We start from the raw sequence: 129,287 nt of genomic DNA, 5'->3' as shown, positions 1-129,287 counted from the left end.
CTCCGTCCTCTCCATCCACCCTCCTTCCTCCTTCTTCACCAACCCTCCATCCACCCTTCTTCCCCTCCACCATCCATCTTTCCCTCCACCAAACCCTCCGTCCTCTCCATCCACCCTCCTTCCCCCTTCACCAACCCTCCATCCACCCTTCTTCCCCTCCACCAACCATCCTTCCCCTCCACCAACCCTCCGTCCTCTCCATCCACCCTCCTTCCCCTTCACCAACCCTACTTTCCCTTCATTAACCTTCTTCCCCTTCACTCACCCTACTTTCCCTTCACCAACCATCCGTCCTCTCCATCCATCCTCTTTCCCCTCCATCCACCCTACTCCCCGAACACCAACCTTTCTTCCCGTCCATCCACCCTACTTCCCCTACAGAACCCTCCTTCCCCTCGAACCATCCTACTCCCCGTGATCCAGTGTGCGAAATAGCCACTTGCCCGCTAGCCCGTGACTAGTAAAAATCCAGTCGGTCCTGTAAATCTGCACTGGTTATTGAATTTTCATGGTGACATTTTAAAAACATATCACTCTCCAAATAGTTAAGTTATAATACACGTTTAAATCATACAGGATTATGGCCTGATATATGATGCTATTTTACCTTTTTGTAATCTTTTGCTTAGTTTCTTCATTCAGATGTCGGGCTTGTGAATTATTTTGTGGGCTAGTAACTTTCAGGCATAGCAAGCCGGACTGGCTAGCAAAACTTGGAAACTATTTCACACACTGACTGTCGGACGTATTTGCACACACATCGTGGGTTAAGAACAACAGTTACATGTACTAAGAAATATACCAGTGCACGATGGCGTCCACACCACATAGTTCCAACATGCAGAGCTGTCTGTCCTTGAAGCGTCCATAATATATCCTGATATAGCTTGAAATGTGTATTCTTTCTATCACAGAAGTGCTCAATTTGTTAGTTTAATATAATCATCACATTGTTTTCGCAACATGTCACATTTGGATTTATGCAGCATTGAGTGTGACTTTGTAGAAAGTCATTTAAATTACAGGTGTCAAGTAACTGAATTGTTTCAGCTGTAAAGTATTTGTAATTGGCCACAGCATCTCCACTTGACTAACGCTTAGTCTCTGAATATATATCATTTTTATTGTAACAAATAATCCCATTTAAACTGAAAAGGAGCCACAGGGAGACCAGACCATGGGGAAATTTAGACTTGCTTCACTTAGAAATTTGGCATTTGCAGGGAGGGCATGGCTGTAGTGAAAATGATATGGTTCAGGGACAGTAAGACAGACTACATCTCATTATGCGTGCTATCCTTGCGCTAGACAAGGAAGACAATCTATTATCAGTCTTTATGGACACATCGTATCTGTATCAACTGGTTCTCTTACAGACACAAGAGTATATATATCTACTCAAACATTCATGCGTTCTCCATGTTCCGCTCAAGCTGCCTGGACCACAGGCCCTCGTGTCTTTGCGAGGATTAAAGATGAAAAATTATTGTTTTTGAGATGACCCCCTACTCAAAACGCTCAAAACGAAACATTTCGAGTCGGGGGTCATCACAAATGTTTAAATATCTTTTTATCATCTTTCATCCTTGCAAAGACACAACGGCCTGTGGCCTGGACAGGAGAACTGCGTGAGAAACGCAGCAAAGAAAACAGTGGGCCAAAACGCACCCGAAGACATTCGCTATGGACATGATACCTTATTGCATTTCACGTGGACAATGGACAGAAACGTGATTTCGACAATGGTTTAGAGTTATTTGTGTGTTCATCAAGGTAACAACATATGTTAATGTTTCATCCTAATTCGGGAATGAAGAATTGAAACGTTGTGTAAAAGCCACTTAGATGATACTTTACTAAGAAAGTGTAATAGTCCAGGAGGAGACTCTCAAAAGAGGCCTAGAAATAGGATTTCGTAGCCTCCCCAGTACTGATTTTGTTTGACACTATTTTCAGTTAGCATGATGTCTTGGGCTCATGAAAAGGCCTGTAATACTCTCAGATTGTGGTATCAGTTTTTTTTTATAGGCCTTTATATGTGGTGGGGGTCTGCGAGCATTTTCGCCACATTTGGTTTTCTGCCCGACAACACCTTAAAGTTAATCATACATATTTTTACTACTATCAATCTGATCACATTTATTTTTACTTCTGAGTGTTGCTAAAGGATGTAAAAATTATTTGACATATTTTGTTTTTTAAAAAAAAATCAAAATGGCCGCCATTTGGGCGGCCATTTTGTTTTGGCGTGTTTTGCCTTCTCAGATCTTAGATTTACATAGAAATGAACACCGAATGTTTCCATTTATAACCGAAGTTGATACTTTTGATGTCTTTTTACACTTTTCTCTCCTAGAGTGATGTCTTGGGCACAAAACAAGTCATTTTGTATGGTCATATCGTTGTAATAGTATGATTTACAGCTTATTCTTTGAGACAGGGGCATTTTAGCGTTTTTCCAACTTTTCACGGAAACGAGTGGTGGTGATGTATTTATTGAAAATTAACATTATTTTTATATTAAAACAAGTTGTTTTTGTTTCCCTTTTTCTTCTAGAGTGATGGCATGCTAATAGAAATTTTAATATATTACCCAAAATTCAAAATGGCCGCCAAAATAACCGCCCTTGTAGTTTTACTACATATACACAGTGGATGACTAAATTTGTACTGATATAAGAAACAAACAATTTATTTGGTGTTTAATACAGTATTGAACTAGAACTTAGTTTCCATGGTAAGGTAAATAAAAGCTTCACACTCCTAAAATATTTGATGAAATAACATTATCTAAGAGTGTTTGAAAACTATGCTTCATGGCCGATAGCTGCGTCTAAGCACTGGTTGTAGCTATTCATATTGTTCTAGCAGACAACTCTTACTCACTTTTGATACATACAGAAGCTTATAATCAACGCTCCTTTTCACTTTCTTTCATATCATAAGTTACTCCATGTCAGAATCGGAGTCATCTCCTGGCAGCAAGTCAAAGGTGTTCTGACAACAATCACCTGCCATGCAAATACATGCCTCTGTGCACACTAGATCATTCTGTTTGCACTGACATAGATCTCTTCGCTGGCATGCTGACTTTTTGCATTTACACGATGTCAGCTCAACCAATCCACTGGGAGCAGGATCTCTCGACATCAGAATAGGGATAAGCTGAGCATCACAAATGCTCCAACCATGGTCAACTGGTGAAGGAATGTTCATGATTGGTTTCAGAGACTGTTTCCAAACATGGACTTGGTAGTTTACTCTCTCAATGTGATGTTTTAGACTGTTGGATGTAGGTGGGAGGTTTTCATTTCTCTGTTGCTTCTGACAAAACAACCAATATCTTGTCTCATCTACAGACATCACTGGATTATTTGGTACATACATAGCACTCACAAACTGGCCACAAGATGTAATGAGAGATTCTTCAACATCCAGATTGTCACCCAATTTAGTCAGTGTTTGTTGGTGACTTTCAGAGGACTTCAGTAAGTCAAATGCCCTTTTCTTACCGATGCCACAAAAGGCGCTAGTTGAGTCACAACCAGTAAAGGCATGAAGTCCCAAAAGAGCAGAGCTAACACTTTGTCCAAGTTTTTCTGCAATGGTATGAAGTGGTACGTGCCGGTAGCGGTCTTTTGTTCCAGTGCGAAACCATAGTTCTGTACACTTTAAGGATTGAAAAAAGGAAATCCCAAGAACTGCAACATCTGTGTCAGGTGATTGGATGACTACTCTAGTATGATCATTGGAAGCGTGAGAAGCATGCAGCAGAATGCGAGTGTCTGCCTCTTCGTGGTCTGAATGTAGAACTTCAAGAGGTTGGCATTTTTCTGATGTTATTGTTACAACACTTAAAGCATCAGTGAACCCACCAGCAAGAACAACAGATTTACCAACAGGTAGCCTGGCTGGACCAACAGAACACCATCGTTCGTTCATAAATGCTACAAGATTAGACTTGTTGACAGGATTGCTAATGTATTTGTCCCATTGTCTTGGTAGTGGTGTGTTTTCGCCAACAATCTTGACTTCTAGCGCAGTTGATGATCCTCTTTTGATTCGCTCCCCAGCTTTGATTGACTCTTGTCTGTCATACCTATCCCAAACAACATCAACTCTATTGCAGTCTGTTCGATTCAGGATTGCAGTTAAGTTATCCCAATGCACGTCAGCCAATTCTCCAAATGTGGAAGCAGCTCCCTTTCTGCACATCTGTAATTTTGCCATTCCATCAACTATATGAACTGTCGACATTCTCTGTTGTGCTAATGGAAGCATTGAAGGACCAAAAACTCCCTTTTCAAGCTCACTTAACAAACTGCTTTTGATGTTTTTTCTTAATGTTCCATCTGAATGAGCCATTGCAAAAGGAACACTAGAAAGTTCATATGTCAAGACGTCTTTCAGATCCACTTCTCGTGATTTTGATGCAATGATGAGTCTTCCAAACAGCTCTCTGTCTGCATTTGTTGTGTGAAGTTTCTCATCCTTGGGCTTTACAGCCTGTTTGGGAATCAATGTAGAAAATGTTTTCAGGTTCAGTCGATGCAAGGGTGACCAAAAGTTTGTTCTGGAAGAGTTCAGCCGACTACTTATGAAGTTATCCATTTGCTCTGCCCCAATCTGTTCAACATGCAAGAGGCTGTGAATCATATCCTTTGGGACAACAACTCCACTTGCAATGTTCACAAGCGGTAGACATGACTCGTCATCTTCATTTGGAAGATTGAATGGATTTGCCATCAACCCTGATGTGAACATGGACATTAGCTGCTGCACATCTGTTTCATCTCTTTTCAATCTGTTAACACCAGTCTCTTTGTGAGTCCCAACTCGCTCACCATCTACTATTCCACACATTTCTTTGGTTGCTGTGGTAATAGCTGCTCTTTCATGGCAAGTGAGAAACCACCTGTCCATCGCTCCAGCTTGCTTTGTGATGCCAATAATGCCTCCACATTTCTTTGAGTCAAGGTTAACAGACTGCTCAAGGGCCATATCAGTCCAGACTTGACTAAAAGGTTTACCTGAACGACTCACAGCATGATTACCTTTCATGAATTCTTCATACACTCTTGGATGAGTCGTTTTAAGTCGATCCATGTCAGATAGGTATATTGGCAGCCACCTTGAGTAGTTGGTTCTGTCCAAGGCAAAGAAGTATGGCATCATCCCAGCAGTAGCAGATAGGTGCATGGACCAGTTCCCTTCCCTTTCAGCACGAATGAACTGGAGCAGCAATTCCACCATCTCGATGTATGAATCCCAGAAAGCAAACATATCTGACTTCTTACCTACTTCCTGCTTGTATCTTGCAAACAGCCTCCGTAGTTTTGTCAGGTCTGAGCATAAGCCCTTGACGTTTTCAATAAGGTTATCATTTCCTTGAAAACCTTCTCGGCAAAGAGTGATTTTGTCATCAATGATTTTAACTTCTGTTGAATCAAGCATTTCACCTTGGTTTTGCGCCCACTTTGTGAAAGAATGCCACTGAAGACGCAGAAGGGCCTCCAGTACTAGCTTGTGCGCCCTGACTCCCCTGTTGTAAGATGTTCCTCGGAGCAAAGCCAAAGCTGTGCTGCTTCCATAGGTGTCCGACTCTATTAGGAGGTCCTGTAAACCAGAATCCATGAAACGTTTTCCAATTACGGCCAGATAGTTCAAGACAATGTGAAATCCTCCCAAACGTATCACAGTGTCTTCAAAATCATCTTTGAAGCGCCATTGTAACTCTTTTGCCTTAACGTAGATTGCCAAATCAAATGTTATGACTGATTCCTTCTGGCCCAGTGTTCTCATCATAGTCTGAACTTGCTTCAAGACAGTGTAGACAGTGTTGAACTCAGTTGGAGATGCTGGAAGCATTGGACAATATCCAATCTTTGTGATGGGAGCATTTGCTTCTGATACCATTGCAGAGAAAGCACTCCACCCAGGAACACGCTGGTCTTGTGGGTTTTGCATGCGGTTAAGATCTACCTTGAACAGCTTTGTAGGGCACATCCGAGTGATGACCCAGGCAAGATCCAGTGTAAAAGATTCATTCCGATGAATATTGTTACACCTGTAGATGTCCTTCTTCACATTATTTCTCAAGTATGTAACTTCTGGTTTTTTTCCAGATATGCCAAAGTTAATGATTTGCTGAGAAACAGACATCTTCAGGGCTCTTTTCTTGACTGAGTGATCTGCATGTACTGTTTTCCTTAGATTGGAGCCAAACTGACCATTCTGGTACATAACTAAAGTTGTTGAATGAGTAGTGTTCTTACCGTCCAAAGTTTCTTCAATAATGTCATTATTATCTGCGGCCATTTGTACAAAGACATTTGGAACAATGTTTGTTGGTATTACAATACCATTGCTTGCCTGTTCAGCTAACAGTTCACATGCAAGTGCAGTATCAATGATTTCAATGTCATCATAAGATGTACAATGCCCCATGCGATTGAGTAAAGTAACGATTTGCTTTGAACCCGTAAGATGTCGTACTGTCATTGCCAAACCAACATGTTTGGGCATTTTCTTTTTAGCCTTTGAAGCACAGTGAACAACGTCCTGACTAAGCACGAGTACATGGCGTTCGTCAGACTCATTCTTGCAGGCTGACTTTGTATTACCAAAACTTTCCACATCACATTCGTTGCTCAGGATCCATCTCAACAGCCAGTAAAGACTCTGAGGAACTAACTCCTTGGCCTTTTTCATGGTAACGTCTTCAACATCTAAAGGCCTTATATTAATTCCCTCACTCTCTTGTAAGTCTTTTTTCAGGATTTGTGCTGCATGAAAAAGTACACTTTGCAGGCTGTCTTTGACATCTTTACTTGATGGGTTAAAAGTCTTGCTCTTTGCATCAGAATCACTTGAGGATGAGATTGCTGCTGCGTTGATGACATCTTCAAGAGATATTGCACTAGAGTACACAAGATCTGGTTTGGAAGGATTTGCTTGCTGATGAAAGACCAATTCATCTTCATAATGCTTCTGCAATCTCATTTTCAGCCTTTGAGAGCGACAATTTTCAGCTCTGATCTTGATGTTGTTTTCTTTAAGTAATGATGTGTAGCGATTCATGAGGTATGTCATTGTATATGCCTGCCCTGCGCTTATACCTGGATGTATTTCTGTTACTAGTTCACTAAATGCTTTGTTGTACATGTCTTCATCAACAGAATCTCTGTAGGATTCGCAGGTAACATTTCGCTTTCCAACATAAGTGCTCATGCACACTTTGTGATATTTGGCTTCCATGGCGATGAGGTCAACTTCTTCGATGTGGAGTAAAAGGGTTTTGTCACACTTTTCTTTGGCAGCATCTTTTATTTTGTCACATGCCTGAAATGTTGACAGTGAAAACAATTGTTTTATTTTTTTGTGAGTTTTCTTTTTACAGAACATACACTTTGACCAATCCATTTCGTTAGATTGAGACCTTGACATTCTGGAGGATGAAAGCTGATCTGAAGAGGTAGCTTGTGATGATGGGATAGAAACATCACTAGATCTTCTTTTGGCATATTCCACATTCCTTGCAGCTGTGTATGCTGCATAACAGTTCCTATGCCAAATAATGGAAAGAGACTCAAGGTGTTCAAAGTCTGGTTTAAGTCTCTCATATATATCATCTTTTCTCTGTTCTAGTATTTCTTTAAATCTTTGTAATCCTGAAGGGGTAGAAGTCCTATAGTCTTTGTTGGCTATTTGACATATTACACATTTGTTGAAATCAGTTTTCTTTGTACGTTTTGCTGGTATGATGCTAAATGAGTCTTCATTTGTGTTATCAATGTCATCCATATTTCACATCAACTGAAATAAAAATTCATGCATGAGCTGAAATCAGGATTCAAATAAGAACAATTACTTCTCCCTGAAAGGCTGTGCAGTTAAGAGTGATCTCCCTTGAAAACAAACAACCTTCCACTTTATCAAGTAAACTAGTATTAAAGTATGTGGCAATATAAGCTTCAATGCTCATAAGATGTTGACACCATTACCAGGCATAAAGTTTAGCATGATTTTTGTTCAACAACACAATGTAGAAACAAAGGAATACTTACAAAAGTGTCCATGGTTTCTGTGGCAACCTTGTGAGGTGAAGCAGCCATTTTGAAGGGACCAGTCATTCAATCGATTTTGCCCATTTTAATTATTTTTATTTTCTTTACTTTTTTCAAAATTTGGAAAGGTATAGTAAATATTTTATTCCTTTAGAACCATTATAGTCCATTTAAGGAACATAATGTACAAAAAAGGAGCCTGGCGGCCATTTTGAATTTTGGGTAATATATTAAAATTTCTATTAGCATGCCATCACTCTAGAAGAAAAAGGGAAACAAAAACAACTTGTTTTAACATAAAAATAATGTTAATTTTCAATAAATACATCACCACCACTCGTTTCCATGAAAAGTTGGAAAAACGCTAAAATACCCCTGTCTCAAAGAATAAGCTGTAAATCATACTATTACCACGATATGACCATACAAAATGACTTGTTTTGTGCCCAAGACATCACTCTGGGAGAGAAAAGTGTAAAAAGACATCAAAAGTATCAACTTCGGTTATAAATGGAAACATTCGGTGTTCATTTCTATGTAAATCTAAGATCTGAGAAGGCAAAACACGCCAAAACAAAATGGCCGCCCAAATGGCGGCCATTTTGATTTTTTTTTTAAAAACAAAATATGTCAAATAATTTTTACATCCTTTAGCAACACTCAGAAGTAAAAATAAATGTGATCAGATTGATAGTAGTAAAAATATGTATGATTAACTTTAAGGTGTTGTCGGGCAGAAAACCAAATGTGGCGAAAATGCTCGCAGACCCCCACCACATGTAAAGGCCTGTAAAAAAAACCTGATACCACAATCTGAGAGTATTACAGGCCTTTTCATGAGCCCAAGACATCATGCTAACTGAAAATAGTGTCAAACAAAATCAGTACTGGGAGGCTACGATTTCAAATTTTTCAGCTGCCTCCTCCTGGACTATAATCCCAAATATAACATATGTTACATTTGATCACTTTCTAAATGGCATTGTGTAATCATAGCTTTCTGCCGTGGGAGCCATACCAATTTACACTTATCAGAGGGGTACACGAAGTCCGCAGTCTAGACTACCAGTTGTCCGACTTGTGGAAACCGCGGTGCCTGACTCTGAGGGTGTGGGCTCGAATCCCTGATGGGACTCAGCCCAACAAAAGTACTAGAATCTGTACTTTACTAAGAAAGTGTAATCCCAAATATTACATATGTTAAACTTAGCTGATAGATGTTCGCATATAAAAGTGGACTTAAACACAAAGGTGTATAAAAGCATTAAGAGAGCAAATTGTGTAGTTTAGGAGCTACAATAAAAGATAAATGTATTTCAGTAGATTTGTGTTTTGATATTTGGAGTTATCTTCACTCCATAACCTATTCTGGGGGGCGGTGGGGTAGCCTAAGGGTTAAAGCGTTGGTTCGTCACGCCGAAGACCCGGGTTCGAATCCCCACATGGGTACAATGTGTGAGCCCCTTTTCTGGTGTCCCCCGATGTGATGTTGCTGGAATATTGCTAAAAGCGGCGTAAAACAAAACTCAGTCAGTCATAACCTATTCTCATCCCTTCATTGAAACGGGGCTGTGGGGTAGCCTAGAAGTTAAAGCCTTGACTCGTCACGCCGAAGACCCGGAGGATATATGACATGGATGTCTGACATTCTGACCACCTAATTCTCATTTTTGGGCTTTAACGTCAACATTCCGGCGACCTATATCCTACATAAGAATCCCCACTTCACTAAATGTAAAGGGTGTCAGTGTTATAATCAAAGAAAAAAACAATATCTCTGACGGTGATTCCCACTGGATTATCCTAAACATGACTAGCCCTGTAATTATAACTAACTATCCATGGGGGAAAATGACTCGAATGTCTTACATTGTGACCAACCGATCCTCGTTTTCCGGCTTTAATGCCAACATCGGACACTAGGGAGCTGCATCCTACATCAGGATCCCCACTGGATGAAAAGTGAGTGAGTTTAATTTTAATATTCCAGCAATATAACTGTGGGGGGCACCAGAAATGGGCTCCACACATTGTACTCATGTGGGGAATAGAACCCGGGCCTTCAGCGTGACGAGACTACCCTACCGCCCCTGGATGAAAAGGGTGCAAGTGTTACACTAAAGATAAAATATCCCTTCCCGTGATTATCTCTCCTGAACAATACCGGCCCTACAGCCATAATTATAATTGGATTAAATGCGTCCCTTGTTATCTTTAACCAACAGCCGGCAGTCACACTTCCTACGTAATGTTGTTTATATAATAAATTGTATTGATTCTTGCTGATTGGGTGTTAATGAGTTTCAAATAGCCATAAATAGGCAACTCCATGTCCAAGCATTGTGGTAATTGTAAAGAAAACCTCCAGCTTTGTTTTCAATACATCACCAGTCACCCCGCCATCGTACGCGGGATTACGTCATGTTGGGAACACTACAGACCATCACCGATACTTGCTGTGTTTGAACGCTTTGAAAAGGTTTAAATATAGCATATGTTATATTTGGGATTACACTTTCTTAGTAAAGTACAAATTCTTGTACCTTTTTGAGTTGAGCCCCACCCGGGATTCGAAGTCAGCCGCCTAACCCGCTCAGCTACGTACCGCGACTTCCACAGAGGAGCGGGTTAGGCGGCTGACTTCGAATCCCGGGTAAAGTACTAGAATTTGTACTTTACTAAAAAAAGTGTAATCCCAAATAGAACATATGTTACATTTGACCACTTTCTAAATGGCATTGTGTAATCAAGGTTTAAATAGTGCTATCTGATTCGTTCTTGTTTAAATGATGGCGCTGTTTGAATAAGAAAGACGATTGTTTGAATAGGAAATACCATAGAACTATACGTGTTTGTTATCTCCTGTGTGTGATGAAGATTTTATTGCGCAGGGTCCATTATATTTGCGCCACCGACCTTTAGAAATATATTATCCCCTGTTAATTGTGTTATTGAATGATCAATGATAATTTTCAAATAATTTAGGATTTTGTTATTTATTTTTTATTCCGCGTCGTGGACATATTCCATATAATTACAAATGTATAGTATTCTCTTATGCTGTGCCTAAAATCTCCTAAATACGCTACACATGACATGTTTTATCTCTCGTGTGTGTATCTCAAATAAGTCACTAATACATACATCTTTGACATAAATAACACTGCTTTCGAAATTATTTAGGTTTTGCCTCTTTGTGTCCGCTTGTCTCAGGGGAAAAGTCTACTGATTAGGTAATGCACGTGTTCCAATTTAGTGAAAACAATGAGAATAGGTTGGGTGCTGACAGACTATGGATCACAGTCAGCTAGGTTGATTCTGGGATTCAAACCTGTAAGCTACACTTGAAACTTTACAACATTGATGGTATGGCACGACTATGGTGCCTTCTCGTAACATATTCAAGGGTTTACAAGCCTGTTATATTTGAGATTTCAATGTCAGATTGAGGAAAGTCAAACATTTACACTCCAGTGTAATTCACAGAGAATGTAAATGTGAATTCCATGTGACTCTATTCAATTTATAAGTATTTGTTGTTTTTAAATTGCTTGGTTTGGTTATTCAGTTGTGTACAATTTCCTTTCTTTCGTTTACGGCTCTTTTGTTTTGGTGTTTTTTGTTTTTATTTCTGTTTACTTGGCTTGGTTGTTTTCCTCTATGTGTTTAGTGTAGTTGGTTGGTTACATTTTCTGTTTGAATATTTAGTTTGCTGATTGATTGGTTACTGGTTGTTTGTTGTTTGGTTTCTTATTGATTTCATGGTTGTGTTCTTGTTTTGTTTTGGTGGGGGATTGCTGTAGAGTTGGTTGTTTGTGTGGCTGGTATTAATGTGCATTTTATGTGATAGTACTAGTATCAGTACGCCTCTTTCTATCGTTTTCTGATTGTTTAATTGTTTGGTTGGTTAATTAATTGTTGGGTTGTGTGTTAATCACTGGTTTGTTTTTGTTTGTTTTGTGAGATGCGTATTTATTTATTTTTATTTGCGTATGGTGTCTTTTGGCTACATGTTTGATTGTTTCTAGATATGTTTTGTTGTTTGTCTAACTGGTTGTTCTTTTGTTTGTTTTGTTGGTTGTGTGCTTAGTTGTTGTTTGATTGGTTATGTATCATTTGGCTTTGTATCATGCTTCTGGTTGTTGTTTTGTCATGTTGACATCGTTACTATTTTGATTGGTTGTTGTTTGTTTGTTTTGTAACTTGTTTGATTAGTTTTGGTGTTTTTTTCTGTTCATTTCTTTGTTACTGTTATTTGTATTGTGCGGGTTTGTTTTGTCATCCGATTTTGTTCCTTCGTTTCGTGTTTGTTTGTGGATTTATTTGTTTCTAGGTTCGTTAAATTCTTCGTTTGTTTGGTTGGCTATATTGCAGGTTGGTTCGTTGATGTGTTTAGTTGTTTGGTTGGCGTGTGTTCCTTGTTTGCTTGGTTGGTCGGTAGATTTATTGTTAACTTCTGTTTGTTTGTTTGGCAGGTTGGTTCGTTGATGTGTTTAGTTGTTTGGTTGGCTTGTGTTCCTTGTTTGCTTGGTTGGTCGGTGAATTTATTGTTAACTTCTGTTTGTTTGTTTGGCTATATTGCAGGTTGGTTCGTTGATGTGTTTAGTTGTTTGGTTGGCTTGTGTTCCTTGTTTGCTTGGTTGGTCGGTGTATTTATTGTTAACTTCTGTTTGTTTGGTTGACTATATTGCAGGTTGGTTCGTTGATGTGTTTAGTTGTTTGGTTGGCTTGTGTTCCTTGTTTGCTTGGTTGGTCGGTGAATTAATTGTTAACTTCTGTTTGTTTTTTTGGCTATATTGCAGGTTGGTTCGTTGATGTGTTTAGTTGTTTGGTTGGCTTGTGTTCCTTGTTTGCTTGGTTGGTCGGTGATTTATTGTTAACTTCTGTTTGTTTGGTTGGCTATATTGCAGGTTGGTTCGTTGATGTGTTTAGTTGTTTGGTTGGCGTGTGTTCCTTGTTTGCTTGGTTGGTCGGTGAATTTATTGTTAACTTCTGTTTGTTTGTTTGGCAGGTTGGTTCGTTGATGTGTTTAGTTGTTTGGTTGGCTTGTGTTCCTTGTTTGCTTGGTTGGTCGGTGAATTTATTGTTAACTTCTGTTTGTTTTTTTGGCTATATTGCAGGTTGGTTCGTTGATGTGTTTAGTTGTTTGGTTGGCTTGTGTTCCTTGTTTGCTTGGCTGGTCGGTGGATTTATTGTTAACTTCTGTTTGTTTGGTTGACTATATTGCAGGTTGGTTCGTTGATGTGTTTAGTTGTTTGGTTGGCTTGTGTTCCTTGTTTGCTTGGTTGGTCGGTGAATTTATTGTTAACTTCTGTTTGTTTGTTTGGCAGGTTGGTTCTTTGATGTGTTTAGTTGTTTGGTTGGCTTGTGTTCCTTGTTTGCTTGGTTGGTCGGTGAGTTTATTGTTAACTTCTGTTTGTTTGGTTGGCTATATTGCAGGTTGGTTCGTTGATGTGTTTAGTTGGCTTGTGTTCCTTGTTTGCTTGGTTGGTCGGTGAATTTATTGTTAACTTCTGTTTGTTTGTTTGTTTGGCTATATTGCAGGTTGGTTCGTTGATGTGTTTAGTTGTTTGGTTGGCTTGTGTTCCTTGTTTGCTTGGTTGGTCGGTGAATTTATTGCTGACTTCTGTTTGTTTGTTGCTTTAAGTATTTGTTCGGTTTGCTAGTTTCATCTTGTTTCTTGGTTGGTGTTTGTTTGTATTTGATTGGTTTGTCGGGGTTTTCTTGTTGAAACCTTGGTTGTTGTTGTTGTATATTTGTTTGTTCGGTTGTTGTGTTCGTTTGGGTGTTGCATGGCTGGTTGTTTTGTTGGTATGGTAGGATGGTCTTTGAGGACGTCAGTCTTGTTGTTGTTGTTTTTAATGTATTTTATTAATTTTTTGGTTGTTTCGTTGGTTTATTGATTGTTAATTTCTCGGGGTATTTTTGTCTGTTTCGTTGCTTGTTTGTGGGTTCTCTATTTTATTGATTGGTTGGCTGTTCAGTTTGTCTGTTTCTACAGTTGGAGCATCATTTCATCTTCGTGTTGTGATATATAATACTTTCATTTGTTGTTTCGTTGGTTATTCTTTCATTTATTTTGGTGTATGTTTGATGTTCTGTTATTTGAATACGCGATGCCAAATACATTTTGTCAGTAACGTTTCTAGCACTGTTGATGGGTTGAGTCTCCGAGTCAGGCACCTAATCGCCAGCACACAAAGTCAGCCATCTAACCAACTCAGCCAGCGCGGCTTCCGCTAATATGGACGTCAGACAACTGGTAGTTCTTTACCTGCTTACTTGGCTAATTGGATGGCTGTTTGGTAAATTATTTGGTTGGTTGGTTGGTTGGTTGATTGACTGTTTGTGATTGTGCATGTTTGTTTATTTGATTTTTGTTAGTTTGTATATTGTTTGGCTGGTATATTTTCTATTTTGTTTGTGTTTCAGTTATTTATTTGGTTGCTTTCTTTCGGTGCTTGTTTGTTCCTTTGGTTTATGGTTGTTCTGCTGGGTACTTCTTTGCATTGGTTAGGGTTTCTTAGGACTTGTTTGTCATATTGTTTGGTTGGTTGGTTGTTTACGATGTGATGTTTGGTATTATTGTCGGCTTGTTTGTTTTGGTTCGATGTTTAGCTACATGTAAGTATGTCGTTTGGTAGGTTGGTTTTAATTTCTGGTTCGTTGTTTGGTTAGTTTATAGGTCAGGTGTTTCCTATATTTACATTTCCTTGGCTAGTTGCATTTGTTTGGTTGGTTCCTTGTTTGTGAGGTTTGTATACGTTGTATGGTGCTTATTTCTTCTTTTTTTTGGTTTGTGTGTATGCATTTGATTATTTATGTGTATGTGCTGTTGCATAATTGGTTGTTAATTGTTACTTTGCTTGGTAGTTTCGGTTTAATGCTTGCTCGCATGCTTGTTTGTTTATTCATTGTCTGAAGGTTGGTTGTTCCTGTGGACCATTTCTATTTGTTTGGTTGATTAGTTTAGTGTTGTGATTACACAATGCCATTAGAAAGTGGTCAAATGTAACATGTTATATTTGGGATTACACTTTCTTATCAACACCATCTGACCCTCTGACTTTGTGTGCTGGCGATTAGGTCCCTGACTCTGAGGGTGTGGGTTCGAATCCCGGATGGGACTCAACCCTACAAAAGTACTAGAATTTGTACTTTACTAAGAAAGTGTAATCCCAAATATGACATATGTTATAGTTTACTGCTCTTTGGTTGGTTGATTCTGTAATTGGTTAACTATTTGGTGATCGTTTTGGTTGGGTTTTCATGAGTGTTGTTGTTTTCTTTGTTTAGTTTCTAAGTTGTTGTTTTTGTTTCTTTTGGTATTTATTTGATGGTTTGTTGTGGACTAATTTAATTCTGGGTTTTGTTTGTCCTTTATGTTTGCTGTCGTATTCGTTATTGTGGAGTAAATTTTACAAAACTAAATTTAAAAGTTAAAATATCGACAAATAGCAGTGTTTTGTTCACATGGCGGCGTTTTGATACGGTAAAGCCTTGGCCAAACACATCACTGCGTCGTGTGTTCGAACAACCAGCCCTGGTCAGCGCACACTCATTCAACAAGGCCATTCTTTCAAATGAGAGTGGATGTTCTCCTGTCACCTATCCATCAATACACGTCTCACTCCGACACTGCTGTAACCACCCGAATCCCCTTCTTACATGTCAGACATGGACACCGGCACAAGGGTTTGTTGTTTAATCACGCAGTTGGTGCTGTGATCGAAATTAACCCATTGTGTCGGGGTACGGTGGCAGTCTGGTGAGTAACAGTATCTAATTCAAATAATATATGTGAGAATGAATCGCATCCATTACACGTTAGTTCATAGTGATCATATTAAAATAAGTACAGATACATAATTTCATATATAGTGTGCACACCATAAAAATAATAATGTTGGGGTTCACAAATAGTTTGGTGATATTATTTATGTTGAAGAGCGGTGGTGGTAGCCTGGAATCCCCCGCTCGTCCTACCGTACGGTTCGATTCCCAACATTGGTACAATGTGTGAAGCCCATTTCTGCTGTCCCCCGCCGTGATATTGCTGGAATATTTCTAAAAGCGGCGTAAAACTATACTCATTCACTCACTTATGGTGAAGATTATAAAAATATCTATTCATAGTTATGATTCCTAATTTGATTTTTTACTACTAAAAGTTCTTTCCGGTGGGCAGACAATATCGGCCTTGTCAGATGATCCCAATACTAAGAAAAGATCCGTTTAGTTTTTGTGCTTTTTGTTTGGCTTCTGTTTTATTTCCGTCGAGAGGTCTAGACGTTGTAATTAGCTCCTGCGATATTGTCTCTGGGTATAATTAGGACAATTGCCAGCTGGTGTTTAGATCATTATGTTCGTCAGACTCTGTGCTGTGTCAGACAAACAAATTAGTGTTTGTACAACTTGATTTCAATTTGCATGATTTCATGATTGACCAATTAGACCGGGAGGAATTTCCTAGCAACGTCTCAGAATCCTAGGACTGCGTGGACACGACTTGCCTATATGGTTAGATGAATACTACTACCATAAAATTTACTGTCAGCACGTGTTTTAAGCACACATCCGTGACTAGAAATCAACGAAAGAAGAGATAATGTAAAATATATCCATCCGCAGGAACTACATTTATTGAGTTTGATTAAAACCTATTTCGTTAAATGAATTTGGGACATACTCGTGTCAAATGCTACGTGTATGTGACACCTGCTGAATATTACACTGATTTACATGGGTTTTTTCTCTGTGCTGAGTGGAACATCTGTCAAATAAAGTTTAAGTGGCAGCCATTTTTGAAATGTCCTTTTTATATCTTACTTCAGAGAGAAAACTGTTCAGCTGTCTCGTCATAAACATGAATTTGTTGCCAAAAGAGTACTAATTTTACCAAGCGTGCAGTTGCCTCACTACTGTAGATGTACATTTTTTATTTCAGCGCAATAAACAAAACAGAGATATTTTATTAGCGCTTCATAATATTTCCACTGATTGCACAAATTGCCTCCCTTTAAAATACGAAAGTGCGGTAGGAGGTAACTCTGCACGAAGGTAGCGGTATCAACAAAAGGCTTTGATCACTGTACGCGAGGGATGGGATTTGATTACTAGCAATATGACGTGAATTTTGTGACAGTTTCTAACTTGGAATATGCATAATTCCATCGGATTACTAATTTTGGTGCTATGTGTGTGCTGCATGCACCAAGGATACGCCGCTACATATGGTAAGTCGAGAAAAACATCGGTACAATGCTTGTCTGTTTTGAAACCCATTCATAAGCAAGTGTAGGGAACTATAGAATGACTCACGCTAGTGGATTATAGTAGCGTCGGGGTTTACAATAAGGATTTAAACTTGTCGTCTATGTTTTTCCATTTTGTTTTTTGGTTTAAAATTTTGTATGTAGGGCTTATTCTGTGGACAGTGATGTCGTCTGCGGGGAAATTGCAATAAATAATGTGTAATCAACATGAGTTCGTCAACGGCAAGTGTTGCTGGACTGTCACGCTTTCAACACGCGCAGTGCCTGAGCCAGTTGACTGACAAGTCGAGGATACGTCGTCAAATTAGCTTCTGTGCGCTACAGGCGACTGTTTTTGTGTATTCTATTGTTTATTGCACGCCACTTCACACTTTGATTGTTCATTGCGACTGGAAAAGTAATAATTCCAATTAACAACCTAAAGGCGTGATAAAAAAACACCAACAAAAACGGTACGATTTTACTATAGTATATGTACGTCACCTATATTTTGTAACTAGTTTCCCACCATGTTTTCGAATCATCCTTTCCTCTAATACTCAAACACATGTATTCTAGGGATAGGATGCTACAGATATCATATAGCGGCTCCAAAAAAACATAGTAGGAACGTATACCATGGGTTCGTGGATATATTGTTGTTACACTTATTCATCTATTCTTGTTGACTGTTAAAGGTAGGCATGTGATAAGCATATTATTGTTGCATATCTTTTCATTTCTCAACGTTATTCCTGTTTTTCTGATATTTTATCCTCTAATTAAAAGTCTAATTTTAGAGATATAATTTCATGGATCACCACTGTGGTATTATGAGTTGTCGTAACGTACTCAGTATTCTAAGCCCAAAACATGTTATATCGCTCCCACTCTCGGCACAGCTGTTAGTAATTTTCCCGGGTTGATAATGTTAATATGTGAAACAGATCAAAGGCGTTGGGACTCCACAAAATCCTTTGGATCATCCCTGACGTGATATAAAGAGGCACTTACTCGGTCAATTAATGTTTGCAATGTTTCCAGGATATAGGGGTATGTGTTAATTGGTTAAAAAAACTGCCTAGTTTCTTGTTGGTTTGCCAAATAGAATCCTAACCATGAAGTGCTAATACAGTTTCTTGTTGTTTGAATACAAAGTTATTTGTATTCAGTGTTGGCAAGTAAAAGCGATCCTGTTGTTCTCATGTTTCCACATGTAATATTTGGTCAAGACACACCCAAAAGTTTATATTTTCACATGAAAGTCAAAACCCATTGATTTTGAAGCTTAATTTCATACCCTTCTATTGGCATACATGTTGCATTTTTGCATCACATATTCTAATAATATACATGATATGCTATTAATATGACAAAGGGAATGGTCTTCATTCTTCATTTTTTTCATCAGAAGAAGTTGTGATAAATAATGTATGTGAGTGATGTTACATTGCTAATGCATAGACAGTTGCCATACATTTTGCCAACTATCACGCAAATGAAATTGCCTTGCTGAAACTGTTTTTATGTTTCTTTTCTTAAATGTCTCTCTTGCTTATGATTACAGTGCTAATGTGTTAAATACAAAGTGAACAAAATGCACTCACAATATGATTATAGATACATAAAAGAATGATGCCATGAATATGTATCCTAGTAAAATCAGTAGGAATCGTAGACTGTTATCAAATGTGGTGAATTCTAGGATTTAGTGAATTATTCTCCACTGGTTCATGTTACAATAGATATTGATACGTATCTTAGAACTGTACTTGTGTATTGCAGTCACCAAACAAGCTGGCAATACTGATCCTAAATATATAAAATTCTTTCTTGATGCTACCACAAAATATGTCAACTTGCATCTGAGTTTCCCCCATTGGTGTCATAACACATTTTACCTTATTTTGATAAAAGTAATCAGGTAAGATGAAATACCTGATAATCCACTTGGCACGAAACTTTTATATTCCATAGTGTTTATAAATGCAATTGTTCAGATTTGTATCGTATGTTCAAATGTTTCTTCTGGTTTGTGTACATGCTTTTGAAAAGGCCCCTGACCAGTTGAAATGAACAACTTGTCTGTGTCAACAGGAATGTTGAGGTGTCATGACTTGTGTTTGCCATGGACTTAGTAGCGGGTGAATGATGCAACACAAGCTACTGGCGCAAGATGCAAGCACGACTCCCCATACATGCAAATATGTGGTCCATTCCTCCCATTGTATAGCATTTAACTCGTCAACAACTTCTTGACCATTTGTTGGTCAGCTTAATTGAGGGTCTTTCCCTTTTAAATTAAATTGTGTTTTTCAAATGAAAATTTGGACAAAGATCCAATTTTCTTTTTTCAATTTGCGAATATATTTACAATCAGTTGATGTAACACGTTATGATCATACATACTCTATAATGTATGTACTATATTGTCAAAGTAATAGTGTAACTGTAAGGGATCTGTATATTGTGGATGTTTTGTTCAGCAGACAAGAGCATGCTGGCTTCACCACAAGTAGGATGAGGGGAGGGTCAGATACTTCAGGAATGAAAGATCATATAGTTGCTTATTTTTTCAAAAACATTGTATTGGTCATTGAAGGAGTTGTCCCAGCTTCTACATAACTAGAATTTAACTGAAACAAAGCATACTAAAACTAGTTCACTCTCGCTCGGTGGAGGTTGTTCCTTGTTAATACTGATATATAGTGGGGATACAACTATAAAACCATGGATCCCTGGAGTTATGTTGAACCAATCCCCGTGAATCCATCTGTCACATAAACTGCATCCCTATTGTATAGTTTAGTATCCACCAGCAGGGTTTCTGATACGATGGAGCACTAGGTGGATCCTGAACATACCGATTCTCGGTAACACCATGTATACCTGCAGGGTTCAAACAGTTCTGGTCAATCATTGTGAAAATGAATTTTTTGAAAGATTACCATACAACGATTTTCCATAATTTCTCACAGTTACATATCACTGAAATTTTCTATCCATATAATATGGGCGTAACCAAAATAGTTTTTTGATGCCTCCCTTCCCAATTAAATGGCTCTGTCTCCAGTACAATGATAGAGATCAATTCTCATGAACAATTTGCATGGATAAGATGTCGAAAACGAATCTTCTTTTTTCCATGTTGCATCAAAAGTTAATTTGTGCATATTTTTACAAATTCATGTACCCTGCACGGAGTAGTTTGATGTGATATGACCGAAATGTATTGTATCATGTGTGAGTATGGTTTGTTGCTTTTAGCAATATTCCAGCAATATCATGGCAGGGGACACCAGAAATGGGCTTCACACATTGTACCCATGTGGGGAATCGAACCCAGGTATTCGGCGTGATGAGCAAATGTTTTAGCCATTGGGCCACCCCACCGTCTCTGTATCATGTGTATTGTTGATGGTCAAGATAGTATTAAAGCCGGGGTTAGTGACACTACAGTATCATGTGAATTCAAAACCACGTGACTCCATGTGCAATCTTTGTCAGGATAGAACCTTTAAAATAGGTGCATCACGACGACACATATGTCTTCGCTTTTGATAATGTAAGGCTATTTTGGTTTGAAATCAGAGACCATATAAAAAAATCTATTATATGGTCTCTGTTGAAATGTATGATTTAAGATATTTCTTTTTGCAAAATCTAACCCTGATGGAATGTGTGAATGGTTGAAGCAAATATATATAATATACTTTCCTGCTAAATTGCATTGTAAGAATTTGTTAATATTACAAACTGAAATATATATGTTGAGTTTCTGGTCTGGATCTTAAACCAAATATGTTTTCAGTAATGATCCAATGTTATTATGAAAGGAAGATACAGGTCTGTTCATGTGTCATATTGAATTATTTTCAACCACCAGCATTAATTTGAGATGATAAGATCAGTCTACACATTTTAAATAGCTTTTATCAGGTGATGGTGTATTGATTTTGTAATGAAGCAGTCACTGGGAGTTGAAACATGATGCCATGTTCAGTAACCTACAGTTCCAGGAATGCGTAAGAGGATTATCTCATAAATCAAGCAAACAGTGGGCCAGGGTAGTTTCAAGATGGAGATGATGGGCTGATTATTATTCATAAAATGAACAGCACTGATCAGATTCCTGATCATTTTAACATGGTTTAATGGAAGCTGTATTATGTATTTTATTCAAATTAGAACAGAAAATGGATGTTTGCATGAAATACTTTCATATATTGGACACTGTGAGCTTGTTGCTTTGAGTTGATTAATATTTGATGTTTTCATGTTCACTTCTTAATAATGTTACTTTGTGTGTATGAGGGAAACGTGATTCTAAACATATTGGCTCTCGAGAACAAAATATCGATCTGTGAGGCGTGGTTGACATTTCCAGTGTGTTCTGTACATGTATTCTGTTGGTAATATCTACATTATGTGGAAACAGAATATCACCTTATATGGTGTCTCTTTGATCATTATGGTCATGAAGTTCTTAATGCTGAAAGTTAAAAAAATCAGGTCATTTATAGTATTCAGAAAACTATTTCATCTTGCTCGTAAAGAAAAGAAAGAAACGCGTCATACATTGTTAAAGTTTTTTTGAGTTTTTGAACGTAATGAAAAACTGTTGATTGAAACTTAACAACTGCAGTGTGACATAATTATTGTTGAATCAGTCTCCATACATCTCGTCCAGCTCATCCAGACAAAGACTCAGGATGGAAGAATCGTACAATTGTCTACAAGTTTGATTTTATCGGCAAAACGTTGTCAATAACTGTGTCCTTTCCATTACGATGTCAGGGGAGAGAGGCTATTTGCTGATAAATTGTCCGACAGTGCAGGAATCCATTATGGAAACACAATTATGGGGATTAGACAAGGACCTGATCCCAGAGGGTTCTCATTTGTTGCAGTGGATGCTGCACTGAAGCTGGTCTGTCCTTCTGATCAACGGACAGGCGAGATAATCTTCTCAGCTTTGCACGCCACTCTCGTGTTTTGGGCTGTGCAAATTTTGTAAATTGCCATATATTAGTATTTCGGCTTTGTGTCGTTGGGAATTGATGAGATTGGTTTAGAGGATGTTCAAGAGTATATCTCATCATGCTGAGTTCGACCTTGTCAGCATGTACATGTTGGTTTGTTTTGCGTATGTGTAATGGTTTCTGAAACACAGTTTTTAGAGCATCTGCTAGTTACCTACTTAGGTGCTTCGGGGAATAATTCTGATTCCATAGTCCAGTTTGCAACTTATTGAAGGTAAAATTGTGTTTAGTGTGTAAGTCTACTTTCAGGATACTACCATTATGTACAGAAAAAGTCAGAATAATAAAAAAAAATTTTAAATGTTAATTTATGTATGCTAATGGATAAACCACTGGAACAGTCAAATATGGTGAAGCTAAACAAACCCTTGTCAACGTACTTGATTATCGAGGGTATTACATCTCTGTTCTATTATGTTAAAAGCCCTTGACCCCCTCGTCATCCAAGCTTCATTTCTGAAGTGATGTCACATATTCATCTCTGATCTCTTGCTTAGCACATGCTTTCTCTCACTCATGAGAAACAGAGGAACTCATTCAATGACATTTCAAAACAAGGCCATGGTAGTGAATGGGTCCAGGTATTTTGTCATGATAACATGGAGATGTGATACCCTTCGTAATCAAGGGGAGCAACATCAGGAGGACACCTTCACAAAGTTCTGAAAGTCCTGCGTCTGGCTAGCGATGTTGGTTTTCTCTGAAACAAATACAGTTTGTATAGACAACCTTTGTACACCACCTGGGCCTTAAATAGACAAACACTTAGTTTCTGAATATTGATGATTTTGATTGAAACATACAACTATTTAAATTGAAAAGAAGCCCCAGTGAGGGAGAAGATTCTGAACCCTGGTGAAATCTAGGCTTGCTCTATTTAGAACTGTAGTACAGAAAATGCTGAGCACGAGGAAAAATAATATGGTTCTGAGACAGTGAGACAGACTAGATCGTAAACATTACTAATGTTTTTTTAAGCCCATATGTTCTGAAAGCATTACTTTTTGGTAGAGCATGTTAAAAATGACATTTGTGTTTTAATGTTGGTCTTTGATGTACATGTTTTGTGAAAGGTATATTTTGTATTTTCTTATTTCATTTCACATTTCTGTCTATAAATCAGTTAAAATGACATAAAAGTTACATCAAAGGAACACTATTTGGCTGTGAGCAGGTCTCTTGATTACACACTTAACATGATCGCACGACTTTCTCCAGTGGATCAGTTCACTGACAAGTCTTTACACTGTGCATGTACCACATATACGCACAAGTCTCTGTAATATAACATTTGACATTTGAGGTTTGAAGATACTCACTACAAGTAGGGATGATCACGAGTGTGAAGTAATTAAGTTTTCATGTATTTTGTTGAGTCAGCGTAAACCATGTTGGTAACATGCAAGTTTTAACTATCAAATACTGTCTGACATTTCTTCTTACTGTGCCACCTTATGAGTCCAGGAATAGCGATGTTTGCTACAGATTGTTTTTGCTCCATAGTTTCTATCAGATAAAAAATATAACTTTAGACAAGAAGGAGACAGTTTCTGCTCATTTCACAAGTTGTTAAAGGAAAAACATGTTACCTGCGCAGTTTCAAATGTATTAAAACTTCTGCATTTGACGCTCTGACACAATTATACATTTGAACATGTTGACTACGATGTTCATTGTGTTATTGTTTCCTGCAAGGCCGAGTCTCAGTTGACTGTTCGCACTTCAGTCTGTGTATTGATACAAGAATAGATCACTTTCTGTCACTCGACTGGTCACACAACAGCAATATGGACCCTTGGGTGTTACTACTGTTACTGGATATTCATATCAGTTCAATCTCAGATGTTTTAAAAGGTTCAAGGAAATATTAGGTAGAAAGTGACAAGGCCATTATGATGGTAGAGTGAGAGCTGTAATTGTATTTTTAGGTTGGAACAGGGTGACATTCCTGAAGTCATGATGACATTTTAAAGTTTCAAATTATTCAAAATCAGTGAACAGTTGGAGTGAGCCTGTGATAATCAAAATAAAGCTTATATTTTGCAAGTGGTTGTTTCAAAATTTAACATTTTTATGTAAAGGCAACATTAATTTAATGGCAGCAGAGTAATGCTTTTATTTCAGAGTGATTTGTTGTTGAATTGACATTGTTGATTCAGCCTAGCCATGAATGATTGATTTACCATTTATGACAGAAACTAATATGCATCCAACTTAATGAAATGGGATAAAATGTTGAAGCATTTTGAAAACATTTAACTCAGTGTCATAATGTTTAGCAATGATTCAGACCAAGTAGCTGGAAGCTGAGATTGATATCTAAATGATCTTCCTTCTTGAAGACCCACTGACCTGTCCAGAAGCAATTACACCCATGTTCCAGCCAATTAGTTTCCCAGTGGCCATGCCAGTGTTACAACAGCCTTTGTTGGACTCTGTAAGACCTTGTGAGGAGCTGTGTGAATCTCCACCTTGTGACCTAATGGCTGTCCGTAATGGATCAGTGATTACAATCTGTCAGGCTTGTTGTCCACACTTTGAATTGATTTATCTGACAAGTCAGATGGAAGGATGACATCTATTATTTGGTTGGTTTTCTGAGGTAATAGGATTAGAAGGGTTATATTATGTGAATATTTCTTTTTTAATTTGTATGTATATTGAAGTGTAAATTGTATCTTTGCGGCCCTGGTATAGTCATTATGCTTTTGTGCTTAAGCCAGAGATCATATATCGATATTTTGCCTCTGGCTAAAGTTTTTGGAGTCAAGTAGCCCAAAGTACCACCTAAAAGAAATAATACCAAATACTACTTGGCCTTGAGGATACCTTTTACCTTGGGTTATCTTAATGATAAATTATGCAAGATTGGTTTAGGCGGTTGTCTTGTCTCTTCATCAACCCATTGCAGAGTCCTTCTTTTTCTTTTATTTCCATTTTTCCTCTCAAGTCCAGTTACAATGAAAATAGACATGCTTTCTTCACATATGTATGCCTGTATTTCACAGATGTGCTGAAAAGAAGAATATTAAGCGTAATATGTAACATGTCTTTGTTGATTTCCTGTGATGTAAATCTCTGCAATATCAGGTTATTGTTGTTCTAAACAGTCAAGTGTATGGTGGACTTTGACGGGGGGAAGCAATTAAATTATCAATAATGTACATGTTGTTGTGAATTGGTCTTTTATGTATTTTAATTATATATAAAGTGGCTTTATTCAATAAGCTGCATGCACACCACAGTTTGTCATGTTTCTGTCGGCTTAACCATGTTGATGGGCGGTGGGGTAGCCTAGTGGTTAAAGTGTTTGCTCATCACGCTGAAGACCCACGTTCGATTCCCTACATGGGAACAATGTGTGAAGCCCATTTCTGGTGTCCCTTGCCGTGATACTGCTTGAATATTGCTAAAGCGGTGCAAAACTAACCTCATTCACTCACTTAACTATGGTCTTCATACTGACCAGGAAACAAAGATTTTCACGATATCCTGCAGAGCTCTACATCAATATTGCCAGGCTACATTTCTTCACTTTCAAGAAAGAAAAAAATCATTGTGTTGAAAGTGTGTTAAACTATTTTAGTTTCAGAGACCAGTGTTAGTCGAGAGAGAAATGTTAACTTGATGGAAAGTGGAAGCTTGTCTGCTTACAGCATGTGTTTCTTTACTGAATTTCCAACATGGCTCAGGCAGTTTTGACAGAATTTATTATCTCTACCCTGGGGTATCTTTAATTGTAGGTAAAGCTGAGTAACTCATAAATAGTCCAAATGCATTGTGATGAGACAGACATGTGGCATTTACGACTTCAGTGATGAGATTGAAGGATTATTCATATTTACGGACATGACAAGCAATAAACATGGCCACACACACCACAGTTGTCAAGTCTGTATTTCACCTAGATAGATCCCTTTTGCTAATGCATCATCCACATTCAGGACACCAACTTGCCAGTGTACAGATATAGACCCGCTAATCTGGGCCTATTATGTTTTTTTGACATCCTGTGTGTTAGTTGTCGATTTTGTTTGGTTGGTGTTTGTAACAGCAACATAAGCTATTGTGCGAAAACTGGTGTGTACTTTTCATGTAGAGGTGTAACAGTCAAGCAGGGGTGTGATGTAGTTATTACACACAGGAGTTATAGGAGGTGTGTGGTGTTCCCGGTGTACTATGTCCACAGTATGTGCTTTAGTTGCACAGCATCTGGACAGGGAGGAGTTAATTGCGCATGCATGTGCATACAGAGGCTCTGTATTAGGGGATTTATTAGGTTGGTTTGTTGTTATACGCCACACTTGGCAATATTTCAGCTATATGGCGGCGGTCTGTATATAACCGACTCTGGACCAGACAATCCAGTGATCAATAGCATGAGCATCGATCAACTTAATTGGGATACGATGACATGTGTCGACCAAGTCCGCGAGTCTGACCACCGGATCAGTCCCCGTTAGTTGCCTTTACTTTAAGCATGGGTTGCTGAAGACCAATTCTAACCCAGATCTTCAGGAGTGATTTATTAGAAGGTGACAGGTAGATGTACTCAAAGAAACATGTTGGGTCAAAGTAGGTGGAGGGTGAGAAATTGAGACTTGTGGCGTAGATGGAAATTGCTATGTAGGTGACTTACTAACATGTCATGTAAATCTATATACTTGAACAGTCAGTCCAAAGTGTGAAGCAGAGCGGTGATAGAGTAAGGTGTCAGCAATGGTCAGTAGACAGGCAACTGTCATATTCTAGGTAATGAGTTCAGGGTGTTTTAGGAAGGGTGTTTGATTAATGTTACAAATTGTTGGTTAAAGTCATGTGTTAGCATGTTGACAGTTGGGTTTAAACTGAGGTCCAAATTTGCTGAATTGATTTGCCTGTGTAGAGCTGCATGCTTAGGTGTGCCAGAATATAATGATTTGAATCTCAGATGTTCCCTGGTTGTGACACTTCTCGCACCATACATTGTCAGGGGTCACAACAAACTGGTAATGGTCTATATCAGCATCACCCAGGGTGTCAGGCTTTCCTCATGTATTACACACCATCATGTTACTGAAACACTGTGCAAACATCCTTTAGACACCTCAACATGCACTCCTATGCCACTAGTCTAAGCTATAAAAGAGGCAGTAATCTTTGTGGCTGTTTCATTTCAAACACTCCACACAATACTTTATGAGTACAAGTCACCCACAAGTAAACACAGACAATGGGAGCCCCAGTGTGGGATTAGACATAACACTGCTAGATTGCATGTAAATATACAGTCACGATCATGAACATCGAAAATCTACAGATCAAATGGCTAAAGTCAGGACCATAAAGAATTTAGAAGACGGCCATTACAAGTTAAACCAGAGCATGACTACTGCAGACCCCAGCCAGGGATTAAAGCCATTTTAATCAAACTTTCAGTCACAATGCGACCGTGTATTTTCTTCTTACATGGAAAAGGAGTGATTGTTTATAATAGAAATTATTTTCTCTTGTTTTCTGGTGAGACAGTTTAGCTCTTTCTGTCATCTAAATAAAATGTCCTCAAAATTTAGTAGATATTGCTGTTTTATCTGTTGTAAGTCTGTTTTAATATTTGTGTTAGGAACATGTTAGTGCCAATATCATAGTGCTCAGCATATTTATTGTACAAACTGCACTGATGTTTAACATCATGTAAGAAGTGTATCTGATGCTGTGTTCAGAACTGTCGAAGCTGAATCGTTACTCAGTTGTGTGTGTAATGCCCCTGGCTAGTAATCCCCTCCAACCAGGAACACACTAATCTCAATTTAATTGTCTATACTTGATTTGTGTCCATTCAGTGTCACACATCTTCACTGAATGTTTGTTATGTAAATGTAGCTATTTTCTTTGAATTATTACCTACTTCAACCCATGACATGTGAGAGATTATTTATATATTTGGTTGCCATTAAACACATAGTAACAATGGTCAAGTGTGTCAGAGGCGTCAATATATACACTGTATCTGTATTCAGACTCAGGTTCAATTCCTGTGAGTAGCCCATTTCTTATGTCCCTCGCCAAGATATTGCTGCAGTATTGCTAAAAGCAGCATAAAGCTAAACACACTCACTCACTCATCTTAAAGACCTATTTTGTTGGCCACAGCCATCAATATTTACGTTGTATCCTTATTTTGGAAATAAGTACCTAAAATATATGTGAACTGTAAGAGAAGGGCTTGAGAAAGAGAAGAGAGCAGCATATATCCACGATTCCATGGAGCCTATGATCAATGCATTACAAGCTAGATATATCTGCTAGACATATGATAAAACTAATAAGGACCTTCGTAACTGTCAGTGTCATCTCATCTTCCTCAGTGTCCAGTTCTACCAAAGTTATCACTAATTTCAGGTGGAACAGTGATTTGATCAGGATTATCATGATGAAGTTTTGTTGTGAAACACTTGTGTTGGGTCTGGTGAAACTTTATTGTGAGACACTTGTGTAAGATGTGATGAGACCCTTGTGTAAGATGTGATGGCTTACTTTTATTGTGAGACATCTTAACAACAGTAGAAAATGATAGTTTTAGTCAATTAGTGCTAATAACATAACCTTTGAAACAGCATATTTCTCCTACTATTAGCCCTTATGATCCATTAACTATGGATCTGTTGGCAAAGACGGTAGTGCTGGTGCCATCTTCTATCACCATTGTGTAAGTGTGTTGTTGGTTGTTTGAGGTGTGTTGAAATGAAGTCACGTCTGCTCCTCTCAGCAAGCACACAGTCAGACACATTTGTAGGTTCAGGTGATGTCATGTGCTTGCCACATGGCCCAGCCTTACAGTCTGTCCTCTATAATGTTTGAAAAATGACATAACTGACTTCTTTGTAGCTGAAACTGTAGAATTCACACCCAGGAAAGACCCACATTGTACATGTTTTAGAGAGGAACATGCAGCTGTTTTATATCAAGATGGTTTGAGATATAGCCAGTGAGTTGTGGCTAATTATTTCTGGTTCAAAATAGCTTCAAGCTGTAAGAAAAATATGTTGTTGTGCATTAGGGAGAACAATCTCTAGTCAGAATGAACACATGAGTCAACACCAGTGGATATCTTAATATATATAACATAAACATGACTAGGGTTATGCTTGGTATTTTTAAACCTGGGGAAAGTAAGACTGATGATGAAGCTCAAGGTCTAACTTCTGGTAGATGGTTTTCCTGAGGGTTTACAATCCAAGGCATAAGTAAATAGGAGTGTTTTTCTAATCTTAGATTAGATACCAACAGATAACGGACAGATGTGTAAAAAAAATGGACAAAATATGTCAGAAATCAAGCCAAAACAAATAATGGCTGTTTTTTTCCCAATGCTGAAGTGGACTTCAGGTGGTCAGTTTTGCTTGTGCTAATAATTTCTTCTGACAAGCTCACAACTGTTTCTTTCATGAACAAATGTTTTTTATCAAGTCAGTCAGATGCGATTTGTGTACTCAGTATTTTAAGATATTTTATTACATACCCAGTATTCCATGCAATAACTTCTAATATTTTTAATCAGAACTTCAAAACTTAGGTTAAAGACCTCAGTGGCCACACTGGTATTGAACTTGGAATCAATATAAAAATAGTCTTCTGTATTTGACTTTGAATCCCAGCGTGGATAACAATTTTATGAAATCTTCATTCAGGCAGGACAGGTTATTGTATTTGTCAAAAGCATTAAGAGAAAGCACTGCATGCAAATTGGTAAAACCTACTTTATATGATGATAAGCAGATAAGATTATAGAAAAAATATCTCTGTCATAAGTTGTTAGAACTTAACATTCAAACAAATATATGCACACAGAACACTTTCAGTGGTCTACCAGGGCAGCTGCAACAGGTATTTGTTCAACTCACAACATTGTAAGCCCATACTGAAGGGAAAGTCTACATGACTGTGTCTTGTAAGGATGCCAGTGTTCAATTGCAGTCCAAAACACCCAGAAATGCTTCTTTCATCTAAGCCTGCTAAATAATGTATTTGTGACATGCCAGTGTGTGTGTGCCATGTGTGAACCCTGATAGACCTGCAGCATCAAATACAGACATCAAACAATGTTCACAGCGATGTGTTCTATTATTCTACTCACTCATGTGTAAGCTTGTACTGAGATGTCGGTTTTTGCACCAGATACCAGTTGTTCCTTCTGGTATCCCAGGCTCAGTTTATTAGGGTAATTCATGCATGATTGTGTTTGTAATACCTGCATTGTCAGGTCTTCCCCAGTTAAGATTTATGGGACGAACTGGATGTGTGTTTAGAGTGTTTTTAGGACTGTTATTATTAGGTCTGTTTAGGTTAAATTAGGTCAGAGGTTTGATGTTGGATCATGGTTGTCAGGACTTTGTTATGAATGAATTATTGGTTTATTACCCTTTGTAGAGCCAGACCATAGTGCTTGGTTACTATGGAAACCATTTCCCATGTATGTATTTTTTCCCTGTTCTTATTTGAATCATGTTATTGACCAGCTGTATATTTAAGAAAAGGTGAAACTCAAGATGTGATCAACCAACTACCATGAGTATGATTGCTAGTCTAAATATGAATAGTCACTTGTCCCTTGTTTTAGTTTTTTATTTGATGTTGTATGGGTCACTACTAGTTTTGGGAATTGGTTGATATCTCACAATTGATGATTGGTTCATTACCAATGAGCCATCATTGAAAACAATTGGTTGGCATCACTTTGAATATTTTCCTGTTCAGGTTGTTATTGCAGATAAGTATAACGTGGTTCTCTGTTGTTTTCTAATTATGAGAAAATGTGATCAATTGCTTGGTCGTTTGGTCACTGGGACCAATCTTCAATTCCTACTAAGGTGGTATACTATCACACTAGATTCACAGAGGTCACCCCACCTCAGGTACTGGTATGTACCTTACAAACAAAAGAGCACAAATGTATCAAGGCAGTGTACAGAGGTTTAGGATAAGTCTTCTACAATTTATGGCCAAAGACTTTAAAACACAGTACTTGTTTTTACGCTGCCTGTCATTCACATTAAGAATGAGTATATTTTTATGCCGCTTTATGACAGCTTTTTCCCAGCAATATGACAGCATCACTATCAAGAGACATCTTGGAGTAATACCATGTCTGAGTATGACATGCAAGCACTCACACAACCATGCATGCAAGCCTGCATGTGTGTAATAATGTTGAACTTGTGTTTTAACCACAGTTGACCTCAGCTACAATGTGTGAAAGTTGTTCCTGTTAGGACTCCTGCATTGTGCCAGTCCAATGGTGCTTTTGCCACTTGTGTATTCAGATGTTGGTTGGGGTATGTCACTTTCACCAAGAACTTGGATGAGGAAGGAAGTTAACTATACTATCATCAATAACTTGTTTGACTGCTACAGACCTGTTTTATCACATACCACAGTGAAGCAGTGGTAATATTACTGAATGGTTGAATAAACATTAAACACATCATGTCTGGAAATCTGACTGAAATTGTGGTCAAGCAACCAGTAAAAACTCTCATGTTTCTAAAGTCATTCTAACTATAACTCTCTTTCTATCTGATCTCTTTTATTCTTCTGAAGGTTAATATTAATAATATTATTTATGCCTTATTATTAAGTGAAGTACCTGAGCCATATTACCTGAAGGTCAATGTTGAAAGCACCTGACAGGTAAATCCCTTTGATGTTTTATCTGTGGCTATTTGATAATGATTGCTTGCTCACTTGTAAAATTTGGATCATTTGACATGAATGGTGGTATAGAATAGTCAAGTGTCTTGGGGGATAGGACTAAATGGCTCAACAAGCCCATTGGCTTACTGCTGTAACTTGTTGGTTGTATGGTGACAACATGCTGTAGGTGGTTATATGATTAGCCCTTTGATCCCAGTAATAGGACTTACAATCAGTGTTCTGTTCTGCTACTTACAGGCTTAGTATGTGACAAAATTATGATAGGTGTGAATGGGATTTATTTGGTGGTTGAGGCTTGCAACAGTGTTCATTTGATGTATTTGCCATGTTGAGTCCTGTGGTTTGATTTTACCACCAGCTGATCTTGCTTCCACACTTTAAGCAATGGTATGGTGGTTGTGCCATGATAGCAATATAAAGATTGATACCTCAAATTATGTTTTGGCAGCTTGTCAAGATTGTCTGAAAAATGTTTCAAACATTTTCAAATCTTTCTAAGAAGAAGGATGTTGGAATGTTTGAAATATTTCTCAGTCAGTGCATATCTTGTTTATGAGGCTCAGCTTTGTCAAAAATGGAGTGAATGATTGGCTTTTTAAATTTACTGCAGCTCGGTTAAAGGGATAACTGAAACTGAAAAATAGAACTGAATTCTTTCAGCATCCATGATGTACTGTTTACTTTGAGTTTTTGTTCACTTGGACTGAGCTTGCTCCTTTGCAAACAAAAGATTTTGTCAATAAATCGTTTGCCATCTGCAGATCAGTAATTTATGTTTGACACATTCTCAAATAAACATGCAAAGTCAAACACTGTCAAACATTTGCCTGCCTCTCTTCTTTTGACAGTTTCATGATAAATTTTACCATGAACCCTTTGTCAAACAAAAATTTGGCCATTTGTCATGGCTGAAAATTGAGGCTGTGAACAGGGCATCCAATATTCAAGGTCATCATGCTACCAAGGTCATGATAAACATGCACTTCACGATTCACAATCTCCAATAAAGATGGCAACTGAAATCTCTATGCCGTGATGATTAAACTTCTGTGCAGTCAATAGTGTTCATGCATAGCAACAGATGCAGCTCATCAAAGTATTGATGTCCGATCACTTTGTATCCCTATTTCTGAAAGTGAATTAACTGGTGTTGTAAGGAGGTAATATTCAGTATATGCTACAGGAGTCTGCATAATCAGGATAATTCCACAGATAGCTATGAGATAACCAGTGATAATTGTCCACAGATGAGCAGGTGTTGGGGTCATTTTGATAGGGCTTCTTCTACTTGGCACGTTCATGAAGGTTGTGAATCAAAATCCACAGCCAAGACTTATGTAAGGAGATAAGCTCTGATTGGGCTGGATGTGGAAGACAGTCATCCCCTAGGACACTGTTCATTTTAATCTTGATTCATGAATAACATTACTGACAGGTATCAGTTATTGGTTTCTCTTAAAACCTGATCTACTTTGTCCTTTGTGGAAGTCTTGCCATCGTTTCCAGTTTCTGTAACCAATTTCCTGAAGGCAGAATTGTTAAGCTTTACTATGATTTCTTTGGCTCACTGTAGGTATTCATAACATTACACAAAAACTCTCCTATTGTCATTTTTTAGACTTCTTCAAATTATGTTTGTGTTATTTTTTTTAATGATTTTCACAAACGTTTGAGATAAGTATCACAGAAAGTTAATCATAAATTTGATTCAGGAATCTGACCATGCTGATCACAGTAACCATGGTAACTGTCTGGAACTGAAGGAGTTAGGTTAACAATTACAAGGCTCTGTTGTAATTGAAGGAAATATAAATAGCAACAGATTGAGGTTTGCTTAGAAACGTAACAGGAGTGAGAAATAAGCTTTATAATCATTTTATTTTAACTAAATTATCTACCATATGCATTGTGCAAGGTCATTTCTGTTAATACAGCTCCTGAATGCCTCCTCCCATCGGTAATTAGTGAACACATGGTATTGAACAATCAGTTATCTTCAGTTGTTTCACAGCATCATGGGAAACCATGGCCACAATCAGTATGAGCGCACCCCCTGTGGCTGCAAGACTGATGGCTTGTAGCTGATGTATGGTTGCTGCTGCTGCAGCAGTGTTGTCAATCACGTCTGTCTATTGCTTGTCACTCTCCTGGGAGGAATTGATCCCTACAATTAGCGATCTGTGTCTTCACAGCCTTATCTTGTTGATAGAAGAGGGCTAAACCTAGTGCCAGGGCTGGAGAACAACACAGAGTTACAAGTGGCACCGAGTGCCAGCATGTTGTACATCAGCTTGGCCAGGAACTGTTGTTGTAGTTGTCTTCTTGAGGAGAACATGCTCCAGAGCTGTTAAACTGCTGTTCCTGTGACCATCATCATCCTCTATTGATTAAGAGGTGGCGGTCAATTTTAGTCGGGGAGGTGTGGAAGCCTAGTGGTTAAAGTGTTTGCTCATCACGCTGTAGATCCGGGTTCAAATCCCCACATGGGTACAATGTGTGAAGCCCATTCCTGCTGTCCCCGTGCCATGATATTGGTGGAATATTGCTAAAAGCGGCGTAAAAGAAACTCAATCAATCAATCATGTACAGTCAAGATGCAGATAAGGGGAGCAATAGTAGCTGTCCAGTCAGTGACTTTAGCCACTGTCTTATCCAGGGCCCACAAAGCCTTCTAAGTGTTACTCTTGTAAATCACTACATCTTTCATAGCAATATGATTTTGTATGGGACCTAGTGCCTGAGAGGCTTTTCCTTAACTAGCATCAGATCTTCATTAGAAATGAAATATTTAAAGATGTAAAGAATACAAGATCCTTCAGAACTACTTATTGCCTAATATTTTGGAGGTTAAGACTGTCTGTACTGAATAGAACAGGTATGAATCATGAATATTGTGATGACTGAACACATACTTTCATAAAACTATGCCCACTAATAGTCATGGTCCCTACCTTTCCTTCTTCAGTTTATTAGAGGCATTATGTGTTTTCAATATTTCTTTTATCTTCTATATAATATAATTTGTGACAAGGGCATATCTTGCTCATGAAGCTATGATACGACTGAAATAATGTTCACAGTAACGTTAAACCCAACTCACTCAAAAGCAAACAGAGCCTTAAACATGAAAATAGTTGTTCATTATCTGATGAGTAAAACATTTTTTGAAAGTGACTAGGTACCATAGTTTTTTCTTTATAAACAGAAACACATTTTAAGCCATTATTTATCTCATCAAAACCAATGACTGTCAGAATGCCATCTTACCCCAGCAGGTACATGAGATCATGTAACATAATTATCATTACGTTGGGGCTGTTGCTTCTATATTATGATGCAACTGTGTCGTCAATGATCAAACTGTTACATGTTTCCATTTAACATTATAGTGATTTGTCTCCACAACGCTGTATTAGATGTGGAAAGTGCAACCCAGAAAGCGTTAATAGACATGGGTATATGACCCAACAGTTAATCTGGTACATGTTGTATGGTAATAAAGATAAGGTATTATCATGAAATGTGGATATGCTTGGTTAAAGTACCTTTCAAGAAGAGATCCAGGTGAAAATGATGAACAAAATTTTTATCCAAGAACTCACTGACCCAAGGTTAAACTGATCTACACCACTGACACATTACTGTCAACAACAGTACATTGTATGACCTTGGCATTGGTGATATTCCCCCCCTGGTTACACCATGCCTGATTTTGTTATCAGCACCCTTTGTTGGTTCCAAAGCCAGACTGGAACGAGTATTCGGTGGTCACAATGTCTGAACGATTGTGGGTCAGCTTACCAGTAGCGTGGGTTGTTGCTTGCACCATGCACCATTGTTTTCCCTGACCCAGTGTGGATAAGCTTGTTTGGCTGTGTAGTCCTACTTATTGAGTGTTGTTTGTTGTTTTCAGTGCGGGATATCCCGGGGCTACTCAACGAGTATGAATTTAATCGCATCATGGTGAACAGTGTCCCCAAGCCGTACTTGTACGTCTACCCGAAACAGTTACGAGACAAGCGAGTGGTGGGAATATCAACCAAGGAGCACAAAGTGAGGCACCATGTAAGTCGTTTTCACAATCCTTCAGATACATGGGCAGGAGTAGGTCTTTATCAGGTCAATAAACCTTCCCCAATGTATTGATGCATCACACTCTTGCAGTTAGGTGGAGATTGTAAGATGTGGTTATGTATCACCACAATACAGTACAAGAATCTAGACGATATTTCTACAAATAACACATGTAGGGCACAGTTCAGTGTCACCATAGACACCAGCATTCATGCAGATTTACATATGTACACCTGTTATGTACATGTCACGTGTCATACACACACAAACACGCCACGCCACGCCATGCCACGCCACGCCACGCCAAGCCAAACCACATTGGGGATTGGAGGATGGTCTCTGGCAGACTTAGTAGACATCTATTTCAGCTCAACACACTGCATGATCTGGCTGTGATGCAGCTCTAAAAAGCAATGATATTTCAACAAAAGAGCCACAAGATAGTTGTTTTCATGTTTTATGCTAGAGACTTTTTTTCTGTTTCAGGGAATTCATGAGCACTTCAAACATGTCACACTTTTACTTACACTGGATAATAAAAGATACAAGATCAAGTTGGAGAGAAATGAGTAAGTATGGCATGTAGCACCGTGCAGCAGCAGTATACTCAACACCAAAAGTAACTCAGCATCTTCAAAATATGAGTGTGTTTATTATGCTGAAGGTGTCCTCCATTTCGTCTAGTGAACTTGCAAAAGATCATTTAGTTAGCATTTGCATTTCTCTTTTATTAATACTGATTCAAGTTCACATCAGGCCTAGCAATTTATGGTAAAATGGTTGAAATTATGGTAAAATGTCTGGTAAAACTTCTCATAAGACATATACTCAAATTAATGGTGACAATTTAAGGTGTCTTTTTACTCCAATGCCAAAATAATTGGAAAACACTACAGAGGTCTTTATTTTGGTGTGTTCAGTTTATTAAGCACCATACTGGCTGTATTTCATGATTGTTTTCTACTGTCAGTCATCAATAGTTACGTTTGCCTGTGAGCATCCTAGTTTTATCTAGAAGAAAGTGCATTCATGTATATCAATTCTGTTTTACTACTTCATGATTATTTGTCAAAGCTTATCACTGTCAGATCAAACATCCAATTCCATTTGCCTCGGCTGATCTCTGATATCGGGATCTTATCAAGCCTTGTGATGGACGCCTAACGGGTGAAACCAACACGAGTCTATTGCAACATGATGTCACATATTGCAACAGTGTGTTGTTGTTCATTGATGAATCAGACCAATCAATATCTGTGCCCTGGATCAACCGTGTCCGTCAGCCAGGAACACAAGGCGGGATAGGATCAGCACACATCACACAGGCACTTTGTTTACAGCAATCGACACTAATTTATTTTGTACACAATGTCAGTCACCATGTAAAGAAAACATGGATTGAAGAATCTTTAGACATGTACAGTATGCTTATAGCTGGTGTACTTAGAACCAACTACTGAAATTTGAACAGAACAATAGATTGTTAATATTTCATTCCTTCTGTCCCTGGGGCGGTGGGGTAGCCTAGTGGTTAAAGCGTTGGCTCGTCACGCCGAAGACCCGGGTTCGAATCCCCACATGGGTACAATGTGTGAAGCCCATTTCTGGTGTTCCCCGCCGTGATGTTGCTGGAATATTGCTAAAAGCGGCGTAAAACCAAACTCAGTCAGTCAGTCAGTCCTTCTGTCCCCCAAATTGAAAGTATACTTTTAAGCTTTTTCAGCTTTATCAGAGATATTTTTTGTTAACACCAGTGACAATAAACTGGTTTCAGTGAGAAGGGAATATGAATTGAATAAGCGGTGTTAATAATGACTTGTGACTCCAAAGAAAATTAGGCCACAAAAATACATTATATTTTCCAAAAATTATGTATAACAGTCAATCTAATTAGTTTGGTGTGTGTGTGTGTGTGTGTGCATGCGTGCATGTGTCTGTCTCTCTGTCTGTCTGTCCCCCTGTCTCTCTGTCTGTCTGTCTGTCTGTCTCTGCATGTGTTTATTCTTTCTTCAGGTAATGTAGTAAGGGAACACACATTATGTATATTGAATTTGTCCACTCTGTATGTTCCCTTTTCAACAGTTCCCAGTTGCACAGATCGATGCTATTGCTGTTGATCACTGGATTGTCTGGTCCAGACTCGATTATTTACAGACCACCACATAGCTGGAATATTGCTGGGTGAGGCGTAAAACTAAACTCACTCACTCACTCACCCTTTTCAACAGAAGTATATGAGGCAGTGGTTGGGTAGAAAGGAAGGTCATATGATAAGCTAATGGCCCTGATGAAAGTAAAACCTTTGGTAAAATCTTTGTCTTTTGTTCTGTGTAGTGATGCCCTAATATCCCTGAAATTATGTTTTAAGATGAGTAACTAGTTACCCATGCTTGAATCTAACGTAAGTCATTCTAAGTATTAATGGCCATTATGTCATCTGATTAGGGATCGATACAGCGACCAGTTTTCTAGAAAAGTTAAATGTATTTTTGTGACATGCTTTAGCAAAAGATAAATGGTTGACTAGTAATGGAAGTAGTGCAATGGTTGACTGGTAATGGAAGTAGAGCTACTGGGGCGGTGGGGTAGCCTAGTGGTTAAAGCGTTGGCTTCGCCACGCCGAGGATCCGGTTCGTAATGGTTAAGCCCATTTCTGGTGTCCCCCCCGTGATATTGCTGGAATGTTGCTAAAAGCGGCGTAAAACTAAACTCAGTCAGTCAGTCAGTAGAGCTACTACAAGTAATGGAAACATGTTGGCATCTATCCAAGCCACTGTTTAGTGTGGTGATAGCAGTAAAAAACACCAGTAGGCTCATATAATGTCAAAAAATGGACCCCAGATAACCCAGCTGCCCAAGGCACCTGAATTCACTGCACAATGCAGTGTCCCACTGTCCAGGAACTTGTGATCTTGGGTTAGAAACAGTTCCATCCTGATTTTTTCATTTTTTTTTGACTCAACACCCATGCTTGTGGGTGAGTGAGTTTAGCTTATGCCACACCCAGCAATATTGAAGCTATATGGCGTCAGTCTGTAAATAATCAAGTGGTCCAGACAATTCAGTGATCAACGGCATGAGCATCAATCTACGCAATTGGGATACAATGACATGTGTCAACCAAGTCAGTGAGCCTGACCACCCGATCCCATCAGTCGCCATTACGACAAGCATGGGTCGATCCCATCAGTCGCCATTACGACAAGCATGGGTCGATCCCGTCAGTCGCCTCTTACGACAAGCATGGGTTCCTGAAGATCAACCCTGATCTTCGTTTTGGGTTCACCGAAGAAGTAAATGTCTAAGACAATTGGGTAGACCCATCTCATGCACTCACTGTATCTGAAGAACATGTCATTCAAAGGCCCAGTCCACAAGGCATTTAAGATGATAGTAACTGTCATGCTTTAACAAAGACTTACCATTGTCCTAGAGCTGTGAACGCTTTCTGGATCGGGCCACTTGTAGATCATTAAGAACATAGGAAATAGCATCTTCTAAACCCAGACCATGTTGTTTTATGTGGTGTATGTATCTGTTTTCAGTGCACTATTTTCATCGGGGATTATGGTGAAACACTATGCAGAAACTAACCAGCAGGTCATCACACAGGTAGGCACAGCTTCTGTTTACTGTCTCTTGTAAGGAGTGGTTACCTAGCACACTGGGTCAAGTGTTCACTCATTAGGGCAAGGATCCAAGTTGGTTCATACAGAGAGGATTCTTGCTGTCACTTCCCACTGTTTCTATGTTTGAGTGTTTGGTACTACATTGAAATGTTTGATCTTTTCTTACCTTGTCCTCTCTGATAATGTGAAACAAGAAGTGAGGAAGTATTGTTCCAGTAAATCACTGAAGAGAAACGCCAACAATGGACTTGACACCTTTACAGGTACTAATGTGGAGAATCCAGAACAGGTCTTTGTCATGATCAACAAACACTTTAACCACTGTCCTATCCCACTAACCTTGAAATGGAAAGATGTGAAGGAAATATAGTAACAAGGGTGCTTACTGAAAAAGAAACAGATTTGGTAGTTTGTTGTAAGTTGGACAATGCAGAATTTAACATCTAGCAATGCAGCGTTTCTGTTCAAAACTCCAAACTAACTGGATATCTCGCTTGGAGAAAGAATCAATGGATTGTCTGCTACAAGGACTATTCAAAGAAACGCTGACATCAGGGCCTAGAAATAACTTCATTACTGCCTCTTACTGCCCTTGTATATTTGATATTGTTGGACCTCCATTTAGATGGGCCATTGAAGAGAAAATACAAAGATTTCAATTTGAAATGTCTGTCTCATCTTTTGCTGGTTTGGAACTAAACCTCTGGTAAGGGCTGGTTACGGGGAAAAAGCTTGGAAATACAAGCTTTGCCTCTGTAAGGGCCGGATATAGAGCTTAGGTTTTGAAAAGAGATCTTCACCTCTTATAAACGCCAAGCTTCTTATAAAATCCAGTCTTAAAATGAACTTAAAACAGTGGTGACAAAATGCTCAGACTGTTAGTTGTGGACTTTTGTGTGGTTTTCAATGATCAGTTCCCTGTTTCCGTTTAATGATACTTGATGATCCAACTGGCTCTGTTGGAAAAGTCACGAGATATTTCCGCTTTTTGTTTTGTTACAGATGATATGTTTTTACACATTTCTTGATGTGCAAAACTCTACTAAGATGAAATATCAAGACATTATATTGTCATAGGATCCAGCGCTTGTTGCTTGCTGATTCTAACAAAATGCAGTGAATTATTCAAGGATCTTGGCTCAGATAATATAATGTAGCATTGTGGTGGCATGAGAATATTCACAGATTATTCTGACTTTAATGATATGACTCATCATGAGAACTGTAATTGATTAAGATCTGTCATATGAGGAATTTGTTCCATTATTTGCTTAGACTTTGCATGTTTCATATGGAACCATTTGGACTCTAATGCCTGGAGGAAAATGACTTTGGGCACATGTGAATCATGCTTATACTTGATTTTCTGTACAAGGAAGAACCCTACACATATTTGAATATTGTAGAATACGACTGGTTTAATGTTCAGGGCTATATGATTCATGTAGTACGTATTAGCTTAATGCGTCACAGTAGATTTAGGAGCAACTACATTTGTGAGTTCCTTGATTGAGGCTAAAACATGCATTTCATTTGAAAAATGTTTAAAAAAGAAATCATTATGTTTGTCATATTGATATTATTTAAGAATTTATCTTCCAAATCGCATATCATTAAATAATTGATTTGTAAAATATAATTTTTTCCATATGACTCATATACTCTTGGTCTTTTTATCTAAAAGTCTCTGTCCTCGCCAATCTGCGTTTTGATATTCAAATCTTTTGAACACCAAGTCTCATCGTTAACCCTGGATCCTTCACAGGGTTTTGTGGTGTTTCTTGGCATTATTAATGACTCCTAATCGAATGAATTTGTCAGAAAAGCTTGGAGCGTTTCCTTGGTCAAAATGCTGCCCGCCCAACTGGAATTCTTCGCTGGATGGGAAGTGTGATCGAACAAATGAAGCAAAAATATAAGGGCAGTGAATGATGATTCCTGATCTCTCCGGAGACCTGAGGCCTTAAATAAGTTGGACTCCTTCCAAGACTGCTATTCTATAAAGTGAATGAGTATTTTAACGATGAAGACAGACTGCCATCTTCTTAAGTAGCAGTGTCTATTCTGCTGGCAGTGGTAGGGATGTTTATCATTAAAAAGCTAAGTTGGGAGATTCATACATGTCTTGCAAAGAGCTTATAAGAAATGCATGCTTATGGACAAAATAATTCTCTCAAAGACTGACAGTTCTACAGCGAAATTTCAGATTTTTATGATTTTCTAAGATAATTTTGTTCCACCTCTCCTTCCCTTCCTCGCTTCTTAAAATGAAAACCCATTTGAATTACTAGTTGACATGTTGATTTTTTGTATTTTGGTCGTCAAAAAGTATTTGACATTTCTAAATCAATATTTCAGATGTTTATACAGTAGTTAAAATAAATTTGTTCCTTGTCCCTCCCCTCCCCTTTCCCCAAATAAAAATAAATAAAAAGGATTTGAATTCCCAGTTGACATTTTGACATTTTGTATTTTGGTTGTCAAAAATTATTGCTTAAATGGCTGGCTTCAACAAAGATATGTTTTAAGGGTATGACTGTCTTGTTCAACTTGTATGTTTCAAGTAGGGGATGCCTCTGGCAGTCGTAACACTCTGATGATTTAAATAAAACCGTTGTAGATAAAAATAATGTTTCTGGATAAATGACCCATAACATGATTTGTCTCCCACCCTCATTGCAGATCCCTGAGATTAAGGGGTGGTGTTTCTTACGTGTGCCAGTGTCATTGACATCAGGATGAGGAACAGACCTGTCCAGATTAGATCATATATTACCTCCCTTTATAAGTTACATGTACTCATTTCTAAGGCAGGCTGATCCAAATGAACCACACAGGTTGTTACACTAATTACAGATGTCATTGGAATCATTGAAAAAGTCACAGTTGGGTGGTAATCCAGTGCTTGTATATTCAGGTAGTGTTGCAGTGTAGGGAAGGTCTCCTGGAGTGGTCTTAGTCAATAATGTAGGCCTTAGCTCCTCCAGACAGGCAACACTGAGTACAGACTGTAAGTAATGACAGCTTAAGAATGTTGTGTGACTTGACTAGTACATTCTGACTTCTTACAAATGGTCATGTCACACCTTTGTGTGAGGGGTCTTTCATCCAGCTGACCTTTCAGCACCACGAGTGAAACCACTGTATACAAGCTGTACCATGTCTCTTGTCTCTCTGACCATGCCCTCCCAAGTGTACATATCTTCTAGATAGGCTGTCTACCTACTATACACATTGTCCACCTTATATGACCCCACACATTCAACTCCCTGACACCGCTGACAGCTTCAAGATCCCTCCAACATTTTACTTTCATTCAGCACCCACACACACACACACACATTCAACTCCCTGACCTAACACATTCAACTCCTTGAGATTCAACTCCCTGACCCCATACATTCAAGTCCCTGATTCCACACTTCAACTTCTGACCCCTTTCATTCCCTGGCCCCAACTCTGTTAACTCCCCTGACTCCTAACCAGTCCTCCATATTCTCTCCTAAATATTACTCTTTCTCAAACATACTTCTTAACCCATTCTTCCTCACCTGAGCAAACATCCCTTGATAGCCCAAGTTAATCCCACAAAACAACCCTCTACTACATCACTGCCCAGGGTCTCCAGCCTCAGTCTCCAGTCAGTAGGTTTACTCAGTACCCACACCAGCTGCCTGCCAAGAGCCATCTCACCTGGTCATTTACAGCAGCCCCTTCAAGAGAGTAGGTGCAGCATCATGTCATGTTCCTTGTTTGTTCTCGGATTGACATGTTGATGTACATGTACCTACAGATAGAGATCACTTCCAACTGCATTAGAACTTGGCTTTGTGCAAGTTGGATGTTGATCGTATCATGATCATACAGATTACATGAACAGAACCTGCCCGGCCTGTAACCATCATGAAAAATGTTCAGAGCATTTGACAGAGCATCAGATTTAATTTCTATCTTATACCTTCATCTTAAAAGTTCCTTTGATCCTATATGTTATGGAAATGAGTTAATTTCTTGTTTATGAATAAATTGTACAGCTTTAAGTTACAACAAAGGTATAATTATTCATATGTGATGTGTATTGAAATCCAAGTTAAACGACTAAAAGTAGGTTGCACATCATGTACATGCAAGTCACAGAAGCTTGACAAGCAAAATGGACTGATGACAGCATATATTCAACATCAAAGCTCCATGCTTTTAGTTCTCCCTGATGTTTGACAGCAACGAGTTCGCTGTACAGGATGTTTACAAAAACATTCAGTTTATGGTACATCAGTTTCTGCCTGGACTGTACTTTCATGATTTATTCTCAGCTAGATCTAATCTTGATATATGCAACATAGTGCAAGGCAAGCTGTTGATTCACCAGGGGAAAGTGTGAGGTGTTGTGCCGTGAGGGACAACGATTGGCTGCACCCATTGTTCCCAGGTGGGGCACCTGACCCATGTCTGATCCATGTCTTTGTTGGGGATGAGTCAACCATAAGCTTACCCAACTGCATTCAAGAAAGTATCAGCATGATGCTAAACCTTGAATCAAACAGTGAGTCAACACTATTTCAGCTGTACAATTGCCACCAGAATCCTTTCTATCCCCATGGATCCTTGTACAGCAAACCAGTGGAGGAAAAAGATGAGCATCTATTCACCTCTATTGCCTATGTTGATGTAACAAGGTCACAGATGAATGTCTGTATGCCTTGGTGGCTAGATGGTGCCTCAGTCGGCAGTTGTCTCCCTTTGCTAGGACAAGTGTCGTCATCACAGGTTCAAATCCCTGATTGTGTTTCTAGGTTTGTCAGCACCATTCCGGTGCTAGTGCGGTTTCACAGAAGCTGTAAACAGCTGAGGTGTAAAAGATTTGGGGATTTAGTCCCAAAACAAGCTGACATTCTGTGATGTAACTATAATGTTCTTCAAAGCAGTATTACCCTAAAGTAACTGTTCATGCTTATACCAAGGGCTGGGCACAATGTGTGAAGCCCATTTCTGGTGTCCCAAGCTGTGATGTTGCTGGAATATTGCTAAAAGCTGCATAAAACCAAACTCAGTCAGTCAGAGTACCAAGGGCACAGAGCTCCTGGTTTTTCATTGTCTAGGTTAAGACTTCCGGATATTCATTATGTCCAGACCATCATCATCCTCTATTGATTAGGAGGTGGAGGTCATATACCGTTGGGGCAGTGTGGTAGCCTAGTGGTTAAAGCATTCGCTCATCATGCCGAAGACCTGGGTTTGATTCCCCACATGGGCACAATGTGTGAAGCCCATTTCTGGTGTCCCCCGCCATCATATTGCTGCAATATTGCTAACAGCGGCATAAAACTAAACTAACTCACTGTAGCTCGCTTGCTGTCTTATGTGTGGGAACATGTTTAATCTAACTGAACATGTAAATGTTATCAATGCTCAGACTTCCATCCTGCCACTATGCAATGTTTTTCTTTAGTTACTCTGACTTGCTAACAGAAAGTCCTGTAGTAATTAAATCTTTGAATCCTGTGCATACCCACTGCACTCTAAGTTGGTTTTCCTGCTCTTCCCTGGTTGAGGGTCCTGATGGGGAATGTTCTGTAAGCAGTATGATGTAGTTTGCGTACGTTTGATACTTTTCTTAGTAAAATCAATGCAGTTTGGGGCTAGGTGGGGGATCTGTCTAAGGTGCCACGCTAGCAAGCAAAAGGTGCCTAGTTGTGGGTACAGTAACGTACAGTGGACAAAATACTGTGACTATGTGTCCCAGTTCACCCAGCTGTAAAAGGGTACCTTGTGAGGATGAGGCTGTGTGACAACAGGCTACATTAGTTGAATACTCCCCTGGGAGATGAGTTGGTTAAAAGAATGCCAGAAAAAAAGACCGTTGTTTAATGGAACACTCCAGCGCCTTGAGCATGTACTAGTTGTGTGGATATGACTGCTATGTAAATATGCTATAATAATAATAATTGTGACAGCAATTTTTATGCTGTATTCTTGGCTGCACTATCCCCTCTGATTAAAGTAAAATTTCTTGTCTGAACAAGGTCATATCTAGTGTAAGCCACCTGGCTTTGTTAAGCCATTTTTAACCGGATTTTTGTTTTGCAACATTTCATAGTTGTTTCATATCAAACTTTATGCTGATTTTGAACAGAATAGAGAGTTTTGATTCATTTTTCTCTATTCACTAACCACCTCAGGACCTTGTTAGTTGTAGTAGTTGTGCAGCTCTTTGTGTGTCTGAGGGTTAGCTTGCTAGAAGCACATGGCATACAGTTTCACCCTAATTGTGATGTACAGGAAGTGCTTCATGATCACATTTTGTACATCATGGTCAAGTAGTTAACCCAGTTCTGGTAAGATATAAATAAATCTTAAACTACAGGATACTAGAGGTGAGGTGAGGTGAAATTGGGTTTAACGTCTTGCTGGAGAAAGATTCGCTCATATGACGATGTGCATGCGTGTGTATGTGTCCGGTGGCTGCTTGTACTAGCCCGGACTTAAGCTGGTTTTATAGTGCTAGCCCACTGAGATACCATGCCCCAGTTAAGCATGAATACCCCACTCAGACAGATTATACTGACTCTGAGCCGACCAGTCCTTGTTGTACCCATTAATTCTGAGCGCCAGGCAGGGATCAACAAGTACCATATTTTAACGTCTTTTTGGTATGACGCGGTTGGGGATTGAACCCGCGACCTTCCGCTCTCTGGGCAGACGCTCTAACCACTACACCATGAGGCGGTCTCAGGATACTAGAACAGGAGAAACATGATCATTAACTTCTGCAGCCATTTTGTTGTATCATGTTACCATGACGATTCAAATTAACGAAGGTGATTCCTGTACACATAATGCAAGGAGTGTATTCTTGAAAGAACTGGTGGTGCAAGGGATGATTGGTGTGCATTTGGTTTTGTGTTGTAATCGAGATGGCTATAGTTGTTAGTGGAACGGTTATTGATTTGGGTGGTAGGGATGCTACTTCTTTGGGTAGTTGAAGCGGAATGACATCCACAAAGAAAACTTTACCATTAAAGCAGTTGTAGTCTTGAACACAAATTACGTGATCCATAATTGAAAGCCACTGTGATTTTAGTCTGGAATGGTTTTAGGGCCTGGTTGTACTACAGTTGATGTGAGCCAGAGACAATGGCTTAATAGCAGGAATCCATTTTTGTATGTGTTGTAAGCAATAAGACTTTAGGGGCAGACATTAAGTATTGACAGGCTCTTGATGTTAAAATAGATGTTCATTGGATATTTATTCTAATGGTGTAATGTTCAGCCTGTTATGAAGGAAGAAAGTAATTTGGAATTTCATCTCAAAAGAAATACTTCTGTTGCATAGTCTTGATTAAATTATCTCCAGATGACCAGTCCGTGCCAACTCCGAAAATGGACATATGTCTGATGTAACACATTAACATGGTGAATAAATGCATACTATAACTGGCTAACATTCCAGACATCTGTGTGGATCATGATGGTAAAATCATAATCTATTCTGAAAGGAAGGGTATGGATGTGGCAAAGATGAATTCATGCCTTCTTGTCAAGTACATGTTAATTTATGTTCATCCCAATCCCTTGAAGAAACCTCTTTGCAGTAACAGACGGCATCTCAAATGCATGTAACAAAACAGCAGTTATTTCTGTAAGAAAAGACATGTTCAGCAGGAAATGATGGTGTTGTATCTATAGGTTTCTTATTGATTTGTTATGGAGAGGGGCCTCCCTACTCCATGACTGCCAGACAGTCAGTTGTGGGAAGGTGTCCATTTGTTCCTGGCAGCTACAACAGGGACGGCAGCCATACATCAACTTCAGGCAGACAGCAGCAGTCAGCAGAAAGGGAGAAGTTATTCTGTTCAATCCAAGCATGATGCTTGGAAACATCACATGTTCTACATCAAAGATCCTTTGAGTAGACTTCACATTAGAGAATTGTATTTGTCACTGTACCTGACCTATGCCCTTCATTTGTCTCTATGCTTCACATAGATCCTGTATTAGTCCTTATACTTTATAATGGTCCTTTCTATGTCCCTGTAATTCACATAGGCGCTGCTTTTGTCCCGCACTTCACAATGGTCCTTCACTTTACATACAGATATCATATATATGACTTCACAGATATTCTATAATGTCCTTGTTCTTCATCAAGGTCCTGCTCTATTCCTTATGCTTTACAAAGGTCCTGTATTTGTCCTTATACTTCATATTAGTTCTTCCTTTGTCCCTGTACTTCATATAGGTGCTGCATTCTTCCCTTGCTTCACAATGATCAGGCAAGTTCCATAGATGTATAAATATAAAAGAGATCCTATATATGTCCATGAAATTCACCGAGGTTCTGCACCATTCCCTAATACTTTCTGTTATCCTTCATTTGTCATTGTGTCTGACAGAGACCTTACATTTGTGACTATACTTGAGAGGTCCTGCATGTCTCCTATGTTGTGCACTGGTAGTTAGACTTGGTTTAGTCAATTTTTAGACATCACAACAGAAAGGGAGGAGGAGATAAGTCCACTTGTGTTCAGCATTAGGGGAGAAGTTCAGCTTGTTGATCCAGTTTGGCAGCTGTTGTGAAATCATTACCAATAGGAAACAGGTGCCTCTTACTCACAAAAAAACCACATTAATTTACATGGATGGGAGGAGGCCTGATTTATTGGTCAGTTACTTGTTGTGGAGATAGGATATTCTTGTCTTTTACAGGGCTGACTTGATGACAGCAGTGTTTATATCTCCTGCCTTGCCTACATTGTCCGTAATGTTTGGATTCCTAAATCTACTCTTATTCTGATTCAAATAGATTCTTGAGATCCAACATTTAGATCATTATCCTACTTTCTGGCCACCTCTCATGCATGGTCCCACGGCAGACTAATATCTAGACTAGATTTTGATGAAAACAAACAACTCCTTAAAATTTGAAAGGAGTCACAGTCAGATGGGAGATTCTGAACCTAAACCTGAGGAAAATCTAGACTTGTTTCATTTAGGATTAAATCATTACAGTATGGGCTGGGTGGAATGGAAACTCACATGGTTCAGACACTGTGAGAGAGACTGGGTCCCAAGTGTACAGATCAGGGTTCCATTCCATAAAGTGATCTTTGTGTAAAGTTGATCTGACCTTCATACTTTAACATAGACTTTTGACAGTCATGGTGCCAAGATTGTCTTGTGGAACAGATGCTGGTCTGAGATCTCCCAGAACTGTTTTACATACTTGTAGCAGTGCACTTACTGGAGGGTCATGCTGAGATAGTATATGTGGATCACTGGTATGTTATCTTACACTTATTTATGGCCATTCCTTTCCTTGGTTTGTGGGGGTTCTTTGCTGGAAGAAACAATCAATTTCGTAATGAGTGTCTTTATTGGAAGCAACCAGCAAATGATGTAGTACGATGATGTTTTGCCCAAGCCAGTTTGACATTACCCTGGAAACATGTCTTTTCTCAAATTTGTAATTATTGAGAAAATGTTTTTACACTCAGATGTTTTGGTTTTGATCTTATCAAATGAAAAATAAAGGGAGCAGACGATCACTGTAATTGCTGTTAGTTCACAAACTGTTTAGCCAATTTGTTTTCTTACAAGTGTGGGGGCGGTTGGGTAGCCTAATGGTTAAAAGCGTTCGCACATCATGCTAAAGACCCAGGTTCAATTCCCACATGAGTACTATGTGTGAAGCCCATATCTGGTGTCCCCCGCCGTGATATTGCTGGAATATTGCTGAAAGTGGTGTAAAACTAAACTCACTCACTTACTACAACAGCTGTGGCCTCTGCAATTAATAATGTTGAAAGTGAGATACATCACATGTACTACTTTTATCATAATGAAGTAGATTCTCTGAAAGATTTGTGTTGGAAACTGTACAAATGCTGAATCCACTGCACCATCCTTTTGTCTTTCCAAGGCAGAATAGGTGACTAGCACATCATGATTGTTGTAAGAGCTGACTACGGAGCACTGAGTGATTACATTATCTGAAACGATTTCTGGAGCCACCCACTGTTTTTCTGGCTTAAGTTTGATTATTTACATTCATTCAGACAGCTGGCATACTGTTGAGTGTTTGATAACATTCACTCTCATATGATTTACCTTGCAGCTATCTTTGTCATATACAGTCATCCCTCACAATAACTCCCTTTGAGATACGAGTTCTCAGTTTATTCTGTCGGTTATTCAGTGGCCTCCATAAAAAAAATTCTCTAGCAGTCACGCATCTGAATGTCATCGAAAAAAGCATATCAGCAAATCCACTGTTGTGTTCAGGTTAATCATGCTGGAAGGATTAAGTAGTGAATTACAGTGTGGATGGTGATATGAAGTGTCCTTTGTGTATTTTCGTATTATGTACATTGTTTACAATGTAACTAGGACGGATCTTTCATGATTTCTTTATCAGCTATTTATCAGTGATAATTCTTATGCTGACATTGTATTGATGTAATAATGATGTGCCTTAGGCGTGTTTAGTGTTCTGCCTACGCCAGCTCAGATCATGTTACGTTATACCTGTAGTGTCAACGGGAATACATATCTAAACTGGATGTCCCAGGCAACATATATTTTCTGTTCAATGCTATTGCGTGCTCAGGGGCGGTGAGGTAGCCTTGTGGTCTAAGTATTCGCTTGTTACTCCGAAGATCAGGGTTCAATTCCTGACATGGGTACAGTGTGTGAAGTCCATTTCTGGTGTCCCCTGCCGTGATCTTCCTGGAATATTGCTAAAAGCAGTCTAAAACCATACTCGCTCACTCACTTACTCGTGCCCAGTGTTGGCTTTGCTTTTGCTATTTTTGCAAATAATCTTTATAGATCTTATAGACATAGTTTGAAAATAGCTTGTTCCTTTCTTGGATGTCCCTGCGTGAATGTGGACATGTATAGGTATAAAGATTACGTTGATATCAAGTTACATGTATGTGTACTCCCAACAGACTATGTTACAAACAAGCTGTTTATTAAGGATTAATCTGTCGTGTTGATTCATACATTATTTATTATTCATGCAGTAACAAGAGATGTGTGTCTCGGTGCTGCCAGACAAGCAGTGTGCAGAATTAACTGCATTCATTTGTCATTGCCTGCTGTCTTCTTGGATCTGAATCATAAGTGTGTTACTACATGTAGTAATTTCTAGATCTCACAGTAAGATACTACAATGGAGATTGGTTGATCATAGTGGTGACTGAGGATGGCTTGAGGATGATGGCAGCAGCAGCATAAACCTAGTTTGAACTGTGGATTGGGCATTACTTAAATGTACTATCTTTTCATTACATTAATTGAGGGAGGTTGGGTAGCCTAGTGGTTAAAGCTTTCGCTCGTCACACGAAGACCTGGGTTCAATTCCCTACATGGGTACAACGTGTGAAGCCCATTTCTGGTGTCCCCCTGCCTTGATATTGCTGGAACATTGCTAAAAGTGGCGTAAAACTAAACTCACTCACTAAATGAAGCATGTCTTGAGTTTTTACTCTTCTAACCTAACTGGAACACCTTTATATTTTAAAGGTGGTTGCATGTTTCTATAAATATTATGAATTTTTAGAGGCAAAGCAATAATCTACACCTGTGTTGACCTAAGTGGTTTGTCGTGTTTGAAGTTTACAAAGTTCACTTCCATCTTTTCTTCTTATCATGTCACTTCAAGATATACTAATGGGTATGTTTATTGAGTGAGTATGTACACATGACATTCATGTAGATCAGCTGGCCGCTTTACCTGGTGACAGTCAGGAGTTTACAGAGGTCTATTGTAAGTCCCCATTGTGTTGACAACAACAGGTATATCACTCGACATTCATAGTGAATGCACACACTTTAAGTGTTCAATACAGTGACATTATTAAAGTGTGATGACGTATTGACACACAAGCTACTTTATCTCTGACAACTCAGTGTTGTGAGTTTGACATTGTTTATTTATGGAGAAGGCAACCAAGTGATTATTACAGACCTCTTGAATGAAATTTGACCTGCTTTGCATGTTGACTATCAGATCACATAGCATTGTTAAAGTTTATCTGGATGACTTTTGTTTCTGTGTCAAGTGGGAATATGTGCTTGTTGCTCTGTATTAAAGATTTATGTAAGAAGTTGGCTGTGGTATGAATATGAATGAGTTCTGAAATTACTACATATTAAATAGTTTGGTTTCTGAAGCATGAAATGCTATTTTCTGGATTTTATCTTACTTTTGGTTGTCATGAAATATGTGTTCAATTATATTTTGTATATTTTTGTAGTGTCTAGTCACACTGGAATGAATTGAGGCAGTTTTGCAATGAAATGGTTTGTTTTGTAATAAGTTGATAAGTTGGTGGTCAGGCTCTTTGACGTTCACTGACAGCATGTTAACATGTCCCGATAACATTGATCATTGCTTATGAATCACTGGTTAGTCTGGTCCAAACTGAATTATATACAAGTGCCTGTCATACAGCTGGAATGTTGCTGAGTGTGTCCTAAACAGTGAACAAACACCATTCCTTCAGTTGTATTATTCTCACTTCTGTTTGACATTCATCACTGACAGACAATTTGCTAAAACAGGTCCTAGATTAGATGATATCTTTTACATACTTGTCAGATGGTATTTTAATGTCACCTTCATCAGTATTCATTCCAAGATTTACCACCCATGTATGTATTTTCATCCCAAACACAACTCCATCACAGATACTTGCTTTTCAAGCAGAAATAGAACATGTACAATGCTGAACACAAAGTTCATGTTTACTCAATGGGTAAACTATTGGTAAAGTACACGAGTTGAATAAACAAGAGTATTTATATCATTTCCAACAAGGTTTGGTATTGGTTTGTAGCCAGTAAGACAAGAGGGTTTTTTAAAGTATTATTTTCAGATGTATAGTCATCTTTGTGGTTCTGGCTTTGATCTCAGGAACAATAAAGATGGGGGAGATTGATAGATGTTGCTGAGAGCATTCCTTGTTTCCTTGTTGTTATTACACGCTTAGCTGTCTGTCTCCCAGGTCAGTGTTGGTGCTGCTGTGTCCCTGATGCCTACTTGTGATAAATGGTGCCAGTTGCATCTGTAGGAGGGTCATGGTATTAATAGTACTGATGGTCTTCTTACAGACCGATATATATTAGGTTAAAAATGCTGGAATGGTTGGCCCTGTGGTCTAAGACATATTTGTGTACCTTACTATGTCAGAATTGGCCGATCATTACTTTGTTCAAATACTGCTTTGAACCCAATTTATTATCTTGGACCAGTTTTCAGTATTTAAAAACACATGATCATTCAGTCACACTTTACACAGTAAATAAAGGTCACTGCAGAGTAGAGGCGGTGGGGTAGCCTAGCGGTTAAAGCAGCATTTATTTGTCACGCTGAAGACCCATGTTCGATTCCCACATGGCTGTAATGTGTGAAGTCCATTTCTGGTGTCAATCTGTGATATATTGTTGAAATATTGCTAAAAATGGTGATATCAGCGTAAAACTGGACTCACTCACAGCAGAGTATGTGTTGGATAAATGGTCTGGGGCACCATGTGTGGCTGTGTTGTGACATCCATCATCATGCCAGGAGCTGCAGTCCACAGGTTTGAATCTCACGTCATGGTCATTGATGGTCAGCTCTGTACCTGTGTAATTGGGTTTCACTAAAGTGGTACAAGGCACACTGCAAAAGTTCAGGCTTATCTACCACATAAAGCTGGTATCTTACATAACTGAAATACTGGTGGCAGATAAGTCACTAGATCTTATGTCGCTTTGTGTAACTTCATGTTGAAATCAATACAGGTATGTTTATATTTGACTAGGTACAGCAAACGAAGAACTGTACAGGATTCTGTGCTGGAATTGCTATTATTTTCTATTGCTGCGTGTGCCAGTTTTGTACAATAATTGGCAGAACCATGATTATATTTTTAACCAATTATTTGACATATAAATAAATGGTATTTACAAAAATATTTAACAAAAATCAGAATCACGATACTGTGATGACCAGTTCAACTAACCAAGCAAAGCTACAGATTCCTAATTCCAGTATTTTCACACAAAGCTGTTATCATGATATCCTAGTCCTATTATTCTTCCTGTGATGTGATTTCTGTAATCTGTGCTAGATGGTTTTGTGAAGAGCATAAGGACAGAAGTAAGTATTGCCTCCTTCCAGCCCAGACTGTGAGCAAGCCATGTATCTCATCCTTCACCAGCATCCATAAACAGCACTGGAGTCTGGGGCTCCAGACACTTCATTTCCTTCAGTACTAAGCTGCTCAGACATTTTGCCATGTGTGTGTCCAATTGTTTTGTAAAGCCTGTTTCCCTTTACTGTACCTGGAGGTGTGTTGATTCCTACTCCCCTCATACTAGGTTGCATTGAATGTAAGGAAAAGTGACATTTCCAGAATTCAAGATCAATTTCTATGTGAAGCTAAAGGACAGAATCAATGAACTCAGATTTATTCTTTGAAAATTTGTATGCTGATTCAGGGCTGGTATACAAAACAGTTGGGCCCTTTTCATTAGACCCACTGCTGATTCTGCATTAAGCTCTCTCTCCCATTCTCTGTTTCTATTATGCCTTTCATCTGTCATCTATAGTTTGCATATTATGCACATTAAAAACCTGAGTTTTGTATGGCAGGAGTTTTTTTTGACCACACTCAGTCCTACTTTCCAAATGTTTTGAGCAGCAGCTGCTCCATCAGTGTTCAAACATGTTTTGTTCAAGACAGCCCTGTAGCTTACTGTTCATCCCAACCCATGTCGTGCCACCAAGACGTATGAGGGAATAACTCTTTGCTGGTGTTTGAAACTATAACAGCAAAATAACCATTCTTCTGTTGCTCCGAGGCCATATGACATCTTCAAGAGTGAGTGAGTGAGTGAGTTTAGTTAAACATCACACTCAGCAATATTCCAGCTATGTGGTGGTGGTCTGTAAATAATCATCTCAACCTTCTTGGTAGTTTTGTTTCAAGGTCTGTATGATTGTCTACCACACTCTTGTGTGAAACATTAACATAATGCTGTACAACATATCATCATAGCCAACCCAATTTGGCATTTGAAACACTGAGGGAGAAATCCATAGCTGTTGCCTCGTATACTGCTTGACTAATTCTTCTGCCAAGGTTTATGTAATGTTCTGATGCTGGGCAAGATTAATGTAGCTTTACCAGCAATGTACTTCAAATTGAGCAGAAAAACAGATTTACAGAGGTGTTACATGGAAAAGAGTGAAATTGTGTTACAATTAAGTAGGTGTATGGGTTGAGCTTTGCTGTGAACTATCTGGATGATGTCTGCGGTGTTGATGTTGGCGCTGGCTTTGTTGTTACGGTCATGGTCTTGTCATTAATGGGTGGTTTTGTAGCTTTGTTTTTGCGTTCATCAGCTTGTGCATAGAATCATGGAGGCAGTCTGGTTGGATGTTTGTAGATTAGAAATCTTGCTTAGTACAATATGCTAGGATTCTCAAAATATTTGCTACATAAGGATGTTTTATCTTCTTGGTGTGTGTTCAGAGTAATCCTCGTTCATGATATGGAGGACGAGCTGACTTATGATTTTCATTTATCTAGCCACCTTTGTGTTACACATGCTATGGCATATTATATTGTTGGATCTAATTGTATCTGGGGCAGTGGGGTCACGTCGTCACGCAGAAGACCCGGGTTCAATTTCCCTCGTGGTGGTGCGTGGTCCTGTGCATAGAGCTCAGGCCACAAATCAGTTGAAGTTAAGCAACGTTTGGCATGCAGAGTCCTTAGATGGGTGACCATTTTGTCAGCTTGACTCCTGAGAGTTTCTAGGACTTCAGTTCTGCCCCACAACGAAGCACATGTGATAAATTTGGTCTCACCTTAGGCAAGTGAGTTTGTTAAAAATTGCCTCTGTTTACCCAGCAGAAAATGGGTACCCAGTTAGATAAGTCATGTGACTATTAACCTTCAAGCGCCGAACAGGCAGCTTGGGTTATCCAGGGTAAAAATAAAATAAAATCCTGATTACGGTGTCCAGTGAGCAACTAGTCAGATGGATACTAGGCGCTATATAAATGAGTTATTATTATTATTACATGGGCACAATGTGTGAAGCCCTTCTCTGGTGTCCTTCTCCGTGATGTTGCAGGAATATTGCTCAAAGCGGCGTAAAACCATACTCACTCACTCTAATTGTATATTGTGACATTGTTCATTTTGATCCTGCTAATTTATACTGAAGTAATAATTCATTTCTAAAGAAATGTTAGCATTTGTTAAGATTAGTTGATTGAGTGCAGGTACAGAAACCTTTTACCTATACACATACAGAATATTGACAAATAGATATGAAATAATACTTTGGAGTTTACATATTGATACTAAAATGAACGCTTGTTAACATCCTCATCATACTTAACTTTCCAATCAATTACTATAAGATAAAATATTCTGCTAATGTTAAATACTGACTCACTCAACACTTACATATGTGTATCAGTACAGTAACCCACGGCAAGTGTTTGTTTTTTATTGTGGAGCCACACTGTACAACGAGTTCACCTTAACTAAGCTGATTACCAAATTGATCCCCGTTTCTCCTCCATGTGCCAGTAAAGCAGTATCACCGTGTTTATCTCCTATGGGGTATCTCCTGCTGCTGGGGTGTGAGTGTTATCTGCAGCCCGGAGTGAGAACATCCACGGGGTGATGTAACTGTAGTTATGGCTGTACATATCAGTGAAGGAATGTCTCAGTCAGGATCCAGTTTGTTGAAACTAGATAAGCTGCTCGATCAAGGAGTTCTCCCATAATATGCTCACATAGCAGGTTTTTTCTGTCACTTCCAACTGGTAACTTATCTGAAGAGTTTCAAGGTTAATTTTGGAAAATTAGTGAAGGAGATGTTTGAAGTAGTTTCAAAGTGGAAACATGCTGGTATTTGTATTTCCATGTATTAAGAGGAACTGGTAGTAGAGGAAGGATGATTGCTGGAATGGAATTTGTGTCTGTCATGGGAGAGTTTGGTGGGTTTGAGAAATTGTTTAAAAAATTTACTTTTAAAATCTATCATTTTGTTATGGTTTTAAGGGTAGTATGCATAAAAAATGTTCGTACTAATTTGAGATTGCAGGCTAATTGTACTTTGAGTGGTTTGTTCTTGAAAGCACTTGATGTTCTATTGTTACTTCTGGGGAATGGAAGTGTATTGGGTTGACAGGTAAGAATGGGCTGAGGATGCTTGTTGAGCAGGTCTTTGTATGTGTTTGACAGTTTGATCAGTGAGACTTTCATATGCTATGATGATAGTAGAGTACACACTTTACATGTTGAAGATGGGACATGGTTCTATGTGTTGTCTGCCTTGAGTGTGGAAGGTTGATGGTTTGATAACTAGCTGCTACATACCAACAGCTGTTGGAAGGTAGTGCTTGTTCTTACCTTGCCTGGTGCTCAGCATTAAGTGGATCAAACAACGACTTGCTGGTTTGGAGTAAACTGTATCATAGTTGGTTATCCATGTTAAACTGAGGGATGTATCTCTGTAGGCTAGCACAATGGAACCAGTGCAAGTCCGGACAAGTACAAGGAGCCATTCACACACACATGCATGCACATCACTAACACAAGTTCGGTAATCTTGAATGCCATATTGATCTGATTTCTCCTCACTTCACATCTCTACGATCAGTCATTGAGGAAGTTGATACAAAAAGTGTTACATCATTCACAGAATCCTTACATATTCTTGTTCAACCTGTCATAAAATTGAGTTTTAAATGAATCTAACTGGTATGTTGAAATGAAATATTTGTTATGCTTGCTGTAATCGCTTTTAGATGCATGGAACATATTGATCCAGGACACAAGTGAAAAACTTAGATTTCCTATGGTTACCACTGAGTGGTCCTTTCACACAATTTCTACTTTCCATAGCCCTAGGTACCAAATGTAATCTGTTTCTGAGGACAGTTGACACTTGGTATTCTGTTGCACTGCCATTTAGACATGGAAATGAATAAGGGAACACATGAAATTACAAGTGTTCCTTTATTTTTTACCTGGTTTCTCCACAAGGTATGTATTGCATTGTGAGTGAAATTCTGGAAATAAATAAAGGAACACTTGTACTTTCATGTGTTCCATTATTTGTTTCCATGAGTATATCGTCATAATGGAAAAAGTGTCTTCGCCTGTCTGAAATTGAGAGCCATGAAGGACTGATGCCTACTGATGCAGTCAGTGATAATGGTACCTTGAACTCAGGAAACAGTGTGGTGAATGTTCCTGTGTTTACATGACACCACCAGTCATACATGATTAGATATGTACAGATTCATAAGCTGTTGTAGTCCGTCATTTGACATTGTCTTCTACCTCCCAGATATATCTGGTAATGAATGCAGTGGCTTGACGGCCAAGTAAGCTGATAGCCTGCATGTGGAAGTTTTGTATACAACAGCTCAAATGATGAAGACGTTCCTATTGGTGTAGAAGTACATGGGCTTTTATCATTTCACTAATCGGGCAGATGCCTTGACCACACATGCTGGAAGTGGACAGGACCTCTTTCCACAAAGTGATGTTAGTGCTACAGTGATTGTAACTCCCACACTGTAGCGTAGACTTAAGGTAGTCAAAGTGTTTGTATTGCTGTGGAACTAGGACCTTGTGTCAGATATCTGATCGGGATGAGTTTGGACACTTATGGTGCCTTTCTGTTCTTCAGGCAGATGCATGGATAGGCTGGAACTACTTCAAGCTACTTTGTGTCAAGATGGAGAATTAAGTTTGTGAAGATGGCTGTGAAAATGTTGGTGTAGCGTAAAGCAGTGCAGTCCTTAATTGGTTATTAGCTAAAAAAGTTAAGCAGGGAGACATGACAGAAACCTACTTTACTGACACACCAGTACTGTACTAGACCTGAATACTGGATTCTGGTAGTTGTAGAGTCACGTTTGACTCTTTAGCTTTTGTCAGCTAAAGTTCACAGATTTGTTCCAGAGTAAAGCTGTTGTTATGTAGGAAATAATTCCACACAAACAACAATACCCTGCTTTAAAACTTCAAGGTGTCACAAGATTCTACTTTATAATATATGCAATTATATGCTATGAATCATATATCACCATTCCACTCCACTCACATCCCCTTTTTTACTCTAGCATCCTACCTTATCCCTTTCTATAATCTGTAGCAGGGTAATACCCATCCCCTTCTTGCCCTTTTGTAGCCTATTCTCTTATGTTTCACCTTTATCAGCCAATACTCATCCCCTTCTTGCCCTTTTGTAGCCTATTCTCTTATGTTTCACCTTTATCAGCCAATACCCATCCCTTTCTTGCCCTTTTGTAGCCTATTCTCTTATGTTTCACCTCTATCAGCCAATACCCATCCCCTTCTTGCCCTTTTGTAGCCTATTCTCTTATGTTTCACCTTTATCAGCCAATACCCATCCCCTTCTTGCCCTTTTGTAGCCTATTCTCTTATGTTTCACCTTTATCAGCCAATACTCATCCCCTTCTTGCCCTTTTGTAGCCTATTCTCTTATGTTTCACCTCTATCAGCCAATACTCATCCCCTTCTTGCCCTTTTGTAGCCTATTCTCTTATGTTTCACCTCTATCAGCCAATACCCATCCCTTCTTGCCCTTTTGTAGCCTATTCTCTTATGTTTCACCTCTATCAGCCAATACTCATCCCCTTCTTGCCCTTTTGTAGCCTATTCTCTTATGTTTCACCTCTATCAGCCAATACTCATCCCCTTCTTGCCCTTTTGTAGCCTATTCTCTTATGTTTCACCTCTATCAGCCAATACTCATCCCCTTCTTGCCCTTTTGTAGCCTATTCTCTTATGTTTCACCTCTATCAGCCAATACTCATCCCCTTCTTGCCCTTTTGTAGCCTATTCTCTTATGTTTCACCTCTATCGCCCAATACTCATCCCCTTCTTGCCCTTTTGTAGCCTATTCTCTTATGTTTCACCTTTATCAGCCAATACCCATCCCCTTCTTGCCCTTTTGTAGCCTATTCTCTTATGTTTCACCTCTATCAGCCAATACTCATCCCCTTCTTGCCCTTTTGTAGCCTATTCTCTTATGTTTCACCTCTATCAGCCAATACTCATCCCCTTCTTGCCCTTTTGTAGCCTATTCTCTTATGTTTCACCTTTATCAGCCAATACTCATCCCCTTCTTGCCCTTTTGTAGCCTATTCCCTTATGTTTCACCTCTATCAGCCAATACTCATCCCCTTCTCAACTCAAGCAGCCTGTACTCAATTTTCAGCTTTATACTCATGTTTCCCATATGTGAAATCATATCGTATATTCAACATGAATGCAGTGGGTAGGATTGTTGATTTTATTAGCAAGTGCATCAATCCTACTTTATTAGATGATGATTTGATGTACCTAATGGGTATCAAATGTAGACAAATTGATTGGAAAATAATTACAAATTTTCCAGATTTGGTAGTTTCCCTTGTCCAAGACAATTGACCTGTGTGCTATCTCTTTCTGGAAATCTCATTGAGGACCTACAGATACCCACACTATCAAATCTGGTACAAACAACCCATGACTGATAGTGTGATATTGGTAGCAGTGCCGTCCATATGGGTGCAGATTCCTTCCAGTAAATGAGTCTCATACTCAGACTTGTTGGCCCAAGAATTTCAGATTTAAGCTTCTCTTGAACTGTATCAGAAAATGAATTAACTTTCCACAGCCGTGTTCCATTATACAATTTTCTAGCTTGATTATCGTAAGTCTGCAAGTCTACGATAGTCCTAACATTAAGATTACATTTTGGAAAGGGACCTTGACATTGAGATTTTTTACCCTCAAACAGACATTTGATGATTTCATTTCATCTTCTGGAAGCTGTCTACAAACAAAATCATGCAATCATGCAGTATATTTATTTATACATCTGCTCTATAACTAAACATGTGATACATGTTTGTATCTTCCACAGTTTGTGTCCGTTTTGTTACTAAACCTTCTAATAGAGTGTAACGAACATAGGGGATTAAATGGAAGCTGACTGGCTAATATGTTTATCCCACATGTACTGGTACATTACACAGTCCATTTCATTCCTACTCTTTAATCATCAGGCAGTTATCGTAGCAATGAGAGATTCTGTAGGCAGGCAGTCATTAAGGTGAAAGAACTGTGTGCAACTTTGTTTACTATAGATAATTTGAGAGCGATGTGCAAATGTTAAGATCTGCAAGAAACATTAGTGTGTGTTTATTTAAGAAAGGAGATTAACTGGTGCGACTGTCAGTCTGTGCTGAGTTTCCTGAATGTTTAGATGAGAATATGCTGGAAAGAGGTGATTTGGAATATTTGCAGTTCACAAACACGCAGAATTTACGATAAGTGGTTTGTGAATGTTGAGAAATATGGGTTTGTGTCTTGAAGAATGATTGAATCATGAGGTGTTTATAAGCTTGGAAGTGTCAGTTTGTTATTGACAAACATAAAAGAAGGAGCCGTGTGTTGCGTGATAGCAAATCTCACCCTCATATGGTTTATACCACTCAGTTGTGTACAGGATTGAAGAACATGGAAAATAGGTTTTACACTTCTTCCTTCTGAAATTTGAGAATGTTAAGTGTATATCCCCAATATGTACAAATTGCATTAAACTTGTCGCACCAGAACAAATCTAGTGTTACTTTATGTTGAATATTATTTTTTTTCAATCCTCCAAAACCATAAAATTTCTGTCTGAACACAAGAAAACAGTTCTGACCCATGTTCACAGTTTTAATGCCAAATTTGGGGCGTTGGGGCAGCCTAGTGGTTAAAGCATTTGATTCAGGATTCAAATCCATGTGTACAATGTGTGAAATCCATTTCTGGTATCCCCTGCTGTGATATTGCTGGAACATTGCTAAAAGCAGCATAAAACACAACTCACTCACTTAATGCAAAAATCAGGAAGGTTGCAATGGTAAGAGAAATTCCCAATTATTCAAAATATCTTGTCCTGTCATTCAAATAATATGATTTCATATCTTGTGAATACATTCACTTGCAAACTGCCTGCAGTAATAATACTGAAGACCTTGTCCAGCAACATGAGTGTGGAACATCTGCATTTCATCCAAGCCAATATAGATCATAAAAATAGGCTAACTGGATGTATTCCACACAACATGCAAAACATGTATTTTTAAGGAGAAATGTTTTTGGTAATAGAAGATTTCTCAAATCGTATATTAGTCTTCTGGGCGATGTGATCTGTTGAATGTGTACATCAAAGTAGGGGAACTACATATCTATCTGTCTGCCTCTGTTTCCCTCCTTGCTTTGATGACACAAGAAATAATGTGTTTTGCCTTGACATTTGTATCAACAGAAACAGTAATGTTAATGGTGTGGCAAATGGATGCCATTACCTGAGGAAGTGAAGTAAGTGTGCACACCTCTGTTGTAGCTACACCACCGGAAGGCTCACCTCAGTCTTCCTTACACGTTTGTTTGTTTAGATGCAGGGCATATTATAGCCCTTCCCTGGCATGTACAGGACATGTGTTCTCCATGAACACAAGGGCTTCACGGTTTCTGTAACCAGGTTTGCACTGGTGTGTAGTGGGTCAGGGCCTGTATTGTTTGTTATCCTTGAGCATGGCGTACTCAGTGGTTTAAAGTGTCCCAGTTTGAATCCTCTATGCAGGATCTGTGGTTCAGGTCTCAGATTGGCCGTGTGATGAGCCTTGGTATGTCAGCATCATATCAAGCATGGTGGTTTGTACTAAGTGGTAAACATCAAAGACTTACACCACTTAAGGCTTTCCTTGCTCATTAGGCTGACATACCATGATATATCTCAAGTACCTTGTAGCAGTGTTAAAACAACTCTCTCACACATATTGTTCTTGTATTTAAAAATACATGCACAGAATATATTTATCCATAGATTTAGTTTTCCAAACATTTAAACCACAAGCCTGAAGAAATTTAGTTACAGTATTTTCTCAGCTGTGTGTCATTGTGTCAAGGGTTTTATGCTTATATATTATGAAATTCAGTAAAGGAACAAGGCTATGTTCCTAAAAGTAATTGTTGCGCTCTGACTAAACTTGCACAAGTCTCTAAGTTCAAAGTTAATAGTTTAAATGGTAATTTCTAAAATATAATAATAAATAACAGACTGTACTGTTGACTTATCTAGACTTGCCTCTTCAAAGGGTAGAATTACTACTATACGTCCATGGGCACCTGAACATTTAGTACAGCCTTGGAGCAAGGCTATGCTGTGACCATCATCGGCCAATGTTAAAGTATAGGAGTTATCATCCTGTTACAACTTCAGTTACAATCTCTTCACTTTATCTCATTATCCCCCACAACGCGTTTTGCGGGGGGTATTAAAATGGACTCCGTCCGTGCGTGCGGCGTCCGTCCGTCCGTCCGTCCGTGCACATTTGTCTTTTCCGGAGCAGAACTCTAAAACTGTTCAATATTTCTTCACCAAACTTGGCACATAGATAGATCTGGTGGTGTACTGGTGCCTTTTGGTAGTTTTGGGATTCTGAATAAAACATTTTTGGCGTTTCCATGGCAAAAAGTTCGACTTAGCCTGAAATTGGTGGTAGTGCACTTTTCCGGAGCAGAACTCTAAAACCGTTAACTATTTCTTCACCAAACTTGGCACATAGATAGATCTGGTGGTGTACTGGTGCCTTTTGGTAGTTTTGGATTTCTGAATAAAATAATTTTGGCATTTCTGTGGCAACAAGTTTGACTTAGCCTGAAATTGGTGGTAGTGCACTTTTCCGGAGCAGAACTCTAAAACCGTTCACTATTTCTTTACCAAACTTGGCACATACATAGATCTGGTGGTGTACTGGTGCCTTTTGGTAGTTTTGGAATTCTGAATAAAACATTTTTGGCGTTTCCATAGCAACAAGTTCGACTTAGCCTGAAATTGGTGGTTGTGCTCCTTTCCGGAGCAGAACTCTAAAACCGTTCACTAGTTCTTCACCAAACTTGGCACATAGATAGATCAGGTGGTGTACTGGTGCCTTTTGGTAGTTTTGGATTTCTGAATAAAATATTTTTGGCATTTCCATGGCACCATGGCAACAAATTTGACTTAGCCTGAAATTGGTGGTTGTGCTCTTTTCCGGAGGTGAACTCTAAAACCGTTCACTTTTTCTTCACTAAACTTGGCACATAGATTGGTCTGGTGGTGTACTGGTGCCTTTTGGTAGTTTTGGAATTGTGAATAAAATATTTTTGGCGTTTCCATGGCAACAAGTTGACTTAGCCTGAAATTGGTGGTAGTGCTCTTTTCCGGAGCAGAACTCTAAAACCGTTCACTATTTCTTCACCAAACTTGACACATAGATAGATCTGGTGGTGTACTGGTGCCTTTTGGTAGTTTTGAAATTTTGAATAAAATATTTTTGGCTTTTCCATGGCAACAAGTTGACTTAGCCTGAAATTGGTGGTAGTGCACTTTTCCGGAGCTAAATTCTAAAACCGTTCACTATTTCTTCACCAAACTTGACACATAGATTAGTCTAGTGGTGTACTGGTTCCTTTTTGGTAGTTTTGGAATTGGTGATAGTGCTCCTTTCTGGAGCAGAACTTTAAAAACCTTTCAATACTCTCCTTCACACCTAAATATTTGACATAATCATACCTCGTAGACATAATCATGAAGAGTATTTTGCCATTGCGGGGGATATTGATGACTTTGTCTTCTTGTTGTAATTAGTCATAAATGGCTTTTACACTTAGTGCTGCCAGTATTAGTATGTAAGACTAGTCATTTATATGAAGTTTCAAACGAAAAGAATTTCTCTCAAAAGGACATCTTTTGTTGTTTAATGCTGCACTCAGCAATATTCCAGCTATATGGTGGTGGTCTGTAAATAATTGTGTCTGGTCTAGACAATCCAGTGATCAGCATCATGAGAATCGATCTACGCAACTGGGATACAATGTCACATGTGAACCAAATCAAAGAGCCTGACCACCCGATCCTGTTAGTTGCCTCTAGCGACAAGCATGGGTTGCTGAAGACCAATTCTAACCTGGATCTTCAGGGGTGTCTAATGGACAAGGAGAATTTCTATCAAAAAGAAATGGCACAAACAGTGTTCATCTCTCTGATCATGTTGCCAGCACAGATAACTCTGCATTCTCTGAGGATGGAAGGGAACATGTAAGAGGTTCTGCTGTTGGCAGGAATGGTAGCCATGTGGTTCTGTGTGGATCACATGCATCTGACCAGAGGACTACATGGCATCAGTGGGGGGAATCTGTAAGGCATGACCTTTGTCTGACCTCCATCAGCTGGTGTGAGCATGAATGATGTTATCAACATTTTACTATGGAATGTGTAACTTCAGATTGTGTTACTACAGAATGGTTGGGATTACAGCAATTCACTGACTTACCCTCTGATATTTTTATGCTTTTTGTAATGCCTACAACATTCATGGTGAATGTCTGTTGTTCCAAGAGTTCTATAACTTTTAAGAGAAATGAAAAAGAGATCTTTTAATATTATATGTATATTTGTGGGTATGAAAAAAGAAAGAAAGTCTCAACCTTGCTTTTGGTTAAAAGTATCTGAATATCAACACAAGCATTACAAATACAATGTACAAAAAGCCAATGGCAAATTCATTACCCTTTCTGTGGAGAATGAGATGTTTCTGTCTGAAGCTTGTGTCCTCTATGTTAGAAGGACATTGTTTTTTGTGTGGAGTTTTCACTAAAACATGAGGCACAGTAATGGTGACTAACCCTGATTGTTATCAGGAACAAATTAAGTAAGTAAAAGTAAGTACAGGTAATCTTCCTAATCAGGACAATTTAACCCATTCTATTTTTAAATTCCAACTGTGTTTATGATGATAAAAGTAAGTTTATGTTCTGTTATGATTTGGCTTGTCGGTCTTTTTTTCACCTTTGACCTTACTCATTTCAAAACATAAAGCATGAAGCATGTTAGAATTTCCCTAAGCCCTGCACAGTTTTGCATATTCTTCACAAGAAGCTCTTGCGTGGCACAGATGCTGGATGGGAAGCCCAGTGCCATAATTTACCATTAGTCTGACTGTGGTAATTATAATGTTGATAGAACAGGCACAAGCCCATTTCATCCCCAGCAGAGAGGGAGGGAGGGAGGAAGGAGGGAGAAGCATCATTACACTGTGATGGGGGAAGAAAACTTGCAGCCATTTGCAAGGAGAATTATGTTTCTCTTTTGCCATAGGGCAAGAACCTAAACTTGAAAAAAAAAAAAATGTTGGCACTTCGAAACATGACGTGCTCTGGCTCAGACAAAGGAGTTACATCACCAGTTCAACAAAGTTGTAAATTTGAAATTTTCTGTAGTTGAAATCAATTTTCGAGAAAATTATGTATGTGCATTGCTATTTTTTATCTAATGAATTTTTCCTGTTTCATTCTTGTCAAATGTAGTATAAACATGTTTTACATTTATTAAAGTTATGTCTGTTAGTAATATTATGTACCAGGTATATATCAATTTTAGAAATTTTTCGTATGAAGTATGAAATTAATATTTAGATGTAATGAGTAATGCCTGAATGTTATCAGAATTATGTGTGATCTATCATGCACAGCACAATTGTCAGTATCTGATTTGTTATTAAGATTGATCAATATTTTTCCTGATTACGAAATTTGAACAATTCCAGCAAAATACCAGTTCGTTTGCACTACAGAATATTGCATGACGATTGAAGGATATTTGGAGATTGTCAAGACACTTGGCATAACAGGAAACACCTCTGTTAGAACTACCTGATTGCTGCAGTAGTGGTACTACCTTTGATGTCTGTTTTACTTACTCTTGGGACTTCCTGGCATGCCTGGAGCTGGGAGTGGGATGGACTTCAAGGAAACTAACTGATGGGGAGGGGGTGGAGGCAAGAACACTGGCCTTGCTTCTGGGGCACCAGCAGGGTTGGAGGGATGGTTGATAGCATCATTCAGTCAGTGTTGACCATCATCACAAACAAGACTGGTTTCATTCACAACTCTTGTTGTGCATCTGATCATACACCCACATTCTGGGAGGTCTTTATCATGTACTGTTGCTTTGTGTTGGGAACATTCAGTTTTGTGGATAGATTTGTGAAAAATAGACATGTGAATATTGAATTTACTATCAAAGTATTCTTAAGATGAATCATACACAGTGTGTATTGAACAAAACTAAAAAAATATTTTGAAATTTGTCCACATCTGTTCAATTAATCTTATAAGAAAATTGCTGGTTATTCAAAAGACAACATTGGCATATTTATTGTGTAATTTGGTGAAAATAATGGTTGTTTTGCTAATCCTAGCAACCCCATCTGATCGTCTCAGTCTGACATTACTCAGACATTACACAAAGATTGTCTGGGAGACATTATCATAAAGTTGTAGGTCAAGGTCATTGCTAGCCATTTTATGACCGGCTCATTTTAGAAAAGCTATAAAATTAATTCAACCGGTATTGAAGAAAAAGTCTGAAGCCAGCCAGCCAGCCAGGTAAACTTGAGAAGAACTGATATAGCTTGGCTGCATGAATGAACTGACATTAACTGAGAGACAATCTTCAAATATGGCCACAGTAGGGAGTTTGTTACAGATGTCTGGAACTAATGTCTTCAGCTTTGATCTACGGAGAAAAATGTTGAAAAAACAGCGAAGATGGGGTTGGCAGGACTTAGATGACCTTCCTATGTTTGATTGTCCCAGTGGGAATTTTGTCATGGAGATACTGACCCCAGAAGACATTGCTTGAAGTGCTTCTATAAGTTGGACTTGATGGTAGAGCCATGCCAGATATGGGCATAGTCCATTCCATGAAGTAATCTTAGTGCTACAACTGTTGTAACCTCCACAGCAGGAGGTTGTTGTTATGACTAGGTTTGAGCTGGTACTGTGAAGAAATTGTGGTGGAACTATGGCATTTTGTACTACATGAAATGTCACCTAAATGTTGAAATATTCTGAGGTATTTAATCCTTTCTCAGTACCTTTATTGTGACTCAAACAAGAAATGTATTGTTTCAGAGTTTGTCTTTATTCCATGGCAGAAACAGTGTGTATGAGTGAGTGAATGAGTGTGATTTATCTCCACCTTGAGTTCAGTGATGTCAGTCTGATCAGGAAAGAAGCCAAGTGATCATGGTAATGATCTTAGATTTGATTTGTATGGTAAAATGTCTCTCTTCTGCAGACTGCTTAAAAAAATGTGTGATCCAGGAATCTACAGATAGTTTGAAAAGTCTGGAAACTGCATTTTGGTAAATTGTTTCCGATCAAGCTCAGTCACTCAAGATAGTATTGAATTCCGAGATGAGTAAACAGCAGCACAATCTTTCATTTCTGACAGAACACCTCCCTTGAAATTATGGAATTTGTACATTTCAGAAGATATTATGTCTCAATCTCAACTGACATTCATGCATGAACAATAAATGATATTTTGTCATGATACAGTTTCTGACCTTAAGACACACTTTGCATTTTGCATTCTTTTAGCAAATGGGGGTTTTAGTCAAGAGATCTGACACAAGCTGGCCACAGGGTATTTCAAACAGGATCAGTTTGACACATAAAACATTTCCATACACGTTTGCCGTCAAATTTGAAACAAGGAGCTTTTCCTCCAAGTCAAGGGATTTAGATAATCAGCAATTCAGAAGCATCACTCCTTATTGAATAGCCATATCACGAACATGCATTTAACGATGACCTTGTATGTCAACGAACATTTATGAGATGCATGTTCAGAAGCAGACACTGCAGATGTTGAGCTAAACAAACTGCATATTGACAGGACTTCAGTGATGTAAAGCATTTTGCCACATAAACTATACTTTCAAGATAGAAAACAAATTACCTTGTAGCACTAAGGAAGAAAGTCTATACTTGTGTCATTCCTTTAACAATTGTTATTGATGTATGTTTGTTTCCCCAGCAAAATGTGTCTTATTCTACTGTTGCAAGAAACTTTGTTCTTCAGAACCATTTGAACTCGTTTCATGAAAGTAGCAAGGGCCATTGATCTGATGGTGTTCTTGTCTGCATGCAATGGTAACTCACGTACCTCAAGGGCCCTTGTTTGCCACTCTGCAATAGACAGAGTTTCAAAACGCTTAAATCATTGATTTTTACAAGAACATGAAAACTTTTATTTCTATGTTTTATTTGTGTCTTGAGTCTGGTGGTCTGAACTTTGAGATGAAATGTTCAGCAACTGTTTCTGTTTTTTTAGAAGCATTTTGGGAATTCTATTTATCTTCAGTGAAGTAAACACATGATGGTTTCAGCACAGCTTTATATAGTCATCTTGAACAGAGCACTGATAAAGGAGCTTTTATATACCAGTAAATACACTTTGCTGATTCCTCTGTTGGGATTTCAGGGCAGAATAACTCACTTATCACCAAACACACGGTACAGGTCAAATTAAATGGGGATTAGATGGATATCATGGCTGTTGGGTATTAAAAGTACATTGTTGAGTAGTAACGAACTTGTCTGCAGGCGCTTGGGTGCTAAACATTTAAGGCAGGGTGTATGACAGTGAGGTTGAACAGAATAAAAATAAAATATGTTTTATGTGTCATGTTGTGTATCAGACCCTTGAAGATCTGGGTTAGAATTGGTAACCCATGCTTGTTGTAAGAGGCGACTAATGGGGTGAGACTTGCTGACTTGGTTGACACATGTCATTGTATCCCATTTGTTTAGATTGATGCTCATGATGTTGATCACTGGATTGGTCCAGAATTGATTATTTACAGACTGCCTCCATATAGCTGGAATATTGCTGACCGTTGCTCAAGCTGTCTGCTTCTGGTTTTGTATTTTGGTTTGATTGCTTACCATGCCATTCCCATTTAGATGGATTATCCGCTGCGAATGGGTTTCAACCTGGTGGGATTCAAGGTAGGGAGTTATAGCTCCCAAGCAACCTGTGCTTGCCACAGGAGGCATTTCAATAGAGTGGATGGACAAACTTGGTGACTTGATTGCTTGCATGTCATCATAGCCCAATTGCAAATAAACAAACAGAAGACAACAGTGTCATACCCTGTCATCCATTTTGGATGTTTTTGACTCAAAGTTGGTTGTATTAATTATAATTTGGTGAGTATTGTATTGTTGAATTATCAAGTTCTTCTTGGCAACCATACAATTCCCTGGAGTCTTCCAATGAAAGAATCAAGTGTACATTTCATGGGTACAGGTGTCAAAATGAGTATACATCAATTTGTCTGGTCTGGTCATAACTTCAACCAACACATCAAAAGGATGTAAACCCTTGGACTAATGATTAATTGCTGCCCGTTTTCATCCGAGATTCAATTATGTAGTTTATAAAACCTCTCCCCAACATTTGTGGGTCCCTGTGGAAGAGGAAATACTGGGCAGGGCTCCAACTCTGCCAGCTTCATCTGTAAACATCCGGGAAGATGGGAAGATGCTGCTGAGTGGGTGGAGAGGGCACATGGCCAGAAAAAACTGTGGTAACATGGCCATAGATGGGCCATTAACATGTGGGTGCTCCTGAAGTGAGGTTGAAATGTATCCACAATGTTTTAACTAAGGGGTCTGTGTCCTTTACGATTTCAACCATATTACTGTTATTTAGGGCTCAGTTAAATCATAACTCTTTAAGAATTGATAATGGTAAGACTAGTATTCTTAATTTACTAGTTTGATAGGATTTGTTTTTAACTCAGCTGTGGATGGTCAATTATATCTGTCTGCACCTGTGTGTTACTGCAGGAATCATCTGGAATATTCTGTTCACATATATTTATCTTTGTTATATTAACCAAAGTCTAAATATTGATGTATGGATCTTATTTCATATGTTAATCAGTAGGTACACTTGTTAGCCTTATAACCGCCGTGATATTGCTGGAATATTGCTAAAAGCGGCGTAAAACTCAACTCAGTCAGTCAGTTAGCCTTATCACACAAGAGTTGGATAAACAGCTTTAGCTCCATAACAGGAATGGGGAAACATGAGCGCCAGTGGTGCCTGCTCCCTTGAGACCAGTCTTGTCTCGGCTGACAATATCTGGTCTACTCTGACTACTTCATAGATGTCTACATCAGTCCAAGACTTGGTCTCAGGGGACATTTTCTCCCTCGTCCCCAACAACATCAACATTGACTCTGACAGCAGCCATGTTGCCCAGTCATCACTGGTCACATAAGAAACATTGCTACCAGGTCTTGTAGTGCTGAATACATGGATTTGATAGCAAGGTCTACTTCAGGTGTCAGCTCCATCATATTACTGCAGTGATACAAGAAGGACATCAAACTTAAGTGTTTTCCGGCTGTGTTTTATAATGGAATCTGGATATATACACTGCACACATTTCAACTCATTGCTTTGGCAATATAGAGTTAAGATGATAATGATGATTACAATAAATGCAGGGTGATAGTTCTGTTGATGATGATGATGATGATGGTGGTGATGGTGGTGATTATGCTGATGGTGGTGGTGATGATGATGATGGTGATGATGATGATGATGATTACAATAAATGCAGGGTGATAGTTCTGTTGATGATGATGGTGATGATGATGGTGGTGATGATGATGATGATGGTGATGATGATGATGGTGATGATGATGGTCGTGATGATGATGATGATGATTACAATAAATGCAGGGTGATAGTTCTGTTGATGATGATGATGGTGGTGATGATGATGATGATGCTGATGATGATGATGGTGGTGATGATGATGCTGCTGCTGATGGTGGTGATGATGATGATGATGATGATGATGATGATGATGGCGAATACCATAATCAGCCCCATTAGAAGTGCACATTGACAATCTACAACATTTTTGCACTGTAGTTGAAATTCATGGGATTTAGATAACACTTCATATTAATGTTACACAAACAGAACTAAAATGTTGTTCAGTACACAATATGATGAGTTCAAGAACTCTGAATACATGTTTTTGTTGATGAGCAACAGACATGCAGGCCCTGAAAAATGGATTCACCTCAACAGAATTCTATTAAGTCTGCATTACTTCTTCAAAACCTGTCCCTTTGGAACTGAATTCTCAGGTTTTCTATAAAAGAATAGCAATGTAATGGAAATGCTGTTAAACTTCTCGACCAGAACAATGAAACGTTTCATGTGCAAAACACTGTAATGATGGTCTTTTTATCAGCATATTCCCAAGAGGTACCATAAAACATGCTAGCACAAATGCTAGTGATAGCCAGTGATGAATATTCAGTCTCTTTGTTATTAGTTCCACACCAGTCACTTAATCGATTTCAAAATGCATGCATGCATTTACACAACATGCAATCAATGATGCAAGTACCACACTGAACAGCGATCAGCATGTGTATGTGCATGTTGCCTCTGCTCATGGCTGCTGTCTCCCAAGGGCACACACTCACCTGTTTATAGTGTGTGCTATTAAAGACAGGGCTTCTGCCATTAGCATGGAAAATTCTGCTCCTGGAACATGTTATCTTCCGAAGACAGACTGGGACAGCCTAAGTGCTACACTTTAAATGAATCAGGTTATAAAGTTTGTTGGAGACTTCTAGTGGGGCAGACTGTTTAATGCTTTCTTGGGGATGAGGCAAGGAGAATGCATCCTTTAACCCATGGTGTTAGTGAGTGAGTGAGTTTAGTTTTACGCCACTTTTAGCAATATTCCAACATCACAGCGGGGGACACCAGAAATGGGCTTCACACATTGTACCCATGTGGGGAATCGAACCCGGACCTTCGGCATGACAACAAGGCTATCGTGACGTGATCTATCTTGTCAACTTACTCTGGACTGTCAGAGGGTCAGTATCAGTTGATATCCATACTCCTCTGTGGGGATTCTTAGGTACAACAGTTTGCCAGTAGACCATGCTTGTAGTAGGCATTGAATAATGAGGATTGGGTGGTTGGAATGTGAGTCATCATACCAGAACATCTTTATAATTGCCGATGCTATCAACCACAGGTTTGCCTGCCACAGACTTGAATGCTTAGGCTGCCGTGATGAAGCAAGAATATTGCTGACTCTGCAACATTCACTAACTGATATTGTTACTGAACCAACAAATAGCTATTTGTTTGGACAACATTCATGCTGCGTTGAAATATTTTTACGTTTTTCTGAGATGAGGCTTCCTTTTGGTGAACTGACAGAGATCAGTTCCAATGATGAAGATACAAAAGCTAGACCGATGGACTTTGGCTCAGCAAATAACAGCTTCCTTGTAAGTTGCAGGAATCCCCAGAACATACTCATGGGAATGGCTGAATGACATGTGATGCAAATTTGAACCTATTGGAAGCATCATGTGCAGGAGAGTTTAGACAAATTTGAAATGCAGATGAGTGCCAGAAAGGTCCATACTTCTCCATATTCTGGATAGTCTTTGATCAGAACCAGTTAATGGAATCAGTGATTGGATAGGTAAATCTACACCATTTATTGAATATGCTATAAACCACGTCCTAGGATATCACATTAATCATTTAGTCGGATATGGAATAGTTGTAGGTGATGAGATTTCAGCATTTGCAAATTACTTTAATTGAAAATCATTATCCATGTCAGTGGATATGAGCTGGTTTCCGTCAATATAGCTTGAAGCACATTTGAATTCTGAACATAGACATATTCAGTACTGCATTGGCAGGAGCTCCGGTTTTACTTTGAGGCATGGATAGCCCAGTAATTCATGTGTCAGTCGACAATGACATTCAAACATTACATGACTCTCATCTCCAGCAGTTAACATATTCACTGGTTAAATGTGGGCATCCTTTTGAAGTTTCTACTCCTTCAGATCTCCTGTTGGCTTTGGCTCTATGTCTGTAGATGAACTGAACCAGCAGAGTTCTGGTTTTGTCTGTGTTTTCAGTACGTTTTGTTTAGGCAACCTGTTCAAGCCACAAAGAAATGAAGCATGAATGTTTGGAGGAATTTATATGTTTATCGGCCTTCACACAGTAAATTTTGGTTTAACAACACATATTGTTGTCAAATTCGCATTTTCACACATCAAACACATGTTTCCAACCTTCGTGTCATTTGAGCGCCATGTCTCTATTGGTGCGGTCTATGACCAGGCGACCAAAACATCATGTTACAATTTCGTTGACTGTGATTGGTTGTTTCTGACAGCACTTCACACGTCAAACTCGAGTTTGACAACATTGAAAGTTTGATGGAAAAGTTGGTGAAAATAGAGACCGATCCTATTTCTCGACAACAGTTCGACAACTCTGAAATTGGTGTTGGTGGCGAGTTGTTTGAGTGTTCACACTCTCGAGTTTGACAACATGTGTTGTCAAAAGCTTAAATTTGCCATGTGAAGGCCGCTTTAAAATAGGGGAACACTAATTATTACACCTAGAGATTGTCCTTGTCTGCTGGCACTAAGTTGTACTTACAATGATTTGTGGCAAGGTGTATGACAGTGAGGAGGAACAGGATAAAAATCAAATACCTGTTATGGCCTACAGACTATTATGTTCAGAACAAGCTGCTGGAATTTGGTTGATATGTTTTGGATTACAGAAAAATCAATAAAAGAAAGATGAAACTCTTTATTTGTGGTTTCAATCTGCAGAAAATAATCACTTCTCTTAGAAAGGGTAATTTAGCCTCTGTGGTACAATGTCCATTTTGATCTTCAGGAATGTGGATGTAGCACAGCTTGAGTGTAGTGTTTCAGTGTGCGCCACAGGACGCATGGCATGCACACATTCATATACATGTAACGCGGCTGTGCGCGTATCCCGGACAAGGAAGAACATGTGCTCACTCTCATTTCTAGTTTAATCCTGAATTATTGATTATGTGACACAAAAGCTGTAACAGTTGAATATTGATTACTGAAGGAGTAGAAAGTCCCTCTCGTGTTTTTTGTCGTAATATGTGGGAAAATCTACATGTGACCGTGAGAGCAACACAGATGTGGATCAAACACATGTGGCTCTCACGGTGCCAGGTTAGAGCTTGGTGCATCAGTTTCTGTATCTGGTTCTTGTCAAACAATACTGAAAGTAACCATGATTTTGATTTTAGTGATTTTTATGGAAACACGTCATTGAAATATGGCATGTGTTTTGTAATGATTTATAATGGAAAAAGGTGTCATTGTTTGATTTACGTGGCATGCATGACATTTATTGTGGTTCTGCTCTTAGGTCACACATCTCTGACACTTTTTAGAACAAGTCTTTTGTCATTAAAATCCCTGCAAGATTGTGGTTGAGCCATAAAATAATACTCCTTCTATCTCTCACCAGTTGGGGGCGGTGGGTTAGCCTAGTGGTTAAAATGTTCGCTCATCATGCTGAAAACCCAGGTTCAATTCCCCACATGGTTACACTGTGTGAAGCCCATTTCTGGTGTCCCCAGTGTGATATTGCTGAATTGATAAAGCAGCGTAAAGCCAAACTCACTCACTCACTCACCAGTTGATCCACCAACACCTCATTTCAGAGGTATTGATCAACTGCATGATTTTCTCTATATAACTTTTCCCATGTGAATACAAATATATATGTGTTCATTTTCCAAGGCAGCAAATGGACCCACCATTGCTTCATCTGTTTATGTACAGAAAGATGTAGTATTTTGAGCCACCAGACAGAAATCATCTTCAGCATCCTCCTCCTGTATGTGTAATGGTGTATTGATTCTGTTTACAACTGTTACATGCACCACATTCACTATTGTCTGAGATGGTGATATTTGCACAGGAATATCTATCTCACAATTAAGTCATGTTGCAAGTTTGTCAGCCATCAGCTTGACTGTAACGTCTAATCAAGAAATACCAAACTGGGAATCAGATCTTGAGAAACAGTCCATGATGGCGCCGTCTCCCAGCAGGTAGAGGTAACGGATCTCAGCACTCACCAGTGTAATCAGTTGTTCAGTACTGAGGATTCCTTAGATATGTCTGGGAAGATGTATTGTCTGAATTGTTTCGAAAGGTTTCTGAAAAAGTCCACATTTCACAGAATGGTGATGTTGAGATACAATCCTGTGTGTGCTGTGGGTTACGATGATTTCACTGAGCTGTGTTACGAAATAACACCCAAAATGCTTTCAAATAATTAAAAAAATATTACACTATGCTATCTCATTCTGAAGAATCAAAAGATTATGAATTTGTCCTAATAGAATTAGGGTAATCAAACTTTTGTGCTATGCTAATCAAACGAAAACTATATATATAATGAGACAGATGGAGGAAAAAAAGCAACATTTTAAAATTCCGTATATTTAGGTATGCATTTTTGTGAAATGTTAAATTTTTATTAGATTTTAAGTAGGAACATGCACACACTGCCTGGAGTGCTGAAATGTAAATAGTATTTGGTTAGCACAACATCTATCACTTTGACTGACACATTTACGGGTCTTTGAACATTTATCACTTGTCAAGATCATGTCGGTAAACAATTTATCATTTATTCCTTTCATGAGCGTGAATATCAGGCTTAGCAGTAAAATACTTTCAACTGGAATTTTTCATTTTTTCCACACTCAGTATTTTTAGAATCTGATAATCAGTAAACCACGTAATAAAACTCAGGTGCCTCAATTTGACGTGTTTGCGAGCCTAGAGAAGGTGAAAGTAGACAACAGGAAGCTCCCTTGTGTTTCGTTAAGTGTTGGCTGGTATAGTGGTGATGGGATATACCAGAGGTGTTTATCTACCATGACGGCAAATAGGAAACCCACACACCCACAAACATTCATCTTCTCAATGATTACTGTACCCATAATGGACGTTGTAGATAGTCAGCTGTTATAGGCTGCTGTAAACGTTGTTCATCTGAAGCTTATACAGAGTGACTTAGTAAGTTTCCTGAAAGCAAACCGTGTAGAACTAAATGTTTTCAGAATGAAAGTCTTATGAGGATTATTTAAGGTTTGAAGTTCAAAAGAATGGCTACATATTGGAAGCTGGTGATGCAATTTTCATGTGTTTAGGTTAAACACTTAAGGTTCATATACTCCTGAAGGCAAGGTGGTACGTGTTGTACATTGACAGATTATTCGGTCAAGACTGCTGTCTGTGTTTGGACAGACAAGTAATTTAACTTCTGGGGTTCATAAACTGAAATTGTATCATGACACTTAGTGATGATGTCACAGAGCAAGTCTGTTACAGCAATAGTTGAAAAACCATCTTGACTAATAGAGCTTGACATGAACAGACTGTGTCTGATGAAGCCTTAGAGGCGAAAGCGTACTTTGTATAGTTTTGTATTTTCTATAAATTCCCCAAGGAAATGGACAATCATGAAACAATAACATTTGGGTAACCAGATCACCTAAAAATATAAGTCATTTTGCATAAGAGTCAGTTTGTTCCTTACAATGAGAAATTGATATTTCATGGTCAGGTGGGTTCCCTTGTTGACCATCATTAATTAAAATTGACAATAATTCTGTCTCAGTTCTCATTCATGATTATGTATTCATGTCCAAGATTAAAAAGAGAATCCTTTTATCACCTCACAAATATTCCTTCAGTCCTTTATCTGTAATTGACATTCCATGAAATTGGCCATGCATATTTGCCTCATTTCTGCCATTGTGATTCTCAGTCCAGTAATCTGCCAAGTTCATCCTTCATGAACGTCTTGACAGAAACTGATTTATTCTCCATAACCTGATCAGGCTGTATTGTCTGCTTCCGCTCTTGTGCTACAACTTGATCAATACTTTTCTACAATAACTGTTTCTAAGATGGGATAATTCAAATTCTTGAAAGTTTTTTCAAGTTGGATTAGGAAGATATCGAGTGCCATGTGATATTTTTGTTTTATGAGTAATCTCACGTTGACAAATGTGATAAATAGACGTGACAAATCCCTTTCCACATTCTTAGAAATCTGTACTGAAACCAAAGTCTGTTTTACAATTCTGACTATATCATGTGTTTATGAATGTTATGTTTACAAAAATGCAAGCATATCCTGCCACAGGGCACCTGTCATAAACATATGCAAGGGCTAGTCAGTTGTTCGCCTTAAATAAATCAAAGTAGGGAATTGTATCAGATATCATTTTTGTCACTGATGCATTCAGTTTTGAAATTTCCACCACATGTCTATCATGAAACTTTTTTAAAGCAACACTGAGGTCTTGAATGTTGTAACCTTGATCAAATATATATGGCTTATCATGGGTAGTGGCATTGTGCCTCATGCATCCATACTGGATTTTCCATCAGTTCTGTGACCGTGTGACACAGAAGGACAAAGTGGCTACTGTAAAATTCATCATGGATTATATCATGGTAAAAAGTATATGAAATCTACATCCCCTGAGTACCAGCTGGTCACTTGTATGTCAAGCTGAACGCTAGTTAGTTTTGTCTTTTGATGTCTCCATAGGCCATTTTATAAGGATGGTGTGTTGTGTGTCACATGGTTTGCAAAAGTCAGAATAATTCGAGATCTTGAAGACCACAGTATGGGCTATTGTGTAACACCATGGTGAAGAAGTGAGGGAGTGAGTGAAGCTTGTTTGATAGAAGTCAACAATGGCCTGGCTAGATAATGACAGCAATAGATGTTCTTGTCGGAGTCAGACATTTGTAGTTCCATTGTCATTGGAATCAGAAGGAAAGTTGAACATATGACCTACAATACAGTAGTTTATAACAAGGTACAGTTCAAGAAAGAAAATTTACGACAGAGAACAGAACCCGGAACCAAATCTCGCCCACAAAAATGTAAGAAAAATGTTACATGCCATGCATATTGATATGGCTGGTCAGCTGTGAGAAAAAGCATTTTGAAAAAAAAATGTCTCATCTTTGTTTCTCATTTTCTAAAGGATTAATTCAAAGTTTTGATGTGACCTGTTGTCAACTCCTTGTTACAATGTTCGTACATGATAATCAGTAGCAGTTTGAATCCACACAATCTGATTCATCTTCTATCAAGATTTCCATCTTGTGATGATCTAATTACTGAAGACCCTAATTTATTCTGACATTTCTACTGCTTCATATGCTGTATTAATCACTTCCAGATGAACACATTTTGTTACTTTTGATCTTGTATCCTTTCATCCTCCCTGTCTGTCAGCTTCAATACCAACCAAAGGTATTGGTGAAAAAGGTTCTATTTATATTCATTAAACTGACAAGGAGCTTGTTGATGTTTTTTCTTTTTAAAAAGCCTTGAAAAATATCAAAGGTTTGAAGACTTTAATGACACAATGAAGTTGATGCCAGGCTACGGATGATGCTGTGCCAAAACATGGCGAACTAATGTTGTGTAGCTTCAGACAAGAAATGTGGTGTTAAAGAGCAATTTTCTGCAGGTGCTGGTAATTGATTTGGATGATGGACCGGTAATTTATCATTGGAGACATGGAGTACCTGTGTAAATCAATAGGTAGGGGAGGGTCACAAGTACTAACACAAGCCTTGGTAGGCTTGAGAAGAATATTTTGAAGTTTTAAAAACCTAGTCAATTTTAACTGAAGGAAATTTGAAGGTTTGTTTTATATGAAAGATGTAAAAGATTTTAGGATATTATCATATTATTCATTTGCATTTTAGGAGCACTGTGGTACTCATTTAAAAATATCTTTTTTTTGTTATTAAAATGCAATAATTCAAAATTTCACAACCTAGTTTAATCTGATGATGGGTATAGTTTATGTAGGGAAAGGTAACTCCACCAGTCAGGTACAGACAGCCTTGATATTTGCAAAGAACTATAATATCTGATGTATAACAGACAAAAAATATTTTAATCACCATGAATTTCTTTTTTCACACTGTAGAATTTAGAAAAACTGTATAATGATGAGAAACGTGTTATCCTTCAGTGGCCTGAAGATAATTATCTATACTTTTTAATCATTATGTGTGTGAAAAATACAGGGTTATAAATAACTAGCTGCAATTAGTGAATACATTTTTGTGGACTTGTCAAGTAATAAAAGCACTCTTTAGAATTTACAAAGAAAGTTAAGCTCTAAGTCACTTGTTGGTGATGCGTGTGATGATTAATGATATGTCATTATATCCTTTTATATCATTACAAGGATGCCAATAGGTGGATAATAAACTGTCACTGTTTATCATTTATAAGTACCTAAGCAGAATTGGATCGGAGGAAAATAATGAACAAAATGGTTCAATGAACAATAATGAAATATCAGAATTTTATTAAATTCCATATTTTTGAGTTGCAAATAGATGTCAACATGATTTTTTTATAATATAGAAAAGTGAAATGGTGAATGGTATGGAGATGATGGTAAGATGAAGAATATGTACATCTTACAAAAAGAACAACAATGCAGATGTAGAAGATTCTGGAGTGGATGATATGTCAATGGCATCAAGTCAGTAGAATGTGGGTGTCACTGTACATGACCTCTTTGCTGACATTGCACAGTCTGACATTCCCAAATATTAGTTGTATCATGGTGGAGAACAAAATTCCCACCCAGACTTGTTAACTTTAAGTAAGAAGCTTATTGGCTTATTTGTCTCGCATCTCTCAGAATCCACCTACCTGTCATGCGAACAAATATATACTTCATTGTTTGACATGAACAAGTCTCTAATTGGCTGCCAGAAATAGACAGGTGTTGACGGCTGTGCAACATCAGCCTGACCATCCTTCCCCTGGGCCTCTAAGTGTGCCGTCTCCATCTAGCCAAGATGGGACCAGCAGATGTTCCGTCATCTTATATAGCCACATAGCTTCATGGATGGAATCTGCCCTCACACCTTTACATTAAATGGTTGCCATGCTTTGGGTGCTTGATAATCTGTTGATTAAAGGTCCTCCATTGGTCTGTTTTCACAAACAGGGTGCCGTTGTACAAAGCAACCTTAGCGCTATGCCAGTCGTAAGTCTATGTTAAGGTGTGGGAGTTGCGATCACCTTAGCGCTAAGATTGCTTTGTACAATGGCATCCTGATCTTTGTTCAAACCATAGCTGGTATATTCTCCTTTTGAATACAACTGAATAGAATACGATACAATAGAAAATGTCTTCTGAAGATATCTTAGTACATCCATGTGCTATTGTTGGTCAGGTGGAATAGTCTGGTCTTTACACTGGCCTAATTGTTAGTTTGTTTTCTGTATTTCATTCTTTTGGAGCATGGTTTGTTCCTTGATGCCAACAATGGACCAGATTCCACTGAAGGGAACATGCTATGGCAACCGCCTGCCTTATTTCAATATTCAGTTGGTCATTATTTGTTTACCACTGTAAGTTTATGGTAGTATTTTCATGGTAAATGAATCCCTACTATTGTAGTCAGTTTCCATTTGAACAAATAAAGGTTTCTTCCCATGTACACTTCAGGGATTACTTCGTGAGCTGTGTTACCTTTTTACTGTGGCAGTTGGCTTGTCATGAAAATCTAATACATTATTTGACATTGGAAACCTTTGCTTGGTTACCTTAGTTACAAGCAGGATGTTGGCAGTCTACTCCCATCGACGTGAGTCTACATGACATGGTGACACTGTTCCTGGTTATATAACAACCAATGGACAAGACCTCTGTGACAGAATCAAGCACAGCAGAGCCATGAAATGTAACAGCTGATGCTTCTATTGTTTATGGCCAAATAGCAGACTGGAATATATTTATGTTGTGTCCAGCTCATGGTTGCCTGGTTGGAGAATCTGTTTATTGTATTTTACATCTAGTCTGGCTGTCTGAACTGTCTGAAATATCAACTGTGGCATTTTGCATCTAGGGATTACGGGCCATGAAAAGATATTGTATCTCATAAGAAGCTTACTTTCAAAATGTTAGGTCACATGCTGTTTTTCAGTTCTGTTGTCAGAAAACACATTAACATTTTACAACTGCTTTGTTTTGTTTTGGCATTTACATATCAGTTTTACATCTGGCAGACTTGACATTCTGAAAATGTTTCTAAAATCCAGTTTTCATCTCAATAAAAGAATATGTTCTTGAATGCTAGGTAAAGAGTCAGGGTCTGCTCACATCTTCCTCACACACATATGGGAACTGAGCTTTAAATGAAGAGTCTCTCTTGAATCCTTTCTGTATTTTTTTTAAATTACTTGAACAAAACCATTCTAAAACTCAGTCAGTCAATCTGCTGTGGATCTCTTGCAAAGCAAACCCCTCTGACTCTTTATAGGGGACAGGGGTCAATTTCATGAATTTGCTAAAATACATTCCAGTACATCTACATCTACTTCAGTCACTGTCCATACACTGATTCCATTGTGTCCACCTAATCCCCATTTGATATATCAAGTAATAGTATTGAATAGGATAGAGTGTCAGTGGGATGACTTTCATGTCAAATTTATGGATTTCATAATCATTCTGCAGAAAGCTGGGTCACTGACAGAGAAATTAAAAAAACCCCACTCTTTCAAACTTTAAGCTGGGAAGATTTATTCAATTATATTACATCAATCTGGTCCTCCCTGTTGTGGATCTCTGTCAGGACAAACTAGAATTTCTTGCCATTACATCAGAACCAAGGGATGTTGAAGTGAAACACTATATTGGTTGGAGCAATCTTTTTCTCTGAATTTCACTGTTTTGGAAAAAGGTTCTGGAAATGAGATATTCCCTTTGTGCTAAAATATTAATGGCATTTGTATTGTCAGATATTTTTTATGCACCTCTGCCCATGTTTTCTGAGTCAAGACGGAGGTGAACATGTCAGCCTGTTCCAATCTATGATAGCTGTAGTTTCTTAAATTGGAAAGAGGACTCTATGCTCTTTTATATTTTATTTAATTAAGATGATATAAATAGAAGCAACAAAATGCTGCTGAAAGCAAAGTCGATTGTAAAGTTGACTCAGATATCATGAGCATGTGTTAATAAACAACTATCAAAACAGTGATGGTACCCCAAACTCTGTAAAATATATTCTTTTTAGAGATGGTATATTCTTGACATAAATTTGTTTAAAGCTTTTGTTAATGCCTGAATCTGAAAATATCTGACTTGTATCTCCTATTGCACTAAGCCACTTGGTCTGGGTTAGAATATTGATCTTCAGTAACCCATGCTTGTCGTAAGAGGCGACTAACGGGATGTCATCGGTTCCCAATTGCGCAGATCGATGCTCCTGCTGTTGATCACTGGATTGTCTGGTCCAGACTCGATTACTTACAGACCACCGCCATATAGCTGGAATATTGCTGAGTGCGGCACAAAACTAAACTCACTCACTCACTTAAGAATCTCCAATAAAAAGGACACTAATGACTGCAAGACGTACTCTTCCTTTTTCCTTTATACAATGGGATCGTGTCATGTGCAAATATCTGACGTTAAGTCAGAATGATGATGCCAATAAATATGAAAATAGTCCACATTAGCTTCTGTTGAAGAAGCTGAAATAGCGTTTGTCTAGACTGACCCATAATGTAGCAGTGATTACTGTCAACTTTAATTACCATGGAAAAAGCACCTTGCCTTCTGGTACTAGGGAGTGGAAGGCACATGTAGCACCTTATACAAACAGGAGTCATTCAAACAAGGATTTGATTAAGGAAAGGAAAGCAGAAAATATAGTGAACTCACCTGAATATGTTTGCCATGGGCTAATTACAATGTTGAAGATACTGACGTTGTTTTTCTAACTGCAGGACTCACAGTTATATATTTGCAATTGATATTTTGTCTGATGACGTGTCACAAGGAAACAAATAATGCATTGTGTTCAGTTATTTCCGTACTTGATATGTAAGCAACTTTCATTCCAGGTGTAGAAGTGCTGAGGTTGTATTGTTGTTCACTCTGTTATAAGCCCGCTGTTCTGCCGATACTGATCAGTGGTTTGTGAACATCATCCTCACTTACTGATTTTACCAGGGCCCCGTTTCACAAAGCTATTGAACTCTGTATTGCAAGTCTATGTTACAGTATAGGAGGTACGACAGTCGTAGTGCTACGATAGCTTTGTGAAAATGGGGCCAGAGCAACAAACATCTAACTGCAGTATCGTGTAATCAGGAGTCCTGTGTATGCCTTCTTGGTGAGGTTGCTAGAGTGTCCATGGATAAGGTTGTGTTTTAGTTTATCGTTACTGGTAATGGAATCTAGTGTGTTATTAACCTTTGCTCTGTGAAAACTAGTCTAGGAATTACAAGATAGACCTTTGGTTGAAAGAGCAATTGATCAACAGCTGTATCAAACAATATTGTTCCCCTCATTCATCAAAATTAACTAATTTCATTGGCAATGAATCAATCACAGATTTCATGATTGATTCCTTGATTGGAAATTGCATTCAATCCATCTTCAATGAAATCAGTTAACTTACAGAACACTGCCAAGACATGATAAAAAGTTTGTCTTCTGCCTGCACAGACATTATAACCATGATGTTTTATCACTTTTTTACACAATACACACTGAAACTACTCCTGGTCACCTGGAAGACAGAGGAAATTGATGCCATTGTCAAGTGTGCATCATCCCATTGTATTACTAAGGTTATTTCTATGTGTGTCTGTATCTGACCGTTCCCTGTTTCAGAACATCGAACACTGTTTCTACCATGGCCGTGTCAAGAGGGATGAATGGTCCAGTGTAGCGGTCAGCACATGCAGTGGGATAAGGTAAGCCATTGTTCCCAAGTAATTGTTAGAAAAAAGTGATGTGCCTTTTAGAGAGCACTGTACGAGAGCAGTGTACCAGTTCAATCTCTCAAATAGTTTTAAAATCAATGTCCTAAGGGACTATGAAGTTAGATATAAATGCTAAATGCCAAACGCGCATCAGCAGATAGACCATCTCTTAGCTGGGACCTGTTAGGATCAAAACAGTGTCATCGACAGTTGGGGTTCATTTATAACTCGGTCTTTGCCAAGAATGTCCTCCCCTGCTAGACATCCCCACGTGTATTCAAAAGTAGAATAGGTCCCCAGTACTGTGCTTAATCCAGGCATAGTTCAGTGGATATAGGACCGTCTGCTCTATTATCAGTCACTGATCTACCTACTGCTGTCAGGAAAACTGTGTACCATTCCAATTATAACCCAGCCATTCTGAACTGCAACATTATTTTCCAAGACTTTTCAAAATAGGTCCCAGTTAGCATCCTTCAACATCTAAATAAAGATTCCCAAGGCTCATGACCCCTGTGACACTTTTTCTCAAGGAAATGGCAATTATTTCATGGGACATCCCAAGGGTGAATATTTGGAAGCAGGAGAATTATAACGTGAATGTTAGCGATGGTTATTGAATTAATTCTCTACAACTCACTGTTAATACCTCTCCTGGGCACTTGTCTGAAGCTGGCGCTGGTGTCTCTCGCTCACAATCTGTCATGCATCTTTCAAGTACAGGCTACAGTTTCCAGAGTATTGAATCAGATTAAGTATTTCATGTTCCACCACAAGATACTGGATGTTTTTTGCCTCCTAATGGGAGCTTGTTCTCATATTGACTCTTTATGTTTTTGTTCTGGAAATTAATTTGAACTCTGAATTCTCTTGGGGGAGATTTTTTAGAAGATATGAAGCACATTACTAAAAATAATATGGAAAACATATTCCGCATTTCCTCTCAGAATTTATGTCTTTGATCTTGTCTCATTAAGCTGACCCTTGTTTTTGAACCATTATCAGCTGATTTAATGTTTTGGTTTGAAAGAGCAAATCATTCATTTTCTGAAATTAGTAGAGTTATTCATCTGTCAATTTATGCAAAATTAAATATGTTTTGTTTTCATAAGCAGTCCGGTTTGTCAGATGTTTTTGATTAATTTTCAGGTAATTATGTCCATTAAATGCACTTATCGCCTACTCGTTAAACCAAATCAACTTTTATTTTCATTTGAACACACATCCCACCTGAGGCACTTTGGTAATTACAAACCATAGAGTATTTGGAGGAAAATGTAAAATTAATGTTTCTGGTTTTGTATTGCCATGGCAACCAATGTTGTAACTCTCAAGGTAAACTTATTTCTCTTCAGGACAATCAATTTTCAAGATAAATAAGAGCTCTCTGTTAAAACATTTGATGTGATAAAAGCATTGTGTTAGGCTGTGAATTGTTTCAATATGTTTCTCATCTTGGTGATTGTTCAGATAATATTAACAAAATTAGTGCTTGTTCAGGGCAATCAATATTTGTCTTATTCTGATAAACTATGGTAACATATCTCTATTGTGACATAGTATGTTCTATAAATGTCGAGCTCAAGGCCAACTTTGGCCATAACATAAATCTCATTGTGCTGAGTGAGTGAGTTTAGTTTTACGCTACACTCAGCAATATTCCAGCTATATGGTGGTGACTGTAAATAAATAAGTCTGGACCAGACAATCTAGTGATAAACAGCATGAGCATCGATCTACATAATTGGGATACGATGACATGTGTCAACCAAGTCAGCGAGCCTGACCACCTGGCTAGCTATTCTCGAAACGTTCGTAGCCCTACGAACTTCTTAAGCCCATTCTTAACACACTGGCTATGATCAAAGTTAAGAATTCTTAGGGCTACGAACGTTTCGAGAATAAGAGCCCAGATCCTGTTAGTCGCCTCTTAGGACAAGCGTGGGTTACTGAAGATCAAATCTAACCCGGATCTTCACGGGTCCTCATTGTGCTGGAGAAGTGTTTGTTCATATTCCAGTGTTTAGTTACCTTCTACCCACTAGTGCAGCTATTGTTGCTTGTGCAGTGTATTATATCTGTACCTACCGCATGAGGTAACCATAGTGACCTGGAGATACTCACTGCAAACATCCAACAAGAAACATTTTTGTAACATCTCCACAATCTTTTTTTAGAGCAGAATGTTTTCCAAGTTTAAATGAATTATGTTTTTCTGATAGGTTTGAAAATGTTCTGTTAATGCACAGAGATGGATATTTGGTCCAGAGAGAGTCCAGATAAATTGAATTCCATGTGAAGAGATATTTTGTTAATCCTCTGGAAGGGAGTTATTCCTTCTGAGCTACTGAGCACAGTTGTCGTCTCAGTGTGATTAAAATACAGTGTTGTGTTTAAAATGGATTAGTTTGTTACTCCAGGGAGCCTGTATTTGTTTGACATCTTCAACACATGCTAACAGAATTCTAAAGAAAACCTTTTTCACTCCATCAAAAATGACTTGGTATTGATTGTAATTCAGAACAAATTATTTCCTCTGTCAATATTCTTTCGAATGACGTCACTGAATATGTCAAAATAAAGGCTTAGACATTTGAAGTTGGTACCGTTATATTATTGGGTATGTTTTAACTAAGTCACCGGTAGATTCCACAACTGTCTGCTATTTCCGTCTCTGTTTGTGAGAAACATACAAGCGGTAATCTTAATCCCTACATGTAATACAATGCCCACCAAAAACAAATTAGAACTGAAAAAGTAAATAATCTTGTCTAGTGATGTTTAATTGCGAATTTGAAGTCTTCACCGACAAAAGAAATTTTCTATTGTTCTTTCTTACGAACCGATATGATGACATTTTCTTACCACTAGAAAATAGTGTAACCTCTCTCTACAGAGAGGGATATTCTGCATATCTACCGGGCAGTGGGGTAGCCTTGTGGTTAAAGCGTTCATCACGCTGTAGACCCGGATTCGATTCCCCACATGGGTACACTGTGTGAAGCCCATTTCTGGTGTCCCCCGCTGTGATATAGCTTGAATATTGCTAAAAGCAGCGTTAAACCAAAGTCACTCACTCACTCACTCTGCTTATCTATGGTCATATATGGTACTTGTTATGTAAAATACCAACTGACTTGCTGAAGCATATTTATGAAGAACTTTTGAACGTTTGAAGACCTGCACTATTGACAAGGACAAATTTTGACTGTTTGCTGGTTAACATGTAATAAGTTATGAGCAAGAGCATTCTTTTCAGTCAAGCCTGTCACTTCTTTCTGTTAGAATTCCTCTTCCATGTGCCAGTGCATTGCATAATTAAGGATGATGATGTGATTATTGTAAAAAGATGGCCTTGAATCAATACGAGTATTTTGTTAGCTAGACGTAGTTGATCTCTCCAAGGGAGGACAGAGCATTTGTGGTTCCAAACAGGGGGTTGTTGGTGGGCAAAGTGGATCGTTCAGTTGACCACGTGTTCAGTCTTTTTAAACTTAGTTCTGCCTGTAGCTCTTCTGGTGCTCTAGGAATTCATCTGGAAACATTTCACTAAAAGATCTTTGCCTAAGAATCATTTAAGTTTACTGTCCTGGAGCAATACTCTAGAGCAATATTTCTTCGCGCAACACAGTACTGACGCAGATCATCTCAAGGTTGCTCCTGTTCTAGAAATTTCATAGAATTTGACAAGAACAGTAACCATCTGCGTCACTGTTCTTAATGAGGTCTTGTCATCCTGTGATGATTCCAGCACAGAATAGATCCCTGTACCCCATGCTTGTCTTCTGTGATGATTCTAGAGCAGAAAAAGTCCCAAGTATCCTGTTTTTATTCTGTGATGATTCCAGCACAGAATAGATCCCTGTACCCCATGCTTGTCTTCTGTGATGATTCTAGAGCAGAAAAAGTCCCAAGTACCCTGTTTTTATTCTGTGATGATTCTAGAGCACAGAATAAATACCCCTCTACTCCATGCTTGTCTTCTGTGATGATTCTAGAGCAGAAAAAGTCCCAAGTACCCTGTTTTTATTCTGTGATGATTCTAGCACAGAATGATCCCTGTACTCCATGCTTGTCTTCTGTGATGATTCTAGAGCAGGCAGAAGATTCTAGATGATTCCAGCACAAAAGTCCCTGTACCCCCTGTTTTATTCTGTGATGATTCCAGCACAGAATAGATCCCTGTACTCCATGCTTGTCTTCTGTGATGATTCTAGGGCAGAAGAAGTCCCAAGTACCCTGTTTTTATTCTGTGATGATTCCAGTCCCAAAACTACCCTGTTTGTATTCTGTGATGATTCTAGCACAGAAGAGTCCCAAGTACCCTGTTTTTATTCTGTGATGATTCTAGCACAGAATAGATCCCTGTACTCCATGCTTGTCTTCTGTGATGATTCTAGGGCAGAAGAAGTCCCAAGTACCCTGTTTATATTCTGTGATGATTCCAGCACAGAATAGATCCCTGTACTCCATGCTTGTCTTCTGTGATGATTCTAGAGCAGAAAAAGTCCCAAGTACCCTGTTTTTATTCTGTGATGATTCCAGCACAGAATAGATCCCTGTACCCCATGCTTGTCTTCTGTGATGATTCTAGAGCAGAAAAAGTCCCAAGTACCCTGTTTTTATTCTGTGATGATTCTAGCACAGAATAAATCCCTGTACTCCATGCTTGTCTTCTGTGATGATTCTAGGGCAGAAGAAGTCCCAAGTACCCTGTTTTTATTCTGTGATGATTCCAGCACAGAATAGATCCCTGTACTCCATGCTTGTCTTCTGTGATGATTCTGGGGCAGAAGAAGTCAAAAGTACCCTGTTTATATTCTGTGATGATTCCAGCAGTGATGGATGCCCAGTACTCCATGCTTGTCCTGTGATGACTCCAGAAGTGACGCTCAGCACTCACAGTAGCTGAAATGAATATATCGTCAGACTCCATGATTTGGATTATTCTGTGTCATTATACCTCAGCATCATGGGACATAATGTCACCACTGCTAAGTCTGGTACAGGGTGCTATTGCATGTTGCTTAAGGGGCGGTGGGGTAGCCCAGTGGTTAAAGCATTCGCTCGTCATGCAGAAGACCCGGGTTCAATTCCCCACATGGGTACAATGTGTGAAGCCCATTTCTGGTGCCCTCCACCATGATATTGCTGGAATATTGCTAAAAGCGACATAAAACTAAACTCACTCACGTACTCACATGTTGCTTAAACATCAAAGGAAAATAATTAACACACGATAAGCATACATTTCAAATCTGTGAAGAAGGAAAAGACCTACACCTTCTGAGTAACTGATCTGAACAAAGATCCATGACTACCATGCCCTCCCCAAAAGGCCCTCCCGATATTGATTGTCAGACGTGTTATAACATTCTCCTGTCACAGCTGATTGTGATTAAATACACATTTTTAACTGACATGGGTTCTGTGTTTATTTTCTCCCCCTAATCATTGTATTTACTGTCTAAGTCCACCCAAAACACACTAATCATTCAGAGCAGACCAGCCAGAGTCAGATATTTGCATTGAGACAAGAATTGCCCAATCTAGAATGTTTGGTCCATTGGAGAAATGAAAACAGTAACACAGCGTAAGTTCAAGTAGAAAATCAATTTTTGAAACATGAGTGTTGAAATTAATGTGATGGATATCAACACATGCTTCCTGAAGGCAAGATTGGGATATGAATGATAGGAAACAAATTACTGACTCTTGAAAAGATATAAAAATCAGAAACATTTGCTCATCACATCTATTATTCATGTAGATGTTTTATAAATGGATTTTATTTGGTTTTCTAATTCATGTCTAAACTACATCAAGTTTGTGACGCCCAGTTTGACAGTTGATGATAATATGGTTTCATCCTCATGGTGTCATGGTATCATTGGGGTGCTGGGGTAGCCTAGTAGTTAAACCGTTCGCTCGTCACACTAAAGACCCGAGTTCGATTCCCCACATGGGTACAATGTGTGAAGCCCATTTCTGATGTCCCTCCTGCTGTGATATTGCTGGAATATTGCTATAAGGAGCGTAAAACTAAACTCAACTCACTCACTCATGGTGCCATCAATTTCAGTTTTGATGTTTGCGATTACATGTTAGCATTTCTATGTTGATGTCAAGTAGTTTCCTGCCACTTCTGATATTGGTTATAGCTTGTACATTGTCTGGCAATATTTTATAGTCATTCAAATATTGTATGTGGCAATAGGCGAATGTCCTCTGTAAACACTTGAAACTGGATATTTATTAGTATTTTGTTTCAAATGCTGATTGCATTGTTCACTGTTTTGTATAATCCAGACTTGATTATAAAAAGGCCACCACGGTATAACTGGTGTACTTCTGAATGTGCTCTTAAACAGAAGACAAATAACCTTTATGTACAGGTTTTCTTTTTATTATCTATAATATGAAATATAAGAACAAGGTGAGCTGCAGAACCTAAACCTATTAAGCAGCTGTGTTGGCGGAGTTTATGCAAATATAGCCAAACAGAATATCTTGTCTCAAGATGTTTCTGAAATATGCAAGAAGACAGTAGTTGGTGATAGTGTCAAATGTTCAGCCTGTCAGATTGTGTAATATGTTCCCACAATGTGTCCTGTCTTCTTGAGCTCTGATAATGTCATCACATGACATGTCCCAGAAGGGCATATTGTGACATTCTTGTCTTCAGTCACATTGATTTTAGAATTGTAGTTTTTTGCTTGACAGATAGTGGTGTCTGTATTTAAAGATAGCTTCCGTTAAAAAATTGCATTCACCAATGCTGAAAGGGTCATCTTGATGAAGCATTATTGCTTGTGGGTAAATGTGTGTACATTTAGAAAAGAGGCTAATTCTGAATGATGTATACTGATACATAGTGTCAGTAAAGGGTCCCTTAAAGGTCATAGCCCTTATATTAAACAATTCTGTTCTTCGTACCTTTAATAGGCTGAGTACATGATCATGTGATATCATACAAATTATGTGATGGTTTTTTTCCATTTTTAGTGTTATGAAAACTTTAACTGATCTTATGTTTTTGGTATTTTTTTTGTAGATGGAGGAATCTTGAAAAATATTTTTGAATTCACACAGCATTTTTCTGAATTTCTTTTTAAATTAAGAAATTGAATTTAATATGTATTCTTTCTGTTTCAGGGGTGTCATTCAAATGCACAATGAGACGTATGTGATTCAGCCGCTCCTGGGGGGAGATGAAGGTGTAAGTATTGCTTTCAGTCAGGCTCAACGGTTCAGCTGCTGACAAAATGATTTCTGGCAATTCTTGTGATCAAACCAGGTAGATTTAAGTACATGCACAGAGGGAACATTTGTCACAGTCTACAAACATGCATTTCACAAGTACCTGTGTTGTCAAATGACAAGTGGATCAATATTATTGTAGATATTTATCATCTTGATTTCAAGGCTTCATGCATGTATGAGTGTATATGCTGCAATGGTGATCTAAAGGTTCAACATCCACATTGTACCATGGGATTCCATCACCTACAACAATTTCAACTGGATCTGAACTGTCCGTTATACCCAAACAGACACCCAGAATTCGAATTTTACCAGTTTTGGAACGATTCCCTTAGTTTGAGATGGATTTGGTTATGTTTTAAGCAGTCTTTGATGATATTTCGATTTCTACAGCATCTTTCAATTTGACAGGTATTAACTGAATTTGAGATGTCAATACTTTCTTGCAAATTATAAGAGGCAGAAAGTTTTAGAAGGTAGAAATAGTTTTTTATATCTTTCAGAAAACTTTTGGATTGAATCTTAGGAGATTGAAAATTTGGGGATCAATACTTATTTCACAACTGCAGATGGTGTTTCATCAGATCATATCCAAAAGAATTATCAGGATGTGTTTCTATGAAGTTGTAGGAAATCAATTGATTATTTTTGTCTAGTTTAATAAGCCACACCAGAGCTGAGGCTAGTCAATGGGAGTGAATTTACTGAGAAGGAAGGAATCGCTGATTGATTGATTGATTGATACTGACAAGGCGACATCAACATCAGGAGAGGATCAGCTAGTTCCTGGGTTTGTGATGCTTCAGTGCATTCATTCACTATTCATCTAGTTCAGAAATCTGCCTCTCATGGCATTATGAATGGCAGATATATGTGTTTGGAAAACAATAAGGATGGCTCAAAACAAGAAACAGACTTTTAATAATGTCCACCTCAGATCTACAGTACCCATTTTCAGTTGTTTAATCACAGGTTCCTCTTACAACACTCTGGTGTCCCCCGCCGTGATGTTGCTGGAATATTGCTAAAAGCGGCGTAAAACCAAACTCAGTCAGTCCTCTTACAACAAGACTGGATTACTGAAGACCAAGATCCGGGTTAGAACTGGTCTTCAGCAATCCATGCTTGCCGTAAGAGGCGACTAACTGGATCAGGTGGTCAGGCTGGTTGACACATGTCAACGTATCCCAGTTGTGTTGATTGATCCTCGTGCTGTTGATCACTGGATTGTCTGGTCCAGACTTAAATTTTTTATAGACCGCCACCATATAGTTGGAATATTGCTGAGTGAGGCATTGAACAACAAACAATCAATGATTAAAATCAGCTGTTTAATCACTTAATTCTTCTGAATCTTTGTACACTATTCAAAAGAAGTTAAAAGACTGTAGATTATATCTTATTACTGTAGTTAATGTGTTTTAGGCCATGACAGTTTAACTGGTGTAATATGAAAGAAATCAGGTTTTCTTAACTTATTTTGAATAGTATATGATCTGTCTATAGATTTTAGGGGATGTTAAATGTTAGTTAGATCAGGTGAAGTTAACAAAAATATACATAGTGTATCTGTTACTCAGTTTGTATTTAGGTCACTTCTCAGGTTTGTGTCCTTGAGTGGGAGAAAATGAAAATACTCTTTACATTATCCAGGGACAAGATGTTGGCATTCTTTCAAAAGTTAGGAAAAATTCATTTTTGCTGGAACATAGCTGGCCATGTCAGAGCAGCAATTAATGCCAGTCTTGTAGAAATTTGTGAGGCCATGACTGTCCTCCAGATTGTAACTTCCATGCTGTTGTTCAACAGTGCAAGGAACATCAGCCTGTATTTGATGGACGACCATTGACTTCCACCGTCTGTCTTATATAAACGACAGCAAGAATAGCAGAGAAATGCTAAGGTCTGATCAATATAGAATTTTGTCCCTGACATATGAGGCAGCGTTGGAGCACTTTGACTTGGGAACCACGGAAACTGTGGAGTAAGACGGTAATTGTCTGATGTTACAGACTTCAGTGGACATTATCTTTTTCATTTTCTACTTGGGCAGGGCTGCCTGCAGAACAGTTTAGGTCTCCAGTACGTCAAAGGAGGATGGGAGTAATGTGTATTCATGTGAGATCGGGGCGGTTGGGTAGCCTTGTGGTTAAAGTGTTCACTCATCATGCCAAAGACCCAGGTTCGATTCTCTACATGGGTACAATGTGTGAACCCCATTTCTGGTGTTCCCTGCCGTGATATTGCTGGAATATTGCTAAAAGCGGCGTAAAACTAAACTCACTCACTCATTCATGTGAGATGAATGCTTAAGCTGTACATTGATGGTTTGGTTTGACCAGACTGGACACACTGACCCTGTATTATAGCTGCAGTGCTACTTACTGCAGCACAGAGCAACAATTACCTCTGAGCTGTCAACACAATCATTGACTACAGAGCTGTCAAGACAAACATTGACCTCTGAGCTGTCAACACAAACAATGACCTCTGTGCTGTCAACACAAACGTTGACTTCAGAGCTGTCAGCACAAACATTGACCTCTGAGCTGCCAAGACAAACATTGACCTTTGAGCTGTCAATTCAAACTTAACTTCAGAGCTGTCAAGACAAACATTGACCTCTGAGCTGTCAACACAAACATTGACCTCTGAGCTGTCAAGACAAACATTGACCTCTCAGCTGTCAAGACAAACATTGACCTTTGAGCTGTCAACACAAACATTGACCTCTGAGCTGTCAACACAAACATTGACTTTAGAGCTGTTATCTCAGGTGCAGGTGTTTGCTTTGCAGAGTTACTTCCCATGGGCTTACCAGAATCCTGGTTTGCCTTGATTGCCTGAGGGTTTCCTGAATGTGGCAAACATCTAAGGCCTGCATCACTTTGGGGTTTCCTCCCATATTAAGTTGACATGCCTCAATATAACAAGCAGTTATTGGGGCGTGGTGTGCGAGCTGGCTAAGGCACCAGGCTAGTGATCCAGTGAGCTTGAGGTGACGGGATCGAGCCCACCTGTTACCAGGTGTAAAAACCCTGGAGTCAACTTTGCGTGCAGACTCTCTCAGTGTTGTCACAACCCCTAGTGTACAGTACACAACCCTGTGCACTTAAAAGAACCTATATGACCAGATGGTGGCCACATGAATACGTGGAAACACCTAGTTGCGGGTACAGCAACGTGCAGTAAACGTGGACAAAATACTGTGACTACGTGTCCCAGTCCACCCAGCTGTGAATGGGTACCTCGTAAGACACATTAACTCGGTGCACCTAGTAGCTGCAAGAGTTGTATGCTCCCCCAGGGAGTTGAGATTGATAATACATTGTGCCATTTGAGACTGACATCCAATGATCGAGGGAAAAACAAAGCACCTTTGAGCATGTGATCTTGATATTGGCGCTATATAAATATATATAAATAAATAAAAAACAAATAAAGCAGTGTTAATCCAAACTCACTACAAAAAGACGTGTCAAAAAGACATTGACCTGCAGTCACCACAAACAATATTGACTTCCAAGCAACACAGACATTGACTTTCAGAGCTGTCTACACAAAATGATATTATTTTTCCTTATCCTGACTCATGCTCTTTTTGCTTGTCTTCTTCTTCTTGCGAACATAGTGGAACACTTGTATCTCCCTAATTGAAGCTCCCTTCAATGTAAAATCACTAATTAGTACATCACGAGTTACCTCCCTTCCACAAGCGCGGGAACGAGGGCGCCACCTCTACCCATGTGCCTCACTCTCTCCTTCTTCGCCCAGTGAGCTGGACGTGAGAGCGCCTGTGTCTCCCCGACACACTATATCCTTGGATTATATTTAGTTAGTTACCTCGTATAGACATCTATAGAGGTTTAGCTAGTATCCTTCAACAATTATATATTGATATTTAGTCGTGGTTTCTACTGTTTATTCACGGACGCCATGTTTGTTCTGTGGATTACGTTGATGAAAATTCTGTACTGTTGCAGATTACGCTTTTATTCTGCTGCTGATCCGCATTTAATATGCCCTAGCTGTACTGCGCCATGTTCATTTTATTCACGTGGCAGTTGCGGTACTAATTTATCCAATTCTGCCTTTAATAAATAAATACTTTATGTTTGAGACGCCGCGAGCAGATAGGTCACGATGCAGAGTCTAGCCATGACTGATACACCTGAACCCTCGCCAGTCTACTGCGGTTGGTCGACCCCCTCCCGCCTGGTATTCCGCTAGAGTGGTGGAGAGGCGTGGACGTAGTCCGCCGCCTCCAAGAAGCCGCCCTGCTTCCCCAGACATCCCATCGCCGCGAGCCGAAGACTAGAGGGCTTCTACTGCATCTCAACGCAGACTTCACACCCCCAGGGCAGCGCCGACCTCTGAGGGGAAATCAACGAAGTCTACTAGAACTTTCAGCCGAGATTGTTCCCGCCGCGAGATTTGGGCCTGTATGATGATCAGCCGATCATCATACCTGATGTACATCAAAAGAATGACCGATGTCGGCAACAGTGATGTCAGCGCAGATCAACATGCAGCCTGATGTACTAACGCTGATATTCGATGATCTTCCTGAGGGTCCCGCCGCTACCAACACTCAACGCAGACTTCGCGACCCCAGGGCAGCCGACCTCTGAGGGGAAATCAACTAAGTCTACTAGGACTTTCAACCGAGATTGTTCCAGCCGCTGAACTGGGCCTCTACGATGATCAACCGATCATCATCCCCGGCGCACGCCACAAGAAGTTTACCAGTGACATCAGCAGAGATCGCCATGCAGCCTGATGTCTCTACACTGATGTCAGACGACTTCCCTGAGGGCTCAGCAGCTGTCATCGCGAGAGAGGGCACCGACCACTTCGTCGCAGACCATCCCAGACGAAGCTGTTGCGGCAGATCATGACCATGATGGAGGGCCACTACAGACGGGAGAAGCAGCCAGCCCAGGGCCTGAGCAACGCAGACAACACCCCAGAGGCACCCCAGTCAGCGTAGCAGCCACGACGGCAGCCTTCGAGAAGGAAGTCACAGACCACCTCGACGGCGACCCAGATGTACAGTCTTCGAAGGCTTTTCGCTAAGACGGAGAGATCGCTCACCGCTCCTCGGCCTCATCCTCAGATGCGGACTCAAGGTCATCCCATAGACGCAGATCACCTAGACGATCTCCACGCCGCTCACCACGACGCATCTCCACGTATCATCACGCCGATCACCTCGCAGGTCACCACACAAGTCGGCAGTGTCACCCGACATAGAGATAGCAGCACACAGGTCACCATCAGAAGAGCATCAACCTCTCATCACCGATGCTGGTACAGAAGATGATGGAGACATCATCTTCTCAGACGCTGAGATAAGATATTGGATGGTAAACAACCTAGATTTATCTTCACCGCCCAAGAGTGGCAACTCAGCGCAGACATACCTGATGAAGGAAGACGATGTAGACGCCGCCACCCTACCTCCGACGACCGATTGCCGCGGTGCCACAGAATGTGGACACAGCCTACCATAAAGGCATAAGTTCAAACGCCAGAGGCGATGTTCTTTGGCCTTAATAGATCTAGAACGATCAATGAGATTCTTATCACCAGATTTCGTGACACCACTTCTGAAGATGATAGGATGATCTACCGGCTCTACTTATGCAGAACCAGCAAGAACACACACCCTGTATGAAGCTAACGCCATATATTGATCGGACTCTAGACACTTCGATAAGGAAGTCCCAGGCCTCGCCAAGGAACTAGAGCCTCACCAGTTACAAGGGACGCCACGGAGGAGAAGCGCCGCTCACCCCCACATCCTGTTGAACACAGAGGTCGCTCTCACGGCAAGCATGAGTCAGGATAAGTATAAAATATCAATTTTTACCTAAAATTACATATATATATACTGATCGGGCTCTGACTCGATACCTTCGCTAAGGTCGCTAAGGCTAAGGGTGGCTCCAAGTCTGCTTCACCCAGAAGATCTAGAAGGATACTTCGAGCTTCGTGAGGAAGTCTCCGGCGCTCACCGAGGAAGTATCCTCCAAGGTCTCCATATACTAGCCACTCGTCATATATAGCTACTCGTCAGTCCGTTCAAGACATCGCGATAAAGTGTCTATCAACTGTATGCCATATGCCGCCTATAAGCCTACGCTAAGACAATTGCACAGGCTATTTACAACACAGAACGCCGCTATATAAATTAGTCAACGACGCTTCATAGATATTCACAGAAATCAACTTTCCGTGATAGATTGCTAGAATATGCTATCCCACACTACGACACGATTATCTACATGCGTGACCATTACGCAGATCTGCAGACAATTCAATATCGAAATTGAACAGCAACCTGTTACAGCGAGTATAACTCATAATCGCCAACGCTTGAGAAGTAATATGTACAACAAGTTCAGCTTTAATTCTACAATTATGACGATACATTCATGTATACAGTCTACAAGCTGACAACTTGCAAGTTTATTGTACCTTTATATAAGGAAGTCGAATTATATCCAAAACTGAAGTTACTTTCACGACAGGCAGGAAAATAACCTACCCAGCATTAATATTACAGAGCGAGGTATTTCGCCGGAGGTTTCGCATGTTTACCATTAACCTCAAACACGTGGTCACCGGGTAACTTCGAAAGTTACGGTGAAGACCGACGATTATGCTAATATAAACGACGGCAAGATTTTATACAAGGTTTTTCCTGCTACACCGGTGACATCACAGCAGCGGGTATTCTACAGAATCAAAATGCCTTGTTCTGATTGGACCGCTGATGGACAACGACTCCACGCAGAGGTCGGTCTTAGTTCACAGTTCAAGACTCCACGCTACAAGTGACAACTATATATCAGTGAACGAAAGCAAGCCTCCTTACAGTCCAGTTAATCTGAACCTTCATGATTGGGCTGCTTTCTTCAGGTTAGAGACCTCCCCTGTCAAGTTAGGACGAGGCACGGCAGTCAGGCTTATTTTACATAAAGTTCAACGGGACAGACACACCTGGTTGTGCACCTACATCGCCAAGGACTTCGCAGCGAATTTACCTAGACGACGGAATACAAGTGGATCTAAATCCACAGCGCCTCAGTCTACAACTGAATTTCATCATCAAACTACTAACACAACTAGATGGTGAGTAAACCTACTTAAGCTTTCTGATTGGAGGATTAAAACGGAAGTTTCACGCTCCAACTTCGATCTGTATATAGTGCTCCAACACCTCACAAGTGAGGTTTATGAACACGCCTGATGACATACTTGGACTTCATGATACGATGATTCTATCACGATGGCCAGCAAGAGCACTGTAAATTTATCTCCACCTAACCAAACAGGAGGGAAAAATGCATCAGATTATTTCCTCTATATTCAAGTTACGCAGACGGAAGTCTCATGTACTACCATCTCCTTGGATCAGAACTGTCATACTATGTGCCTACAAGACTGATGGACCCGATCCGACTCTCCATGAGCTTCTAATACTCATGATATTAGAGCTAACTGCTACAATTGATTTACACAAATGTTATTTGAAATTATGGAGGGTTATTTCTGGAGATCCGATATGGTGGTTGCCAACCATTATCTGAGAGATATCACCGTCAAGGACGCCTCAGGTATCCACCAATTCGGTTCCAGGGTCCTCGCACAACAGTTGACAGTTCCTCGAGAAGATAAGTCAATCTTACAGATTTCTACTTATCTTATAACAGTACTAAATAGCTACATGCTATATATAATTTGCTTAAGTTCTTTTTATCATCACAGTACTATGATTATTACATCATACAATATATAAGTTAACAACTCTACAGAGTTTGTTATTATATATTTACCTTAAGTTAATCATATCTTAAGCTGTAGTACTATGGTTGCATTATAAATGCATTAGCTAATAAACTCTACAGAGTTTTTGGCTATTATATAATTAGCTTAAGTTAATTATATCTTAAGCATAGTACTATACACATATTATAAAAATATATTAGCTTACAAACTCTACGGAGTTTTTGCTATTATATAGGTAGCTTAAGCTTATTCATATCTTAAGCTCAGTACTATGTTTATATCATATAAGTATATTAGCTAACAAACTCTAAAGAGTTTTTTGCTAATTGGCTTAAGTTTCATCATATCTTAAGCATTATCATGTATTAGCTAACAAACTCTACGGAGTTTTTGCTATTATATATGTAACTTAAGCTTATTCATATCTTAAGCGTAGTACTATTATATCATATAGGTATATTAGCTATCAAACTCTAAAAGAGTTTTGCTATTATATATTTGGATTAAGTTTCATCATATTTTAAGCTTTATGGTTACATTATAACATGTATTAGCTAACAAACTCTACGGAGTTTTTGCTATTATATATGTAACTTAAGCTTATTCATATAGGTATATTAGCTATCAAACTCTAAAAGAGTTTTGCTATTATATATTTGGCTTAAGTTTCATCATATTTTAAGCTTTATGGTTACATTATAACATGTATTAGCTAACAAACTCTACGGAGTTTTTGCTATTATATATGTAGCTTAAGGTTTCCTTCATATCTTAAGCTCAATACTATGTTTATATCATATAAGTATATTAGCTAACAAAACTCTAAAAGGTTTTTTGCTATTATATATTTAGCTTAAGTTCATCATATCTTAAGCAGTATGGTTACATTATAAAATGTATTAGCTAACAAACTCTACGGAGTTTTGCTTTTTATATATATAGCTTAAGTTTAATCATATCTTAAGCTCAGTACTATGTTTTTAACATAAAAGTATATTAGTTAAAAACTCTAAGGAGTTTTTTTTGCTATATACATTTAGCTTAAGTCTAATCATATCTTAAGCTTAATACTATGGTTACAATATAAGTCTATTAGCTAATAAACTCTACAGAGGTTTTGGCTATTGTATATGTAGCTTAAGTTAATTATATCTTAAGCACAGTACTATACTCATATTGTAAAAATATATTAGCTAACAAACTCTACAGAGTTTGCTATTATATATGTAGCTAAAGCTTATTCATATCTTAAGCTCAGCACTATGTTTATATCATATAAGTATATTAGCTAACAAACTCTAAAGAGTTTTGCTATTATATAATTAGCTTAAGTTTAAGCATATCTTAAGCTTAGTACTATGTTTATATCTTAAAGTAATTTAGCTAACAAACTCTAAGGAGTTTATACTAGTTAATTTAACAAGCTTAAGTCTATTAGTCTTAAGCATTGTATTAATGTTATATATACTTTATCATAATAAGTACATTGTAATAAGTACATTGTAATAACCTTTATATGGCAGCTGATAAGTTAGCAGCAGGAATTCATCAGTTCAGTGCCTTTATGAAGTTCCCATAGGGTTATTACAATCATCACAGTTCAAATCACTAATTATTAAAATCCAAAGTATTATATATTCCCACCTCCTTCCGGTAGGATTCTACAAAAAGAGCATGAGTCAGGATAAGGAAAAAATATGTAATTTTTAGAGTAAAATTGATATTTTATACTTATCCTGACTCATGAGGTAAGCCCTCCCATCCTCCCCACATAACACTTTGGATTTCCCTGTAAATTCAAATGTTGGGCTCAGTATATGAGGAGAGAGTGAGGCACATGGGTAGAGGTGGCGCCCTCGTTCCCGAGCTTGTGGAAGGGAGGTAACTCGTGATGTACTAATTAGTGATTTTACATTGAAGGGAGCTTCAATTAGGGAGATACAAGTGTTCCACTATGTTCGCAAGAAGAAGAAGACAAGCAAAAAGAGCATGAGTCAGGATAAGTATAAAATATCAATTTTACTCTAAAAATTACATACTGGAGTACAGTTCAAAGCAGTATTAAACCAAACTCACTACAAAATACTTGCCACTTCTGTTTCCTTACAAGTGAAAAAATTGCATGTGATGGACTGAAATAGCAACAGGGTTGATGGGAGAAAGGTCATTCCTTCTTCATCAGTGAAAACCCCATGAAGCAACTCTAATGACAATTCAATATGCTATTTCAGTCATTCTCATCTCTGTCATCTTTCTTTAACATGGGCTAGGAAATTACACGCTGTTTTAATAAGAAAAAAAGAGGAATGTTTTACTGTGTAGTTCCATTTCATTGTGTACTTGATGATGAATCAGATATAACATCAAATATTGACTCCTCATAACATCAACCATTAATAGATGTCTCGTCAAGCTACTTCAATGTACAACCTCTTATTGTCTTTGTGCATGTCAGCGCTGATATTGACAAATTCCAATGAAATGAGGAATGGCATATTTGGTCCAGTGACTTGGGAGTTTGGACTTGACCACTGTATATTGGATCTTCAAAGTGCCAGCTCAGCTTTTTATCATACGGTAGATAAGTTAAAGGACACTCTGATGTTTATTTCCTCGCATATTTCACATTCTGATGTTATTGATTGAAATCAACAACCTTGATACTAGGCCTCAATTTCAGATGTAGATTTCACAGATCTACCTCGTGGCGAAATCAAAAGACATTTAGTATCAGGGGTTATGGAAACACCTGAAACTGGTGTAAATAGCAGGGGATTATCACTGGTGTAGCCATGTAGCATCCTAGGCTGCAATGTTTCATGTTAATTCTCTTGTGCCGCCAGTGCTCTGTAATTCTGTAAGCGGTATGAAATAAACATGAAGGTAATGACAGGCTGACCTAGGGCGCTGGAAATGAACATGAGACTAGCTGATAACAAATAAACTGGATAAATATGGAAACTGTTTTGAGATCTTTCAAATTTGATGTGACCCCTGCCTCTAGACAAATTAGTAAGGTATTTTGTCAGTGCATGAATGAGAGATAAGACTTGTTAAGTATTCTCGGCTATTAGAGTTAGCGCTCATGAAGTCTTCCTGTGATAAGGATGAAACATTGATTTAAAGTTCGAGTTGATTTATCTCTTTAACATGCTCACGTTTGCATGATTAGATTTTCCGTGAAAGTCTTAAATCAGGAGTGGATAACTTTGTAATATCTTTATACGATGAAATGCGTTGAAGCACAGCATAGAATATGAATAAATACTGTGGATCTGATTCAGTAGGGATTTAAAGGGCTTAAAGTTCAGTCAAACTGACATTCCTTCAATGTTGATCTGAGGTGTTACAAAATCGGTCTGTTGCTAACTCTGATTTTATGTTATATGTGTTGGGTTGTGGAATCATCCCACAGATTACATGGTTACTATGTTAGCTTTGGTCATGTGGACAAGGTGTCTGTCCCTGATGCAAAGGTTCTCTGTTCGAATCTCAACAGGAGACTAAAACATTATGAGACAGAATATGTATTAATCCTCAAAGATGCACATTACCCTGAACACATGTCAAATGTATCTTTATCACACACTGCAATGAAAATGGGAGACACACCATTAAGCAAAGACGGCCACTTAGCCTCTGAAAACATGACTTTGACAGAAACAAACAACTCCATTTAATCTGATAAGGGTCCCAGGTGAGATCGGGGATTTAGAACCTGTAGAAGATTGAGATTCGTTTCAGTTAATGCAATGGGATCACAGTGAGAGGTTTGTGAAAGAGAGGAAAAAAATTCAGAAATTGTGAGACAGACCACGAGCATAGAATTCCATTCAGAGTAGAGTTCTAGTCTGTCTCACAGTCCCTGAACAACATTACTTTCCCTTCCGCCCAAGCCTTTCTGCAATGCAAAAACCCTAAGTGAAGCAAGTCTAGATTTTCCATAGGTTCTGAATCTTGCAGCTCACTGGGGCTCCTTTTCAGTTAACATGGAAATAAATGTATCTATCAAAATTGTATAAATATTAAGAAACTAAGTGTTTGTCTAGATTGAGTTTGTAAATTGCTGTGGTTTTCTGTTGTTATGTTATTTGTATTACATGGCAGTACAGATGAAACGACTGAGGAAAAAAATCAGACAAGTTATACAATGGAGGTCACAGACATTAGATGGATGGGCAACCATGTTTTAGTCAGACTTGACTCTTGAGAGTTTCTTGTGCTGTAGTCGTACCCCCAACTTAGACATCCACCTTAGAAGTGTGACTTTGCAAAATATGTCTCTGTTCACCAAGCAGTGATGCTACAGTAGGATTGTTGCATGTTAACTTTGTAGTATCTCATAAGGCAACGGTATACTTCTAAGGGAGCTGAGAATGAAATTCTAGTTCAGACTGATACTCGCACTGGGTTAGAACTGTAGTGTTTTGAGCATTCTATGGAGATTGGATTTAAGGATTATTGATATAAATCATTCATCATCATGTTCTTCAAAGACAAGAATAAGCACGAATTTGCAAATTTGATAGCTTTCACTTTTAACTAAATATGACATTCAAAGTTCAGTTTAAAAATGAATGATGTAAACCTTGACATTTCTTATCTCTTTTTTGATGAGATTGGACATTCAATTTTTAAAAACGAAAAAACTTCAGTTGATGTTTAATTCTTTTCATGACAGCTGAAAAAATGAAATGAATGTTTATATGAATTGCACTTTTGTGAATAATTCAGGCCATTTGCCACCATTTTGATCCAACTGCTACAGAGCAATCCACCAGAGAGCTGTATGCTACAGATTACAATAGAGTGCAGTTTTCAATATGTATCCCAAGAACACATTGATTATTTCTCATTTTGATAAAAATCGGTAAACTGTTAAAGAGCAGAAAGGCTATGCAATCATCTGTACAAAACGTTTCATCATTGCTTCAAGTGTAGCTACTGGTTTACCGCTGGGATGATGGTCTTATAAATATCCGAGACTTCATTACATTAAATGTGGGTATCATTGATGGCAGGGACGGTAATAGAGGTTACACAACTCTCATATACAACGTGATAAAACCTGCTTCGACATTAACATCTATAGATAAGACTGAAATGGATGACATAAATGCGATTCCTTACCTCGTTGAAACTGATTTAAGAGAAATGTTAAATTTGCTTAATATAGTTGTGGTTGATTTTGGATACAATTGAGGTACAGGGATATCTGATGATTTTGGGTGATCTCCCAAGCAATATTTGTACAATGATGATCGTATCTCTTGTACATTGATATGGTCTTCAGACAAACATAAAGCTAAGTTTGCATCAATGTTTTTGTAATTCACATTCCTTCCTTCCTTCATTCATTCCTTCATTCACATGAAGATGATATTTACAAACTCACATCATAGATATATTAGAGTCATGGTGCAGAAATTGCTACATAGAATTGTGAGGACCCTGGTCTTTATGGTTTTATCACAACTTTTGTTATTTGTCAACAATATTTATTGCCCGAATATTGAATACAAAAAGGGGATCAGTAAATATATTACTAAATATCTATGTGTATACTTCTTCCATATTACAAAAGCAGAGTACATTGCATTATACAGTAAAGAAATGTATTTACAAGTGTATGCAAATATACATGACAGAGCTTAACCAGTTCCATGGTCAGTTTATGAATCTTATTGATGTGGCTTGTTTGTTTGTTGTTTCAGATGGAGCACCCACATATTGTTTTCAAGGCATCTGTGTCTCACAAGGAAAAGTGTGGTAAGTTAGTTGTCCACAACATTTATGACAGTGATGTCAGTCATAGAGGTGTCCTTTCAGAAGCTGATTTACTCTTGCAAAAGTGTGGTGAAGGGGCTCATGCTTTGACCTTTCCGCAGTGTAGATTTTCTTTCATAATTCAACATGGTGACATGATTATAGAGAGTTGGAGGAGATATCTGAGGCTTGTGTCTGATATAAATTTCTAACAATTTTCCAACCATTACCAGTTTATGTTCAGAAACTAGGTGAAATTTTATTAAACTTTTTAAATTGTAACTTGTCGGTGTATCACTGTTTGGCTGAGGTCAAGTGTAATGCTATCCTTGTGATATTCATTAACTTCATTATATTGTCAAATCAGTCATTCTTGCTATGTATGTAAAGTACATACTTCTCATATACTCTCCAAAAATAGGAACGTATAAGTTATTTTTCAGATGTATACTGTATGTAAGATGTTAATAATCAACAGGTCATAATAAGTTGTTCAAATTCATTGTCATTGTCACTGACAGAGGTTCATTATGGCACACATAAAACATTTGAATGTCAAGGTGAAGGTCATCTGTTATCAAAATTGGATTTGCCTGCCATTGTCGTCACATGGAACCAGTCAAATTATGATTTGTGGCCTGGAGAATGTCCACCTACTCTTCCTGTAGTGTTTGTGCCAATTTTGGAGGTTCTGTAATCTGTGGTTCCTCAAAAAAGGCCCTTGTCAGTCTTTGCTGTGTGAAGTCAGGTGTTGTCATGTGAAAATATGTTGCATAAAGGGAATTAGGTGTAGCTGAAGAATTTCATCTGTGTAACATTGTGCTATTAAATTGCCATGGACATGTACCAAGTCTAATCTACTGGTATGGGAGATGGCGGCCCACATCATTACACCTTCGACACCAAACCAGTCCACCTTTCCCAAACGTTTTCATGATTTTTGGCCAATAATTTATTTTACCCGCACAAATCACTCCCAATGCATGCAGATTTGAGGAATTCATGTTTGGTATTCATTTTGTTCTACTTTTGCATTTTACTTTTGCAGAATGTATGTACAGTGCATTTTATTCATGTTATTTACCCCATATACACGTTTTAATGCAAATAATTAAGTGAATTTGAAAAAAAAAAATTATTACCGGTATAGAACATGTCTGTCTGTTGTGTCATGACTTGTGCCAGAAAATAATAAAATCAGCAGAAATAACTACAGTATTAAAGATAACTGAATTCCCTGATGTAGACTGTTGAAAGTCACAAAAGATAATGGAATATATAACTGTTTTATTTTCTAAGCGAGTGAATGGTGCCTGAGTTGATTTTTGGAGTTATGAAATATGCGAATGTTTCTAGTTTTAGTTTATGAGAAAACATGTCTCACAAACACTTCTTTCATAAATCTTTTCTGACAGTTATCAGACACAACTGATTCTCACAGTTATCAGAGTGAGACCAGTCAGAAACTATCTCATCTTTATTACTTAAACAGTGGTAAACAGTAACAAATCAACATGTGCTGGCATTGCATGTGCGTTACAGCAGACATGTTATAGGCACATCAAACGATGAAATGAATGGGTTTCAATTTTGTTTCATTACAGGTAATAGTCTAGGCCAGTGGCTGCCGTTCCATGAACTTCACAAGGGGGAATTTGAACGGAAACTCAAGTATTTACGAGCAGTCAGGGTAAGTCTCTGGCCTTGAGATAAGATTACATGATTAATAAATCAGTGTTTGATGTTGTCTCTGGAGAGTCTTAGATGGTTGTAGGTGGTCAGATGAGGTATTGGAAATTAGTGTGTGGAGTTAGTGAGATGTGGAACTTGTCTAAATGGAGATTTTTGTAAAAGCTGCCAATGTTAGCTAAATAACAACCTGACCAAGGACGGCTAAAATGTAGGGGAAACAAGGGTAGCTAAATTACAGCCTGACTGAGGGTAGCTAAATATAGGGTGACCAAGGATAGCTATATTACAACTTGACAAAGGGCAGCTAACACAGGGTGACGAAGTGTAGCTAAATTACAGCCTGAGCTATAGCTAAATAACTTGACCGATAGCTATATTACAACTTGACCAAGGGCAGCTTACACAGGGTGACGAAGGGTAGCTAAATTACATCCTGACTGAGAGTAGCTAAATATAGGGTGACCAAGGATAGCTTTATTACAACTTGACCAAGGGCAGCTAACACAGGGTGACGAAGGGTAGCTAAATTACATCCTGACTGAGAGTAGCTAAATATAGGGTGACCAAGGATAGCTATATTACAACTTGACCAAGGGCAGCTAACACAGGGTGACGAAGGGTAGCTAAATTACATCCTGACTGAGAGTAGCTAAATATAGGGTGACCAAGGATAGCTACAATGACCAAGGGCAGCTAACACACATCCATCCTGACTGAGAGTAGCTAAATATAGGGTGACCAAGGATAGCTATATTACAACTTGACCAAGGGCAGCTAACACAGGGTGACGCAGGGTAGCTAAATTACATCCTGACTGAGAGTAGCTAAATATAGGGTGACCAAGGATAGCTTTATTACAACTTGACCAAGGGCAGCTAACACAGGGTGAGGAAGGTTAGCTAAATTACATCCTGACTGAGAGTAGCTAAATATAGGGTGATCAACCAAGGATAGCTATATTACAACTTGACCAAGGGCAGCTAACACAAGGTAACCAAATGTACCAAAATACTGGCTGACCTAGGGTAGCTAAATATAGGGTGACAAGGCAAATAAAAATACAGGAGAGTGACAAGAGGATCTTAGTACAGTGTGATCAAGGGTAAGCAACTTCCAGACAGACCCAGGGCAGCTAATATATGGGGTGACCAAGGGTAGTATGTTTACCACTTTGGTGAAACTCACAAATGTAGGTATGATGCTGACAATCCCATGAACATAATCTAGAAGAACCAGGATTCGGACCACTGTGAAATGTTTCCTTCATGCCCAAATGATGATGAAGCATACAACTTTATGGATAACTGCTTCTTGTTGACTGCATAGAGCGATGTTTTGGTGCAGATTCTTACACCGTTGTCCAGCATGAAGTTGTCATCCATGAACTTGTATGCTTCATTATTGACTCACCAACTTCTAGAACAATCAAACAATTGCCCAATGGATGGCTTAGATGACAGTGACACCTGTGTCCCCTGTATAGATCAATGTTGACTTGATGAACCATTGACTACCCAACTTCACAACCATTTATATGAAGTCCAAACATTTCCTATCTATCTATACATTCATTCATATACATGAAACTAAAACTCTTGATCAACAAATTGACTTTGGGATTCTCATAATACCCACAAAATTGATCCCGTTGAGACAATTTGATTTTTCCAAAATCGGTCTCTTGCATGAACTGTTTGATCTGTGTGTCAGAACATGCAAGCCTAAAGCCATTGATTCTATTCTAGGATTAGTTAGGGAAATATGTCTGGACATCTATCTAAGGGGTATATCATGAAACTGTCTAAGTTTCTGCCATGCTCTTGATTGGACTGGGAGCAAACTTCATTAATATTTCCCTGTGATGTTGGTAGTAAATGGTGGTCTCCATGGCTTGATGTAAATTGCTAGAAGGCTGGCATCGAGTAATGTCGGTACTAGCCCTTGATGTCGCTGATAGATGTGAGGAGGTGCTTTGTTCTCTGGAGATGTCAATAAAGGGGAGATAACCTAGCAGGCTGTTTGAGGCACATATTGAACAACTACAACTGGACAATGAGGAATAATTGGAATAATATTTTATAGTTGGCTGCTAATAGTTTTTGTGTTTTGATAGCGTGTATGACTGTTAGGGATGTTGAGATTTGTATTGGGCTAACAATATGGTGAACTTTTGATGTCTCCATATTGATGCAATAAGTGTGCCGGAATCAGGGAAAGTTGATGTGAGGAGTTTGTGTTGACAGTGACAGGGTTGGAACTCCTTCCGTGGACACTAAGTTAGCTTTGAATGTGAGTCTGAGGACTGTTTTGGTTTGGAATAAGACTAAAAATGTAAATTATGTCTCATACTGTCCTGGCCAATATTATCACAACTCCATATAGGGTTGATGGGTGAGCCAAGAGGTTAAAAATGGACTTTTCATACTGGACACCAGGGTTTGATTCCCCACATGGGTTCAGTGACTGAAGCAAATTTCCAGTTATTCTTCTGTGATAATACAGGAATATTGCAAAAAGTCAGGTTTCGCACAAGTTTGAAAAGTGCTTAAACTTAACGATGTCCATTGACATATTTTACCATCAAAGTGCACAAAGTTTATTGACACTTCTTGAAAAGTGCTGGAATGTAAATAAAATCAGTTCAGCTGTAGTGAGTGAGTGAGTTTAGTTTTATGCCGCTTTTAGCAATATCCAACAATATCATGGCAGTGGACACCAGAAATGGGCTTCACACATTGTAGCCATGTGGGGAATCGAACCTGCCTCCTCGGCGTGATGAGCGAACACTTTAACCACTAGGCTACCCCAATCCGCTCCAGTCCAGCAGTAACAACACCACTAAAACTATTGACGATGAAGTTTTAATGTGTTCTTTACTTCTGTCACCTACAACAGAAAGACTGTCTATAAGGGTACATGTGTTGATTCCTTAGTGCATGGTATTATTAAATATAGTTTACTTATTGTTTTCATTAGCAGCACTTGAATCTCAGTGGGATTAAAATGAGGTTATGAATCTCACATCAACCATAGATAAAATCAGGGCAGAAAGCTTGCTTCAGATATGCTTAAATATTAGGAACGTATGTTTTTAATGAAAGGAAGACATTCTGTTTGTGTGAAGACTACTAAAGGTGTGAAATTTTCGAAGGGACACTGATGTTGCTTGCTGTTCTGTGGACAGAAGTACACCACTTCATCTTCATTATGAATAACAGTGGTTCTTAAAAGCAGATATTTTCCCCTGGAAAGTCCTTAAAAAATCTTGAATGTAAAAGTCCAAAGATCTGTGTGAACCCTGAAAGCAGTGTAAAACCATACTCACAGCTCCTGCTGTGTTTTTGGTGATAGAAAGTGTTGGTGTCCTTGAGGTCAATCGTTTATATATTGCGAAAACTGTTGATTTTTACCAGTCAGGCTATAAAAGGGCTCCTTGTCAAACATTTGTGTTGTATCATGACATAATAGTTTGACACTTTTCATATTATGAGATACAGACAGGTGTATTATTACACCTTTGATGACTACTGTGCTGCTTATGATGATAGTGATTATTAGTGGTGGTCCGATTAATTGAAATATTCGAAGATTGGTCACAGTGACTAAACGACCAAGCAATCGAACATGTTTTCTCATTATTGAACACGACCAATCTTGGAACACTTGTTTGCATTAACAATATTTTTCACAAGGCTGGTTTTGTCTGTGTCATTAAATTTACATTTCATAAGCACTACATGTACAAGCTCGTTCCAAGTCATGATTGAATTTATCTTAAAGAATCCAGGATATATGTATTCCTAACATACTAATCATCATTTAAATATGCAAAATTTACAAATGGACTTTATGAAATTTGAAAAAAACAAAACAAATTACTACATGTTTTTTCTTTATTTTTGTGTGCATTAACAAAAATAACAGGAACATTTGATAAATGACGTTAACCAATTATTTTCGATGATTGATCGGTTGTAATGGACCAATCATCAATTATTAGATTTTAACCAATTCCCAACACTAGTGATCATATAGTTTGTCTGGTAAAGATATACCTGATGATGGTGATAATGAACATTATTCTTCGTTTCAGTATCAGAAAGAAGCAGCTCCCCAACCCCCGAAGACTTTGAAGCTGGCCATGGTGCTGGATAAAGCTGTGGTGAGGAATGAAGTGTTTTTCTTCAGTGTCTTTACATTGATTTTCTACAAATTCCATGACTTTAAGTACCATTATGAATGTATAACCGGTTGCGAAAAAGCTACTATTATTAAAGGCCATCTTGTTCTGTTTCAGTACCTTGGTCTAAATTTATCACAAAGTGAAATGACAACGTATGCTGTAGAAATTGCCAACATTGCCGATCTGGTAAGTCTGTGAATCTTATCCATCATCATAATGAGCAGTATGGTTTCCACTTCGTTGATCACTGGTTCACTAAACATTAAAACAGTGCCACACAGATACTGCAGATAGCAATCTACCCAAGGAGAAATGGAAGGCAGTGTCTGATGTAGTTTGAATATCATGGATTCTTGGGACAGTACAATAGTACTTGTGCTCATTGGTGTTACTGAAGTAATAAATATCTCCAGCCATAGGCATGCTTTGATATAACTGAAATGCTGTTCCTCTGTTGCATGTTTGACTTTGTACCAATATTTGGTTGAATCAGCATACCCCTTAAGCTACAGCCTGTTCTTGCACTGTCTGTGTCTCTCCATCTTGAAGACAATTCTGGATACATCCCATGTCATGCACATTAGAATATTTTTCTAGAACCAAACTCTCAGGCACATATTGCTGATCGGGTCATTGTCAGGAGCTTCAGAAATGTAACCCAGGTACCTGTCTGTAGTCTGAAATAATTCTGTCTTGAGCTTTGAAGACAGAAATATTGCTTATCTTTGCAATGTGTGGCACTGGAGTCAGTATGAGTACAGAAACCGGAAAGGGTTTTGGGTACAAATCCGTGGTATGATAGTGCCTCCTTCATCCAGAGTCAGTGTTAATGATGCATCTGTGTGTTCCTCTAGTACTACCGCCAGCTGAACATGAACCTGTCATTGACCTACCTGGAGTACTGGAACCTGGCCGACCAGTTCATCGTCAGCCCCAAGCAGCGCGAGATGCTCATCAAGTTCATGAACTTCAAGAAGGTGGCACTACAAGGAGCCAACTTCGACATCGCATACTTCATGACGTAAGTTCACAGTTGGAATTCAGATTCCCTTGTTTTGTTTCTGCTATTTTTCTGGCTTAATAAACACCTAATCCATGAGCAAGACAAATGTGTTGTACTATATTACTATGTTTCAGTGGCATAGAGCTTGAAGGAAACGCTGTTGGCATTGCTCTCCCCGACTCTGTGTGTACTGACAGAGCTGTTGGCATTAGCAAAGTGAGTTATATTTTGTGACGGTTACATGTTATTTATTCTTACAATTACTGGTAGAAATGTGCCTGCAAACATTATTCTGCATAAAAACTGAAGATATTTAGGACAGACTGGGCCAAGCAAGGCATAACAGATGCCCAAGTAAATGTGTTTCTATATATTTCTGTTATGCTGGTTTGTGTGAATGGTAATTTAAAGTATGATTCAGTTTGCTTGATTTGCATTCGTTCAGCAGTCAATGTTCATTTGTAAATTACTCATGATATAAATGTTTCAAAGACATTGCTCTTCTTAAGATCAATGAAATCCACTGCTGTTTCATTCTTGAGATCTATGAAATCCACTGCCGTTTCATTCCTGAGATCTTTGAAATCAACTGTCGTTAATTTTGCAGAATCCTAAACCATTTGAGCCCCAGCAAGCAGCCACCATCTTGGCACACATGATCGGACACAATCTGGGCATTGAGCATGATGAAGATGGTAAGTCAAGGAGTACAAGAACTGATATTCACTTGCTCACTCATTGATGTTGAAAATTGTGGTATCCTAATCAAGGATCTTTTACCCCTGAGCAAAACCTTCACTTTCAAGACCTTCACTGACCTTTTCTTACAAGATATAAAACAACATTATTAATAAGCCACCTGTTCTTGACTATTTTGAGATTGGATGTAGGCTATTGGTTCACATTGAAAACCTGTGTCCAGATCTCACTCATCTCCATTGAGATTCCTAGATAGAATATAGTCAATTAAATACTGCTGACTGCCATGTAAAAACCCCAGTCACCATAGGGGTAGGATGTGTGACATGCTGGTAATCTTGATGTCTGGAATATTGCTAAAATCAGTGTGAAACACAACACACTCATTTAAGTTTAAGCAATTGCATTAAAATCCAATCTGCTACTCTAATACGTTACCTCTCTGCATAAGATCTGAGGACACCTCCGTAGAAGTTCAAGATGAATTCTGATAAAAATTGTGACTTTAATTTAAAGAGAGGATGCATGGATTATTGAGGCAATCAACTTTCAGAAACTATTAAGCTTCATTTCTGTACACCTTGATTCTGAAATTCCGAAATAAAACCCCCACAGTAGACATATATACCCTTGATGGTGTACTCTTTATGTGTAGTTGTCATGGTGCTCAGAAATATCAGGATGTAATGAATATCCACAACAATATTATAGCGCTGATTTATTGTTACGCATTCGGAAATCCTTGATTCTATTCATTGATGAGATACAGAAATCCGATATGCTTGTCTGAATGCTTCTCTACTTTGTACTGAGAATGAAGAAGCCTTGATGCTGTTTAGCAGATAAGAAATTCCAGCTGATTAGAAACTGACCTAACTTCATGGAAATGTTCTCAGATCTTCAAGCAGATTGGTATTGTATCTGTGTAGAAGATTTAATATTGATGATAGGCTTATTGTTTAATATAATATCATTATTTAATGATAATTATGATGATCAATATTTAATGATTATGTTAGGCTTATTCTTACTATTTCTAACAGATATTACTGAAAATTGCATTCATCTTTAAACCTCACTTATATTTTGTCAAGTGAGGTATTTTGCAAGATGATATCATCTCTGATAAGGACAAACTTTATGGATGAAGAACATCTTTTTTCTGATTCTCCAACTTCTAAACTCAAAGAAGATATCATCTCTGAAGTGATAAATTCATATGCATGTGTCTGTTTTATCAGGACTTTTACGGCATTGCTTGCATTGATTGATCACTGATGGAATAATTTGGACATCTAACAAACCCTAAAACATCATTCATGAAATATAAGCAAAATTGTATTTCAATCTCAATATTATAGAATCAAAAACCGTTTATGATTTTACAAAAGCAGTAATATATAAGACTTGGAATTATTCAGGTCTTAATGAACATGGTAAATAGACTGTCAGGAAAGACTTTTAGTGAAATAAATACCTTAGTGTCATCTGATGCCCATTTGCACAAAGCTGTATGGAGAAACAGCCATCATAGGTCTGTGGGAGTTTTGGTGGTCATAGGACTAATATTGTTTTGTGAATGTGGTCTCTAGAACACTTTGCATGAACGTATGTTTTGTGCTGTGGATTGCAACATACTGACAATGACATAATATGTTGCAAGTTTATTGACAACTTACTAAATGCATGATGATTGTTTATATAAATGACTGCAATATATATTCCTATATACTTATATAATTTTCTAACTTCAAAGACATTTTACATTACCTCTTCCATTCAACTACCTAAGTGTAAGAGGGTTCAAAGTGATTGTAACATTACAACACCTCAAGTTGTTGTGAAAGTTCAAGTTGTGATGGTAGTAGAGTTGAGACCCCTTTATGAACAGCACCTAATGCTTCCAGCTTGTCAGAATAGCTGTTATGGATCAGGTGGTCACAATGGCCACTCACAGACCGGGAACTGTGTATTGATTGTCAGTCTTATCATACTTCAATGTCATTGCTGTCTTTAATCTGGGGCTGAAGAGGTTCCAATACTTGCAACCCCATGTGGATTGTATCTCAGAATAGGATGCTCAGATTGATGTCACACCACGAGGATTCCAGGTCAGAATAGCATCCTAAGCTTGACTCTCCATTGGGATCTCAGGTCAGGATAGGATCCCATGCTTGTAACCCCATGGATATTCTAGTTCAGAGATAGAAGGTTGATCCCATGCTTGTCAACCCAGAACAATGGATACCCTAGTGTCATAATCAGGATCCCATGCTTGTAACCCCATGGATATTCTAGGTCAGAATAGGATCCCATGCTTGTAACCCCATGGATATTCTAGGTCAGAATAGGATCCCATGCTTGTCACCCCATGGGTATTCTAGGTCAGAATAGGATCCCATGCTTGTCACCCCATGGGTATTCTAGGTCAGAATAGGATCCCATGCTTGTCACCCCATGGGTATTCTAGGTCAGAATAGGATCCCATGCTTGTCACCCCATGGGTATTCTAGGTCAGAATAGGATCCCATGCTTGTCACCCCATGGGTATTCTAGGTCAGAATAGGATCCCATGCTTGTCACCCCATGGGTATTCTAGGTCAGAATAGGATCCCATGCTTGTTACCCCATGGGTATTCTAGGTCAGAATAGGATCCCATGCTTGTTACCCCCATGGGTATTCTAGGTCAGAATAGGATCCCATGCTTGTTACCCCATGGGTATTCTAGGTCAGAATAGGATCCCATGCTTGTCACCCCATGGGTATTCTAGGTCAGAATAGGATCCCATGCTTGTTACCCCATGGGTATTCTAGGATCAGAATAGGATCCCATGCTTGTTACCCCATGGGTATTCTAGGTCAGAATAGGATCCCATGCTTGTCACCCCATGGGTATTCTAGGTCAGAATAGGATCCCATGCTTGTCACCCCACTGGTATTCTAGGTCAGAATAGGATCCCATGCTTGTCACCCCATGGGTATTCTAGGTCAGAATAGGATCCCATGCTTGTCACCCCATGGGTATTCTAGGTCAGAATAGGATCCCATGCTTGTCACCCCATGGGTATTCTAGGTCAGAATAGGATCCCATGCTTGTCACCCCATGGGTATTCTAGGTCAGAATAGGATCCCATGCTTGTCACCCCATGGGTATTCTAGGTCAGAATAAGATCCCATGCTTGTTACCCCATGGGTATTCTAGGTCAGAATAGGATCCCATGCTTGTCACCCCATGGGTATTCTAGGTCAGAATAGGATCCCATGCTTGTCACCCCATGGGTATTCTAGGTCAGAATAGGATCCCATGCTTGTTACCCCATGGGTATTCTAGGTCAGAAAAGGTGCCTATGCTTGTCACCCAATGGGGATTTCAGGTTACAATAGGATTCCCATGTTTGTCACTCTGTGGGAATTTCAAGTAAAAATTGGATTCCATACTTGTCACCCTGTAGGTCCACAGGAAACAATGGTTGTTTCCCCTGCTTCTTGAGAATCCTTGGTCCTGTATTATTTTGAATCTGAGTTATATGATGTATTTAATGTATTAACAATTCTATTTTGTCCTTGCGTATCTTAGCCAAGTGGAGAGAAATATACCATGAAGGTACTACACGTGGCCTGTATGATGCACTTCACGTTGTCAACACGTTGTCTGGTCCATGGTTGTCTGATATGCACCGATATATATTTCAAACTGTTCATTTCGTTTTCACACCATATACTGTGTGTGGTTATGATTGACTTCTGTCAGAGAAAAACATCATTTCTTTTTATATTTTATTTGGTTTAATGCAGTTGATTTATTTGCTGTCCACTGGCTGTAAACGTTTTTCTCTTGTGTTTGAAATGCATGTTTTGATTTACAGTGTGTGTGCTGTTTGTTGACATGTGGGATAAAGCAAGTTGATAAATGTGTTTTGTGTTGAATGTCAATATTGTGCCTTACAATAGATCGTAACTGTATACCATGCTGTGCTTTGAATACCATATTTCCTCTTGTAAGTGTGTTGGTGTCTCTCAAAGCATTGACCTTGAATCAGTGCTTGGTTTGAAAGGCACGAGGGATCATTTTTCCATTAGTAGCTATATACATTGGATTTAACTTCTTGGCTGGAAAAAAAAAAATAAAATAATGGCAAGGTTGTCTAAACATAATAAGTATATTTACTAGAGGACTTATGCTGACAGCTTTTATTGATTTCCCCACATGCATATTAGAGGAACTATGGTATGCGTCAAGTATTTGATAGTGATTGACCGACTATGGTATTGCGTTCTGCCAAATCCCTGGATCAAAACCTGACAAGTGACTCACACCTGAGAAACAAACTGATTTAATGATGTATCTGCTTTGGAAACGACGGGAAACAAAACTTTCAAAAGTTAAATCAGGAGGTTACAGCAATAAGGTTCAAGACAAACAAGATCTAACCTTCGTCACTAACACAGTAACTTTGTAGAGAATTATGTTAATGGTATATTAACACTAGTGTGAGTAGCTGCTGCTGATGTTTGTTTGCTTGTGATAACAGTTTATTTTGATGTGGACTCTAGGAATTTGGGTGATGATTTTGTAAAGCCAGTGTTCCCCATTTTTCAGGTGGCTGTAAATGCAATGATGAGTTTGGATGCATCATGTCTACCCAAGTTCTGTGAGTTGTTAATTACTGAATTAGTTCAAAAATCAATAAATACAATTTCCTAAACATTAAATTATCCAGTATTATATCTGTGCTGTTTTCTGGTATCCTCTAAAATAATGCTCCTCTGATGGAAATTAATAACTGCTCCCAATGCTCGAAGTTTGATTAAAGGAGATGGCAATGTTGTAAATTGTAAACCTTAAGAATAAACAACCCTTTCAAACTCTGAAATTAACCCTATAGAAAACAATGTCCATATCTTGTGAACACATTTACAGAATTTCTGAGAAAAAAGAGCCAATTTTTATAGCTAGTCCTAGGCAAGATTCGGAGTGTATATATTTAATTCTGTTAGTTGGTAATCATTTTACACTCTTACTCACAAGTATATGATGTACAAATAATTAAGTGACTTTCCATCTACAGTGCTGCTGGTGGGCATCACTCCAGAATGTTTTCCAACTGCAGCAAGTCTGACCTTGACATTAGCCTCAGTATGGATATCACTTCCTGTTTAGATGGGAAACCACCGGTATGTCATATATGTTGATCATTGACTCTTGATAATATCATGTTAAGTTGCTCAACAGTTTTCAAGACTTTTGAAGTCAAATTTGTCACAAGTAAATGAGATGGTATCTCTTGATGAAGTACTTTTCCCAGGCTTACAGTACAATGTATTTACAGGAGTTGTTTAATTATTCAAATTGACTGTTATATGTGGTAATATAAAATGCATATTCTTTTGTCTTTAAGAATCTGAACAAATCAAATGAGAAAAAGAACACCATTTTAGTGAACTTAATGCATGACAGGAGAGATTTCTTACAGTGTCTTTGAAAAAATATCTTGTTATAATGAAGGCTGTTGTTTTCCAGGTGAACTTCCCCCAAACTTGTGGCAACAGTATCGTGGAGAGAGGGGAGGAGTGTGACTGTGGGTCTGAGGAGGTGTGCATCCGTCATACATTATCACAAAACACATACATTAGTAATGGATGTGAACATATACAGATGAGTTGTCAGATTTAGGCACCACCATATACTTCTACACTTTCTGTAAATTTGGTATTATAAAACACTACATGTTGAGTAAAACAGTTAAAATCTACATCGATCAGAATATTGATAGGTTCATGTATATGAGATAATCATGGGACCAATGTTGATATGTTATCACCACTGTAGCTGGACATGTGTCACTAGGTAACAGACTGTGTAAATGTTCTAAGAAATGTCTTATTGCCACTCAGAACCATGTTGTATTAATGTTCCAGGATTGTCTGAAGAATGACCCCTGCTGTGACCCAGACACATGTCTGCTGCGGTACTGGGCCCAGTGTCGCTCCGGCCCCTGCTGTAGTAACTGCACAGTAAGTAACCCTTGGCCAGTGTCACTCCAGCCCCTGCCACAGCAAATACCCTGTTAATAACCCTTGGGCCATTTTCATTCTGATTCTTAGTGTAGTATCTACCCAGTTAGTAACCCTCAGGCCATTCTCATTCTGATCCTTGGTGTAGTATCTACCCAGTTAGTAACCCTCAGGCCATTCTCATTCTGATCCTTGGTGTAGTATCTACCCAGTTAGTAACCCTCAGGCCATTCTCATTCTGATCCTTGGTGTAGTATCTACCCAGTTAGTAACCCTCAGGCCATTCTCATTCTGATCCTTGGTGTAGTGTTAGTAACCCTATTCTCACTGATCCAGTTAGTAACCCTCAGGCCATTCTCATTCTGATCCTTGGTGTAGTATCTACCCAGTTAGTAACCCTCAGGCCATTCTCATTCTGATCCTGGGTGTAGTATCTACCCAGTTAGTAACCCTCAGGCCATTCTCATTCTGATCCTTGGTGTAGTATCTACCCAGTTAGTAACCCTCAGGCCATTCTCATTCTGATCCTTGGTGTAGTATCTACCCAGTTAGTAACCCTCAGGCCATTCTCATTCTGATCCTCTACCCAGTTAGTAACCCTCAGGCCATTCTCACCCTGATCCTTGGTGTAGTATCTACCCCCCTCAGGCCATTCTCATTCTGATCCTTGGTGTAGTATCTACCCAGTTAGTAACCCTCAGGCCATTCTCATTCTGATCCTTGGTGTAGTATCTGACCCAGTTAGTAACCCTCAGGCCATTCTCATTCTGATCCTTGGTGTAGTATTCTACCCAGTTAGTAACCCTCAGGCCATTCTCATTCTGATCCTTGGTGTAGTATCTACCCTGTTAGTAACCCTCATTCTCATTCTGATCCTTGGTGTAGTATCTACCCAGGTAACCCTCAGGCCATTCTCATTCTGATCCTTGGTGTAGTATCTACCCAGTTAGTAACCCTCAGGCCATTCTCATTCTGATCCTTGGTGTAGTATCTACCCAGTTAGTAACCCTCAGGCCATTCTCATTCTGATCCTTGGTGTAGTATCTACCCAGTTAGTAACCCTCAGGCCATTCTCATTCTGATCCTTGGTGTAGTACCTACCCAGTAAGTAACCCTCAGGCCAATATAGATGCCTTCACCATGGACTAAAAAAAGACTAAAAAAATCACCTGGACTAAATGACCGACATCAGTTATGTGTTGAAGTACCCACAAGTGTTCTTGTTCGCAGGTGTTGCCCAGGACACACATGTGTCGAGATAGACAGACAGAGTGTGATGTGCCAGAGTTCTGTGATGGGGAAAGAGGAGAGGTAAGGAAGTATTTACAACTCATATTTCTTTGACTGAGTGGCCATACAGGGGTTGGTTACCCAGTGCCCCGTGCTTGTCATGATCACCGACTATTGTGGATTTGTGGTTACTGACTGTGATCTGGTTGATCATGTGTCATGGTGGTGCCGTGGTGTGGATTGTCCCTCATGCTGTCAACCACTGACTGGATCTTCCCAGACTCCTATAGTATATGTTATTGGGTAGAAATATAGCTGACTTGAGTCTGTGTTACATATGTAATAGTAATAGGTGTACATGGATATATGTAAAGTTTTTGTACAGGTGTATTATAAAAACAATGAATAAATACCAGGCTGTATAATTCAATACTTATGACTTTGCAGTGCCCCTCCAACAACTACGTTCAAGATGGCCACCCCTGCAAGAATGGAACAGGCTACTGTGTGGCTGGCATCTGCCCCTCACTTCAGCAGCAATGTCAGACCATCTGGGGACAAGGTAAACATAAGTGCATGCTTTCACTCCACTGCAGTGCTTCTGAAGGTCTGAGTTTCAAGTCCTTGATGCAGCTAATGAGACCGTTTAGTCAGGCTAACTGATGTGAAAACAACAAACAAAGCAATATCTTGTCACTGTTAAACCTAAACTGGAGCAATCTCAGTTTCATTGTTGTAGAATCTTTAAATTGTTGCTCTTCATATGCAAATAAATCAGCTGCAACAATATATTTATTATATATTTGTTGAAATATTGTTATAAAAATAAAATATTTCAAGATATTGTGAGAACACTACGGATGAGGAACAAATGTATCTGGTGTGTTTTGCCTTATCTGTTCTATGATCATATTGAAAACATGTACTTCTTCCATCCTGCTTGTTTAAATGGGCACAACTTCCTGATTTATTTGCAGCATTTCAGAAGGTATTTTACATCACTAAATGTCAAAGATAATTTTATAAATATAGACAAAACAGTTAAAAAAAATTCCACAGAGTGGAGATCAGATGGATGCATAACCATTGATGTTGTTTGGATCTTACAGTACAACCTGTGAAGTAATGTTACCATTGGGACATTAACTCTGTATCTGAATATTTGTAAAGGGTTGTAAAGGGAATGATGTTTCCCCTTGCAGGTGCCAAAGGAGGAGATGACCAGTGTTTTGAGAGATTCAACCCAACAGGAAACTTCAACGGCCATTGTGGCAAGGATGTTACCACTGGCAACTATGCAAAGTGTTCATCTGAGTAAGATATGGTGCTTTCAGTCTGATGTGAAGATAACAGAACAATATCAATCTGTGGATGATTCTGCAAACTGTATACTCACTTGTCACCTGAATACTTGCGTAACACAGAAAGGTTGAATTACATATTGTTAGAATTTAGAAAATGTGATCAGATGAATAGATTATCAAGTCAGATAGTAAGACATGTATCAGTCTCATTATTTTAGTAACTGTTTCAACATGTTTAAGCTAAATATATGCATGATTTAAAATAATGATTAGAAAAATTGATAAAAAGATTTCAAAGTATTGTCATTTTACAGGTTTTCAGTTGGTGTATCATATTGTTACCTCCCTTGATTCCCTGGCATTCCTTGCTTTGAGCATGGGAGAACAAACCTAGTTCCCATTGCTTGTCAAAAGAAATGTCAACATTTGGTTGTCATAATGGCTGCTGAGTTTAAATAATACCAATGACTTTCCTAATTATGTGTTATCTTGCCTTGATGCCTCGGATTGTTTTCAGTGTATCCCCCACTGGTTTGTTGTTTGGTCGGGGCTGAAATCCTGGCAGGGCTTTCTTTTCACAAACAATTGTAGCATTCAAAATATCAGAACTATCTCTCATACTGCATGTTGACTTCTGAGAGTCATGGTGCTAAAAGTGCTTTATGGAATGTTCCAAGACCACCATGGCTTGTAATGTAGCTGCTATGCTGTATAAACCCATATGCACCTCACCTCACCTCACCTCCTCAATCAACTCTCATGCCAAACTACATGGAGTAGCTTCCCTTTAAATGAGTTATCTCCCCTGATTACAGGGACATCCTGTGTGGTCTTCTTCACTGTGATGGTGGCAACAAGGAGCCATTGTTTGGGTCAGACAGGGATTCTCCAAAACAACAGTCAACTCTAAAGGCATTGAATATGAGTGCAAGTAAGTCAAGATGCAAAACTGTATTCCTTACAATAATTATTAGAACATGTACGGATAGGCTGATGATGATGAGTTGATACTGGTACAAACAGTTTAAAAGTATCTGTTCAGTATCTGTTCAGCCATTTGCAACCATTTTGAAGTGAGGCTTCGATCATTGTCTCTGTTAGAAAATCATGCTTTGTATGGCATGATTGGAAATATTATGGTCTCTGTTTTAAAAAGCAGGAATACCATTGACAGTGATGTGAAACAATGTTCACTCACTAAAGTATCAAATAAAAATGGAAAGATAATCTCATTTGTATGAACTCATGTTATAACTTATTACCAGTTAGAAAAGTTGTTTTCATTTCTAAATCAAGTCTTGACCTCACATAATTTACTAATGTGTGTTGATGTCCTTGCTTCTTCCACCATATTTGGGGCGGTGGGGTAGTCTTGTGGTTAAAGTGTTTGTTCATCACACTGAAGACCTAGGTTCCATTCCCCACATGGGTACAATGTGTGTAGCCCATTTGCTAGTGTCACTTGCCGTGATATTGCTGGAATATTGCTAAAAGTAGCATAAAACTCACTCACTCATCCTCTCACTCACTCACTCACTCACTCACTCACTCCTCCAGGATTGTCCACGGCCCAACCATGATGGACATGCCCCATATGGGCCTGGTGCAGGACGGCACCAAGTGTGGGGAGGGCAAGGTGTGCCACAACGCACGGTGTGAGCGCATCAAACATCTCCCTCCTCTCGGGTGCCCAGGAACATCTCGCGCCATCATCTGCTCTGGACACGGGGTCAGTGGAACATCTTTCTTTTTCCAGCAGATTGTTGGTTTGAAGAGACTATATTGTTTGAAGATTATGATATTTGCCCTGTCCACTATTCTCATTCTCCTTGATGTCATGAAAGTTGTATAAATATGTCACTTGCTTGCTTGCCTCCCACATCAAGCAAATATCATTGAAATACTGTTCTAATCGACATCAAACCAAAGCCAGTCAAAAACTTTCCAAACAGATACCCCCTATTGTATGACTATGATGTAATGATTTGAACTCTCTGACCCAGGTCTGTACCAGAGATGACACCTGCTACTGTGACAGCGGTTGGGGAGGATATGACTGCAGGATTAAACTCAATATTACCATGACAACCACCATGCCAGTTACAACCAGCAGCCTAGTATCATCCGCCACTACAAAAGGAATTCAAGTTATCCCCCTTAACCCGGCGGAGAACCGACTGGCCACTACTCCAGCTGATCCGTCCGCTGCTCCAGTACTCAAAGGTAAGTCAGCTGTGTTTGGTGCTTGTCAGTTGGCATATGGCCTTCAGATGTTGAACAATTTCACCTTACTCAAGAATAAAATCTGGGGGAAAATCCAACAGCATTATGATTCAGTGTGACTCTGTAGCCAACATTTTAAACTCTTCTTTGAGTACCCTCACAGATGAGATGAGCTATATCAAAATTTTAAACTCTTCTTTTACCCTCACATGAGCTATATCAAAACTATTTTTTCACACCAACCACCAACTTGAAGATCCATGACTTTTACATATCATTAAAAGAAGCATGAAGCATTTAGTGTTCATTGGATGCATGGATTCACAGTTGAAGTGTTTTGTATTGACAGAGATGGACGGCCTAAGTACAATGTGGCTGATCATCATCCTGGCATCCGTGGTGGGCGGTCTGGTCCTTGTCCTCAGCCTCACACTCTTTTGCTACAGGTATGTTGTTAACCTTTTTGCTACAGGTACCATGCTCACCTTCTGATAAAGGAATGGTGTTCGCCTCCTGCTACAGGTACAGTGATCACAGTCTGCTACAGTTAGGGTGTTCACCTTCTGCATCAGCAAGATGTTCACATTCTGATACTGGTAGGGTGTTCTGCATCATGCAGGGTGTTCATGCTCTGCTACAGGTAGGGTGTTCACCTTCTGCATCAAGAGAGGTGTTCACCTCCTGATACTGGTAGGGTGTTCACCTGCATCAGGCAGGATATCCACATTCTGCTACAGGTAGGGTGTTCACCTTCTGCATCAAGAGAGGTGTTCACCTCCTGATACTGGTAGGGTGTTCACCTGCATCAGGCAGGATATCCACATTCTGCTACAGGTAGGGTGTAGGGTGTTCACCTTCTGCATCAAGAGAGGTGTTCACCTCCTGATACTGGTAGGGTGTTCACCTGCATCAGGCAGGATATCCACATTCTGCTACAGGTAGGGTGTTCACCTTCTGCATCAAGAGAGGTGTTCACCTCCTGATACTGGTAGGGTGTTCACCTGCATCAGGCAGGATATCCACATTCTGCTACAGGTAGGGTGTTCACCTTCTGCATCAAGAGAGGTGTTCACCTCCTGATACTGGTAGGGTGTTCACCTGCATCAGGCAGGATATCCACATTCTGCTACAGGTAGGGTGTTCACCTTCTGCATCAAGAGAGGTGTTCACCTCCTGATACTGGTAGGGTGTTCACCTGCATCAGGCAGGATATCCACATTCTGCTACAGGTAGGATGTTCACCTTCATCAAGAAATGTGTTCACATTCTGCTACAGGTGTGACATACTTTGTATGCTGCTTGCATGGTGTGTACCTTGTGCTACAGATATAATTGTTCCTTTCTGAGTATATGGTGGTCACCTTCTGCAACTGGTTTATAGTTATGTACAATATTCATAAGAACTCTTGAAACAATGAAAAAAGGCGAAGGTCGATCTCTTGAATGTAATGTATTTGTTTTTTTATCTTCAGACGCCGCATCCCGAGCAAACTGCAATCAGCAGTGACCAAGGGGTTGCTGGGTAGCAAAGATGGTGGCATGGATAAGAAGAAGGCTGGGTTTGTGAATGCCAAATATATTGGCTTGGGTGGTGTGCTTCCCTCGTACAGGTAACTAGTGGTGCCACCTGTACGAGACATAACGCTTGTGTATAGACCTAACACATCTACATCTAACAATGAAAATACTGCTTACACATAGACCTAACACATCTACATCTAACAATGAAAATAATGCTTACACATAGACCTAACACATCTACATCTAACAATGAAAATACATGCTTACACAAAGACCTAACACATCTACATCTAACAATGAAAATAATGCTTACACATAAACCTAACACATCTACATCTAACAATGAAAATACTGCTTACACATAGACCTAACACATCTACATCTAACAATGAAAATAATGCTTACACATAGACCTAACACATCTACATCTACATCTAACAATGAAAATAATGCTTACACATAGACCTAACACATCTACATCTAACAATGAAAATAATGCTTACACATAGACCTAACACATCTACATCTAACAATGAAAATACTGCTTACACATAGACCTAACACATCTACATCTAACAATGAAAATACTGCTTACACATAGACCTAACACATCTACATCTAACAATGAAAATACTGCTTACACATAGACCTAACACATCTACATCTAACAATGAAAATAATGCTTACACATAGACCTAACACATCTACATCTAACAATGAAAATAATGCTTACACATAGACCTAACACATCTACATCTAACAATGAAAATACTGCTTACACATAGACCTAACACATCTACATCTAACCATGAAAATACTGCTTACACATAGACCTAACACATCTACATCTAACAATCACGCTGTTGATATAGGCCGTCATCATGTAGCTGGAATACTGCTGATTGTGGCATTAAACAACAAGCAGTAACATAGAAACCCTGTTTGTGAGATAATGGATCATAGTATAGAACAGCAGAGTATTACCAGAAGTGATAGAACATATGTTGAGAGAGTGGAAGGCAGGTCCTACCTTAAGTTATTACAAGCTGGTACTGGTTGTCACCAAGATCTATGTGTATATTTACAGTTGACAGGAGTGTATGGAATCTATGATTACATTCACATGAGATGAGACACAGTTCAACAGGTGCTTCTGATCATGCATTTTAACCCTCTGCTGCTAACACCCTCAGCTTCTAGCTAACAAGCTTCAATAGTCTGCCTCTAATAGTGACCTCCAGTGATCTTGAACCACGTTGTAGTGTACAGTGGTGTTACATTTTTAGTCCATATGACTTGTGTCACATCCATAGCCTGTCGGGGCGGTGGGGTAGCTTAGTGGTTCGAGTGTTCGCTCATCACGCCAAAGACCCAGGTTCGATTCTGCACATGGGTACAATGTGTGAAGCCCATTTCTGGTGTCCCCAGCCGAGATATTGCTGGAATATTGCTAAAAGCGGCGTAAAACTCACCTCACTCGCTCACTATAGCATGTGGTCATGTGTCCCTGAAATATATGATGTCACATTGTAAAGGTATTGTCATTGTGTACCAAAGGTAACATTAAATGAGATAGTGCAGAGAGGACTTGCCATCTATTGCATAGCATAGGATCAGTTGGTAGCTTAGTGGTTAAAACATTTGCTTGTTATGTTCAAAACCTAAAACTTTGTCCCCTGAATTGACAGGTAGAATTATTGTTAAAGCAGCATAAAATGCGAGTCAGTTGTTCATTTAATGTTCAGCCATATTGACCAACTTGACAGATATCGTTTAAAGAATGGTTTGTATTTTCAGGCCTGATGCTCTGTTTGGGAAGAAGAAGAAGCGCATGTCAAGTGAAGATGAAAGTGACATCGGAGAGCTACCTCCCCCTCCCATAATCATATCTGACCCTAACAGTGCCCGCCCGGAAAAGGGAATCCTAAAAAACTCCATGATGAGACTGACAGGGGAGGATAACCGGAGAAGCAGTGACTCAAATGGAGATCAAGAGAGTGTGGGGCCTTATATGTATGATGAAGATGATGATTTAGAAGCTGAAGAAATCCGTGAAATTCTCGGAGAGGATGACTTTGAACAGAGTCTTGATGCTCTAGATCAGTTGCCTGAATCGTCAAGTTTCGACTTTGTGTTGCCCCAGCCCCCCCATCCCAGCTTTGGGATGCCCTGCCTTCACCCCTCACCCCCACCCCCAAGAAGACTGGGGCGGTTAGATCTGCCACTGACAACAGACTATCAGCATCAGCCTCTGTTGTGGAAGGGAACTGGTTATCCCATTTCTCCACCCCGATCGAAAATTGTGCGTTTGAGAAATCTTGATGAGCTGATTCGCCAGATTGATAAAAACACTATAGACTTGTCACCTTCACCAGATGAACCCCCTGTTCAAATATCGCCATCAACATGTACGTCAGAGGATGTGCGCAGTAGTGAGACTGAGGCTGAGAGACATTATCACAGTGCACACTCTCAGTCCGACCACAGTCCCACCTCCTTCACCAGTTCAAGCACACGAGACACAGCACGGCCAATTCTTGGCAACCTCAGCCAATATCTGCTGAAGCGTAATGACTTTAATACTGTTGACCATCAGACTGGGGAGGACAATGAACTTCAGCCTCATCAGATTGATATCCCCCCACCTATGAACCCGCTCAATCTGAGAAATATTTTCAACATTGGGCAGCCCCCATTAAACAGAGACAATGAGACTCCTTTAGGAAGTCAAACTGGAGAGAACAGTTCTTTAAATGGCACTTCAAATTCTCGTAACGGATATGAGAAGAGCTCGGGATATGGCAGTGAACATGATGCTGAGAGATTCAGCATTGAGGACATCTCTCGATCACAGTCACGGTCTCAGTCAGCCTCCCCACCTTCTTATAGTGCTGTTATAAGAACTGGTCCAAACCAGATAAAGCTGGTTCCTGCTGGTCACCGTGTGGTTGATGGCAACCATCAAGACCTTCACAAAATACTTGATGGACTACCACGAATTGATGCAGGCACATTTGAACGAAGTCCCATTCAAACCAGCAGCGTTAACACACCCTCCACTGGGCCAATACCTGCTTCAAAATTTATGCGAGAACAAGTAGATATGGCAAGCACCCCATCAACAGGTCCCATCCCCGTGTCGAGAACTCTGCGCGATTATGCTTTTGAGAGCGGCAACAAGCCGTGCATAGATAGAAGTCTGGAAGAAATACCTCAGGACTTCTCCGTGGACATGAAGAACATGAAGAAACATCACAGAAAGTCGCTGATCAAGTCCAAACGTCCAGTGAGTCTCAGCGTCAGCAAGCACAGTTCCGACTCCAGCAGTCAGGAAACAGTTAACGAAGGTGTCATGGTGGCATAATATCAGAATGCCCACTTTGTTGAATAGCTTAGAACAAATACTCACTGACTTTTGCCTTGTTGTAGAGATATGTGTTGAAAGGTCAAGTACATGTAGTTTTTTGGATAACATTATTCAGTGGTTGTAAACCTGCCTTGGGTTTCCAATGACTGCTGTTTCTTGGTATAGCTCCCATCCTGAAGAGATCTTCAGAGGACAGCATGTGAAAAGACAGTTGCTGGTCACTGTGAGTTCCAGCATTAACACTCATAATCCTGCTGTTGGCATCAAAGGTTACTCTTGTTATGTAAAATGTACTGAGATGAGAGGAATGTTTGTCATGTAGACCTGTATGATAAACTGTGGAAAAAATGGCTCAATTTCATGTGCTGCAACCTGTGAAGATCGGGGTTAGAATTGATCTTCAGTAACCCATGTTTGTCGTAAGAGGCGACCAACGGGATCGGGTGGTCAGACTTGCTAACTTGGTTGACACATGTCATTGTATCCCAACTGCATAGATTGATGCTCATGCTGTTGATTGTCTTGTCCAGACTCAATTATTTACAGACCGCCGTCATATAGCTGAAATATTGCTGAGTGTGGCATAAAACTAAACTCACTCACTCACTCATGTACTGCAGTCCTTCTACCTTCTGAATCAGGATTCTCGGTTCGTCAGCACCGTACCAGTGCTCACAGGTTTCGCTGAAGTGAGGAATGTCTGTGACGTGCAGCACTTCTGGCCTTCCTGTTACATTCAGCTGTTGTGGGTTCAACCAAAGTCATTAATGCCCGAGACCTTCATCACTTTCAGCTTTCCTCCAACGTAAACTCTAACATTGCTGT

General features: G+C 38.9%; 1 protein-coding gene across 1 annotated transcript; it reads left to right on the top strand.

Annotated features, from left to right (window-relative positions):
* The first annotated feature begins 17,122 nt into the window (after positions 1–17,122).
* On the top strand, positions 17,123–128,908 carry LOC124260863 (disintegrin and metalloproteinase domain-containing protein unc-71-like). The gene is given in 28 exon segments (XM_046695185.1): positions 17,123–17,302; positions 35,969–36,120; positions 36,616–36,698; positions 39,675–39,741; positions 84,310–84,392; positions 91,557–91,620; positions 105,173–105,227; positions 106,829–106,914; positions 111,010–111,078; positions 111,214–111,285; positions 111,954–112,120; positions 112,237–112,318; positions 112,710–112,797; positions 116,380–116,406; positions 117,403–117,454; positions 117,872–117,977; positions 118,324–118,395; positions 118,722–118,817; positions 120,048–120,128; positions 120,495–120,609; positions 121,250–121,361; positions 122,167–122,228; positions 122,231–122,282; positions 122,909–123,080; positions 123,355–123,574; positions 123,924–124,020; positions 125,047–125,184; positions 126,893–128,908. Coding segments are annotated over 28 exon segments (4,113 nt in total). The 5' UTR covers positions 17,123–17,226; the 3' UTR covers positions 128,460–128,908.
* The last annotated feature ends 379 nt before the right edge of the window (positions 128,909–129,287 follow it).

This window comes from Haliotis rubra, unplaced genomic scaffold (genome assembly GCF_003918875.1).
Source record: "Haliotis rubra isolate DU_JTF1 unplaced genomic scaffold, ASM391887v1 Scf78, whole genome shotgun sequence".
Classification (NCBI taxonomy): domain Eukaryota; kingdom Metazoa; phylum Mollusca; class Gastropoda; order Lepetellida; family Haliotidae; genus Haliotis; species Haliotis rubra.
The sequence above is the reverse complement of the archived record's forward strand: the minus strand, read 5'-3'. Positions and strand labels throughout refer to the sequence as shown.